Source organism: Falco peregrinus, chromosome 10 (assembly GCF_023634155.1).
Source record: "Falco peregrinus isolate bFalPer1 chromosome 10, bFalPer1.pri, whole genome shotgun sequence".
NCBI classification, from domain to species: domain Eukaryota; kingdom Metazoa; phylum Chordata; class Aves; order Falconiformes; family Falconidae; genus Falco; species Falco peregrinus.
The window spans coordinates 26,370,743-26,488,477 of record NC_073730.1 but is presented as its reverse complement, the minus strand read 5'-3'; the positions used below and the strand labels follow the sequence as shown (position 1 = coordinate 26,488,477).

Sequence of the window (117,735 nt, the reverse complement as noted above, 5' to 3'; positions counted from 1 at the left end):
TCTGAGGCCTGACTGTCATGAGCACTGCAACACTATGGTATAAATCTTGTGATAATTATCTTAAACTAGTGCAACCTCACTCTTTTATCATTTACCCTTGGCTGCAATGACAAAAATAAGAGCAGTATGGAATATTTTGACGACATCAGGGTTCTTCCATAGCAGGCATGTTGGAGGGCCTGGAGGACAGAAAAAAATGAAGCTCTTAAATGGAGGAGATTGCAAAAACCTCAGCATAATGCAAAGCTGTCATCCATGCTCTTTTATTACATGGAACTAAGTATAAGTAGCGTTACAAGAAGATTTACTTTTGTTAAAGCAAAGCAATTCATATGCTTTCACAGCAGGGAAACTTTATAGCAGTTAAAACCTCAGGTCTATTAAAGTACCATCCACTTTCTGTGGTTTTGCTTATCAGCTTTGCTTATTAGCAAACGGATTTGTGCTGCAAGTCAGGGTTTCCCGTTGTCTCCCAAATTCCTGCATCATTGCTCCCGCAGTGCAAATGTAAGAGTGCATCATGCATTTCATCGTAGTGAGAAGGTCCAGATGGATCTCACACTGGTGCAGAAAGGGCTGCAGAGGAAACATTGCAGCAGCAGCCTTTCTTTCCAAGGCCCAGCAGGGCAAAGTGGCAGAAACTGCGCAGACCAGAGGGATGGAGAAGCATTTCTGTGCAGAGTGCATATCCCTGCAGTCTACCCCAGATTTTCCTTGGTTTAACACAGAAAAGCATTGGAATTTATTGCTGCCTTATCACTTTGGAGAAGCTTTCTGTCCTGCCTTGCGCTTCTTTTGCAAGGGTTATAAAGTACTTCTGTTCCAGGGCACTGCACATGGATATTAAATTTTCATCACAAACATGATGCCATTTTTGATTTCGGCATTTATCTATCTTCTGTTCTTATATGGCCGCACTTACCATAATATCTCATACTTCACAATCTTTAACACATTATTTTTCCCTCCAAAAAGCATGTATATGAAAGGTACCCGAAAATAAGCAATAAACCATTTAAATACTGTTACCATCTGGGGCTATGGATTTTTGAGAATTTTCTTCTCATTAACCCTGGAACGCTATTCATAACCTTGAGACTGATAATGCAAAGGAAATTATTTTATCCAAGTGTCAACCCCTCCTTAATATATGTATTAGAGGTCTGTGATTCAAAAATGAGTCTTTTACAGGCCCCAAATACAGACTCCTGTCTTTTGCTCAGACAAAAAAAGTCACATTAATGAAAATAAGACCTGCATTTCCAGTCACTTTTTATTTCAAAAGATTGGAATCAAGTATTAGTAGTGGTATTTAATCCGTCTATAGATTTCACTATTGTCTGCACTGACATATTCTGTTCTCTGTATAGTTTCCTTTTTAAAAAAATATTTTAAATCAAAACATATTGAGAATGCCATTTCTTTCCAGATCACTTAGCACAATTCTTCTTTGCAAGTATAAAATTAAAACAAAGCAAGCCATGGGATGCATTTGAGCCGCTGCTCTCTTTCGGAAGCAATTGAAATTGTCCAGAGTTCCTCTCACCATCTACAGCTGTACTTGTGAATTTGGAAATAATATGTAAAAGTTTACAACCCCTCACAGTACGAGGCTGAAATTAATCGCAGTTGCCAAAACATAAAGTCAGATTATTTTGGTGTTATATGTGTTTGTAAATACTCTGAGAACTTAGCATCAAAGATATTGGCATCAAAATCAGTGGCACAAAATCTGGATTTGTCTAGTAATGTAAGCAGGAAAGTAGGCATGCAAAGGTAAGTTTCAGGTATGTGTGTAGAGACATGCCTCTATAGATGAGACTGGTCAGAATACACCACATCCACTCTGCATCTCACCCACAAGGGACACTAAAACAGGGTCCTCAAACAGTCAAAAGCACTCAAATGCCTAAACCAGGATGTAGGTGAAATCCAAGCACACTCAAAAGCAAAAACCAGGTCAAAAACAAGTATGACAGTCCAGTCGTTTTTAGCTGTTAAACCCTGTTGCTGTGTTAAACTTCGTGTCCCCCTCTTCGGAAAGCATGGCTCTCCTGGCACCTTACGCAGGAGGCCCGGGAGGCCAGAGGGTTACAGGCACATCCGACCCTTGTGCTCCTTTCAGATGCCCCACAGCAGCGCTCCCCGAGCGTGCGGCCTGCCCGGCTCCCAGCACTCCGCCGGCCGCTTTCGGGTTCGCACCAGCGGCCCAGCTCTGCGCACAGCACCCGCCAGGGTGACAGGCTGTCCTGCAGGGCGCGGAGGGACGGGAAACCGTTCCGCTTCTGGCAGGCCCCGGCAGCCGCCCGCCCGCCTGTGACACAGGCCGCCGAGCGGAGCAGCGGCCCGGCCCGGCGCGGGAGCGCTGATGGGCCGCGCGCGCTGGGACGGGACGGGGCACGCGGCGGAACAGGGCATTGTGGGAAGGGGCAGCTGGCGGTGGCGCAGGGCACTGTGGGAAGGGCAGGCGCGGCCGCGCAAAGCATTGTGGGAGTCGTGGGGGAGCGCGGGCCGTTGCGGGAGGTGGGGGCTGAGCCGGCGGGGCGGTGCGGAGCGGAGCGGGGCGGAACGGCAGCGCAGTGGGGCGGAGCGGGGCTGGGCGGCACCCGCGGGAGGCGAAGAGCCCGGCCCAGCCCCGCCGCGGCCCGCCCGCGGGGGATGGCGCGCAGGCGCAGTGCGCGCGGCCGGAAGGCCCCGGTTGCCGTGGCAACGGCGTCGGCCCCGCGGCGCGGCGGAGCCGGAGCGGGGCCGGGGATCCGGCGGGCCCCCGGCCCAGCCCGGCCGCCCATGCCGCGCACAGCGCTGCGCTGCGTCCTGCAGCTGGACGTCCGCTCGGTGAGTGCCCGGGCCGCGGGTCCCGCCGCCCTCGGCCGGGGCGCGGCGGGCCGGGCTGGAGGGGAAGCCGCGCTCTGCCGGGGAAGCCGCGCTCTGCCCTTCCGGCGCCGCTTCCCGCCTCGCCGCTCTGCCTCAGCCGCCGACACCTTCTCTCCCGGCCTGGGGTTTCCTCAGGGAGGCTGGTCTGGGCCCCGTTGCCGAGCGGGGGGCCGCCCTCCGCCAGAACTGCCGCTCAGGCTGGCTCCTGGGCAGCTTCTGCCCCTCTTGTGTGCGCATCCTCCGCCGGCCCGACGCTGTGCCCCTGCTGCTGCTGGCAGCAGCCATGCTCCTTCATAGTTCTCGCTTTCCTGTGGAAACGGTCTTTTTTAAGAGACACTGATTTTAGGGAAGCTGTACGGTGTAGGAAAAGCACTCTTGAAAAAAACAGAGCAAACCCTCCCCCCAGGAAACAGCAGCTTGCACGTGGCATATGCGCCCCTGTGAGCGATGAGGTGTCTGTGAGGGGCTGGATGTGGCACTGGGCAGCTCTGAAGCACCTGGTTGCTACATGGGTGTGTGCATGTGTGCGCATGTGTGTGGGGTCAATAGGTGTGAAAGTGGAAAGTTTTTACGTTAATCGTGTTCCTTGTGCACTTTGCAAAGTTTTCTACTTACATGCAGGCTGGGAGTAAATAAGAGTCTGTATCATGATAACTTTTAAGAAGTAGCTGCAGTAGACAGTGCTCTGTTACTCTGGTCGTTGTACACCCTGGTCGCTGTATTCCAGAGGTTAGACCTCCTTACGGGGCAAGTGCTGCCAGAATACTTGCTGCTGAAAGGAAAACCTGAGGTGCCATCCAAAAAATTCAAGTGAAGATCTTGAAAGTATGTATGGGGAAACAGACCTGTTATTCATGATTGCTCGGCCACAGTTGTTCCCAAAGTTGTGTGGCTGCTCTAAAATAGAGCTGTGAATTTCTACACATAGATGGTGAGGGTATCACCCTAATGGTGATGCTGTGCGGCCTCAACAGCTAGTGTTCGTCTTCATAATGCAAAAGCCTCCTTGTTCCTAGAAAGTAGATGTGCTTTCCTTTTCTACTCCTACTGCTGTGAGCTATTTGTGTGCCAGGAGAGCGTACAGGGAAGGTGTTCCCCCCAGGGTCAGGCTTCTTCAGTTGTTGGGTATTTGTTACTCACCCTGCTCTCAAGGCTACAAATAATAGTGGAAAAGGGCAGAACAGGAAATCGACAACACAGGTCTGGGTGGCCCTTCCAACACACGTGAGTCATTCAGTTATATCCATGCTATGCTATATAATTTCTCTCAGATAACCCTTTAACAAGTGTATTTAGTCTGGTTTTTGAACCACTTGTTTTTTCCTTTTTTTTCCCCACTGGAGCCTACTTCAGCATTTTACTCCTGTGATGGTTTGAAAACTTTCCAGCATGAATTTCCTTCTGGTTAGTTGATGCCCTACTCTTAGAGAAATATCAGCACTGGTCTTTCACTTAAATAATTTTTTTTCCTTCCTTGGTGTTTGCTCTCTGGATGTATTTTTTGGGCAATTGTTCCATCATTCTACAATTGATCTTTATCAGCTAAAGAGACCTGGTTCTTCTGGTAGTATTTTGTGTGATAGTCTCACCAGTCTTCTGATCATCTTAGAGATGGGTGCTACTCTTCTGATTTGAATGTGCATTGATCAGGATCAGTATCGAATTCCGCATTCCAGATGGGATCACCCTGTTGCCTTAGGTGACGTCAGGGGAAAAACATCCGATATTCATCCTATATGTCTTAATAGTAGTCTCTTCACAGCTGCACAGCAGTTATGCTGTCATTTATTTACACACTCGTCATCTTCCCCTCAGAACAACGCTGAAGGTTAACCCCCTCAGTGAAAGCAAAAGCTTGTTAATACGCAGTAGGTGCATCTCCTGTCCATTACTGTGATCCCACAAACAGGTTTTTCTGTATCTTTTTCTTGACCTCTGATGATTTCTGGTTTTTAATTGGAAACATTTTATGAACACGCTCTGACTTCCTGTGTCAAGGTCATTAAAAATATTAAAATGCTTGAATCCCAGGATATATAGAGTAACATTTTTAATAGTAACCCTCAGCTTGATACCTCCCAGTATTGCACATTATTGATGCTGTCCTTTGACCAGTTCTGTACCACTTTAGGACTTTCATACTAACTCCCATCTTCTGCATCATAAGTAATAATTTCTCATGTGACACCATATGATATCCTTTGTCCAGAAAACAGACTTTCAAGAAAAAGTCAAATTTTGCTTGATTGATCTATTTTTTATGGAACATGCGCTGCTGTGCTTTTTTCTAGTCATGTTTCCCTCCATATCTTTATTCTTTACTTTTGCATATTTAATCTGATTGATGGGGTTATAATTTTTCAGCTCTCTCTTTCTGCCTCACGTGGCCTTATGTTTGTTATTTTTCAGCAGATAGTACTATCCTTGTCTTCATAAGATAGGTTTTATTTATGTATAGATTCAGCAAAAAAATGACATTCTTTTAGAACCTAAGCTGACTATGATGGAGCCTTGCCTTGGCTCCTTGGTCCAGGCATGCATATTGGGTAACTTCTGTTTCCATCATTCATTCTTTTTTTTTTTTTTTGCTCCTGTATTAAGTATCATTAAAACCAAGGAAAAATATTCAGTTGTGTTTGGGACATAGATATGTTTTCACATCTTGGTTGATTTATCCTACAACCACTTGTTTTCTCCTACTTCACTTTATTTGTGACTGAAGTCTTGTCCAAATTTCTGATTCCTTTTCCTGTTCTTTTACAATGCTCTGCATATTTCTCAACCCTCTTTGCAACCTATCCACTTGTGTCAGAAGCTCTGTCCTCTTTGGTTTTCCCTTGCTTTAGGATACAGATGGGGTTTGTTCCTTTTGACTTAATGAAATTCCAAGATCTTTTCCGATCTGATTCCACCGGCTCTTTGGTTTATCTCACTGCTAGCTTTCTTCATTTCTGAAAGACTGCTCTTCTAAAATGGAAAACCTTAGTTAAAGACCTTATTTGGTTTATCCTGCCATTAATTGAAATTGAATAATTCATGATTGCTCAGGCTGAGATTTCATTGTTATTTGTTCTTTTGAGACTAATTTTGGTGCCTACCTCTGCTGCTGGCATTTAGATTGCTTATGTAGCAACAGAATGAAATTCACATTATTCTTCATGCCATTGCTACATGGAGAATTCACAAATGTGGCAGTGAAGGTAGGTAAAGCTTTAAGCACTAAGATGAATTAATAGCATTGTGGATTACTGCCGGGTAAGGAGACTAAAATGGCATCTCTTCACACTGAGAAGATTATTTTTGCAACTCTTAAGTCTAAAATGCTATTCTGTCTAGAAGCTTGCACTCAGCAGAAGTTAATACTGTCCATTGCCCTTCATAGGGAACTCTTCTTGTTTTGATGGTAAGGGCCAATTAAGGGGAATTTCCAAGGCCTGCCTTTTTCATTGGTTACATGTGCAGCTACAGTTTTAGGACTGTGTGTAACGAACAAATGCCATAGGGGGTTGTGTATCAGTAGAATTCTGTTCTTTTCCATGAAATGAATTCACTGATTTCTTAATTGCTATTTATGATGTCCCAGCAATACGGCTGGTACACATTCTCCATCCTCCTGGGAACTGCAGCAGAGAAGTCCAGGGGAACAGTGTCCTAGACATTGATCCTATGTATAATATATCAACATATGTCTTCCTGGTTAGTTGTAAGATCAGTTCTAACTGCAGCATTGATATCCCGCTTCCTTAGCTGATCCATAGATAATACTCCTACAGCTTTTAAAATGGTCCCTCATCCTGCCTGAACAGTTTTAAGTCAGATAAGAGCTTCAGTTTGTGTCTTAAGTGTTGTTCAGCTCCATGCATCACATACTACAAGATTTCGTGAACTGCAGTTATATACATGTCATTCATTTTTGGAGCTGGTTTAAAGTTACGTGAACAGGTAGACTTGGTGTTCCAGCCCAGGCAGTGAATTGTGCAGTTTGTCTCGATGATAGTAGAAGCACAAGTTCCCACATGTGCTGTCTTGCCACACATGTTGATTTGTAAGAGATAGCCAGAATAAATGGCACCTGTTGTTTGCAGTTTTGCCCTCTCTGATGTCTTTAAACCTCTCACTTTTCATCTCAATAAATAGGCAAATATTGGTTGCCTTCTCTAAGGTGAAAGGCAGGAAACCCCAGCTAAAAGGGATTGCAAATTCTACAAAAATGTCAAGAAAAAAAGTGAGAACTAAGCTAATATGGCTTGTAGGATGTAGTTTGGGGGATCTTGCTTTGTATGAATGAAATCTGTCTCTCACTCCTATTCACATTTGCAACTGCATGAGTGTCACACAAGCTGTTTAATGCTTGACAGTTTGTTTCAGTTGGGGTATATATTATACTAGCACTTTTCTTGCAGATTTGAAGTCCTCATTTACATGGAGAGGAAACCCTTTTTTTCCTCTCCTTGGATATTTAGGAGTAAAGCACTATTTTTTTAGCTTATACTGCATCTATAATAATCTATCACACATTGGTTTCTGTTATTTCTTTCACCAGAGGCTGTTTTCCTGCTGTTTATATAGGTGTTTTTTTTTAAATCCAGTTAGGATTTCTGAACTAAAATGTTCATTTGGGAGTTGGAGACTGTAACCAAAGCACTTATTTTAATTCCTGTCACTCTCCTCCTTTGTCTTTCTACCTGGCAATTGAAAGTCTGAACACTTTCTCTAGCAACCTTATGTTGGAAGAGACAACCTCATATTTATTATACGGTGATAAAAAGTGTGCAGTAGAACTGAAGTGAAAGGTGACAATTCTCTGGCTGAGTAATAGAATAAAACCACATGGCTTGGAGAAAATAGCAAATAGTTTTGCAATGAGTTATGTACATCCTTGCAGTGAAAACATGAGTAAGAACTTCTGATGTTCTTCAGAGCTTTAAAAACATGCCAACTTCTTACTTAAAGAACAAGAATTTTCCGGAGAAAGTTGAGAGATTAATGTCAGTATCTGGCAACCTAATGAGGAGCCTTCCCTGCCTTGAATACGGTCCAAGGTGGCCAAACATTTCAGACAAAACTTTTTGCCATGTGTCTGATAGGAACGGAACTACAGTTGCTTTTTCTCATGTATGTATTAGAAGGCAAAGGTAATACAGTATTTGCAAATAAACTTGCCCTTTTTGGTGGCTGGACAAAGTATGGATATCTAAGCATATACATTTACCAGCTTCATTCTCTCTGTAGTTAGGCTAAAATTTGCATGGGTTTTTGTGTCTTGACATCACATAGACTTCATTCTACATGACTGTTCATATAGAACCTGATGTAACAGTTTTTCCTGGTCAGTCTGTACAAACAGAATTGCTTTGGAAAATATTTTTTTTTCACTTTAGTCTGTTAACATCTGACTCTCCGAGGTCAACCATTTCAGCCTTGACTATTTCATTTTTATCTTGAAAACAGCCATTACTTCTATAACTAAAGTCCAGTTTGTTTAATGAATGTTACTCTTACAGATAACTTGTCCCGGAGTGCTGCTGAAAGACAAAGAGGAACTTTATCTCAGTGTCTCTGTATTTGGGCAGTACAAAAAAACTCAATGCGTCCCTGCAGTGTTTCCACTCCTCTTTCAAGAAAAACTAGTATTTGAAAAGGTAAGATAATGTCAAGAGCTAATACAAGCCAAATAAAACCCATCCCAAACTCCACAAAAACTCACTGCAAAATCCCTGAGCACAAGTAATCACACTGAGAATGGCGTAGTGTTGTAACTCCTGCTTCTCTTCAGCACAAAGGAGGTATGTGCCTGTATTATGCACACAGTGACTCAAGAATTATGCGTACTGAATATTATAATGTATGACGAGACTTTTTAGGTATTTGTTCATATTTTTGCGAACTGTCCTTTTTCAGTGTCTGTTTTCCTGGCGTGGAAGGAACTGAACATTGTTGTTCTAAAAATTATGGCAAGGTGAAGAACAAAGGCTATACGATATAGGAGAGTCAACTTAATTTAGTAGAAAGATAGAATAGCAGCTCAAGCCTTTTTGGTGACATCTTTCTCCCTTTGAGATACTTTTTTCATGGTTTGTCACCAGAATTCCCAGGTTGGTACTCTGGCCTTATAATTTATAGTTGTTTATCACATATTCTGAGTCCCTACTAGCTTCATTATTAGTTCCACAGGGATAATGAAACACAGTATCGTACAGATATGATCCGGCTTCTTGACTACCTATGAATAATAATACTTTGCCCTTTCTAGTTCTTTTCCGTTAAGCATCCCCTAGCACTTTGAAAACCAGGCTGAGTAAACATCAATGATGCTCTAGTGATGTGGGTGAGATGCAGTGATAATTTCAGCAGCTGCTGAAGAGTAAAAAAGACTATAGTTCTTTAAAGTTGAACGTACCACAAACTACTTGAGGGAAAGGTACTGAATAGTGTTTTCAGTGTAATTTAGGGGAACTCCAAGACACCAGGATCTGTTTACAGAAGAGGTGAACAAGAGAGCTGAGAATAGTATGTCATCTTCAAAATAGCTGTTAGTGGTCTAGATACTTGTGGAGCACCAGTACGTGATGTTTTTTAGTATTTGGTACCTTGAACCGCAAAGTGATCTACACCACTCTGCTGAGACTTTTGTACAGAATTAGGGGGAAGTCTATTACCTGCTGAATATCCAGTGCAACAAGCCCGCTATTCCTTGCTATCTATTCACATGGGATTCAGGTTATAAAAAACCCTGAACAGTACTATCTACATGGATAGTCACTTCCATGAAAATGAAGCTTAAAGCATTGCTTATATATTAAAGAACATATTCATCATCTATCAGAATTCTAGTGCATTCAGGAATTCACCTTTCTCTCTTGAAATTTTCTCAGACAATACTTATCTCTACATGTTCAACTCTTCACAATACCTCCTAATTTGAATATGGGGAGGTAACCCTGAATGGCTAGACAGCACGTGACAAGAACTGCTAGTTTTCAATGAATTTGATCATGTACCAAATTATAATTTCAGTTTCCTTTCCTTTTTCCAGTGGGATAGGACTCTTTGTAACCGTCTTGTCAAGAAATAATATTTTTTTTCCCTTCTCTTTCCCCAGAGGTCCATCTGATGACATTAACTGTGTCATTATTATTATTTATTTATTTATTTTCCAGGCATTTGCTGATATAGTTGATCCTGGAGACCTTGTGGAGTTACTGGAATGTAGGTTCTGTTTTTTATGTATACTGCATTGTATGCCTTAATGTCATGCATGTATGGGCTCGAAACATCCAAAATGTTTTTAAAGTATCTGATACTTTTTTCAATCAGGAGCCTGTTCTCTGAAAATCTAGTGGATAACCAATATAGTATATCATGTACTAAATCAGTAGGACCCTGGCACTAGTGGGTTTTCGGTATAGATTTGTTCTAAGTTCAGGCAGAGTTTTTTTACTATCTTTGGTGACTAGTAACTTAACCAAAATACTGTTATCTAACAAAATGCCTCTAGAAATGTATGCTACATGCTTTAGAACAGGAAAAGGGTAAAATGTCATAATTGATGAAAAAGCCAGCTAGTTTTCCACATAGGTAATGGATTCCTTTATCTGATCATTTATTTGATTAATTTTCAAATTATGTAAGCATAAATCTTTGCTTTTTTTTTTAATTATTCCTTTCTTTTTTTAAGAAAATTACTTATTTTGCAACATATGGAGCATAATGAATTATAGTGAGACAACAGTGACCCTGAACTCAAACTCCAGGAATATGTTTCCTCATACTGGGAGTTACCTGAAAAAGTGGCAAAACTTGCATCATCTTCTTTAAAAGAAGGACTCATTTGGCAGCGGATAGAACTTACCAAGTTCCAAGTCACATTTAGAGTTGTCATTTGTACACCGCTAATGCAATTGTATTCATCTGTGGTATTTATGCAAGCTGTTTTTAATTTTCACTTGGTGGTGGTTTAATGGAAATAGTGCAGCTAAGTACAGTGCTATGAAGCTTAAATCAGTGAGCTGTTTCTCTTGTTTTTTGACTCTGAGAATTACTTTCCATTTTAGGTTTTTTTAACTCACGGAAAAACTTTTTTACTTTGTAGATGACACAGCAGTACTTGAACTAATACAGCTTGTTCCTCCAGGTATTGTATGTCTCTTCATAAATTATGCAATGTAATAGGTGAATTTCCATGAGGACATTGCCCATTACAGCACAATCACTTTTTCCAACACACAAACAACATAGAAAGCTCTTCAGCAAATAGTCCTCTGAATATAAAATATTAATAGATCAAGAGGATCTCATTCTTGAAAGAGAATAATAACTGAATATTGAAATGTACCATACTCAGACTTAGAAAAGTGATAATATTTTTAAAATGGAAAATAAACTGGAATCATCCAGTGCACACTTATTAACTGCATCACAATTCACTTGCAAAGTGGCTGTCTGTGAAATTTCAGAGTGCATAATCTTGCTCTCAGAATGACACTTTTTTTCCCTTCCATTTTAATGGTGACCATTGGGAAAACTCTTATCCTCACTGTAAGTATTATGGGTCTCCTGGGATATGTGAAGATAATAAATAGCGATTTGTCATACTTCTGTTATTGGTTTGTGTGATTATAAAAATCTATTTTAATGAAATTCAAGTGTTCCCATGAATAATGTAAATCTGCGTTTTATTGGAAATAAAGTCAAGTTTTAAAGAGGACTCATTTGGAAACTGTGGTATTAAAAGCACTCTCACTTGTCCTTAGTACTTTCAAGGAAAAGATTGCACCTCTCAGGTGACTCGCCACACTGTTTACTTGAAGAAACGTACTGAATGTGGATTTTTGTCGTGGGAGGGTAAAAGGTCTTGCATAAGGAATTTAGTTTCAGGGGTCAAAGACAGGTGTGATACAGCCCAACATGAGCTGATGAGATGACTGTGCTAGCACAATATAAATTTGTTTATAATATATGTTCAAGGTTTTTAAAATATTTTTTTAAAGTAGCAAACCAGAATAATAGAAAATCTTGAGATAAAGATTTTGATGTTGCTTACATTTCTTTCTTACTACTCTGCCTACTATTAGCACTGCTGTTAGTATTCTGTAATATGGAATGATACAGCTTTCCATTAGGGATTGGCTGCCATTAAAAAAAATACTGATTTCTTCTGTGGCATGGAAGGGAAAGAAAGAGGAAAACTACTGAAGAATTGTCTAGAGAAAACTTCTCATATGTCTCTTACAGCACAGTTAACACAATCTTCTTTTATTTTTACACAGTAACAGTGAAACATACTTTCAGAGTAGATTCTGCACATTGCTGCTGCTGATTTAACTTGATGAGGTTATTTCCTAGGGTGATATGATTTTTAGAGCCATGCTGTTAATTTGTAAAGAACAAAATTTATCGTAAGTTTCAGTATGGTCTTGTGTGTGGCATCTGTACTACATGGCTTTGTCTATTTTCCAATTAAAGTATATATATTTTCTTTTTAGTAGGGAAAATTCTAGCTACGTATGAAGAAAATACAAGAGATTTCCTGTTCCCTGACCCTAAGCTTACCCATGGGCACCACGGTTTAGATCGTGAGATTTTAATGAAGAGGTCCTCTTCTTTTACAGTGAGTGAATATCTTTGGATTATATTTGCGATACAGTGTGTTTCACTGAAGAAACCCCTTGAACTACTTCAAAGGAAAAGCAATTACTTCTAACAGATTTTGCCATTTCAGGTGTTGAATGTACAAATCCACACAGCTGAACTTTGGTGAAGGTATAATCTTTTTGAAAATTCTTCAAGAAATTATTTAATGTGAAAAAGTTAGTTTCCACTTGGTTTGCAGTGTGGCACCATGACGGACGGGTCTTCCATTCAGTTTAATCTGTGGTGCAATTGGTAGTTGAAGGGATGCAAGAGAAGAGGAGATGTCGTATCACCACCACGGTTCTCAACAGATAAACCGTGTAACCCTCCTCTTCAGTCTCTCTTTGTAGCATTCTGTTTCAGACCATTTTTGGTGCTGTTTAGGACAGTGACAGTCAGTACAAATTTACAGTGCTATGCCATCTGACCTGTAGCGGGTAACTGAAATTTAGCTTAGTGCTGCATGATTGTTTTTCAGTTCCAAAGCCTGTTTCTTACGGTCTGTTCAGGACATTCACGCTTATTTAATAACTTGTCTTTTCTACAGTTTCAAAAAAGCTATGATAAACAGCAACTAATTGGCAGAATGAGTGCAATGAATTAATGCTAATTTTCTGGAGATAAGGGCTCAAGTACATAGTAAATGAAAATGAATTAATCTCGCACTGCCCTTTCATAGAGTTTGACTGTTGAATCTTAGGTGTCAGTGGAATAACTCAGAAAGGTACTTCAAAGATGATGGTGCTGATGTGGGAGATTTGTTTTGAGGTTTGTTTTGTTTGTCTTACTTTGGTTATGTTTTACTGGTGGGTTGGCAGGACATTTGGATTGGGAAGAGAGCGACTCGGTTGCCCTGTCTGTTGTGACTGGATTAAAAGCACATGGCAGGAGGGAGATGCTAACTTAGAAGTCATTGGTGTCTTTTAGCTGGTATAATCTTTCCCCTGCAAGGGCAACCTGGAAATTGCCCAGTCACTTGCAAGTAGAAGTGCTAATTTGATATGTAATGCTGTGTTACATTTGAATGAATTAAAGCTGTGATTTTGCCATAGCAAATATCTAGTTCTGCAGCAGCTTAAACTCTACCTGCAAAAATAAATGTTATTTTTGGCCATACCATCTCTTTCATATAGCTTATCCTATGCATGTTAGTGGTGGCTGGAGAGGGAGTGGGACTGTATTGCTTTCATATTACTTATAGAATAGGTGCTTTCCTTGTGCTGAGGAAGGATAGATAGGGAGGTAGTAATAAATGAGGTGGTATTGGCAAAATTATTTCAGATTTTTTGTAAATGCAGTATAATGAATCTTTGTAGAAGCAGAGCCACTAGAGAAGTTTGAGGGTTTTTTGTTGGACTGAGGCTTTCAATACAAAAATTAAGCGGTTTCTACTGAAGAGAAGGTGGCATAATTTGTGAGCTGTGAGAAGATGGGACCAGAGTCATTTGGATGTGTAACTGAATAATGACATTGTAGTACCTTTAAAAAGTTGACTGATGTAAGACGGAAATGTACTTCTGTGTCCTTGGGAGCAGTGTAAATGAAATTCATCTCTGCCCAGGAACAAGGACTGCAGAAGCATCTGTTGCTGTGTTCCATCTCCATCACAGAAGGAACAGTTTTAAGAAAGGATTTTGACATAGTGACCCCATTTTCAGGAATAATAAAGAAGCTGTGTTTGATGGAATTGGAGGGAGGATCCCAAAAAGTCTTGTGGTTCCTCTCCTCACTTGCCAAATGGGATAGCTGTGAGAGGATTTTTACCTCCAGTAGAAATATAATCTCAAATGCCTCCATCTTATAGTGTTTCCTAAGCTTTGCTGGCATGTATCTCCTGCTAACTCTGTCGGTACCGAGCGCTGAATATGAATGCTAAGCAAAAGGGAAAGTGTTAAACAAGGTCGTGAGAACCCTCACGTTATTCCTATACTAGTCAAGCCATGTTCTTCCCACATGAAAAATTGTTTATAGCTAGCTGAGATGTTGAGTATTTTTGACTGACAGCTGTGCTTCAGTGGCACTTTGATTCCCAATAAATTTTCCTTTTATTAAAAAATAAAGGTAGCAACAGCAAGTTTACGGTTGTGGAGTTCAGATAGGCAGTGACAAGCGGTGTCTGATTAACACTGCTAATCTGCCAGTTGGAAGGAATCCCAAGTTGAGAGGATCAGAACTCCTCCAGAAATCTGGCACTTGACTGATAATGTCTCTGGCTAAATGTCTTATGAGGCTTACAAACACAATACGCATACAAGATGTGCCTCAAGTTATCTCTCCTGGTCCAGTGTTGCCCAGCTGAGGCTTTTTGCTGGCTCTTCTGTATTTCTTTGCAACCCTTGCCTTTAAGAATATGTTTAAGCTTTGACTGGTGATGCTTCTTACAGACGTTCTTATCTCCGTTCCCCACCCTCATGCAGTATTTGCCATGTTACTTATAACAGTTTCTTTTTAGTCATGCTATCGTTGATTAGCATACCAATACAAGACCTTCTATTATATACATATATACTTTTTTAAGCTACAGGCTTGTACTCACACACACCAAAAGCACATAGTAGATTTGGTTTTGAGCTTGTGTTATAAATATTAACCACCTTTACAGTTTTCCTGTGATCAAATTAATATTATGTCCATATCACTTCTATGTAATGACTGGTAGAGAAGGACTGATAAGCCTTCTCAGGGCTGCAGGCACCGCTGAGCCAGAGACAGAAGAACAGATCCCAAAAACTTTCTGGCTGGGTTTTCATTCACAGATATGTTGGGGGCTATATGGCAGTGTTTATGTACTACCGTACTGAATATCCTTCAGCAACCCCTAATTTGGGAACTGCAGAAAACAGAACTCCTCGGATTCTGTTGGCCTCTAAGTTACCTGCCTATGTTTGCAAGTGCCATCTCGTATTCCCTCTCCACAAACTATTTCTCCCAAGAAACCATGGTTTTGTGTGATTTGTGCGATTATGGTTTGTTTTTTTTTAAGCTATGAACCTTTAACAATTCTGAAATTATTCCCAGTCTCTGTAAGAGCAGTAGGTGCTCTGTTGTTGCTTTTTATAGAAGACTTACTAATTTTGATGTGTCCTTTTAAAAATTGTTGATAGCACTTGACAATTCATTAGTAATAAAAATGAGCTGATTAAAGACAGTCAGCTTTAAAATCTTTTATATGCCATAACTTGACTTCATTGGATCCTGGACTATGTTAATTGCTATGATTGAGCTTTCTTGGCATTTTTGTCATTTCATTTCCATATTCTAATCTGGGGCCAGATCATATTCTCTTATGGAAAATCAGTGTTTAGGTAGGTGGTGGAGAATAGTTTGGCTCAGCAGTAGTCTTCACTCATGAAATTCCTGGTAATACTTAAGAATGTAGGGCAGAGCCACAGACAGACCAGCTCCTTTTCATTTCTCAGTGATTCTGTATGTTCATGTGCAAATGCCCATGCACACAGATGCCTCGGGGCAGCAAACTCTGTCCATGTGGAAAGAAGAGAAGGTAGAAAGTTCTAGGGACACTTGGTTCTGTCTTTGCTTCTGCAGAGCTGTATAAGATGCACATAGATGATTCACGCTTGTTTATAGCATATGTGGCCTTTAGTTCTTTTATGCCTTTTTTAATGTTGCTGTTTTGGGAAATACCACTTGTGTCTCGTAATCTCTGCCATTTACACCCAGTGATTTTTTTGTATGTTGGCCAATTCTAGCTAAATTTAACAGGAAATAGAGCTCTCAGAGGTATTACGTTTCTAGACATCGCTGCAGTAAAAGAAGATGAGTTGAACAGAAACTGTTAGCTACATAAAGATGAAGGGACTTGCTGGCCATTAGTATATGTGTGCTATTGACCAGGAGGCCCAGCTGGGACCCACTGATTCCAAACTGGTCAAACTAGGGCTGCCTCTTGGCAGCCACATGTGTAAGAGGAGACTGAGAGAAAGTTGTATGTGGTTATAGAACATGGGAGACAATCTACAGAAATCAGACTTTGCTCTAATGGCTACAGACTAAAGGGTATTCTTGATCATATTGTTAGAAATTTATTTTATTTGCAGTGTAATTTACTTATTTCAAAATGTTTTTACAAAAAAGGTTGCACAATTGAGACTACTTATAAATAAGTTCCCAAAGTTAGTGTTAGTGAAACTTCTAGAGCATGACTGGAATTTTTATTGATGCTATATAGTATGGCATGAAAAATCTTTAAAAGTGCTTTTGACAAAAAAATGTATTGAAATAAAAGTCAGACCTTAATTGTTGTACGAAAGCAATATAATCATGTGTAATTGAATTGTCAGAAATGCAAATGTTAGCATCTTGACATTTACCATTGCTGTTCTGTCTTTTCTAATTATCTTTATTAAAGGCTGAAATTAACAAAGGAAATGGCTGAAAATTAGGAATGGTTTGTTACATTAGGTGACATTTACTTCTTTGATACCCTTTATCTTGAGTTGGAGCTTGATGTTCAATTATTGTCTCTCTTCTAGGGAATTGCACCAAAATTGAGATTTTCTACAAGCTCCCTTATTACGCAAAGTCTGTTAAGCCCAGGAAGGAGTCACATACAGGTTAGCATAATTTAATTGTTTGCAATTTAATTTCTAGATTTAATATTGATAGCCTTGGTTCCAATTTTTGCATGTGCTGCTCACTTCAAACTTTTCTCATTCTTTTGTTGTGGTTAAAGCAGTTATCATGGGTGCTTGACAACTTGATTAAATTTTTAATCAAGTATGAGTAAAGAGTGGGTTTGGTGCATGACAGTAAACGCTGAGAGTTCCTTGAATCTGAAACAATTATCAGCTGCTATGTTCTATGATCAGCTGAAGTGTCAATCCCTGGTGTATTTGTAGGTGGGAAGATGCCTTTTCACCATTTCTCACTGACACTTAAAATTAAGGACAGTGAAAGCTAGGTGAAGTCAGAGAAGGTACATTATCAAAAACAAACCCATTAATTTAATTGTTTTCCATAACAGTATCAGTTACAGTAATGGAAATGAAGATTATGTTGAAAAGACTGTCACCAATATTAATCTGCAAATGCTGCTTCTGCAATGAGCAAAGTTAAAGGTGAAGTAGCTGAAGAGACCTGTGGGGGGAAAAACCCTCTGATGTGTTTGTTCATTTGGTAGTGCTCTTTGGTCTCATGGATTGGAATTTTGGTTGGGTTTGCTGTCACATAAAATTACTCTTTTACATCCTCCTTTTTCTACTATATTGAAAATGGTGCAGCATCATTAGAACGGAATGGTTGTTAGGAAGGCTTGTGTGCAAAGACAGTTAGGTAACTGACCAGTTTGTGGCATTGCTGATGATCTGAGAAGATTCTTTCAAATTTAGCAAACGAAAGGTATTGAGACGCTTGGATAAGGAATTTAAAAAAATCAGTGACAATTGTCACTGTCAGAAAACTAACTTCACTGAAGGTGACTTCAATAAGGGCAGTTTGATTTAAAATTTAAGATGTCCTTAAAAGTACTGAATATGTTATGAATGGCATATCAAATTTGCATGTGTTGCATTGAAGGTCTAGTTTCATGATTGGTGTAAGCCAGAAGAAGCACAGCCTACTCTGGTGAAATTGAAATTAATCTTAGAGAATTAGGTCTGGTTTTGTTTGGGCCAGTTCCATACTCTGGCTTGCTACCAGCTGCCTCAGTGCTAGTACAGGCGTGAGAAGGACGGTGCTTCTGAACAGTCTGTGTGATGCCAGGTTCAAACTATGTCGATGCGAAAACAAACACGCAAGCTCAGCCTGGTTCGTGGCTGGGTGTAAAGGAAAGGGCTTGAAGACAAGCTGGACGCTGTTTCTGGGGTCCTCAGAACTGAAGGAGTGCATGCAACATTCAGATTGAAGACTAACGTTAACTTTCTCAAGCTTGAAAAGATACTTCTAACAGGAAGGAAAGTCTTCCCATACCATTTTTATTATCTTTTTTTATAACCTGTGAATTTGGGCCAGATTTGACAAAAGAACCTAATTATCCATACTGCAGTATTCGAAGTTAAAACACGCTGCTGACTAAGTAGCCTGATAAGAGTTGTATAATCAGGAGTGTCTTGACCTATAAAGCTTGTAGAGTAATTGAATGCTCATTGAATGCCAGGAATTACAAAGGAATGATAATGTATTTCAAACAAAACTTCAGTGTTGGGAACAGTTTCCCTGAATTTGAAATTGGTCACCAAAAAAGTTATTTGGAGGGGGTATCATTCCTGATTGATATGTAGGCTTTGCTGGCGACAATAACAAAACCAACAGCACCAACACCATCCTGTCTGGTGGGAAGGGAGGTGGTGAGGTTGTTTCTTCACTTTCCCTGATTCTGCTATATGTAGGTATTTTGAAAGTAGTTATCGACTCAGACTTAAGACAATATTTTTTATAAGTTTTAGCTACAAAATCCATATTTTATATGTCAAGTGCCAGTTGTACAAATAAAAAGCTGCTTTACCTCTTCCTTTGCAAAAGTATTCACATGATTTGAGAGGATCTTTGGAAGATGGCCTTTGAAGTTGTTGTGGGGGGGGTTGTTTCTGGTTTTTTTTGGGGGGGGCAGCTTTTTTAACTAAACATAGCTTCTTGATCGTAACTCTTTAAAGAACTAGTAAATTCACTGTGATCCAAGAAAATGCAAATTTCAGAGAATGTAATTGCACTTGTTGTGAGGCTTTAGGCCACTCAACGCATATAATTTAAACTATTAAGCAGGCTTCTGTTTTAATTTATGTAATTTATTTTAAAGGGTAGGAATTCTAAAAGTTTAAGAAAAGTTTAAACAGATGAAAAAAATGTTTCAAATCTGTGTATGTCCAATCCAGGTAAAGCTTGTTTAAAATGAACTTGTGACAAAATTCAGTTTAATTTTTTACAGTCTCTGTACAGTAACTGTGTGAGAAAGCTAATTGGGTAAGTATCAGGCACTTAACCTTAACATCTAACGTGTAGTAATGTGTGTTTTAACCTCCTTCTGGTTTCAGAGAAAATGGTAAATACATTTGTTGGTTTTTAAATTGCTGTTTGATTATAGTTTTGTGAAGGGAACTTCAGCAGACATGGCATCTATTTCTGTTAAAAGTATTAGTCCCCTGTTTGCATTATTTTCAATGATCTTTGTTCTGCATGCTGTCAAACCAGATAATTTCTCTTTTTCACTTCAGGGTGATTTGAATTGGGTACATCGCTCAACCCCAAATGGAAAACTGCAAACAAAGTTACCAAAGAAAAACACTCTTTCACCTGAGAAAAGCAGGCACAGCTTAGCAACAAAGAACTACGAGCAGCCTACAATAGCTTCTAAATCACGTTCTCCATCTCCATACACAAAAAGACGAATGTGTGAGCTATCAGAAGAAGCCAGGCAACGACTGGCCCATTTAAACCTTGGTCCTTATGAATTCAGAAGAGAAACCGATAAACCTCCATTTGTAGTTAGACGGGTTTGTATTCTCTCCAAAGTGCTTCCAGCTTAAGCTCAGATCAAATATTGTTCTTTCACTAAATACTCCTCCAAAAATTCATTCAGCTCTTAGTTTAGATGAATAATTTTTCTCTTCTTAACAGTCTGTCACATAGTGATTTAAATGTAAAATTAACTAAAATAAAATTTCTTTTATCTGCATTAGTAACAGACAAAGATCAAATTCTTTCATGAATATCTTGGTTAAATTCTCTGAGGCCCCATTCCTTTTCTTCCAGCACACTAGACAGGATAATAGGTGTATAAATTCAGCTTGGAAGTAATTGATATTAGTATTAGAGATTCTTGAATAAGACTTTAAAGAAAGAGTGTCTAGTCACATTATGAACACTTACACTTCCTCTCTTTCAACTTTTTTTATGTTGGCATCCTGTGATCTTTGAAACACTTCCTTTGCTCGGAGCTACATCTCTAACACTTTGACTTAGAGTTCGTAACCAACGAGACTGTAGCATCCGCATAAGGACTTTTTGCTAACTATATATGAAAAATTGTTCTGAAATTAGGTACTTATTTAAAGAAACTGTGTTTAAGTGCTTTAATACAAAGGGGCCAGATTTCCCAGCCTTTTGGAGGATAATCTTGTATTATTTTTTTTTCCTTGTAATTTATCTAGTGATTGCAACAGTCCTTTATTTTTAGAAAACTACTTTGAATGTGTCGGGCAGAAATGGGATTGTTCTGATTCTGTGCTATGACATTATCATTTGTCTACAATTTTGGACATTTGTCACAGCCATTTGAGATAATTAGTGTTAATTAGTTTGCTTCTCACTTTATTTAATTTTTCCTAGTTTATGCACAAATGGATTAATAATATCTTGTCAAATTTTAGAATTACTTTCCAAGTTTTATTCTACATATCTTTTAGAAATTTAGAGTAGGTATTAATCATTCATCAACTCTCCCCCCCCCTCCCACACACACACTTTTAATCAATTCTTCTGGATTTTATCTATAGGTGAAGTTCACAGTTTAATTATAGCATCTTTAAACACTCTTTGTTGATTTTGATTGCACCATATCCTGACTGTTATGGCCTTTCTAGATTGAGAATGCTCCTTTTGGGGCATCTTTACTGCTGAGGACTCTTTTGGCCTGGAGATTTTGTGTTACATGAAGATTTAAATCAGATTGTGATAAATTTACCTTTTTTAATTAGGAAGAGATTCAGATCTTTCTTGGTGAGATCTGAACTGTTTGGAATAAATATGAGATACCAAGAATTGTTTAAAAAGACGGCAGACATTGTAGATGAAGGAGAAACTATCTGCATTTTTTTTTCTTTGAACAATATGATATTCAGAGTTTTCTAGATATTTCAAGCACTGTTTTAGTTTTATGCACAGTAATGCTAATAATACACATAATAGGAGCAAAGTGTTGTGAAAATAGTTTTAAGTAAGAACCAAATATTTCAGGAAGGACTAGATGTAATCTTATGAATGGAAACAGAAAAAAGTAGGAATTGATACATCTTATACTGAGCATTTTAACAGTATTTTTGCCTCAGGTTGAACAACCAAGTCCTGGTATTAAACTTCATACCTGGTGTCCCATGCAAGAAAGCGCAGCTGAACCCTGGACCAGGATAGACCATGGTCAGTATTTTCTCCTATATATCTTATTAATGGTTTGGGTTTTGGGTGTTTTTTTTTCTGCTGTAGTTTAGTGAGGTTAATTTGTTTGGGGTGGGTGGGTGGTGTTTTGATTTTTTAATTCATTACTAGAAAGGCTGTCTATTATGGAGAAAAAGCTGTTCTTTCTTCCTAGGAACAGGAGGAACAGTGAATAGGCTACTGCTGCAAAAGGTGGTTTTGATTAGTTCTTTACTTCATGAAACTTGGAACGTAGTTCTACATGATAGGAAAGTAGGAGTAGAAAATACCAAAGCCCAGGCAAGTGCTCTGTTTCACTCCACCTGTTTTGATGAGTTGGATAGTGGAGCAGATCTGCACCACAGTCTGTAGGTGCGTTGGTCAGGCGTATTGATCACTTTGAAGTTCAAGGGCTCTGTTGCTTCAAAAATTAATGTTTATTTCAGCAGTATTTGTGAGTAGTGGATCAGTGATTTACCATTATTAATGAGCATCCAGGATGTGCTCCAGTATCTTCTTTGACAGTAAGTGAGGGTTTAATAAAAGGTGCAGGACCAGAAATTTAACGAAATACCCTAAAACTTGGGTTTATTGTATGTGTCTGACCATATGAGGATTTTACTGAGTCTCATCAGTATTTGTTTGTTATGTGTGCTTTGCCTCATTTTTACCGCACCGTCTCACTAATTATAATTTTTATACAGCAAATCATTATGAACTTGTTATTTTGCATTTGTTCTTTGTAGTAGCACTGGCTTCAGGATTTTAAAAGTTTCACATTCCCTTTGGGGTCATACTTAGCATTAGCTGGATAATACAGCAGGCCTATTATCATCTGATACCATTGCATACTTACAAAATGACTTGGTGGTTTCTGGCCAGCGGCTAGGAGACTAAAATCTACCTCACTATTAATATCTAGAGGATTCACTGGTCACCTGCCTATGTCTTGAGGCTTAAATATAACTTTTGAAAAATCCGGAAAAATTAGATTCGAATCCTAATTAGGATTAAAAATCTTAATATTGGCAGTAGAGTTTATTCCTTTTTTGCTTGTATACAGGTAGCTAATAGAGGAGTGACTTTACATTGCTGTACAGCATCGAAGTCCCTCTTTGGGCTTGGGTCACGGTGTGAGGGTTGTTCAGTACAGACTGATACAACTGATCAAGAAGGCAGACAGAATTTAATGTCAGTCCCTCAGGGATCAGGTGCATATTCATATTGGTGAAATCCTAACGAGGTGTGGACCTAATAGTTTCTCCATGTATGTATCCATGGGCTTCATACTTGTGTTTGTGGAAGGAAGGAAGGTATGAAGAGGTGATAGGAGGAGGCAGAGGTGTGGTCATAGGGAAGCTTGTTCAGAGAAGATCATGAGGTAGTGTAATGTTCATGAGAATTTTGGGGAGTGGTAGAGCTTGATTTTTATATTGATTTGGGCAATTAATAGCTTAACGAAATGTGCCACTTCTGGCTATGCAAAAGGCGGTGTGTACACTGATTCATTATTATAAACATTGTATTCCATTAAATGTGGAGTCCTTGCTTACAGCTAAAGAAAGTGATTTCCTGGAATATTCTGAGGAGATTTAGGATTTCACAATGTATTGTAAAAATAATAATAATAATAATAATTTTAGTACTGTTTAGGAGGACAGGTAAGGTATTTTGTAGAAGATTTCATAAAATTTAGGACATTTGGATTTTCCTTTTAATTTCCTCTGAGATGCACCTTTTTTCTTTCCCCAGATCCTTCTCTTCTTGGCAGCTACAGACCCAAGAAAGCCAAAGTGAGTACTATGAAGTGTAATTGTTTACACATTGTTTCTTGGGAAGGTCTGAGTGAGAAGGATTGTCTTGCATAGGTATTTTTGAAACTTTATCTATAGTAGCATCAAAAGCAAGAATGTTTTAAATCTGACCTAACCCACTTTAGGCCCGCTGACAGATTATTTACAAATAGAAAAGTGAAACAATGCTTTATAAGATAGTCATGTCTGTAGGTACAGAACTTGCTTCTCCTCAGCTTTAAGGGTTGGGACAAAGCTGTAGAAGAGCCTTTAAAGGCAGTCTGCATTTGCCTTCCCAGTCATTCTGAGAGCACGTTTGATTCTGGAATTGTATGGAAAGGTAGCACTGGCAGAACTGACAAGCCACTGTTCTGTTACTTCACATCCCTCCTTTCCCAGATTTTAGCTGCTTTGTCTAGTAAATGAATTTGGAGATTAATGTGACACGGGTTCCTTTGTTTTGGGCTATGTTTTATTCTTTCCATCCTCATTTTGTTGTTTTTGCCTGTTTTCCTGAAGTAACGTAGAAATTGTGGGTTTAAGCATTTAATTATATGTGCCCTCTTAGATTTCCTAATGTCTGGGAAAACTAATGATAAGGCAGAGGAGGAAAAAAGAGGAATTATAAGGATAAACCTTGATATGTTAAGCACACTTCTGTCAGATTTTAAACTTTTATTACCAAGGATTGCAGTTTTGCATACCATGTGAGTCTAATATGTTGTGTCACTTCTGGATCATTCCATGGCTGTAAATGAGAAACTGTAAAGAAAATAGATAATTTATACTAAATATCTATCTGGGTTTGTTTTTTCTTTTGAAATGTTGGTTATTTTAAGGTCATGTCATCTTCGCCATCCCTCTGCCCTGCCCCCAACTTCCCAGTGGGAAAGTAGATTTTAGGAGCAGTAACTGGAGAATGCAGACAGCTGAGCTCAGGTTAATTCATCATGTTCTTGGTGCCACTAATCACTAGTGATTCTCACAGAATCAGGGCTGAAGAGAATTTATCTTTTGCCAGAAATATAGTATAGCTTTGTTTGAGCAAAGCTGATTCCCAAAGCTGAGGAGAAAAACCCTGCAATCTGGAAAGACCTAATGAATAACTTATTTTGTTGTGGGTTTGGTGGTTTTTTTTTTCCTCAGCTTTGGAAGCAGGTCCTGTAAAAGTCCTGATGCAAGGTAAAAGGGGATAACCCATGGAGACATTTTAGTGCTATGTTTCAGGTTAAGAGTAACTATGAAAGAAATAACTAGTATAGTGAAGAGTGAGTAGATGGGCCTGAGTTTTGCCTTCAGGAACATAAAATCATGAGATAAAACCGAAAGGCTAACAACAAGGAATCTAGACTGAGAAGTCTGAGGTTTGCGTTGTTTAGACTCTCAGACATCATTCTGAATCTGTGAGATTCCTGGGAAGGGTAAGCCTTTATGCAGTCAGAAAAGGTGATAAAAGGGCTGCTATAGTAGACTTTGCCGTAACATGGTATGTTAGATACCAAGAGTCCTTTGACACTTGTTGATTAAATTTGGACCAGGGCTCTTTCTATGAAATAAGGGTCCTTGTTCTTTCCCCAGCAGGTAGGTATTCCTGCATATACGTGCGACCCTTAACATTTTGGTTTGAAAAATAAAACCATGAAAACTGTACATCTTGATATTGGTAATAAATTTTAGCAAGACTTGGTGGTGTTTTTTTTACAGGCAAAATCTCCTCATGGAAAAGATTGTGGCAGTTCTGGTATTTGGAATGAGGCTGTGATCTCAGATCCACCCAACAGACAGTCCCATTCTGCATGTTCGTTAGAGCATTCAGCACCTCCAGCATTTCAGAAGCACTCTCCAAGTTCTGTGCTAAATCGATCTTCTCTAAGGGAAAGGTAATGACTTGGTTTCGTTTGTGAAATTCTGGAATTATTAACATGAGCAGATGATAACAGTACTTGCATGAATATAGTTTGCATGTTTGAAGCTGTGCAGGCTGAAGAGACTGAAAAATCTTTCCCCAGCAGCTATGTTGTCGTTTGACCTTTCCTTAGGTGCTGTGTTGGCCATCACCTCTCTGCTTAATGAATACAATCCTATTAATATGGCAATGAAAAGGATCTTTGACATATCTGTTTCTAACCTTCTCTGAAGCAATGAAGGTCCAGATTTCAGGTTGCCAATGTCCATCTGAAACAAAGAATACTTAAATAAATACTCACTGTTTCAGAGACAATTAGAATCTCAGGAAATACATGTCAAGTAGGCTTTATGGGAAGTACTTGGGAACTTTTTTTCCTTCTGACTTCTGACTGGTGCTTGTGAGCATATACTTGTGGCTGTGCTGTAGTGAGATGTGTGACTAGCCCAAGCATATTACACACACTAGCTTTAATCTAGTCAGTGTATTACTTTCCAATCTTTCTGCTTTATTCTAACATTTTGTTTTGTTTGAGTTGATGTATGGGCCTCTGCAGCAATTGTGTGTATATTAATTGCTATATTTAAAATAGTTTTCTTAGTAGTCTCTATTGGGGTTGGGGTGAAGACAGTTTCTAACATGCCTTAGTTCAGTGGATTTCAATCCCTGGGCTAATATTTTGGGCAAGCCTCACAGCTTCAGTGTCTCATTGGAATAAGATGGAAGACATATCAAAAAGCAACAGATTTTTTTCATGCTTAAATCCTCCAGTCCTTCAGAGAGAGTATTCCCTACCTGCTGCTGTGTAGAATATGTACTTGGTGTGCAATGCTCCTACTGTACATTCAGTTTAGTAAGTTACTAGATGGCTTTGTGGGAGCAGAAAAGCTATATACAAAGCTGGGCCTGGATAAGCAAATACATAAAATAATCGGGAGAAGCTGAGGATTGAACTGAGGTCCTGCCCTAAATGCCAAAGTGTTTACTGAGGCCCTACTTAGAGGTGTACTTTGGTGGCTAATTCACACTCCTTCCGGGCGGTTTCATCCTTGGTACCATTAGTACCTCAGTCAGTGCTCACAGGGTGCATTTCACAGCCTGCACACAGCCTAATGCTTTTTTTTTTTTTTTTTGCTTCCCCCCCCCCCCCCCCCCCCCCCCCCCCCCAACCAGAAAAATTGCCTCAGTTTTTTTCTTTGAAGAGAAAAATGACAGATGGCAGATGGGGACTGAATTTTTAATACTCATGAAGATCAAGTTGATGTTGTAGTATCTTCCTCTGCTTGAAAACTTGCTTGCTTGTTGTTCTGTGTAGTAGTATTTCTTGAAAACTGTTACAAAGAGATTAGGATGTATCTGGGGTTTGGTGGAGGTTTCTTTGTCATCTTGTCTACCTCCCCACTCTTCTGACAATGTTTGTGCCTTAGTTACCCAAGTCTGGGGAAGAGATATTGTAACAGTGAGGGTCTTTATCCTTTTTTTTCAGCTGGACTTGTTTTGGGGAGGGAGGGTGAATTTTAAAATGTGATATATTTAAAGCTGACAGGGTCTGTTATATTGATAGCAGGAAAGTCTTGTGTGCTGTGAGCTGCTGTTACATGCGTAGTCATTTAGTCATCTGACAGTTACTCTTCAACTTATCTGAACATTCTTGCATTTTCTCTTTATGAGTTCCTCTCCAGAAGAGATTTGTGGTCTTGTGAAATTACATTTTTTCTTCTTATTAGAAGAAATGTTCTCAGCTCTTTAGAGATGTAACATCTCTTTATGTTAAAGATGTAAGCATTTACTTTTGTCATCAGAAAAAATTCAAAATGAGAAGGTAAAGGGCATAGTCTAAAAAATTTGATCTCTATTTCATGCTGCTGAGATGATAATGGTTTTAGCTGACTGTATACTGCGAGATACTTGGAATGACAAACATGGATCAGAGGTCAATGTTTGGCAATGCATGCAAACACTGCTGTTCAGATCACAGCAATACAGAGAAAATCAGTACTACTGAAAGAATATCAGTGTTAGTGTATTTGCAAGAATATAGAGTCTTATTTCACAGTATTTGGTACTTATTTCCTCAATTTTATTTTGAATTACAAAGACAAAGAGCTTAGCATTTCCAGGCTTTTTTTTTTTTAATGCTAGTCAACCCACAGTCAGTATGAAACTTGACTCCCCACCTCGACCTTTAGTTCTCCTTTTTTTTCCTTTTTTTTAAAAAAAAAGAAAAGTGAATGTCTGCATTCTTGGGAGTACTTCTCAGAGCCTTGCTGAGTAGTTGTAAGCCACCATGATACTTTTCAGTGATACAGAAATTTGTGTCTTGTATAAGGTCCTCTGAGCAATTTTGTATCCCTTTGAGCAGTTTGCAGTCCCTTCCAGTGAGCCTGCTAGAGAGACCACGAATCAATCCTCTCCCCTTTCCCACTGGGTTTGAGCCAGAACCAGAACTGTGAATAGATTTACTGTTGAGCAAGGCAGCAAAGTTTTGAATATTTATTTTTCTACTGTATTTTTACATTTTCCATTATTTAGGTCACCTAAGGAAAGCATTTACTGGTGTTGCAGACTGACACTCAGCAGTGATGTGTGTGTACAGCTTCACTTACCATTTTGATTCTAGCTCTTGTGCAGACTAATGGTACATACACGCTCATTAGTTCCTGCCCATGATGTGTGGCCAGCAGCATGTCAATGCAGTTGATTTGTCCCCACAGTCTGTTTGCTTGTGTGTAGATAAATATTCTTTTGTGCATAAGTAAGTATCCTGTATTCTCTCAATGCTGCTGCAGGAAAGTAAAATTTAAGTCCAGCCCTTGCGTTCATGGTATGTGTGTGTCCTCATGGACTCCTAGAAGAAAGATGGTGCTTTTCTTGGGAATTTACAAGCTAAACCTTCCTTGCAGCACTGAAACCTGCAGCAAAGTACCTTTCATAAAGAAAAGGAGAAATAGTTAGATGGATTCTGTAAGGTAATGACAGAAGTCCTCTGAATGGAGCTATGTGCTGGCACAAAAGAAATTCTTTGCTCAAGAGACTACAGCAATCATAGAGGATTTGACCATTGCTGTTATGATGAGAGGCAAAGCTACTGCTCCTTTATTTGGGATGAAATGGTTCCTTTTCCTACTCTGGAATGGCAGGCTTTTGCTTTTGTTTCCAGAGTGAGGTGCAGCTCAATATCTTCTTTTATGTTCTTCTGGTTATATTGCTGATATGTGATCTTACCTACTACAAAATTTAACAAAAACCTAAGTTCTGCTTGAAGACAGAGGTTAACTGTCTGGATCAGATACCCTTCGTAATATTCCTCTGTTGTTTCACTGCCATCTTTTCATATTATCTTTTTCCAAGTACGAGGGAAATGGCAGCATGAAGTTAGATATTACTAATGATAGATCTAAAGAAATACTAGATCCTGCAGGAAGTCCTTGAAAATTCCAGTTATCAGAAGCTTTGGCTTCAGTGATCTTGAAATGTGTCACCCCAGGATCTTGAGTATTATTTTTGTTGCCTAGCAAAATCCAGACACAGGTAGTTCAGCTAATATTTTAGAGTGACATGCATCCTTAAGACAGGGTTTACTTCTGTGAGAGTGTATGTTTAAGTTCTGAGAACTTTCTACTACAGAGTAGAACACTAAAAAATTTAGCAGACTTTTTTTAAAAAAAGCTTGCTCTAGGGAGAGGCTGCAACTAGATTTCCTATCTTATTTCAAACCACATAAAAATAATTTCTCTATTTTGGGGGAATTTATTTGGTAGTCAGATTGTTCTTGAATCTTGTGGGTTTATGAGTCTCACCTCTTGGGGAAGTTTACATATTTTGCATTCTTTAAGTTAATTTCTGGAATCAGTGCTTGAAGGTCAGTTATTTCATACTATATTCTGCAAAACTGAGCAGTACCTAAGCCTTGTTTCAAATTTTTGACCAACATCTTTACGATTTGTCATCTTCATTGGTTTATTTTGCTGCAGTGGTAAGTAAATTTGAAAATGATTGCTGTTTAAGCTGGCTTAAGTGTATAAATTAATACATTCAGAAAAGATGGGAGCTAATGGAAAAGCTTCCAAAGAGAGTAAGGAGGTGCAGCCCATTTATGACATACTCATGATTTAGTACCAAAACAACTTTGACCTTTTTGGGGCAACTCTCCAGCTGGAGTATTGGCCTTCCTTGAAATCTCAGAAACAGTCTGCCACTTAGGTTTCACTTTTTACATGAAGATGATGTGTCTTTCCACAGTTTTAAGGGCTAGATATGAAATTTGGGAGGGAGAAGAAAGCATTTATTAATTTAAAAGCCCAGCACTGAATGTATCTCCAGTGCTTCAAAGCCTAACTGTAAACAGGGCTTTTGAAAGTAAGAGAAACTGTATAGAAAGGATGAGAAATTTCTACTTTTTTTTGACTTCTTCCTGAAAAGGGAGAGCAAATGGGTACAGAGCTAAGCTGTCAGCTTCTGCTTCCAAATATTTAGGCTTCTGTGCTTTGATTTAAGGCCTTGTCTGTGTGTAATTGTTTCTGCTTCATAGTAGTATCCTGGCATTGTGAAAGCAGCCTACTTCCTTTACCTTACATATTGTGAGAATGTAAAGATTTGTATGTTGGTATATTTTCACTAAAATTCTGGAACTGATCTGTACTAATAGAGTGTCTAAAACACCTTTGTGGGGCAACTACACTAAGGTTCATAGCTGTCAGTCATTTTAAGAAAAATCAAAACAAAATTGCATCCTTTACTAAGTAGACCAGTGAAACTCCTGAGCATAGCTCAGCCTTTCTGTTATGCCTCCATACAGATCAGCATACAATGAGAATCAAGTTCATCATACTGAATTACCACTTTGTGTCCTCTTAAATGAGAATAAAGCAACTTCTCCACTTACTGTGAACACTGTATAAATGCCTACTTGGATATAAAATGTGAGGATTTTTTTTCTATTTCAGAATTAAATATATTTGATTTTCTTGAGCATCTCTCTTGTTCCATATACAAGTTCTTGCAGTGTTTGGTTTTTTCAGATTATACTAAGCTTTAAGAGTTCTCTCTCCCTCTTCCCCCCAGTTACAGTAGTGTTCTCTCCAATTCTGAGTCTGGTACTACAGGACTTATTGGTTTCTGTCCTCTGATAGTTTGTCCTTGTACGTGGTTTTGCTCAGCATGAAGTCTGTGCCTTTGAAGCTGATGAATTCTTCATGGATGCCACATGCACAGAGCTGTTCACAAGGCTGGGAGGTGTGATGGTGGGGGAAGGGGTCACGATAGGCATTGCAAATATTCTGCAGTAGGCTTATGCATTAATTCTGCTGATATGAAATGTATTAGTATCTCCTGCTGAAATGTGATATTAACATTTTTGCTATGTGCAAGTGGATGATTGGATTGTATGACATTTGAAAATTCCTATTTATTACAGCTCTCAAGTTCGCAAGCTGCTGTTTGACTAGAGTACATGGGTGGATGTATCCTGTTTGTATTTCTAATGGAGTATTTCATCCTAATGGATAAAATTATACATGAAAATAACTTTAATCTTTAGCACAAAGACTGTCTGCTTGGCTGCATGTTTTGGTTGGGTGTTGTTGGGGTTTTTTTGTATCAAGGTAGATGTTGTCTGTCTGACCTTAAAAAAAAATCCTTATCTCATAAAAGAAAATAAATGCCTTTAGTCACATTACAAGGGAAAATGGTTCTGTTTCCTTGATCAGACTCGACACAACATCTTTGAAATTAATCTTGAGAAGTTCTCTGATTGATCTGGCTTTTTCTAGGTCACTGAGCTATATTTCCAAAGTGTTTATACAATCTATTGGAATCAATAAACAATTTAAACTGATGTAACTGCAGAATGTTTGCAAGTCCCAGGGAAAATTGAAAGTATGACAAAGAATACAGCTGTAGAAGTTTATTTCGTTTATCAGGACAAACAGTCATTGAAATGAAATTACTTTCCTTTCAACATTGCAATATGATAGTGACACCTTAATCACATAAATAAGTAGCTAGTCATTTTAGAAACTCGTTATTGGTGATTTTGGGCAAATAGCATCCCTTTATTTATACTCAAAGAAGCTGTGCTATAAGGCCTGTTTTATGAGATATTTCCAATAGAAGAGTTAGAATATCATAAAAAGGTTTCACTTCAGATTATGGTTGTTACATTTTGGGCATGATTTTATTTTAGTTTGAGTTGTGGTTGGTGTAAATATTAACATTGTGACTTTAAATGTGGGTTAGACTTATAGTTATTACTAAAATTAGACAGTAACAATAACAGAAAAGGAAATTAAGAAGAAGCTGATACTATTTTCAGTCATACATCAGGTTTTGATATTTTTTTTCTCCTCCCTTTTTTTTTTTTATTTTTGGGGGGGCGGTAAAGCAAGTTTGGGCTGTGTGAGTGGCTAACGTTTCTTATACCACAGCGCGCACTAGTGGATTGATCGGTAAAATCACCTGAAGAAAGAAATTTAATAGTTCTTGAATTAAGTACTTAAATCTTCTTCTTCTTGCAGACATAGCCATGTATTTTCTAAACGAATTCAATAACAAGCCGGGTTTTCTTTTTTCTGAAAGTAAATACATTTATCTCCAAGGATATTTGTAAATTTAAGATTAATAACAATGATCTGAAATCTTACATATGAATTTCATAAAATTTATTTCCCAAGGGCAATGTATTCCAGCTTCTCAGTGCCAGGAACCTGGATGTTGGAAGAACAGCAGATGCTGTATAAATAAGAGAAAATGCCATGACTTCATGTGTCTATCTTTTATTTGTCAAATGGGAAATGACTCACTCTTACTGCACCTAGGATGCAGATTTTTAAACAGGTATTTTGGGGGTTCTTCAATATTAGCAAATGTTTATAAATGCTAATTGGAAGCCATAAAGTAATAGTACCACTTTCCTTTACCTCTCTTCTTCAAAGGAAAAAAGAAAAAAATCATTGGTTGTTTGTTGTCATTATTGGTTTTGTGTTTTGAAAAAAACAACGAACAAAAAAACCCACTAGTGATGGAGCACATGCATTGTAACGCAGTAAATCAAACTGGTTTGACTCTGTTAGGGAAATGAATGTTCCTGCCTGCTTAAGAGACTTACTCCTGTTTCTTTTAAAGCAATGCTTTCCTCCCCTAACAAAATTCAGAAACCATTTTGCTTTCTTTTAGAAAAAGTTAGGTGAGATCTTTTAGTGCAATAGCTTGTTAGATTCTAGTATGCAAAAGAATTGAACAGTATGGTTGCCATACGTGCTGTGGGGTTTGAAATTAATTCTAAATGTTCGGGATGCTAATACAAATGTTACAGCCAGCTTTGTGAAAATTCTTGCCTGTAATGATTCAAACATGAACAATGTTAATTACATTAGAAATATGAACAATACATTGTCCTATAGAACATACAATTCATCCTTCCAATATTGTGTCATTTATTGGCACCCTCTCTTGCAGAAAAACAGAAGCATTCGGAGATAGACTGATTTAAGAAAACTCATAAATGGGCTGAAAATATTGGGTCTGTTTACAACAGAGAGATATATGTTGGAAAGATAAGCAATAATAAGTGAGTCCAAATAAGCTGGTCAGATACAAGAAAACAGAAGAAGGTTACTCAGAAGCAAGTAACTGGTCACTTCCTACTTACATTTCTGTCTCTCTCTGGTAGTAAAGGGAATGGTGCAAAAGACTGCAAAGAGCCCCCTGCCCTGCCTGTAACCTTCAAGGCACTTTCCATTTTCAGAATCCTGCTTCCATTAGTTTTAATGTTGCTAAGTTTCTTGTTTTGAACTGTAAGCTTTCATATGTACTTGGTTTGTCCCTTTTTGGAAGGAGCTGTATGGTTCTTTAGCTATATTGAAATTTCTGGAAGTTTGATGTAGGTAAACTAAGCCAGGCACAGTCAGATTGGGGATTTCAGACTGATAGACTGGATAACACAGGGAATGGGATAAATTGGAGAGAAGAGGGCAGAAGGGCTTGCAGTCGCAGTCACACAAACCCGTCCAGAGCCCACTGTAGAATCTCAGAGTCATGGTGTTTATATACTGCATCAAATTTGTGAAGCCAACTGTCAAAGCATGTTGCTGTTTCTTGTGTTCCTAATCTACCCAGAGTATGGCAGCCCAGTGCTGCTGCTGGCTGTAGTTCCGTCAGCTCAAACTGCAGCGGTGTGGCTTGCCAGCTCACAGCTTGCCTGGTGACCCGCGTTCATATTAGCATGATACCACGTCATGAGTTTTTATTTTCTTGGTGCAAAATCAGGTTCTCAGGGGTTAGGAAACATGGAAATGAAGATGCACAATCTTGATTTGGTGCCCTGTTTCTGTCCACTGTGATAAGATTGTGTAAGTAAACGTTTCATAACTTTACCACAGTAAATCTTTACTTATGTTGATCTCCTTTTTTTTTTTTTTTTTTTTTTTTAAACACATTTTTGAGTGTACTAACGTGGCTGGTTTGTAAATGATTAAGTGATCCTATTCCTAAAATCTTACTTGCCTCCCTTAACAGTCTGAGAATAACTATTCAGATGAAATTTCTGCTAGCTCCTGCCTTGCTGAGGATGATGGGTTTGGGGTTTTTTTCAGTAAAGTGGAAAAAAATGTGCTGCAAAACATAAAAGGGTAAAATCCAAAAGTAGCTGTTAGTTTTAAGTCACTAGCTACCTTGCTTTTAATGTTAAAAACCAACTCAAAATGCAGTTCCATCTTGTGAAATAAAGATTGGGAATTCGCAGTTTTTAATTCCATGGTCTTTTGAATTTGCATGCATTGGGGTTATCTGTTGATTTATTCCAGTGAAAAGAATTTCATGTGTGTAATACTTCCTTTAAAAAGAGGAAAACAAAACCTGATTACTGGGAATACAATAGCTGTATAGCTTTCCTATTTTGTAGGGACAGTACAAACATTATGGGAATATTACTCACATTACAAAATCATCAACAGTTTCTATGTTTTGCATCTTCTGTTGGTATTGTGGGTGCATACCATTTATACTGCTTGTAAATGTTTCTTTACTTGTACCCCAGAGGAGAAGAAGAATCAAATCTGAACATTGTTTATGTTCCAAATAGAGGGAAGTAACGTATGCTTCATAATTAAAAAAAAATAATCTGAGTCAAAAACATGTTTGAGCTTTTCAAAAAGAAAGTATTTCTTCTGTTTGTTTTTCCTCTTCCTCTTGCAGATTTAGCTCTGGTTGGCCTTCATCAGCAAATGGAGATGAGATCCATAAAAGAGTGAAAAATATTTTAAGGACGCACAGTGCTAGACAGCGCCTAATATTCGTAAGTTTGACTTCAGACTCAATCCTTTCTTTTCTCCAAGATGGCTGAGGAAGAGAACTGTGCCTAAAGTCTTGGATTTATTATAATGTCCTTTGAGGCAGCCTTGATTGTAGAAATGTGGATTCAGCGTGTAAGCTGAACTGTTTCACCCTGATTGCAGTAGGATCTTTATGTGTAGCCTTTACAGACAGCTGGTATAGGTAACCCTCTCGCAGGTTATTGAGGACAATTAAGTTTCTTTTTATATCTGGTTTTCCATTTCCAGTTTAAGCAAAAAATATGTTACAGATCTGTAGAACATCAGGGCTTAACATGTGCAGCTGCACATCAGCAGCTGCTTGTGTCCAGCTGTTGTTAGAGCTAATATTATTCTTCAGATGTGTGCTTTTTCCCCTTAGTTACCTGGCTTTCAATGAGCAGAGCTCTTTATCGAATGAGATTATGCCCAGGATCAGAGTATTTTGTCCTTGAGTCTGATGGAATTTTGAAGTGTGATTTTAGACAGATAAAAATTTTTGTTATTGTGATTTTGAGAAACCTGGTTGTGGCACAGGATCTCCCTGGCCAAAGCATTGTACCAGCTGAACAAGGTTGTTCATCTGCAAAGGACTTAGGGTCTTAACTGTGAGCTGAGGTAAAAGAAAGGTAAGATAAAAGGGTGTAAGAATGAGAGGCAAGATTAAGATTAGGAGCTTGGATGAAATTATTTTTGTCTGGCAATCTAACACAGATGTTACTGTTTAGTTAGAAGAGACACGAGTCTCTCAGAATGGAGGAGGACATCCTTTTTGCTTCAGTTTCCTCTCTTAGAAAAAGGAGTGTTGACAGAAGGCTGCTTTTTGAATGTCACTGCAATTTTAACTTAGAGCTGTCCACCTTTCCCCTCTGACGTGGTTTACTGTGTCAGTGGGAAGCGTGATAGAGAGTGAGAGCCCTAGCCTCCGCGCCTCGACTTCAGCACAGAAATGACAGGCGTAGCACTAGTATGCTGGCACGCGGGCCGTGCTGGCTGGGATGGGATGACTCCACTGACTACATAAAACCACTGCAGGGGGCTGGGGCAGAAGTGAAGGTTGTTCTCTCAGTCAGCTGCTGCAAGATGTACTGAAGAACATCTGCCTTAGCTCTGAAGTCTCTGGTTATTTACTTATTTTCCCACATTTAGCCATCTGGGCAGCTCCTTGCGTTGCCTGCATGCTCTCTTAATCTGATTATTTTTTCATTTGTGTTCAATCTTCATTTTTAGCTTAGTTGTGCTTTTTGTTTTAAACTCTGAAAAACCTTTTCTTGTGCATGCTAAGACTGTTTGATCTAGTTCATGCTGTACCTCCCTGAGTTTTTATATGAATGTTATGATCTTGTGAGCTGCTGCCTTTCAAATAGAAGATGCCCATCACATTTTTATGTGTTTCAGCCACCCCAAAATAGGTACAAATCATGTAAAATGCTTCTCTGTTGTTTCAGTGAACTTAACAAATGGGATTTCATGATGGTCCAGCACTTACACATAATGAAAGTTTGCGCAGCCTGAACTATCTCCAGTGGTCCTTGACTACTTTCCCTAAACAGTGGACCGTGATTTTATGATAAGACTTACTGGTTTGTTAGGAGAGCTGGATGGCTATTACACAGTCTCTCCATACAACCATAAAGACTATTAAATATCATAATGAGTAAAGGAGAATTTGATCATTTTCTTCCTGTTTACATATTTTACTTGTATAATATAAAACATTCTACTCTATAATGACTTACACATAAGCTGGTATTCCCTTCTTCCTGCAATATTGCACAAATTCACACAAAACTGCAAAGCATGGTGTTAGATTCTTGAAGCATGGTACTTTCTGTTGGCTTTCCGTTAGCACACCTTGTCACTTCCAGTATTGGACACTTGCTGAATACTCACATGCATTAATAATCAGAGGTGATGCCTTTCTGTTTCCTCTCCTGTTGGAAAGCCTCATGTTTCTGCCTTAAAAAATCCAGATATCAGGTATTAGGTAAGATGTTTGAGTATTTAATTACCTGCCTGGTCAGAACAATGCTGGAAAAGGACCATTTTTCTCACTCCATTTCCTTCCACTGAGCAAAAGGAGTGGGAGGATGTTACAGAGAAGTCTCACGGTGTTTGATAATTGCACACAGCTAACTTGTGAAAGCTGTGCTAACACCAGCTGACCTGCTTAAAAAAAAAAAATTGAGTCTGCTTGCAGTGAGTACTGTAAAATACACCAGGACTGGTTGTTCTTCCCGAAATGGCCCAAAATTTAGGCTGCGTTGCTACAGAGTGGATGGATGAGGTACATGGCTCATCTTGAAAGTGAGGCAATAGTAAGGCAAGTGCACTGGCAATGTGGTGAGTAGATTTTGGCTCTAGTCTGGATCCTCTTCCAAACTTCGAAAGGTTAAAAATTATCTCTTACTCTGTTTCATTCTGAAGAGCCTCATGCTCAATAATTATTCCCAGAAGCATCCAGCTGTGTTTTCCAAAATTCTCTTTCCATAGTGCTCTGTAAAAATGGTGTGACTGGAGCTCTGCTGCAGATTCCTTAGGGTGTCCACCGTAACTTTCTGCTGTGACATTCTGACAGTATTGTAATGTTTCCATCTTTTTTTTTTTTTTTGCTTTCCAGAACATAATTTGCCTCTAGCAAATGCTGCAGAGTTTTATTTACCACTGTACCCCATTTCCTCTTGAGTGCTTTGTAGTCTGTGACTGCTGAAGGAAGAGAGTTTTCCTGTTTACAAACACAGTTATTACCTTGTATTTCACCACAATAAATTGTGTTAGGTTTTTCCTCATCCATATGCCTGCCGTTCAGCTTGCTCTGCATCTTATTGCCATCTACCAGTATATTTATTGTCTTTCTCCCAGTTTTCTGTTACCAGCAAGTGTGATTATTTTTACTGCCGTCTTTTTTTCCAGTTGATTTTCCAGGTGATTTTGTTTACTAATCCTTACAGCAGTTGGCTTCTGCTGAAAGCATCACTTAGTGTCACCTCTTAAGTAGTGTCTTTGCTCTTCAGAGTAGAGTGAACGTGGTTGTGTGTAGTGGAATTTCTACTATTCTGTCTCAGGTGAGCAACTGGCTCCCTTCGGATGAGCTGTTTTCTGTCTTACTTACCTAAGAGGGCAAATATGGGTTAATTGATGCCTAGATAGCATTTGAAAGGTAAGACTGCTTTCTACAACTCCACTGAAGGGTCATAAATTGTATCGTAGGCATTTTTTAAAGTGGGGTAAGTATGTTCTCAGCCCTGTATATGGAATCGAAGTATTCAGATGTGTAGAATGCTTCTGCCTGGTGAAATACATTAAATAGATAATGGTAGCTCATTATAAAAGCTAATAAATAATAAGTTTTAGGTTCTCTTTCCCCTTTTCTACAAGAAACAGAAGTAAAGCAGTGAGCAGTAGGTTTCATAACATTTTGCCAATGTGTTTGTTGGGGATTATCGAAGCTTGTGCTGTCTGCATAGTTCTCTAGATCTACACTGTCTAGAAATTCTTTCCAGCTTATTACCTGAAAATTATTAGCTGAATTGTACTGAACTTAATTAAAATTCTTCATAAATGGCATTTGGCTCATTACACTTTGTCTGTTTTTCCCCCAAGAAATGTAAGTACTTTAATAGTCTTCTACTAAATGGAAAGAATGCATTTTTGAACTGAGATCATTGTAATCAGAAACCAAGGTAATGAGAATTTGATTTCTGGTTTGTTTTTTGGGTTTTTTTTTAGGATGAGAGTAACTCGTCAAAAGGAGACTTGACTAAGACAAGAGAATCTTCACATAAAGCACCCTTATCCATGAGGGAACTGCAGAGCAGGTATGGAGTTTTTGTCTGACCAAGACAGAACAGTCATACTCATAATATCGCCCTTTAAATTTAGCTAAAAAATTCTCTTCCTACTTTGATCTATGTAATATATTGCACGGGGGAAAGGCTTCTGTAGGAGTTCATCCTACCGAGCTTTTTCACCTGAAAGCAAAATACAGTTAACTATAATTACGCCTTTCATACTGTTCGGCACTGTGTCAATATAGTCTTCATAAAACACTGATTTTGGAACTAGACTTGGTCATCAATGTGATCCTTGGGCAGTAGGTTTGGGATTTTATCAAGCAGAGAGCAAATTCACTTTAAAAATAACCAAATGGTTATTCTTCCTTAAAACTATAGGAATGCAATAATACATCGAAGTTTTAGTAATATGGTTTGGGGCTGTTTTGTTGGTTTATTCTTTTTTTACAAAACCTATATTTGGAAGAGACAAGCATCTTCAAAAAAACCAGCAAATATATATAGTATTGTTTAGTAATTCAGCATGCCATATTTCAGAAGACATCTTGAAAACCTGGATTACGAAGGTTAATTATTCTGTGTACTCACATATATGACTAGGGCTTCATATTTTACTTTAGACACCAATTGAGTTGATTTTGACAACTTCTGTAATAGAAGTTAACAACATTGATGTTCTCTATGTATGCACACAGTATTTTGTACATTTGGGGCACTAGTTTGAGGGAAGATGCTAAGTAATGTAAAACATCTTTTGGGGTTGTGTGGCTTTTCTGTTCTTAATATAAAGAGAGAGGTTCTAGAACTGTATTGCTAAATTTGAAAAGTCTTAACATTAAGAAGAAGAGGTTTTATTTTGATAATTAAATGTGATGCGGTATTTTGTTACAAAGGCTTCCCAAACCAGCACTGCATACCACTGAAAGCAGGGTAATTCAATATGCATATCATAGTGAACTTCTACTTGCAATTAGTAAGCTCTAAAAAGTTCATTTATGACTTGTTGGCTTTTTTTTAAATTCCTGTAATTTGTTGCAAGGGATCTAGTAAGTCGGATTTGCACATGTATGTGAAGTTGCTGCTGCAGTTGTTAGTATTTCTATACCCATGCTCGCTCCTGCTTTCTGCGTGTAGCCTTTTTGGTCCTTTATCCTTTGTTCTGACAGCTGCTGCAATTAAATTGTGTAGGATGTGTTTGTGAGAGAGAAAGTGTAAGTTTTTGTTTTGAGGCAGCTTTGGGACTTTGAGATTGATGCTGAAACTGCAGACCATGAAAAAAGAAAAAACAAACCCTAATACTACAGAATCATGAAGCGATGGGATATGAAATGTGGCACTCAGGTTGGGGAAGGACTGCTCCTTGGGTTTAGAGGCCAGCAGCTGTAGGCCCATTCACGGAAGGGCAAGACATAAAAGGACTCAAGGACAGTCTGATTGCTGAGTGTTTGCCACAGTGCTCATAAACAGGACACAAGGACAGAGACAGAGTTCATCGAAGGACATGGTACTGTCGACCAAATGTTGGCAGTAAAGTACACAGATGATTGAAAACCACTGGGAGTAAGGAAAAGGGCCGTGTTTTGTGAAATATTTAGTATATGATTCACTCAGAAAAGAACTTCTGGGACTCTTAAAGGAGATGTATGAGGGAACAAAAGCATATGACAGGTATTTCAGAGCAGGGAGTTGCGTGCAGAAATCCTGCTGTTAATATGATTTGTGAGTGTAATTCCCAGATTGCTTAGCTCAGGTTGTCAGCTGGTTTCCAGTTGAGACATGAGAGGGACTGTTCGTTCCCTGGCTTGGCTGTATCTTTGTCCACACCAGTGCTAAGTATCTCATGTGCAAGGGCTGGCTAGTGGAAATACAGACACACACCCCTCCAAAAAGAGAAGGGAAAATAAAGCTTGTGTCTTTTATTTTAAGTCTTTGTCGGTACCAGAATAAGGAACTTGTAAAAGTTACTGCTGTTTTCTGAGTCTTTCCTTTACTGCAGTTAAAGTGGTTGGATTTTGAGTGTCTCTGTGTAGATTAAGCTTTTAGTAGAAGAAAAGGCAAGCACAGGGCTGACTGCAGGAAATGGATTCCAAGGAGAAGAGTGTCAGAGCTGTTTGTTCTATAGTTACAAGTGCCACTTCTAGTGCTGTGCCTCTTTGTTGGCCTGAGAATTCTCCATCAGAAATGAAGTAACACAAACTGCAGAAAAGAGGAGGTAAAACTTCAGCTGTTGATGGGTCGCCAGGGTATTGACTTGTCTACATTTAACACAGGCCTGTATAACTTTCCTATTGATTTTGCTGTTTGGTAGGTTGGTTTCTTTGTGTCCAGACTGTGAAGCACAGTTCACTCTCTCCAGGATGATAAACAGGTTTAAATTTGCTTCGTGCTGTTGGCTGACTTTGAATGTTGAAGCTCTTTTGAAAAAGTGTGAAAGTGGCCTTCCTCCCTTTTTGATACTGGAGCCACATAGAGATTTTGTTGTTGGTTTGTGCGGTAAAGGTTGGCATCACCTTAATGTTTGAATGTAAGAAGTCTAAAAGCAAAAACTATTCCTTCTTTTGTTTTCCATGGGACAGTGGAAGCTCAGAAATGTGAATTTAGAAAACTGATCATGCATGTTCCTCTTATTCCATCACCATTTTCCATTCTTAAAGTGAAAACCTTGTGTCTTGATGCAGCTAACACGTATATTTCTGATTCCTTTGACATAAGGTTTCTTTCATTTTGTTACAGGTGTTTACTGATATTGAGGACAAAGTTTTAAGTACTGTTTGATCATAGTAGATTAATAAATGATATATATATAAGAAAATATAAAGCTTCCCTGTGAAATGCAATCTGTTTCCGAAGTGGGGTTGGTCACTGTAAGCTTCGCATTTCCAGTTTGATTTCCCAGGCTGAGAATGCTCAAGAAAGGCTAAAGATAACTCAGTCCTAATTTTTAAGTGTCTGAAGTGCCTAAATCTCTGAGCAGATAGAGGTGAAAAATGTCACCTCAGCAGTCCATTTTTGCTTATGGTTTTTGAGCTACTAGTTTCATGCTTTAATAAATTAATATGGCTCATTTCATTATATGACACAAGCCTTTGTTTTGAAAGTTTCAAGAGAAGGCGAATAGTCATGAAGTTTAGAAATACATACTTCAGATTTGTCAGTGTTTTGTAGTGATTTTCAGAGAATAGATTTCACTTCATAGATCTAGGAATAATTTCTCAAACCAACTGAAATATGAGACTGTATTTGTGTTTAGTATTAAAACAGTGACACAGAAGATGGGGTGGGGAAGGAACACTCAATTGCCACTATATCATAATGTATTTGGTAGAATACTTAATCCAAGATGCTTCCGATAGAGCACTTTACAGCTGCAACCACAGTAATTTAATATACCTCTGATAGATTGCCTTCATATTGAAATAGCTGCTTGTGGTTACGTTTTAACCTTCAAAGGACACAAAAATCCTTTTTTTCCTTGTCCAAAGGACACAAAAATGTTGCTCTTGCATAGGCTTAGTGCCTAGTCACACTGCTTATCAAAATATAGCAAAATTACTGCATGCTCTTGGAAAATTAATTTTTTCTATTTGGGAGGTATTATCAAGTGCACTCAGGTTAAGTGGGGGAGAATTCGTGTGAACGAATGACGTGGGGCTCCCATTTCTTAGAAGTAGCTGCAGTGTAGTTTTTGTTTCAATTAGCGAAAGGTAATCTGTGTTTAGCAGCTCTACATTTGGATTTCTGCTGGTTTTGTGCTTCTGATTCCCCTTCCTTATCTTGATTTGATTGTTATTTCTTTTCTTTCTTTTGACAGTTTACCAGTGCAGCAGAACACTACTGGGCACTTGGATAATGGTGAATATTGGTCTAGTCGTGCAGCTGTATACAAAGGGAAGCCTCACAGAGTGATCTTTGAAGAAAGTCTTGAGAAAATCTACAGAAACATGTACCAAAAAGCTTCTGGCACTGTTTCAGGCCAAAACCCACACTCCTGATAGCAATTGACCTGGAAATGCACAGTACACAGTGTTCATATTTGTAATGAAAACTATTTTTATGTAACCAGTGTTTGTACTGTATTTTTAAGGTACAGTTATGGTTGGGCAGGGTTTTGGAGAAATGGGGGTTTGTCCTGGGTTGCCAAAAGGAAACTCTTAACATTCCCCCTTTTCCCCACCCCACAAAAAAACACCAAAACCAACCAAACAAAAAAACCCAACCAAACAAAAAAAACCACAAACAAAAACAAAACCAAAAAACCAACAGCAACTAACTCCTCTGGTTCAGCAAGAGGGTGTTGCTCCTTTGAGACTATGAAAATATAGTCTTTTGAAGACTAGTAGGTCTGCTGGACATTCCTGTCTGACGTTAGACTCAGGTTTCAGCTGCAGCCAATTCTTACTAAATAATTAAAGCTATTTAGTAACTTAGAATTGGTTGAAGAAGCAATATGTCCTAGTGTTCAGAGCGGGGGTGTAAAGAGGAAGGTGAATGTGAGTGTTGATTTAAAAGTGTCCCATCTGGGACAAAGGGAATTGTTTTCTAGAAAATTGCCTTTGGATTGTTTATTTTTGAGAAGGGCAGAAACTGATACTGACCTATAGATGTGCTTTCAAAGTAGTTTCAAGCACCTTTAGTCACAATTTTTCTAATACTGTCAAATTTTAAAAGAAACCCACCCAGCCCAGCAGCCTTTGTATCGGAAGAAAGGTTATCTTCACACACTGTGCATTTGAATGTTTCCAGGTTCTCTTGAATGCAGTCATGACATTTGCCAATACACTTGTAATTTTAAAAAATATGAATAAGAAAAGAGTGTGGAGGGGGAAAGACTGGAGCTAGTCAGCAAGCTCCTCATATACCCTGTACAGGCCTTCTGAAGTTCCTGCATCACAATCCCACCTAATTTGGAGCCTGTCCTTCCCAGTCTGCTGGGATCCTGTTGGCAGAAACCGCATCGCTTTTGCTAAAGGCCACCAAATGTTCATCAGCAGTTCGATGCTTTCCCTGGGGATGGAACCTTTTCAGCCTTGCATTGAGCAGATCCCACATTAGCAGACCAGGGCAAATTGCCCATCTATTGAAAAACGGAATGTTTTAAAAGGGCAAGAGTGTCCATCTCTTGCTTCCTTTCAGAATGGGGGGAAAAAGCAAATGCCTGTTCTGGCTCCTTCCCTGACTGAGCGAGCAGATTCAGTTACACCAGTGCCATTTTACCTGTTATGGTTGGATAAAGGATAAAGCCAGCAGTACAGATGGCAGAACATATGACTGTAACCTGCCAGCATGCCTAGATAAACAAAAAGTTGGTCTACTCTGCCTTCCATCCTTTAATGCTGAGACAACATAATTGATTTGAGAAAGCAGTTGGTGAGCAATTATGCTAGTGGGAAAGCACGTTGAAAGGCTGTGTGCTTCTGTTTCAGGAAAGGGGGCTCTCGGAGGAAGTGTCTTGCATATAGACATTTCTATTCCTTGTAACTGTGAAACCAGTTGAAGTGGATTAACACTGATAACTTCCTGTCCCTGATGCCACTTAGCACATTAGTGCTTTCAAAGGGCATTAGTTGCACAAGCCTTATGCTGTGGGTAAGTGTTGAGTCACTCTGTGAAGTAGTAGTACACTATTTTTGCAGAAGTGAAAAGTAAAATTTACCCAAGCTTTGCCGCTGAAGGGCCATGGAGTATTGTGCTACTAGGACCTGGTATTCATTCATTAGCCTGCGTCTGTGACCCCATATTGGTCCGTAAAGGAATCGTTTCCTTTTCCTTTCTGTTCGGGAAAGTGGATGTATTCAAATGGATCCTAAACAGGCAGGGCACGTTCTGAGACAGACTTTCCAAGCTTTTGGTTTAAAATGAATCTACTGCAATCTGAAGGTTGGTGCAGTTTCCTGTGTGTGTTTGAGCCATAAGATTTAGTGTTCTTCTTATGGTATCCCACAGCTTTCATTCAGTATTCTCTGTGTTTTCCCTCACCAGCGTCATAGCGTAGTAAAAGTTACGGTCTTCTGAAGGCTGGCTGCTCCCCTTTGGTCTAATCTGGTTCTGTGACATAGAGATACTGTTCAATTTTTCTCTCCCCAGCAATCCAGGAGATCTTAGTCCCTGTTTGTTCGATGCATAGGAAGGCTGAATGCTGAGGCTTTGGGGATTTTTGAATGGATGAGTAAGGACACAAGTTGCCATGACTTCCAGACGCAGAGGGGATGAGGAAGGTTGGAGGCCCCTGTGAAAAAGCAGGGTAATGTTTTCGGGTGGTCTAGAGGAGTGGCTGGGGTATAGCTGTTTAATTCCCCTAGCTAATGGTAGTATGGCAACCTTCAGGTTTTCATCAAAGATTAAAAATTTTTCATCAAAGGTGAAAACCGGACGGGAGGAAAAAAAAGTGTCATCTATTGAATTTTGACTGGTATGAATATTCTCAGTGTAGCTTTCGTATGCAGCCTAACAAGAAATGAAGCACAGTCTCTGTGTCTTTGGCCCTGCTCCAGCTGCAAGGGGAGACAGTGTGTATAATGTCTTCCTGAATCAGCTGCTGTAGGATATGTTTTTCTCTTGGGTCAGAGTCATTCCACAGCTTATATGCTGTGATAACAGGAAAGAGTGTTCTCATCCAAGCACTGTGCTAGAAATCTGGTTTGGTTAAGGGAAAACTTTTCTCTGAAATTGGAGTTAAGACCCAAATTGCTCTGATCTGTCCATAAAATCTGCAAGCCACTTTATTATTTTCCGGAGAATTTGGCCCCTTCCCTGTTTGCTCAGCTAGCCCTCTCTTAATATGCATGCAAGCTCAAGTGCACTGAGCGCTGCTGCTCCTTTGCTACTGCAGTATCTGATAAGTGTGGGTTCAGGCAGTGAACCAACATAGTAATAAACTGTAATTGTTTGGTGCACCTTGCCTTCTAATACAATTTAAATCCCTTCTATCAAATGCAAATTTCTAGGTTTCTGAGTGACGCTTTAAATAGCATTTTCTGTGCTCACTCCTTATCTTTTGCCATCCACAAAGTGGTCTGTTAGTGACAGTGGGATGGTATAATTCCACCCCCGTCATTTTACCTCCGAAAGGAAATCTGCCTACTCAAATCTAGAAATAATGGGCCAGATTGAGTGAATTAGTGTTTTTCTGTAGTCTGTCTCCTTGTCATGCCCTCCCCAAGTTGCTACAACCATGAGTATTCTCACCAAATCCTAGTCAGCATCCAGTGTTGCTTGTAGCGTGCAATCAGTGCAATATTTTAATCACTTTCATTTTAATAGGTCGGAATCTGCTTGCTATTTGCGCCCTTCTCACATTCCTACAAATAACTTGGTATAGTTTAGGATCTTGGGGTGGCTTTAGACAAGCTATCTGCCGGTGCTCAGTAGAAATGCACATCCTTTGTTGAGTAGTAGTGGCTTTGGAAATAGACCTGTTGTGGATTAAAGGCAAAAATGTCAAACTCTGTAATGATTTGCCTTATCTAAGACTTCAGCCAGAGGAAGGGAAGCTTAAATTGGTCCACTGGGGACAAGAGGCATAGGGATGGCTGGAGTGATGGGGTCAGGCAGGGGCAGCTTTGTAAGATGGATGGATGGCAGTGTTTATACTCCAAATCTGGGCAGCTTGGAAGACAATGAGGGTGTTCTTTAGATTGTGCATCACATGTTTGAATTTTACTGTTACTTTGGAGGCTACCAAAGTGGTGAAGGGAGAAAGAAATCTACCTGTAGGTGTTGGGAATCTATTTTTTGGGTAAAATAAGAGAACATTCAGCTCTCCTCAGTATTAAATAGTCTTTTCCAGACTCCCTCTCATTGTTAGCTCAGCTGTAAAATGGGGAGTTTGTGCTCTGTTGAAGCTTAATTAAATGACTGTGAAGTGCTTTGGGATCCTGAGGTGAACGTTACAGAAATTATTTTGTGGAAGCCTGGGTGAAAAGTCCCATCTCATCTCCAGGTTAGTAAAAGGCTTTATTTTAATTTTCCCAGGTTTATTATGTTTTAATCAGACAATTATTAAGCAAGTCTTAATCTTATCAAGATAGAAATCTATTAAATCTAAGAGATGGCTGAAAAAGATAATGAACTGCTTTACTACATGTGCTTTTAGAAGCTAATCTTTACAGTTGCTATCCTACTCTGCTTCTGTCTCCTGCATGATCCGGGTTCATCAGACTCATGCAGATTGCTCTCATAATTATTTTTTTTTAATACAGATATTTTTTTTGCCATCCTGATGTCTTAGTGCTGTCTGCTATATGCACTAATGAGCACCACTAACATCTATCGCATCACTTGTTCTTCTTTCCCAAGAGCGAGGGGTGCAATGGTGTGTGCAACTCAACAGTGGAAAAGTTTGTGTGGCGTGCCAAAGGTCTGTTTGAAAAAGTCAGTTGGAAGGAATCGCTGCTTGTTCAGTCCGTGTGCAAGGAATAGCTTATTATATAATTCTGCTTTTCCTGATTTTTAAGCTTGAAAGTGTTTTCTGAAACATTGAACTATGCAACAGAATTCTTACCCTTTTAGCAGCGGTCACTTAACTGCGTCAGTCTTGTAATGTGGAATTTCTGGGTCATAGGAAAGCCTACCGTGATGTTAGTTACTTCAGTGGTTATGGAGTGATCCATGTCAGAGTGCTGGGAGTATCTCCAGAGATTCGTGTAGTAGTCAAGGAATTTGGGGAAACTTTCAAATCAATGAAACTTAGCTTCTTGGTTCCAGTGAAAACGACTGAAGCTGAGAGGAGACAGCACTTCTGTGGGTGGTCCTCACGAGCTACCGCACTGACAGAAGCGGTGTCTGGTGTAGGTGGTGGTGTCTGGTAGCAGCAGATAACTGGTCTTTGCCTAATTCCTCTCAGTTTCAACAGATAAACCAGTGTTGTGAGAAGTGATCGGGAACCCCTGACAGTTTACTGTGTAACAGAAAGAGGAATATTAATCACAAGCCCCATTGGTTGCATTGAATTCCATGGAGAAAGCAGTAGAGACCAAGACATCATCAACCCAAGCCCTTAAAGGCTGAGGCTGTAGCTCCTTTTGTTACAGTGTTGGCTTGCCGAAGACGAGCAGTTTGTGCCCCGTTTGTCTTCAGTGAGAAATTCTCTGAAGTGCGGTGGCGATTTGGCTGGCTGGCAACAGAAAGGCCCTGTAATGGGTCTCTGCGGGATCTGTGTGGAGGTGGTGCTTCTCCTTGGTGCCTGGTGCCATTCAGTTCCCGGGGATTGCTTCTGACCTAGCTGAGAGCTCTCTGCAGCCTGAGAAGTGGTGACCTGAGCCTGCTTCTGGCCTCTTCAGGGAAAGGAGTTTGCTGTTGCGAAGCACCATCCCTCTTGGTTTGTAAGAATTTACTGATCCTGAGGAGGCAGCACAAAACTTCTGTTCTGTGGTCAGGCATTTGCATAACCCTGTGGGGCTGACGCCGCTGAAGGAACAGAGCTTTGCACCAGCTGGGAGGCTGGAGAGCAGCGGTGACTGTGAGCGGTTTGATGCGTGGCACGCCACGAATTATGCATTTCTATACCATTACTTATCAGTGTATAAAATAACCGGTGAAGCTTATAAGTAACAAAAGCACCATGTACGTCACTGAACGGTGGTGAATTCTAATGCTTCTATTTGCATTGTTACACTGACTTGAATTTTTGAATGTTTAGCGGATTGTGTTGTTACTAAAACTATAGTTGAACTATTTCATTCAGTACTCCAGTAGTAAACATTTGCTAAAAGGTTGCTTTGTCTGCCTCCTTGTTTTCACCACAGTCATCTAGTGTTTACGTACATTTTAGCCTCTGTGCCATTTTTGAAGGCTTTATTTGTCTCATTTACGGTTTTGGTTTGGATAATACTTAAATATGAAATCCATCTGGGAAACATATTGTATATTCACGTTGAGGGGTAAAACCAGTTTTTAATTAAAATTTTATACAGCACTTGTATTTCACTTTGTCCTGTTTTATTATGAAACACTTCAATCTTCTTCCTAAAACACATATGTCTTGTGCGTTTCAAGATGTTCCTTGTTGCTCATGCAGAACCAGTTTCTGAGCTCTGTCAGCAGAGCGCCATATGTTCTGGGGTTCATTTAGCTTCTCTGGCGTTTGTGTAGGCAGCATATTGGATGTAACGCAGCTAAGCTCTGCTCCATTCTTTTCTTTGTAAACTTGTCAAGAGATGAAAAAAGCAGGGAGAAGAAAACACTGAATAATACTTGAGTGATTTGAATTATCAATAGGTTCTGGTAACTTGGCCAATCAAAATTGAGGTTTCTCTTGTACTTGAGGATTTTCCTTAATTACGATTTATGCATAACCCATACAGTGATGCATCCCTTGGTGCTCCCCAGTTATTACACCCAAAACAAGTGCTGAAGATTGAGATATAACCCAAGCCATTTGGAAATGACAGGCATTAAATGCTCTTAATTTTGCGTTGATCTACTATTGCGTTTTTTGGTTTGGTTTTTTTGTTTGTTTGTTTGGGTTTTTTTAATAGGTGATGGGCATGTTAAGGGATTGTACTCCTCTTTGTTGTCTTCTGGCTTTGTAGAAAGTAACTCTCCATTGTTTGAAGCTGGTACTGAAAAGCAGCATCTCAAGACTGATGGTGCCCTCCTGTTTAAAAAAAAAAAAAAGTAATTTTCCGTTACAAATCCGCTCTGGTTTCCATTCCCTGCCCCCCATAATCTTGGCCATGAGCCAATAGGTACCATCAGCCTTTAGTGTACTCTCGGTATGTAGCAGCACAGCCCTGACTGTTTATTGATAGTAGCCGTATATTGTCAGGTACTGATCTGGTCTGACGAAAGCGTTTTAGATCCGTCTCAGTGACCGTGACAGAGGACCAAAGTATTGCTGGGATTCTGTAGCTAGAGCTCAGAAACAGAAGAAAAGGAAAAGAAGGAACCAGAAACTGGTTTAAAAGGAGTGCATATTGAACTGGTTTAAAAGGAGTGCATATTGAACTGGTTTAAAAGGAGTGCATATTGAACTGGTTTAAAAGGAGTGCATATTGAACTGGTTCCCCTTTGCTGAGGGATGAGGCCGGAGGGAGAGGGCTTGATACGAGTGTGGGGAGGAGCAGGGAGGGAAATGTCTGCGGTTCTGACCTCAGGTGGGTCAGAAATAACCAGCTGGAGTGACATGAGTGTAAACCTGGCTGAAGTGACAGGCAGCTCAGCTCCTGGGACTCTATTTACACATGTTTGAAACAAACAAAGAAAGATGTGTTTGTTCCCCAGGAAAATCTGTTTACTTGGCATTCAGCTCATGTAAAAGCTGGAACTTCTTTTCATGGAAGACATAGAAACAAAGCAACGGACATTTCTGCTTTGATGTGAGGCTGAAGCTGAGATTTGATTTTGAAATATGAAAGTAAACTGAAACTACCTCCAATTTAAAGGTGTGGGGGGTTTAATGACCTTAAAAGTTTTGAGAAGATTTTTTCCCCTCTCCTTAGGGACCAGAAGAAATTATAACAGTAATCTTACTTATAGCTGTAAGTCTATGGAGACAGTGGCTGCAGGTTAATGAAAAATTGACACTGCTACTTCCCTGTGCTTCCAGCAGAATTTTTTTTCTTCAAACTGATGAGAACTATTGCACTGCATGAGCTGGTTATGAGTCTCACATATTAAATTGAATGCTGCTTTTCTGGAAGCTACGGGAGCAAGTCACCAGCTGAACGTTTTGAACAACGTTCCTTTTTTGAACAAATCAGCAGAAATTACGGGTTTCTTAAAATGGCTACCCTGCTCCTTGTCCTCGTCCTCCCCCCCCCAGAAATAAAACTTGCTGTGTTAGACTAAACCAGCAAGTGGGCGGAGGAATTGTCCCCAGTGATCTCCATCCCAGCACCGAGGCTGGAGTGCAGTCAACCCAGCCAGTAGCCGTGTAGTAGGGAAACCACACCGCAGAGCAGTAACTGAGCGCTGCAAGTGCAGTTGCTGTTACGTTTTGCACACACGTGTGTACTGCTACACGCCGTTGTGCCCAGCCCTTGTGTGGCACTGGGACTCCTCAGGGAACACCCTGCGGCTCACAGGGCCGTGGGCAAATGTCCTCCCCAGGGGCGTTTCTGCAGCGGTGTTTGGGGACAGCTTGTTCCTCGTTCCTGGGAATCGTGCACTGAAATGGCACGAACTCAGCAGTGCCGGCTGACTTTGGTTTGTACTCTGACAACTTAATGTCTGTTGTCCTTGGCGGGGTGGTGCCGTCTGGTCTTGCTTGGACAGCTTATCTGTAATATCGCACTGCATGGTATTTCAGGTTTTGCTTATGAAATCTTGGGCTGTGCTCGAATGGCACAGTGACACCTTGATGCCAGCCTTGACCAGACGGCACATGCTTAGATAACACACGCACATGCCCCACCCCACCCCCCTCCATGTACCGTGATGGAGATGGGTACGCAGAGGTGCTGGAAGTCACGTTTGAGGTAAGTGGAGGGAAGGCGTGAAGGTGGCTTCTTGTACTATATGGGATCTCGGGTCAGGAGTTGGAGCCACTGGGTGTCCGCAGACTTCCCTGCTCCCTTTGAAGGACTAAAACCTCTTACAGACTCTGAAGAGTGCCCAGTCCCTCTGCACCTCGGGGCTGAGGGGCTGTTCTGGGACAGGAGCATTCTCCATCTCTCCCGTCAGAGTTTCAAGACTCGGGTCACAGAAAGGTGGAGAAAATGTGTGACTCCGAGGATCAGGGGCCACTTGGGAAAAGGCAGTGCTGTGTGCAGTGGAACTTGGGGCAATGGCGGGCAACACCAGCAAGGACTCCTCCTTAAGCACTTCTCCAACAAGGACATCTGTATTTTCGTGTTCCCAGCGGATTTGCCATCTCCGTGGGGGGCAAAGATACATTTAGGTGATGAGGGAGCTGTCATCTTTCACTTCTCTGACCGCGCAGTGACGTTTCCTTGCAATCTTTCGCAGCCTGAGAGGGGACCTTAACCTCCATTGCAGCAACACCCTGTTGGGACAGCAGCTCGACAACTGGCTGCTTCGCTCACGTTCACCTGCTTCAGAGGAGGTTGTACAAAAATCTCACATTATTGTGACACCAACGTTTCACCTATGCTAAAGAAGTCGCTTTTATCTGTTGCTCCTTGTGTTGCCTTCACAACATGCTGTATGTTGCTCTTGCTGCTCCAGGCAAACAAACAAAAAACTGTTCATACCGGGCTTTGGGGAATCACCGAGGTTGGCTGACACCTCCCACATTACACAGGCATTGGTCTGAAGTGGGGAAAATAATTTAAATCATTTGTACTAAATGTATACACGGGACTGTGAGGTGAGGCTCGAATTTGTTTTTTGCATCTGCTACATGTTGTCCCTTTCCACTTCCTTTTAGTTTTGTCCCCTTTTTTGCCTTTCCATGGTTATAAAGCCCTGTTTCTCTGCATGCACTGTCTGTGATGTTTGTTTATGTGGAGTAAGTTCATAGTAGGCAGCTGCTTAACGTAACAGAAGGGGCTTGATGAAACCCAGCCGCTGAAAGCTGGAGCGAGGTGCAGCCACACTAGAAATAAGGTGCAGATCTTTTTTATTTTTTTTTTTAATGTAATGGGTATTTAGCTTTTAGAGTAGTTTAGCCAGAGACTGTTTTCTTCTTAGCTTGCAGCCTTTATGCCAGGATTGACAATTATGCTAAAAGAAACATGGCTAAGCTGTCAGTTTGATCAAGAAATAGGCAGCGATGTGCTGCCATATGCATTGCAGTTGTTTCTCAGTCAAAGACCACAAATTCTGCCAGTAAATGTTAGGTCCAAGTAGAAGATCAGACCTTTTAGAAGCTCAGTCTGGTCCTGCTTCAGTATGTATGGCCTGGGCATGTGCAGCCTGAGCTGTCACCTCTCTGTGAACTACTGTGTCCCCAAAGTAAGTGGAGATACAGCTCCAGCTTAAACAGAGGGACAACTTGCTTCTCTTATTAACACATTACGTTTAATCTGCAGGCAAGCCAAACCCTGCATTGGGGGATATTCAGGTTTGTCTTATTTGTTGTAAGTTTTTCAAGACCTATGCTACATTGATGACTTTTGTTTTTAATTAAAACAAAAAAATCCAGACTTTGTTATACAGCAGTAAAATGTACAGTTAAATGCCAGCCAATTCAGTAAGTGCTTTTGCTGCTCTGCAGAGATACACAAATGCAAACTCGGAAATCCTCTTGCCAATATGTTAGCATTCTGAAACTGCTACAGCTTGAGGTTAGTGGGTTTATTTTCTTTTGTCTGGGGTTTAAAACATTGCTTCCAACCTGGTATCTGGGTAAGATCAGATGAATCCGCTCCACTGAAGGTAAGAAACTGACTTCATTATCTATAGGAGAAACACTTCTTGACCACGTAATTCAAAATTGTTTTAAGCAGCCTTCTCCTCTCCTGCTGGGCAAGGAAGAGGAGTAATTTGCTGGTGTTGGAAGCACGGGGCACTGAGAAACAGGCAAGTGAGCTGCAGTACCGGAGAGGGAGGGATACACCTTCCAAGACGAGGGTATGGAGGGGAGTGATGGGATTCCCATTGCTGGAGATGTCGCAGCCCAGAGCCAGGCACATGGGGGAAGTCCTGCAGAGACACAGCGGTGGGCACCTGCATGAAAATGGGGCTACAGTTGCAAGTTCGTGGGTATAAACAAAGCAATGCAGAAGCAAAGCTGATATTTTTTGCATTACTATTCGCAGTGAAAGTAGGAGGGGGGTCTGATATGTTCTTTAGTGTATTATTTGTTACCATTTTACTCAAAGGGAGGGGAAAGTAAGAAGAGAATGCAGAAGAAAGGAGACTAAACCATGTAAATTTACTGAGTTTGTTTAATTTCCTCCTAGGGACCAAAAGTGCAGAAGGGTGCTGTGCTGGGACTCTGCCAGTCCACACGTACCCTCCTCCCCCTCAGACCTCAGCGAGCTTTACCCTGCTGAAGTTTCCCTCTATAGGAACACAGGAGGACGGTGCTCCCTGCAGGGACGACAGCTTGTGATCCCAGGTAGGACCCACTTTAACCCAGAAATAGTGACTTCCAGCTGCAATTCACAGGGGCAGGTGCCCATCTGCACACACCAGGAAGGCTGTGAGCGCTGCTCCCTCCTTGTCCCAGAACACGAGCTCAGGGATCCAGAGAAAACATGGTGCCCTCTTTGCTAACTTACTCTCCACCCTGCTAAAATGCATGCTGTTTCATTTCTTTCCTTTGTAATAAACTGTGCCCACCATAGCGTATATTCTTTTAAATAACATTTTAAAATATTTTCCGATAAATTAAAGTGATGACATGTTTGTAGGGTTCATTGTTAATTTCATTTCCTTTGGCTCAGCCAGCCAGATAAAATGCAATGTTATTAATCTCTGTTTAAAAGAAGTTCCTTTGCTGAACAGTAATAAATGATCTTGATAGAATTGTCAGGAAAATGAATTATAATCATTTGCAGATAGACACAAGCCTAGTATGGCAGATTAATAAGAAAATATGTATTGACATCATTAATAACATCTGCTGCCAATGGACTTGTATATTGGTTACAGCTCTGGAAGTGATGTGTTCTTGTTAGGATATTGCAATTCATCACGTGCTGTGAGGAGCGAGGCTGTGCAGCGCTCCCGAGGCGATGACAAGCTGCTCCCCAGGAAAGGCTCGCGAGGAGCCCGGCACCGAGGCCACGCCGCAGCCCACCGCATCCGCCGTCAGATGAGCCTGTCATCACTGAAGTGCCAGTTCTGCTGGGCTCTGACGTGCCTTCCCCCATGTCACTGGTAAAAACTCCTCCAGACCACATGAATTTGCTCATTCCTGGTTTGGGGGCTGTTGCTGGCTGGATTCGCAGACCACCCTCGCTCCCTCGGGGGCTCTGCCCTTGCTGTGTGGGCTGAGCGGCGCTGGTGGAGAAGCTGCTCCTGGCACAGAGCGGGTCGGGCTGCAGCACCTGGTGTGTGGCACACGCTCCTGCTCAGACTGCGCTCGCCCCAGCCCATGTATCTCTGAAAAGGTTCCTCCAGAGCCTGCCACAGGCATTTAAGCACCTACATGTCTTCAGCTGACACAGCATCAGAAAGTACCTCCGCTTTGTTGGATGCGCAGCGCATTAAGAGGTAAAGCTCTTCACAGATGCCGCGTGGGACTGTCATGGGCCTTGGTTTTTCAGCCTTGATCATCCCTGTTAGGAAAAGGGTGTTTGATTTTGGGCTTGTAGTCACTCCACCTGCAGAACCTCTGTTGGGTTTTCCCTCTTAAAACCCCCAGAACATACCTGAGATGGTGCAAAGAGCCGCACACTCACAACAGTGGTCTCTGCCACAGCATCATCCTTGCAGCAGCAGTGAGCCGAGAATCATCCCATCCCACCCTGTCCCCATCCTTGTCCCTATCCCTGTCCCTGCAGCTCCTTGGCAGGTCGGGGTGAGGCTGATAGGGAGCTGCTGGGGCGAGCAGGGTCCTGCCAGTGGGAGCTGGGGCTGGAGGGACTTCGTGTGTTCAGGTGCAGCCCATGGGGAGATGGAGCATAAACCAGAAATTATTGAGGCTGGGAAGGAGGGGCTGGGAGATGCAGAGGGGAAGAGCTGCAGATGGATGTAGGCAGAGCTGTAGGAGACAAGAAGGACAGAGCAGAGGGACAGAAATGAGGAATAACATGAGAAGAAAAGTCTCCATCCCCAGTCTTCAACGAGGAGGAAAAATATAATCTCTTTTTGGTTTGGTTTTAATTTTTTTCAGCTAAATATGATTTTTTCCTTGAAAAATACAAGGAAAGAGCAAGACGTTTAGAGACAACTTTATTTCAATAAGAAATTTCAGACTCCCCCTCCCCAATCATTCTTTTTTCTTTTGTTTCGCTTTAGTTGTTCAAAGCAGAGTAGTAAGTCAAATAAGTTTACCAATGAACTGTGTTTCTCCTGTGGGATGCACAGCTGGCTGCATCTGGCAGCATGGATGCCTCCATTCCTTCTGTGGGCCAAGCTCAGAGAGGCAGTCACATCTCTCAAATCATAATTTTAAAAGAAACATCATCTTCCAGGGTCCATAGGGTGAGGTGGGGAGGGGAAGAGGTCAGCATCATATCTCTAAAGATCAAAACTATTTGTGTTGTTAAAAAAAGAAAAAAGAAAAAAAAAGTGTAATAAATTTCATTTCTATTCTCTGCTAAACTGGTATTTTTTTTCAGAGGAAAAGAATAATCTCAAACATTTAAAAAACTGCCCCAGTATTCCTCATCCTGTGTCGTGTTGCTTTCCCCACAGCTTTAGTGGATGTGTGGTCCAAAAAAGCCAATAAAGTCATCGAGCTAAGTGCTGCTGAGGGGCTCTGGGGCTCAGGAGCACTCAGCACCTCACTGCTCTAGGCGAGGAGGCGAGAGCCCTGGTATTTCTAAATGCATTAGAAATGCGTCTGTTATTATTAGACATTTACCAGCTATTAATCACAGCTGGTAACCTGATTTCCTGTAAATGTTTTGAGGCATCCTCTGATGTGGGCACCACCTGCTCGAAACAGAATAGTAGAAAGGCAAGGCAAGCTCTGCATCGTGTGCCTCTCCCCGTGGAGATGGGCGGGCGACTGGCGGGGCTGTGACCTCCCTTATTCAAAGGAAATCTACTTTTTCCTCTTAGAAAAAAACAAATCTTGTACTGACCTTCGCCAACACAGCACGGACCCCATCCTGCATGGCTGAATCAGTCTCCTCCAGCCAAACTGAGGATGAATTGGGAAACCATGACCTGGGCTCCATGTGCCAGGTGGGCACAGAGCCTTGTTTCTCTTCTGCTTGCTGCATCATGACTCATTTGCATCATCTTTATGGCACTGTGTTTCACCACATGCCATCACCTCCCCTCACAGCCCACCCCTGGTGGCTTGGCTGTACCCCTTGGATGCCGGAGTGGAGGATCTCATCCCCATGGGCATTTTTAGCCTTCTCCAGGTGAGCATCCTAACCACCAGACAAAGTTATTAACAGTGGGTACTGCCGTCTCTTCCTCTGGAGGTGGTTTAAGAGGTTATGGCCATGCCCCATCACATGATGGTACCAAGACGGGTCAGAGAAGCCTAAATTTGCTCAAAAAAGCAAGGTCTAGCCTTGCACCTTGCCCAAGGAGGGATATTTCTTTTACCTACCACAGTCAGGTCACCATGTTCCCAGGGAGACCTTTGTGCGTCAGTGCAGGATATATAACCACAATAACCCAGTCGGAATTGGCTTAGTTGCTAAGGCACATTTATTGCTGGTAATGCTGTTAAGGGCAGGACTGGCCCGATGGATAAACAGGCTCAGGCTGTTGTAAGAGCCACCATTACACGGCAGAGTGGGCAGGGTGGGGGAGCCCCTCCCCCACCGCCAATGCCAGCAGCAGGGGGGTGTTGGCAGGGGCTCTGTGTGCGTGTGTGTGTGTGTCCCCAGCACAGGGTCTGGGGTAGCTGTGGGAGCCAAGGCTGAGCTAATCCAGTGATCCCACACTAACCCCATCTGAATTTTGGCCATATAAAAACCAAACAAACTGCAGGTAACACGTAAATCTCCTTCCCTACACCAGCGTAAACCAGAAGTCTTTCCCTTAAAAGCGGAGGTGCAAAGTCAGCCCCGAGCTAGTGCATGAGGGGAGCGAGGACCCAGTCATGGCACAGCTGGGCTTTCTCCTTGCTGGGCTCAGCTCTGTACCTTAAAACTGACTCAAGGTCTCCTGACTTGACCCACATGCTGTCCCACATCCCCTGCACCCTGGATATGACCGGCGTTGAGTCTTGGTCACACCTCGTCTTAGGGAGAAACTGAGCCCAACAGTCATTTCCAGCAAGCAGTGCCTCCAGGGAAGGGCTTCACCAAGGTGTCCCGGCACCTCCAGGGACCATCATGAGGGTCTCTGTCACCTGACGCTTCTGGATTAGATATGAAGATGAGGACCCCTGAAAGAAACCAAAGCCACACGCTGCCTGACCCCACCTCAGCCAAAATATGCCCACAGAAAGACATTTACAGTCATGAGGAGAATAGCGTTCACATTGCAAACAGTTCTCCACAGGGGCTTCTCCTCAATGCTGGTGAGGCTTCGCTCCAGGGCAGCTCTCTCCTCCTGGGACAGGGTGGGCACGGGGCCAGTGGACAGACCACAGAACCACAAGTACAGCATTTTCCAGCAGGGAGGCTTGGCTGCTGCAAGAGACAGACCAAACAATGGGTGTCAACGTCTAGCTGGGACTCTTCCGTCCCTTCTTCCACTGGGTTTGGAAGTGCATTGACCAATCTGGAAGCTTGAGATGCACCTTGAATGGGAGATGCAAGACGATGATGGGAGATGGGAAGGGAAGAGAAGGGAAAGAGAAAGCTCTGCCTCGACCATCTACAGCACAGCCTGATTACAGTTGGTTGATTGCAACACCAATCGCTCATTAGTTAATTAACAGACCTCTTCCCCCTCCTCCCTGACCCAGCTTCCATCCACTTTCCTGACAGCATGATGGTCCATTTAGAGATATCCTGGCTTATTTATTACACGTGACATGCCAGGTGAAGTATGTGTTTTAATTGTCAGCCCTGTGCTGTGTGTATTTCACTGGCTGTTCTTTCCAAATATAACCTTTTTTTGAAATGCAGAATGTCATAAGGCCTTGAAAAAGGTGTTACCCGGAGAAAAAAAAACTCATTAAACTGTCAAGTGCTGCATTTCACATTTCCTTTCCCATCAGTACTAATTACCAAAATACCAAGACATTTGTTTATAAAAATCTGAGCTAGTTAAGTGAACTAGGAATTTATAAGAAATAATGCTGAATGGCTGCATTCAACTTAAACCCAGACTTACCCTATTGGGAAACAACTTAAAGAGTTTTCTTTAGATGTTCACATCTGTTTCGGTTGCCTGTAATCTGTACCGGCGTCCTTTGGACTGACCAGCAAAAGGAAGGAGTGAAAAAATCCTGTGTATGTGCCTTTCTTCTGAGATTTCTGCTCTGTAATCTTGGAAGGTTAAGCTCGAAACAAGAAAGCTGCACTTTTTTAATGGATTTACAGAATAAACCTCTGACGACTCTGAAAAGAACATTCATTTGACTCTTTGCCTTCCTTCTTATTAAATACCCTTGGTAGGACACACAGCTATCCAAGCAGTTTGGTTCTGAGTTTTAACCATAGCTTATCTCCTAAGGGCAGATGGAAGATACTATTGGTATAATGTAAATGAGAAAACTGAGGCTTGTATATTTGTCCTAGGACATCCACAAAGGGCACAGCTGCTCCCAGAGCCTCATGGTCCCTTCGGTCCATGATATTACAACATCTTATTGTATGGTCGATGCTACTTGATCTATGTGACATCTGTAACATACTTGAAACAGTGTGTTACAGCATCGCTGGGTGAGTTTGGCCAGCAGACCCCACACAGGGGTAAGGAGAAGGCATCTCAAACACATACACAAGGGGTTTATCTCCTAGCAGTGATGAAGACAGGAAGGGATGCCACTTTTACATGCTGAAAGCTGAAATTACAGAGCCTGCCATGACTTTCATAGTGCTAGCGTAGCTGCTGCTTTGTTTACGCCTGCAGCAGTGCTATGGAGCTCCTCAAAAGGATCTTGGTGAGACAGACAAACAGATGCAGTATCATGACACAAAGCCCCAGTGTCAACAGGGCGAGGAGCAGTGTCCCAGCACCACAGACCTCCACCTTCCCAAGGATGCTCATAAGTGGCCACTGACTCCCATCCAAGGAGTCTAGCGTGCCGTTAAGTGTTCAGGCCTGAAGTGCTAAAATAACACTGTGACTTGGGCAGAACAGGACTGGGGTAGTCTGCATGGGTAAATAACTTGTTCTAGAGAGGAAGAGGAAAAACATTTTACTGAATGGTGGGGGGTTTGGCTTTTTTTAGGAATGGCAGCTCTTCTGAACCATTCAGAGGATTACAACATGAAGGTAAATGCTAGAAGATATGTTGGAAGAACCAAGGACCACAACACTTTCATTTGCCACATCCTTATAACTGCTATACCCATAAATACAAGCCCCAGGTCCAGTAAATGCAACAGATAACCTCTCGTGAACTTTAGCAGGACTTGCATGAGATCTTGGCTGTCCACTCACATGCACACGAGTGTGCTTGTTCACAGAGAGCCACCCTACCTTCCTCCTCCTTATCGCCTGGATCTGCACTGTCGACCAGGTCACTCTCTCCGTTGGCTGGATTAATCTGTGCTGCTTCACTCTTGTAATTTTTCAGGTCAATGGCCGGTGCTTTTCTGTGTCTTGTCCACCATGTCAGGCGAGCGAGCTGCAAAGTGGGACAGAGGACAAACTGGTTATTGCCTGTCAGTCACAAACTGGCATGCCAGTCACCTCCCTCTTTGGGGGGCACGGATCCAAGATGGTGCTGAGACACCCATTCTGGGGTGACGGTTGTTCCCCCACCTTCTCTCACTTCCTTTCTGCACTGGTGCCCACATCCTGGAAAAGAAGGCTGGTACCATCCAGCTGGAGCTGAAAAGCTGGGAAAAAAAGCGTGCATTTATCTGGTATCTTTCCTTCTATTTTTTTAATTAACCTGTTCCATCCCTGTATCTACCAGGAGTAACCTTTTAGTAGACATCGAAGAAGCAGCTTTCTATTTGCTAGGCTCTCTTGATTGACATGAATTCATGATGATCTGCATCCAGGATGGCAACCCTCCAACAGAGAAGGCCAATAAAGTCGATGAAAGAAAAAAGAAAAAAAGCCAAGATAACCCTTTCTGGATACAGTCAATCAGACAGCAATCAATTGTACCGTCAGCAGAGAAAGACTGGCCGGGTGTTAGCATGCAGGTACGTGGCTGTAGGGGCAGGACACATTTATATGGCTATAAGGGCATTACACAGATATACGCCCATGGGAACACTGGTATTTGGACAGCTTCTTCTCTGGGACATGGGGAGGGACTGGAGGATCTTCTGTCTCATCTCAGTTGTTGTTTTCTAGGAAAAGAAAACCCCAAGTGAACATTAAACCCCACAGTTGGGACAAGCTCATATCAAAGCAGCAACCGGCACTTTGAGATGAGCTTATCTCAGTGCCCTGAGTGGGAAGAGTAGCAACCTTGTGTCTCTGCTCTGCAGCTGCAAGTATGCCTTCAGGAGGTGCAACTATGTGAGCAGACAGAGCCACAACAGTTAATATTAAGTCACAATTTGCAGGGAGGATTATACCATACATTAGACCAACAGGTGTAGTTAGAAGTAGAAAACCCAGAGCTCTGGGCACACACTGTAAGACTTGCACATCCAAACATCTTTTGCCTTCTTTCTTTGTTCGTTTGACTTTTTTTTTTTTTTTTTTCCCCCTCTTTTTAAATTCTAGGTTTCTCTGTTGGGCCGATACAAGACATTACCTCTCTCTGCAGTCTCTCAGTGAAAGAATCATTGCAAGCCATGAAAGCTGATCAGTCCTGGACAGGCTGCTGTGGCTGCAACCTGCTCTGCTTTGCAAAACCAGGAGGTCTGAAACTCTTACCCTAGGGCTAGCCTGGAAGCCTTCTCCTCCCTGAGACACAGGGACTGCACAGGAGCCATTATTCTTGCAAATCTGACAGTGGTCCTTTTGCTGCTGTGGGGTGGGGTGAACTGTCCCAGGGGCTCAGGTCTTTGGGTTTAAGCAGGTCTGCTACTTTGTGGCTGACCATGGGACACCAAGAAGCTTGGTGGCAATGACAATTCCTAACCCCTGCATGCTCTGGCCAAGCCAGGCAGCGAGGACCACGCTCACCAACCTCGCTCGAGCGCAGCTGCCCAGGTGCGTGGGCTGCCCTCCCACCCCAGCCCATCGGCTGCCCTGCAGAGGAGCTGCAGGATGGGACTGGGGCACCAAAGCTGCCGTGGTGACAGCAGGTCAGGCAGAACATCACATATGTGCCTGACAAGCAGCTGCCTCCCTGCTCTGCCCGTATGGAAATGAACATCTCAAATGGGTCACTTACAAAGTAACGTGAGTTTAATTTTTGAATTTTGCACACACAGATCTAGGCAGGAGTTTCCAGCTGACACAAAATGTTGCATAATTTCCAGAAGATTTATAGCTTTATTTAAATCATTTTCAACCAAGATGAGCATTGGGCAGGGCTAATCTTTCTTGTCATGATGTGCTAAATTGCTTTGATATGATGATCCTCATCTTTCTCAGGGATTCTATTATTATTTTTTTTTAATCATTTAGGAAATGTCACTGGAACATAGCAAAGTTTCAGGGTACTAAAGGATTTCCAAAACTTTTCTTTCCCCTTCTCTTCCCACATGTCACTGAATGACTGCCTCTTCACATTGCAGAAAAAATCTGCAAGGGCTGGAGCTTACTTAGGGCTCAGACTCTGCCAGGTGGGAGTGATTCCCAACTGAAAGCAGCACGGACACACAGGTAACCTCATCACATATCATCCCACTGACCCACCCAGGAGCAGCTGCTTTGACCATGGTGAAATAAAGCAAACCGCCACCCTAGAGGGCCCCTCGGTGAAGCATTACACCAATGCTCCAGCTTCTAGCTCCCCTGAGGATGTTTGGGATGGCTGAAGTCCTCGAGGCACCCCTTTCTCCTCTTTGCCATGGCCAGAAGGACACATGCCGGGGCAGACTGGCAGCACTGTGTGGCCATGGAGGCCACCACGGGGCTGGCTACGCTTCCCTGGCACAGACCCACCAAGTGATGGGGATGTGGAAGGCAGATGATGGCCCATGTTTTGCAAGCCCGGAGAGAGCAAGAAAATACATAAATAAGAACTGCTGACGGGGGAGCTGTGTTAGCATGATTGACTTGGACCTCGGAAATGCTGCCTCAGGCCACCATCCCCAAGGGCAGGGGAGCAGGGGGCAGCTGTGTGGCTGGTTCTGGGGAGCCCCGTGTCCCCTCTGAGTTTGCCCCTCTGTGAGTGCCAGTTCCCACCAGAGCTGAGCATGCTTTGCTCCCAGTGGCACTAAACGGTGCTGTGGGAGCTCCAGCTGCACAGCACCTTGGAGTGCACGGTGTGGGTTCAGGCCAGCCAAAGCAGGCTTGGTGCTTCTCCTGAGCTATGCACCTTAAGGAGCCACTGAAGCCAGACCTCAAGACACAGAGAAAACATCCCCGATCCCAGAGTATATCAGGTGGAATCACCAATCCATCACCTTGTCTGGGTGAGCCCTGACCCCTGGGGAGGTGACCTGCTCATGTAGCATTTGTGATCTGTGGGCTGTTTCTCTCCCTTTTCACCCTCACATCCTCCTTGGACAAGGGAGTTTGCAAGAAGTAAGCAAAGTTTTTCTTCTGTTGTTTGTAAACTAGAATAAATCCTTCTGTTCCAAAACGCCATCTGGCACCTGACAGTTGTGTTTCAGCTTCACAGTCTCAAATTTAATTGTAAGCTCTTTTGCAGTGTTTTCAAGGACAGCGTGACACAATATGGACTACCTACAATGAAGACATATGAACTCTGGAGCATACCAAACAAATTCCTTGCATACTTGTTTTCCAGCACAACATCAATCACCACAGGGATGGGAGAGTGTCCAAAACAGCAGGAGAAAATGCTACAGCTTGCAGTTCTTGGATTGTAATTCATTTAAAGCCAGGCACATTAGCTGCACCACTCTAACATAACATACAAATCTCTTTTCTTCTTTTGTCCATTTACTATCTCAAAAGCATTAAGATTCAATATTTAAAGTTGTCCGGGGTAGATCCTCAGCTGGTGTAAAGCTGCATACCTGTGCTCAACAGCTGTTCCTGGTCTTTGAAGGCAATAGAGCTATGCTGATTTACATCTGCTGAGGCATGATCTATCACTATATTTCCTTGGCTTTTCCTTCGGTGGCTTGTTTTTCTTTTCTTTTTGCCTGACAAAATAAATGGTGTAATTCCTAGCTCTTATACGGTGTCTTTCATCATTAGATCTGAAAGCGCTGCACAGATAAGGGCTAGCAGCATTAGCCCCATGAGATTTTTACGGGGAAAATATCTGAGGCTCATAAAGTGACTTGACCAACACATGGGACTGGGAAGCACCGGAGCTTCAGACACCCTCAGCCAGGACACCTGCCACAGCCTCCCCCCTCAGCCGCTATCGTGGGGACATACAGGCTCTGCACAAAAGGTTTGCCCACTTGCACGCCAAAACCCAGCAACCCAAGGTCGCCAATGGCCAAACACAAAGCTCAGGGGCTATTTTTGAGCCAGAGGGTTAAAGCCTGACACATCCATCCTGTGTGCTACCTCCTGCCCTTTCTCCCCCCAAACCCTTCTGTCCTTGAGCCACGTCAGCACAGCCACAGACTAACCTGAGATGAGAAGACAAGCCCTGCTTGCAGGACACCATGAGAAACCATGCCACCAGGAGCGGTGGTCTAATCCTACACGTGTGCTCACGGCTAGGGCAAAAGTTGGGGTAAGCCTGACCGAGGGAAAATGAAAAATGTTGGGTTTAAGGCTGCCCACTCAGATTCATGCCAGCCAGGCAGAACCCGACAATGTTGGCACCTACCTCAGCTTAAACCCCACACCTTCACTTTGGCTGTTCTCTGAGGAGCAAGGTCAGACCTTTCCTGTTGAAACTAGGGATAAATACTGAATGGAAATCAGACTAAAACCAAATGGGGGCAGACTCTCCCATTCCTACCAAGTTATGGGAAGAGGGAATTATCTACCACCTAGCAGCACAAATTGCCTGGCAGCTCATCTCATTTTCCTTGTGGTGGGAAGATACTGAGGGCAGGGGTGAGCCTATGGGACATGGATGGTCAGCACATCATTAGATGATTGATCTGGGTCTCTGTGTCCAGCTTCTCACTGCCACAGGCAATATCATTAATTCTTATTAATTTTCTTCAACACAATCTCTTATACAGAGGTCAAACACTGAGCTCAGCACTATGTGGGGTCCATAGCCTACCAAAAGGTTATCCTGAACATCTTGTTTCAGGAAAACTTCTCTCAAAAATCCCAGCCTATGTTTGTTCATGGCCAGTACTGCCATTTAGCAAGCTCTCCTCCCCCTTCCTGGCTCTCCAGATGTACCTGGGGGTTCAGCCACCCCACCTCGTCCTTTGCCTGTCTGGGAAAACTGCACACAGCCGTTTCAGACAAAATCCTGTCCTCCCTGACAAATCCATTGGCCTTCCTCCCTGGACTGTTTCCAGTCTGAATCCACCTTTCCATTGAAGAATATATCAAATAAGGTCCCTTTAAGTCCAGCACCTATAAACTCACCTATTTTTACTGCACATCTCCTCTAAAGAATCTCTTACAATCATAACCTCTCTTTCACTGATGCTATTACAGTAGGTCTTAATCCTGAACTCCCCCTCTTAAAATGTGCTTTAAATGTTTTAATACCTCCGAGGTCAAACTAAAAAGCCTGTAGGTGCTGCGGCCAGTTTCTTCATTTCCTGAACTGTTGGTATGATGTTCACTATTTGCCAGTGCTATGTTAATACATCTTATCTTGCTATTGCTGTGGGCAGGGAGCACTGCACATGTTTAGTTATCACAGGTCAGATGATGAGTGGGAACTCATTAAACCACAGTAATTAATTGCTGGCAACCATCTGGCCACCCCTGAGCAGTAGTGAACAACGTAAGCAGCAGAACTAATGGTGCCTCCTTGCCCGTATTTGTCTCTCCCATGTGGATCCTCTGATAGCTAATAAAAGCTGAGACTTTATCTCAAAGCAGACACAAAGACAGTCTCTCTCTCGCCTCCTCTCCTCTATCTGAGCACCTGCTTTCACGTAATCTTTAGGAGCTGGGTATCTTTGACACCACTAGCGTTCAATCAATCATTGATGGAACTGGTTAATGCTTTACAAGTTATGAGGAAGCAACAGATAGCAAATGCTGTGATGGCATCACCGTCATTTCCCCATGCAGTTAGACAGGGGGAAAAAAAATAGGGTTTTTAAATCTATCCATTAACCTTTGTTTGGGGGTAGATGGCAGTTTTGTTATATTGACAGCTGCTTTAAAACTTGGGACTGGCTTTAAGGTTTTATTATATAAAGCCTCCCAAGGCTGAACCACTTTAATGCATTAAGTAAAAGAAAGTTGTGTCTGACCCAAAGTTATTAAAAGTAATTGAGATCACATTGGGACAAAATGTTATTTTCCTAAATGCCTGTGTTGCAAAAGATATTAATCTTGTTTGCCTGCAAGATGGCTGGCTCTGCTGAAACAGGGTAGATGCTACAATTAGATAGATTTAATTCCTCCTCAGCAGTGCTCTGTAATATGATTTCATCCTCTTCCCCTTCTTCTTTTCTTTCTATCTCAGTTATGATGGACTGTCTGCCCAGCTCTAGGCACAGCATGGGAACTCACACTCAATTTGAAGCACTCAGTGCCTTGGGAAGCATTAACACTATGTGACCTGGGGAATAGAAAGCTGAGGAGCAAGGGCTTCTTTGCAGCATTTGCATTACACACTATTTCTTAACCATGGGAGGAACAGGAAAGGACAGATTTCAGAGATTTTTGGAAACCAAATGGGGGGTCTGAGAAAAGGGTGTCACTGCAAGTCACTTACCTTTTCTTCAGGGATTGGTGGGGTGCAGAAACTAATGAGGATGATGACAATCGCAGTGAGGACACAGAGGATGAGGGCAAAGTAGAGGTAGTGCAAGTCCTTTAGCACAGCTGGTCTTCTGTCATCCTCACCACAAGACGGTGTGCTATAAATAAACTCGATGATCATCCGAACAAGACCAACAGCTAGCCCAATCATGAGGCCCCAGAAAGCACCCTGAGAAAAGGCAAGCATAAAGAAAAGGTCACTGCATGCTACCTTTAGTTGAAGTTTCCCTTCCCTTCCTTTCCCTTCCCTTCTCCTCTTTCCCCCTTTCCCTTTCCTTCCTTTTTATTTTCATCTGTTTCTTAGACCAAGACTTTTCATGCCTGATGGAAACCCACACTGACATGCATCAAAAGAGGATGTCTTCAGTTAAAAATCTTCATTTTCTGTTTCTGCCCTTGAACATGGAACATATAGAGCACAGATAATGCGAGAGTCTCCTCCTAAAAACATGCCTCCAACTAGACTTTGATACTTTGCCCATAAAGTGTGGGACAACTTTGCCTTTCATGCTTTCAAATGAGACTGCCAAACAGTACCACTTGCAGTAGTTTCTTGGAAGCAAACACACATACACCAGAGACTGGGCTAAGATCCACTAATGTATGCCAGGAAAAGGCTGCCTCTTTGTAACACTTCAGCTGGACTGGCTTTGAGTTTAAAGAGTCTCAAAGGCTAGGTACTGAGGAGAGAGTTATTTATTTATTTATTTTATCAAATTAAATATGTATATCAATTGGTTGTTGACACTCTACTTACAGGCTCATTAATCCTCTTGCAGAAGATTGCCAAGATGAAGAGAGCTGTGATCGGTGGGGCAAGATAGCTGGTTATGGACTGTATGTAGTCAAAGAGCTTCCCACTGTTGGCTGATTGAATGATCGGGATCCAGAGAATACTGATGACTATGAGGATGAGGATAAAGACTCTGGAAGACAAGGATAAAATTGTATTAGCTCTGCAGGTAGTGGACTCCACCTGAAAATGAAATCTTGCAGCAAAACAGACTTCCAACTGCTCTCAGAGTTTCCTAAGAAAAAATCCACAATCACTCCCAAGAAGAACCTTTCCCTGTGTACACCAGAAAAGCGAAAATTGTTCTCTTCCAGAAAGTCAAGTCAACCACTTCCCAAAGCTAACTTCACAGATTTCAGAGCAAGTTGAGCCGGGACTTGCCAGTCAACATGCATAAGAGAGCCATAAGGGCATGGTGGCTCCCACCATGAGCTGGATCAGTGCAAGCCCTTCAACCTGATGTGTCCTAGAGAGTGACATGTTCTTCAAAGACTAGGTCTTGGATGTGGCAGAGAGACGGAGCTGAAAGCTTATGGAAGCAATCTTTCTGCCACCTTCCCAAGTAGGTAACATGCTCAATCTAGTGACTTTGCCAAATCCCAACTCATTTGCTGCTTATTAAAATTGCTTCTGGGGTCTCAGGTGCATACCATAGCCTTCCATCTTTGCGCTGTATGTTATAGAGGTGTCCCCATATTGCTGAACAAGCGGTACTTCCCCTCTCACTACTCTACAGTGGTGGACTATGAGATTACCTGCAGCCTTCAACCACCTGAAAGCAAACTTTAAAACTTAATGCTCATGACTGGAGAGAAAAGCACCACAAACGTGCAGAATGCAGCTTAAATTCGGCTGTCAGGAGGAGTACTTTATATGCCCCTGATATAATGCAGTACCAAAGCTTGCTCACAAAGGGCACTATAATTTATCACAGAGATAGAGAGCTGGGAGGCCCAACTCTCTGCACTTTTCCCAGGGAAAAAGAAGTAATTGTAGAGTATCACTCCTGTGTGATGCAAAAATAACATGTTCTTAGAGACCGCCGGAGACCAGTGACTCCAGAGCACCTTTGGCTTTTCTAAAAGTTGCATTTAAGGCAGTATTTTTGTTAAGTTAAAAGAAGGGAGAAGCAATGATCTACCTAGCTCAGTGGTACACTCAGTGTTTCCCTTTGACCAGCTCTATCTGAGGTGAAGCTGGAAAATTTAATGCTCTTTCCCAGGCTGTATTCCTGCTCTATATTTTAGGCACCAGTTTTTTTCTAGTGAGTCCAGACTGGGGAATGTAAATGTTGCACTCAAATCAGATGACGAGAGCAACAAGACATAAAGAAATGTATGGACCTGCCCACAATCATCAGCTCCTGCTCTGAAGCCTTTCGGCGGATCCGCTGCCAGATGTCTATAACGAAGAGAGTGCTGCTGCTGTTGAAAATGGAGGTGAGGGAACTCATCAAGGCTGCCATCATCACGGCAATCATCAAACCACGGAGCCCTAGGGAAGCAAAAAAGAGAAGGAAAATCAGGACTAGACCTTTGGCCTCTCAGCACTGTTTTTTCATCCTGATGTCTGGTAACTGTGGTAAGATTTCCTCATCCTTAGGATGGGTAAGGGCAGTCTGATCCCCTCACACAGAGCGTGGCTCAAGCCCACCTCCACAAGTATAAAGGTTTCTCACCATCGGGCATGAGTTCTATCACAAGTTTGGGGTAAGCAATGTTGGAACAACCCACTGCAGCTCCACAGACCCTTTTACAGATGTCCGGGTCCACACAGCCCACTTCATCTGTAGAAGACAGAAAAACAAGAAATCAGAATAAACCCCACTGAGCCATGGGTGGTTTAATTTGAGGGAACAAATCTTGAGGCCTTGTGAGGTTTCATATAAATTCAGAAGTGCAGCTGGAATACAGCTAGAATGAGTGGAGCTAAAGAACATTTTACATCGTAAAGTAAAGGTGAAACTTCAAGATGACATTTTGCAATTCTGTTCAGGGTGTAGATATAACTCTTCTGAATGTTGTGTAATTGTAATGCTTGGGTTTTTATTTGTGGGAAATGGACTGTTTCCATGAACCTGTCAGCTAGGTTACCAAGGATGCTGCAGGCTGACTTACTCCTATTTGAAGAAATCTAAGAGAGAGGGACTTTCCTCCAGGAATGCTCCTCCCAACCAGGGTATTCTTCCTGGGAAGTGGCAGGCTCCAGAGAAACCAGCAATGAGAGCCTCTTGGGAGACAACAGGAGGGGAATCCTTGGTCTTTCACAAAAGAGGGGTGTTTTGCATAATCCACCAGGAACTGCATGAATCTGTGTGGTAGATTGCTAAAACTCTCACCAACCACCTAATGAAAATAACCCATAGGGCCTGAGGGACAACCTCAGTGCTCTGTGTATTTCATCACACTGACTTCAGACAGACAGGTGGGTGCGTGCCACATCCACAGCACAGAGCTATATGACCCCAGTGGCAAAATTGGCCCCATATGGATCCTCCCAGTGAATTCTGCCACTGTGAGAGCACTGGAGTTAGAGGAAGGGCACGGGAACACCATTGTACAACAGGAATCTATATGGATATGGCTGGAAGTCAGCAGTTTCTGAGGTGTAAAAGTGCTGGCAGACCTGTGTGGGGTTAGGGTCACGGTAGGTATAAAGCTCTGCGGCAAGGAACATGGGAAGGCTTACCTGGGTAAAGAGCTCTGCTGATCATTCCTGGCAGGACAATGAAAAACATAGGGAAGATTTTCAGATACCCTCCCAGCACCGATCCACCTTTGGCATGGGAGAGGTTCTTGGCAGAGAGAGACCTCTGGACTATCACCTGCGATCAGTGCAGAAAGGGAGCAGAGGGTAAAACAGAAGCACTACAGAGAGAGCAGGATCCATCCTCTCTCTGACTCTCGTTCCCATGGATGACTTTCATCCAGCAGGATCCCAGGGTGTTTTGCATGCCAATGGCAACTTTCCCATCTCGGTTGACTGCAGCCTGCTGCCACTGCTCAGAGCTCAGTGCACAGGCTATACGGGAGGGCAGCATGGAAATTTCCTTTACAGGAATCATTTCGCCCTTGACTGAAATGAGGCCACCCTGACGACTGGAGACAGCAGCTGTACGGCAGCAAGAGACAAGGGATGAAGCAGACTGTGTGTGTTTTGGTAAAAGTTCAGTGGTGGGTTTTCATAATTATCCCATCTCAAAGCACAAAAGCACTGTGTCTTGAGAAACAAACACCGTTTTTTCTTGTTTGTAGCTTGGAAAGGAATAAGAAATGTGAGACCTTCAGGAATATGAATGGCTTGTCTGGAGGTCATACAAGGTCACTGCAGAGCCAGCTCCGCATCCACATTTTCATACCCTTGTCCCGCTAACTGCATGAAGATTCCCAGTACTCACCAGCCCACAGCGAGGTAAAGATGAAAGAATATAACCTGCTCTCTCTGCATCTAGAAGTGCACAAAGTTAGCAGCTTGCTGGGAAGGTGGAAGGAGTGAGCTATTCTGGTCTAGACTAGTAAAAAGGTAGTAACTCCAGCACAGTGAGACACGGTCGTGTTTCAGCTGACAGATCCACCAGCTGAGGAGTGGACTGTAAATAATAGTGTGGTGGTTTGCCTGCAGAGGGAAAGACTCTTTACCTGGTCAGTGCACCAGCACCAAAGAGCCAGCACAGAGAGACCAAATATAAGGCCAGGCCAGGGAATGTCTCCTGTGACTGGATCCCTGAACAAGTGAAAGGCATCTGCACGTGGGAGGTGACAGGTTGTGTTTGGGACTATGATCTTTGGTATTGCTGTGCTGTATTTCTCCTGAAGTCCTTCATACCAGCCAACTTTTTCAAATCCTGAGAAGAAAATGACAGCAATTTAAGGTCTGATGCATCCTACAAAGTTATTTCTTTATCTCGGTCTCATAATTACTCTTATCTTCCCCTCAGACCCTTTCTTTTCATTCCACCCTCACTCTGGCAGTCAAGGTTTCTACAGGAGTCAGTTGAATCTCACCCAGAGTCCTTGTGGTTTTAACAGTGCATCCTGGAAGAGGATCCATGCAGGAAAAACTCCATGATCCTAATCCCCACAATGTCCCCAGCATAATGGAAAATATTACTGCTTTCCATAATGTCTCACCTCTTACTGATGTTAGGATGAGGTACCTTTGAGCTAATGGATATTTGGCCAATGCCGTAAGGTAACATACATTTTTGTGACTTGAATGTCACATTTCTGGAATGCCAAGTCTTTGCTCATACACCCTCCGAGAGCTATAGCAGGAAGGTATGACATGAAATAATTTGTATTTCTGTTTGCTAAGAAGACTTAAAGCAAAGACTGATGGTGGTCAGTTCGTCGTTGCTTTTTTATTTTTTATAATGCTCAGTTACACCCAGGTGAATACACAGTAACTCCCAAAGTCAACAGGGACAGTCAGCATAATGGCTCTGAACTTACATAAGCACAGCGAGAGCTGAATTTGGCCCTGGGAATGCAGTGTTGTGAGCCCTTTGGCAACCCCAGGTAGATTCAAACCTTTGCTGTGAAGTTATGCAGAACCTCACCTCCATACAGTTAGTGCAAAGGAGGAAGCCTGTCTGACAACCTGGCAAATGTTAGTTGTGCTGGTACCACTTCTGTGAGTGGTTGAAACTCATTTGTGCATCATACGTGAAAGGGTGAGGTACCTGCTAAGGTCTAATGACCTTGGGACCATTGAACTAGCGCATGATGCGACCGCAGGTTCCCCTTACCTAAGAACATGAGGACCAAAGCTCCCAGCACCATGATCAGGGTTTGCAGCACGTCTGTGTAGATCACAGCCGTTAAGCCACCTGTCAGGAGAACCAGAGACAACAGGCGGAGTGCATCACCATGTACATGAAACACGTACCTCACCTGGAAAAGCGATTTCCTTGGCCCCAGCCCTGTGATTTCAGGACAGAGCCACTGGGAGAAGCTGGCACTGAGCTGGTCCCCAGGAGTCTATAACTGTCACAAGCCCTCCCGTGAGGCACAGCCCAAAGGGCTTTTCTACATTTATGAGAGGATTCGGAAGCAGTTCAGCATCTTAATATCTAAAGTTGTTAATGTTACAAAAAAGAGAAAAAAAGAGCAAATATGGGCAGTGGTGATTATCTGCACAGAGGGAGCAGGGAACCTTCTGCAGCGTTAAAAAATCCTCTAGAAAACAGTAATGTTCCTCCCATACCAGTTTCCCTTGCAGCAGGAGGGGAGAGGGGAATAGCCAGAGGTCCCCAGCAGCTGGGAGTGACAGGGCAGGTACTACCAGCAAGAGGGAGAATCTCTCCCTCAGACCTGGACCTGAATACTTACCCCTGTGTAGGAAAGGGGAAATATATCCTAGGCTCCAGTTTATAATGTTTTCTTTCAAAATTAGCTATTTACCAGCTATGGTGTAGACAGCAGTCACTGCTAGCAAGACCACAGTGGACAAGTAGAGGTTCCAGCCCAAAGAGATTTGGATGAACAATGCTCCAGAAAAAATGTCTGTCTGGAATAAAAAAAAAAAACAAAACAAAACAAAAAACACCACAAGGGCAGTCTGGCATTAGTAGCGCTCCGTGCAAGTGAAATCTAATAAAGCAGCCTGCAGCCCTCTGCGGCTGAAAACATCGATGGAGGAGGACACCAGGAAGGTGAAGTGAAAGAGGAGGAGAGAGCATGGGGCTGTTGGCTGTGAACCATCTTGTTCTCAGGGTAAGGAAAATCATTCCTCCAGGTCAGCGCTTTCAGAGGCTGGGGCAGCAGGAGGGTAAAGATCAAGGTCCTACGCCAAGGGTTAAAAAGTCATCAAAATAAAGACTATCTTACAGGCAGCCTTCATGGTAAGTAACCCTCACTGGCACAGAGAAGCATTGGTGGAAACTGTCACTGCTTTTGCTGACTGTGAAGACACTCATGGGGAGCAGGAGCCCGGGTATCCACAGGTACATGGGAGGGAAAGGAGGGCAAATAGCAGAGACCAGTTTCTTCCCAAGACTACATGTTGGTGGCCTAGTGGCCAGAGGACAATCCTGCTTGAGAAACCCCAGAAGAATCACTGATGCCTTGCACCGTGATTTATTTATCTGAAAAGGTCAACTGCTTGCTTTTCTATTCATGCAGTTCAACATACTAGAATGACTCCAGAAAAACTAGTTATACCTGCTGAGGACCTCAATAGACATACAGAAACCCCCATGGGCTTTGTTTTGCTTGGACCTGCTGGCAGAGAGAGTGAAACCAGAAACTGGGCAAAACCTGGAATTATACAGATAACATCGCTGAAATGCAGAAGGCGATATGGGAGATGTTTATGTTGGGAAATGAATTTGAAGGACACCTGCAAATCTGATATGGGGCGAGATGTAGGTGAAGACATTTGCCAAGGGAGACCGAAGGGATGGGGCAAGATTTCTATTTGCTGTGCCTGAAATAAGCACCTTAAAAACACACACCCAGTGCAACTCCTAGCCTCTGCAACCCTGAGACAGGACAAACACCGTCAGTACATCCACAGGAGTCACCGTGTCTTCCGGTTTTTTTGCTCTCCATACAAACACTCGGTAGCTATGCAGGATCAGTCCTTTGACAACACTGTTTATTGAGCTCTCTGTTTTTCTTTGCAAGCAGGGAAGACTCCGCAATGCCCTAGTTTGGGCAAAAAGCACAGGGAGAAAAATCCTTCTTGTAACCAACTGCCTGCTGTCCAGCCAGCCGCTAAATGAGCTCTCTACAAACAATAGCACTGCTTAATAGAAAGCACCTGTCATGTCCATAAAGTCCACCAGCCACATCCGTCAGCCACGCGTGAATTAGCTGCACAGAGGAGAAATCACTGAGATGAAACAGCAATGACTGAGGCCAGGGTCCTGCTCTAAAAGGCACTGGCAAATACTGCTCTGCTGAAGGTCATTTTGAAAGACTGGTCTGGTTCTGCCCATACATTGACTGTGCAGCGGTGACCAGTGTAGTGCTGTCGCAGGAGAGATCTTCGATTTACCCCTCATGGCTAAAGAGGCTTCAAATACCTCTTTGCAAGACCTCATCCTGGGCAATGTTTCAAGCCCAGAGAGCAACGCTCCCAGAGGCAGTTGTGGCAGCGATGGGTGACATGACCAAGAGCTGGCCATTAGAAGAGGAAATCTATCCCATAATCCCAGCCTGGAACTCCTCTGCATGCGCCTCCCAGGACCTGAGGCATAATAAGCCTGGGAGGAGGACCCTGAAGCCAGCTGCAAAAGGCACATGGGTGCCTCATCTCCAGTCAATGTCTTCCAAGGCAATTTGGCATCTAAACACTTCAGTAGGGTCTATGAAAACTGACTTGCACTGGCCGTGGGATGATCAGCTGGAGACAAAGGACTGACATTTTCAGACCCTGTAATGGACTCTGAAATACTGTCCTCTCTCTCCAAAGGCACAGGTAGCTCTTAGCAAATCTCTGAGCTTAAGTTCTGCCTTTTTATTAACAGCATTTAAATGAAGAGAAATATCCAGTAGCTTACATTGCTTTTTTTGGCTGCTAGCATGGTACAATGCTACAAGCAATCCAGGAAAGATGCCGAGTTTTGTCTTCAGCCAGAACCTACCTCCCTTTCACCATACCGTTTTTATACAACACAAGTCACAGGAAGAGAGAATAACCACAACACACCTAATGCTGAAAACTCAGCTATAAAACAACATCAGATTTATGATAATTTAAGAGAATTTCACACCTAAAAGACGCAGCATGCCAGATCCTCAGATGGGGTAATGCCGCAGTTCCCTTGTCTATACTGCCTAAGGTTTGATCTGATAGAAGAGGAAAAGCAGGCAGACAGCTATGGTACTTATACTGTTCAGTAATTAGCTGCCAAATCCCTGTAAAGTTCTCACTGTGCATTGCTGTTTAATGAGGGCTCTCTCTCTTAGGATAGGTCTCCCTGATCAATAGAGAGGCAGGTATTTACTGGAGCAAAGCAGCACACTAACACACTGCTACTGTTTCTGGTAGCTGAGCTGGTCCTTTCAAGGACATCGAGTTATTTCTGAGCAGCCCTGCATTGTGCCGAGATGACCTACCACTGCCCTAGACACAAGGGTCATGTTCAATTGGATACATACGGATATCTTGGTGAATATATAGAGAATGAGGGACAGTACAGACATGTAGATCTGTATCCTTTGCCCTCCAAATCTCTTCTGCAGGTACTCGGGCATTGTGACCACTCCTGCTGCGATGTAAACAGGGACAAAGATCCAGCCAAGAGCCAGAAGTGCCCAGGTAGCCTGTTAAGGAGACAGAGAAAATAAAGGTACGTGAGTCAACAGATGGGAACATCCTTCTCCTCTGTTCTTTCAGTGGACATACTAAGAAAGCAGAAAGGTATAGTGCCATGCAGTGTATTTGGGAGGCAGTCTGACTTTTTCTCCCTGCTCAGAAGATGACATGACAAATGGAGGAATTACTACAGTCTAGTTAGAAGCTTTTGAAATTATCCTACTAAGCCTTGTGTCTCTCTGTCATGGGTGGCACGTCCTGTTCCATCCTCCTTTGAGGCAAGATGGTGTATTCTGTTGCTCTGGATCTCTGACCGATAGTGCGGTATTTGGTGGCCTTTCAAACCACTGATGCTGTGGCAGTGAAGAGTTAAGTGATTCAGAGAAGGATGGGAGCATCTGTTTGTTGCTTGATTAGCAAGTGATGAGGCTGAGGCAGCAGACTGTCCCTGCGGAGCATAAAAATAAGCAACAGCAAGACTCTGCTGGGATGTTCTCCTTGCAGGCTGACGCAGATGTGCTTCTGTTGCTGGTAGATAAAGGGGCAGTTCAGTTGCTTTGCAACAGGTGAAAGGTCTTTTGGAAGGTGTAAAGGCATCTCCCATCACATATTTCTTCTCTGAAACACAGCAAAAGCCCAAACAGAAGATCCTGAACATAAATAAAAGCCATTGGATTATCAAACATCACCTGGCTGTCTCAGGCCATTACCTTTCATCCAAGTACCTTACATTAGTCCAAATTTTACTTTGATCAGCTATTTAAGTTACCAGAAATGAAACTAATGCCGGTGAGCAGAGGTTGTGAGTGATTGAGGAGAACAGCCATGACTCCTGCAGTGGCAGAGGCTGGCTTAGGTAAAAGATGCTTATATGATCCCTGCAGCTGAGTGATGTCCCATGGCAAAGGGAGAGAATAACAGCATTCTAAGGCCCATTTCCAATCTGAAAGAAATGAATCTAAACTCATGAAGTTAGATTTTCCCTGACATACAATCTTGTCTCCATGGGCTTCTAAAATGAACTAAATAGATGAACTTAAAGTGATATTGGTATGTCCTACATGCACCAGGCTGAACACAGGCGCCAGTTTCTTCACAGATTACTTCAAGGTGATCTTAATGGTTTAGAAAAAACAACAGTGCAGTGAATAGATATCCCAGGAAAGAGCTTTTGGTGGGCCCTGCCTGTGCTTGGCAAGTATCCGGCAGTATTAGCACTCTCTGCTGATACAGACAAGAGATTTAGAGTTAGGTGAGTGATGTTTATTGTGAGGCTGGCACTAATCTCACTCCTCATCACTGCAGCTGAGAAATTTCATTAGCATCACACACAAAGGGTCTGGTTTTCATGCTCTGTGTGGTGTCAGTGGCAATTTTCCAGGCCACTTCAATAAGGCAGAATGAGACCTGCCTTCACACCCAGATGTTCACCCAAGAGACGTCACATTTTGGCAGCTGACAGGTGAATACAGGGTTGCCGATTCTCATGGCTTTACACTGAATTTAGCACCACATGCTGCTTTTTTTGAAGCTCCCTGTACCCAGAATCCTGTGAGTATCCAAGTACCTATTCAACATTCATTATCTTTTAATTTTAATCTTCATGAGTGCAGACTAAAGCTTAAAAATATGGCCATGTGCTTCTGGGAAGGTCAAAGAGCTAATAATTTTAGTGGATTCCACTTAAACTAAAATAAAGATCTCATGTTTTTAAGGCTGTCTGAATGTCTGGAGGCTTCTCTCCTGAGGCTTGAGAACTTGTAGCTGCTGATACTGTTAAGCATCTGGTTTTGGAGACAAACCCTCATACCCTTTGTAAACAGTGACATCTTAGTTGACAACATAACTGACTTACGTTCCACTCAAAGCCCCCGACAGCAAGGCCCCCAGCTGCTCCAGTGCCCGCCAGGCCGATGAATAAGCCACTGCCCACATTGCTTGACATCAAGGATGCTCCAATCTGAAACACATGACACAGGCACAAAACCCAGAAAGTCACCCTGAGAAACTTCTGTATCAGCCCAAGCATTTCCCCTGGGTACTGTCTTTTCTCTCTGGCTTCTGGCAGGTCAGTAGCTGGGTGCTAATGGAGAGTTGAGTTTTCCTTCTCCTTTTAAAGCAGCTATGGTTTTATGTCTTAAAATGGGTGTGTCTGCTCCCTTCCACCACCCCCACTCCAATGCAAAGCTTCATCTCAGAATCGAGGTTCACTTTGTTAGTGGTTCCCCTGAGATACGTGCCTGTTATGGGGAGTACGGCGAGGTGAGGGAAGTCTGGTGGCAGCCACAGACACCTGAGTGTCCGTGAAACACGATGCATTTCCCATTCCCTTATTACTCAGCCAACAACACACCTTCTCCAGCCTCACTGCCCCTTGCTCTACCTCTCCATGTCTCGCTGACAGCCCAGCCTCTTTTAAGTCTTGCACTGCACATGCACGTGGTGCTTTACACAGCTATAGCGACCGCGGTGCTCTCCTGGAGCTCCTCCTAAGGGAGGCGATTCCTGAACCATAGCAGGGAAGACCTTAGGAACATGCAGGCCTTTTGTGTTTAATGTCTACACATAGGTTCAAAGATATTCGGCTCTTCAGTAGGCTGGAAAATGCTAATGCCTCAAGTAAACTTTGACTGCAAGCTGTGGGCATGGCAGGCTGTCCCCGCCATGGCTCATTGGCACTCTAATTGGAAGAATACAAGCTCCAAGGCGCTTTGAACAGGGCAAAGACAATCTGACTTAATTACTACTTTTATTTGGCATACCGCCTCAAGCTCCTTTCTGTACACCAACGACAAATCTCTCACAGGGTCAAATGAGAAGTTACCCGGAGGACAAGTCTAGCCCTTTTGTCTCTAGTGGAAGTTTGCTTTTAGACACACGGCCTACAAGGAGCTTTTCTCTGCTCAGTACTGCTACGTGTGAAACAAGGAATGATGGAATTTGATCTGCTTCTCACCTCTGAGCAAGGTAAAACATTAATACGGCATCAACAACCACACTGATTCCTGCCAACAGCTCTGCCTTCTTGTCTAAGAAAACTCTTGATTAGAGAGCTGGCTGCTGCAACATGAATTTGCAGCTGAGGCAGGGACTGATGCTCTCAAGAAATGTAAACAGTTTTCCTAATATCTATATCAGACACACAAATACGGAAGATAAATTGCACAGGAGCAGCAATGTAATATCAGGATTTAGTTGAGGCTGTCTAACACACAGCAGAAATCTGTCACCCCTGTAAAAAAAAATAAAATAAAATACATGTAAGCCAGTCATGTACTCAAGGTGAAAGTCACTTGGAGCTGCCTGCAGGAGTGCTGCAGAGGTTGAATCAGCTCTCTGACAAACAAAACTGAAAAGCAAACAGCGTTAGAGGTTGCTTTAAACCTAGAATGGTAAGTCAGGAGAACCCAGAGCCAACACAGTCTGTGGCCACCTGCGCTTGGTGCCAAAAGCAATGAGAATGTTTTTGGGTTGGTTTTTTTTAAAGAAAAAAAGAATGATGCTGGGGAAAAAATGTTTCATTTTGGTACCTTTAATTTTTTCCCCCTCCAAATTAGAGAAAACCTTTAAGCCAAGCTTTTCCATTAAATGTCACTTGGCCAAGACAGAAATATAAAGAACGTTTAAGAAATAACAGATTTTAGAGGGGAGGGTGTGTCACCGATGGAAGAGATTGAAAATCTAGCCTAGTGAATTTATGGGCAATGTACATCCAAAGGAAAGAAATAAAAAAAATGCAGTGTTTTGGTTGAGAAGTGCATTCTGTTACTCACTGGAGAGATATATGGTGCTAGAGTCTGGCACTGGCTGAGAAGGATCTTTATTCCTGTGGTGGTTTTATTCCTTTCAAACTTTGAATTATCTTTATATGTACCTTTCACTCCCAAGTAAAGGTGCCTTCAATAGATTTTTTTTTTTCTTCATAGTGAAAATTTATGCTTTGGTGGTTTGAAGTTTATATTCTTTACATCGTTAGTCAATAATCTCGGCTTTACTCTAAACAGCAAAGCCTCGGAAAGTCCTGGCCTTTGGGATTACTTTTTCTTCGGTTTCTAAATGCTTTTTTACTGGATAGCACATTCCTAGATTACCTAACGCTTTCCTGGCTTGGGGACAACAGTATCTTTGGTGAGTTGGGACCAAAGACTTTCAAACCCAGCTAGAAGCCAGCGCTCCCTCACTTCCATCAATGCCAACATTTTTATTGCTGACATTCGCAGAAAATTGAGAGCTGAAAAAAACTGAAGATGCTGAGCTATCCTTTTGACCCAGCAGCTCCAGGCTGTAGCCCATTAACAGAGCTGCATGGGACAATTCCGCGTGGATCCTTTTAATCTCAAGACTACAATCAAACACGCAGGGACTGGGTCCCCTCACTAGACCTGCCCTCCTTACATCCAGAATTGCTTTAGAACCATGAGGAAGAGAAGGATGCATTTCACTCACAGGCCACCAAGTCATGGATCGTCCAGCTAGGAAATAGCCTCCAATAGTCCCCCGGCTTGCTCGTATCGATGACTGGAAGCACAGGAAAAAGAAAAGTATTTTCCTCCATTCACCCACCCTCAAGTCAGACCCAGTACCCACCTTGAAACATCCCACCAGCACCCTTTTGCACCGCCCTCGCCCTACTCCTTGGGTGTTTCTGCAGGAGGCTGGCTCGCCTCGCTTAGAGCAGCACAGACAGCTCAGTGCATGGCTCTGACGCGGGATGAAGCAAGGGCCCCTGTGGAAGGCATCTAATGTTGAGAAATCCAGGGGTCTGTCTGCTCTCAGCCATGTGAAGATACACATTTGCAGCTCCAAGAAAGGCTGCCCACCTTCTGACAATGGTATGCGTTCAAAGGAAGCATTTCCCTCCTCACTGTCCAGCACCCCTAGCAAATGTCTTCAGAGCCAAATAGGGGAGAAAATGCCACAGGGGTAAGAATCAGAGGACAACCCTGCATCCCGTGGGATGCCAGCAAGGACTGCATTGGGGCACGGCATGCAGGTGCACTCCAGCATGACTAGCAATGCCCTGCTGCAGCTCCTGCTGCCCTTGCTTCTTCCCACTGCTGTGGATTCAGGGTTCCCAGCAGCCCCACACTTGCATGGCCACATCACACCGCCTGATCCAGGAACCGCATGAGAACTTCAGTGATTTCAAGAGCAATAGGATGTCCATAGGCCAGCAAGCCCCTCCGGTGTGAGTTAGGCTGAGTGTGCTTGCTGTTTGCAGCAACCACAAACTTGCCATCAGGCACCACAATAAAATGGTTTGCTGCGAAGCATGTATGCACATGGTGGCACCCAGACTGGTGAGCAGCACTGCCACCAAGCCAGGAGAAGCCTGAATGCCTGATCTCAGCGTTAGCTCCAAAACTGCTTTTGTGCATCTGTTAAGTATGCCAGGCTTCACCCATTGCTTCTGCCTGTCTGGGTGCAGGTTTTTGATAGTCCAGCTTTGGAAAGAAGCTGCTTGTACCTATTTAATGACTTCTGCTTGAATGTACCAATTAGGAAAGAACACTTCAGCCAACCAGAACATTATAGGTCTCTATGAAAGAGGCCTTTGCAAAGCTGCATGAACAAATTATTAACAACAATCTTTCCAAAGCTTTTTAAAGTCCCACTTCAGTTTCCTCCACCCTGACCCTGGATTTTCTTTTGTCCCCTGCCTGCTGGCACCTTGGTGTGAGACAACTTTGCAGCACAGGAGGTAGTCATCATCCCCAGAACAACGTCCAGGGAATGACCCCTTGTTTGTCCCTATGTGGGGGTGGTGGTGAGGGCTCGCAGGAAGGTCACTGCCACCCCCAAACCTGCTCAATAGTCCCTGGGGTAACAGTGTGCACAGAGGATGCCCTGTGCAGGCAGGAGGGGTCCAGGGAGGATCAAAGGCTCTCCACCTTAGGCAGACCTAAACCCAGTCACCTTGAGGACTCACCCATATCCCGACAGTGAGGACAAAGGCGAAGTATAAAACCACGACGATGATGTCTGCCACCCCAAAGGCCGCTGTTGTTTCCCCCAGCAGCGCGGGCAGCTCTGTGGTGGCTGGGGTCGGCTGGCTCATGGCTGCCGGCGAACTGCTCATTCTCTTTCTCACACTGGACTTTGGTGCAAGTTGGCCTTCATTGCTTCCCTTGTAATAATTAACAAGGTGGAGAAGGTGTGAGTGGGGGAGCCGGAGCCAGGCAGGACTGTGGCTAACATTTTCCCAGCAGGCCCCAGCAGGAGCTTTGGCTCCGTGGTTCATCAGTGCGGGCCTCCCCCACAGCTTTGCAGTGTGATCATCCCTCCCAGATGCTCCTGCATCCTTTTACCAGCAGTCCCCTCTCCTGCCCATTTACCCACTGGTGACAGCCTCTGGGACAGCAAACAGATAAGTGTCACATTGTCATGTCCCCCAGCTCTTTCACATCACTTTCCCCACAGCATCCTATAGGAGAAAGTTCCTCCTAAGAGGAGCTGCCCTAGAAGGGAGTTGGTCTTTCTTCCTGGTGCGGGTGGTAAGGATACTGATCTGTGCAGGATAGGTGCAGCACTGCGCCCACACCCAAGGAGCAGGACCAGCCACAGGACAGGGCACCAGTGCCCCTTTCCTCACTGGGTCCAGCCGTGTGCTCCCTCTTCCCGTGTCCTGTGCTGCAGCTCAGGCATTGTCCATGCTGCAGAGACCACAGCCCCAGCGGACGGTCAGCAGACAGGGAATGCATGTTACAGTGCACATACACATTGCAGACAGCAACAGGGGGAGCACGGGGAGGAGACAGCTGAGTTGTCTTGGCAGACTCTCCAGCGTGCACATGGCCAGCAGCGAAGGAGTTAAGCTGCTTGCGTGGCAAGCAGAGCCAATGCCAGGTCACCTACATGAGTCAGGAAAGCTGCAGTGGCAGCAGAGGCAGCAGCTGTCCTGGGGCATGGGCTGGTAGGAGGGGGCTGTCCCCTACCACAGCAGCAAAGTGCCAGCCACAGGTCCTCCTCCCCACCCTGCCAGCCAGCCGCCTGGGGTGGCAGGGTCGTTTCTCAGCTGCGTGGGGCGTCCAGCCCTTCTCTGCCGTTTAACGCTGGGGCCTGGCATGACCCATGCCTCCACCTCCCTCTGCACCAGGGCCCTGCTCAGGGGCACCAGGAGTCCACGACGGTCCCTGCAGCTGCTTCAGTTGATGGTCATAACCCAAGAGCCTGAGACAGACAGGGACAGACCTAGCTTCTCGGTGCGGTTCTTAATGATGCTAAAAGACAGTTGCCTCCCACAGATTTTGGCTCCTGACATCACCCTCAAAGCTAGGGGAGATTGTGGCATCCATTTCCTCCTTAGTTTATAAATACAAGTATCTCCAGACCATGCCTGGCCCAGGTCACCCTCTGGAGATATCTCTCCTCCCTCTCCACTGACTGAGGAAGAGCTACTTTTCTCCTTTCTGTTGAGTGCCCACAGTGCTGTGAAGACCCCTCCAAGACAGTGTCACTGTGCCCACCCACTGTAGCACCAGGGAAATCACAGGTATGCTGGAGAGGTTTCCTGAGTGCTTCTGTGGAGGGATGATGCTGTAGAAGACAAGGCAGTGGGTTGGGCTGCAGGCAAAGGCAAGGTCTATGACTGATGTTCTGGGAGAGGTTTGGTTTGGGGCTGCCAACCTGGCAGGCTCAGCAGGGCTTACCCTGGAGCACGTGAGTAAAGAAATCACAATGGGCTGTAGCTGGATGCTAAAAAAAAAAAACCAGGGGAACGCTTGGGGGACACATAAGGTGGTTCTGACTGTGACACCAGCCACCAAGACTCAAGCTCAAACACAGCTGCAAAGGTCCCTCCGCTACCTCTGTCAGCAGCTATCTCATACCTGCCGATGGGGGACCAGGGCACACAGCTGAGGACACCAGCCTGGTTTGGAAACAAGGTCTCCAAACACCAGCCCAGCCCTCTTGACACCACCAGCCCACTGAATGAGGGTGTGGGTCACGCCGCCCCTCTGCTCCTGTGTTAGCGCAGCTTTGGGAGATTGCTCAAGGCTCCTACCAGGGTTTGCAGAGCCATGACAGAGCTGGCTGTGTGGCACAAGCCTTCTCCAGGCAGTCCTCTGGCCCTCAAAGAAGAACCATCTCCTTCCTCTGCCATCCGTGGTCCCCATGACATACCAGATGGGACATTTTAAACTGAAGTGAGCTTTGCTTGTTCTTGGGTTCAACGGAGGCAACAAAATTTCTCTCTCAATTTGTTTTACCCCTCTGTCCCAGTGTTTTCTTGCCAATGCTGCCTACCTACGTGCTCATTAACTGCTCTGCTAAAGCAAGGTGCCCATCCACCCCTGCTTCTCAGTCCGAGACTCTCTGGAAGCGGTACCTCATTATCCACAAGATGCTTTTCAAGACTGAAATGTTTCAACAAGCTGAAGTACAGTTACCAGAAATTAAATATCTGGAAGCTTAAATCCCCAGGTGTAAGCAGGCAGCTCTCCCTGTGCAGAGCTGATTTACGCTCACCCACACACTTTTCCCTCTTAACACCACAGAACCCGAAAGCAAAAAGACAGACACCTGATCTTGAAACACATTAAATTCCTGCCCAATACGCCAACATAGCCAGTATCCCCAGTCTTCCCAAACTGGGAATCTTGACCCCCACAGGGAGCCCAACCCAAAGTACTTTCCCAACCCAGACCTTCACCCCACCTTCCCAAGGCCCTGCACCAGCAGCAATTAACACTTGCAGACACCTGAAAGCTTATACCCCTGAAAAGTAAACACATCTAATAAGCCGTTCCCAGCAGCTGCGAGCTATCACAGCTCCATCTGACCCACTAGGATATTAGCTTATGGTGGCAGGATGCTGTCAAGTGTTATTACACCAAGTGGATCATCCCAAGCCCTAGTGATCAACCCCGGTGCAATTGAGAAGGATTGCAGTGGCTGTACATCAAGCACGGATGATACCTCAAGTGTGTCTGTGGCAGTCCCCTTCTTCGCTGCTCAGTAGTCTCGTGGCCCTCTACCCTCGATCCCATTCAGGCAGGACTTGCTTCTTCCCACTCCTTGGGGCTGGCTGCAGAGGCGTGCTTCTCTCATGCTTTCCCCGGGCTGCGGCCGCCGTCCCTGCCCACAGCTGAGGGGGTGACGCATACCAGCATTGCGTGACACTCACCTTGGCTGCTGCCCAGGCGAGAAGCAGCATGGATCACGCTGTAAGGTGCACATCTCCACCAGGCCCCAGCAGCAGGACAGCGCTTATCTCCTGCTCCATGCACTAAGTCAACATTGGTGGCTATTCACCCCCAGGAGATGTGGCACTCCTTGCCCTGGGAACCAATTGGGGAATTCACATGCCCAGGAAACAATAAAAATTCAACACAGCTGACAAACAAACAAGCAGCCATCGGAGTGAAAGCTATTACAGCAGCATAAGCCCAGCAGGTGCAAGCAGGCACTATTGATTTTGGAGGAGGCACACTGCTTTGCTTCTGCTTATCTCCCGGGCACCTGGCAAGGTACCTCGAATACTCTGGTCAACCGTTAGGGCAAACCCATCTTTCCCCGCAGGCAGAGCACCTCAAAGCCTCCAAGCAATGTAGGTGAAGCTGAATTTTGCTTCCCCAAAGCTAAGGGACAGGCTGGCTTACATTGTCTGTGTTGGTGGGAGCGGTGGCAGAGGAAGCACTGGGCACGGCGGGGAGGGGTGAGCTGGTGAACACAGGGGATGAAGCTGGTGTGGGGTGCTACCCATGGCAGAAACAGGTGCTGATGGAGGCGCTGGCTGTACTTACGGGGGTAACAGACACCGAAGGCTGAGCTAAGTAAAACAGGTCTCCATCCTCTTCCCATTCCCCTCCTGAGACATTTCTCCTCTACCTTCCAAAACATTTTTCCTCCTCTCTCCAGGACTCACTCCCTAGCACATGCCTGGCTGCGTGCAGTCTTTCTTTTGTCTTCAGGAGGGCTGAGAGCAGCGCTAGCAAATGAGGGGCAGAAGCCACCCTCTGGAGCTCCGATGGCGGGGCTTGGGGCTGCTTCACTTGTCTCATCTCCTTGGTCAGAGATGGACCCATGGGCATTGAGCCCTGCAGCCACAGCCTCACCCAGCATGATCATGATGCCCCACGGAGGTGGAGGGCAGGCTGCAGAGGAGCAGCAGCCCCGTAAAACCTCGCAGTTTAAGCAGGACCTCCGAGCGGCAACCCAACTGCCAGAGGCCTCCTGCAGCACAGTTAATATGCTCTCCTCTCCTTGCAGCAAAAGTGACAGGACATTTAGTGTCCTCTTGTGGAGTGTGCGCCTCACTCATGTCACAGCAGCTGAGAATGAGCCCTTCAGAGAATGGAAATTATAAGTGGCTTTTCAAAGTGGGCAGCTAAAAAAAGAAAAACAACCCAAAACCAAAAAAACCCAGAAGTGTTGAAGAGCAAGTGTTTCTGGGGCAAAGGATGTTCAGTTAAGTGACAGGTAATTATTTTTGCAAATGTTAACGAATAAATGTACTTCCTCTTCATTACAAAGGTACTTCACAGTTGTCAGCAAATAGCTCCAATGACAATTAGTGAATTTCTAAATGGATTGAGAGTTTGGCTTCTATAGAGATAACAATGCAACGAGGCAAGACGTTAGCCAGCCCTCACGTCTCACCTCCCGGGGGGAATTTTTCTCCGTGCTGGGTGGGTGAGGCATTCAGCTAACCAATATTTCCCTCTCAGCCCTGTCTCGGGGGGAATGACTCTTGAATGAGATCCAGCAGTTTAATTTTGGTTTGGTATGAACGGGCGTTAGATGTCTGTAAGGTTTAAAGGCAAGCTGCTCGCTCAGGACCCGCTCCGGAGGGCCCCGGCCAGGCGCAGCCCCGGGCAGCCGCAGCAGCGCTACCACAGCTCTTTTCTTCCCTCTGCAGGCCACACTCCGCTTTTCACTCCTGGACCGGCCCATAAACCTGGAGCAAGTCCATCGCCGCAAGTCTCCTTGCGTTGTTTTTGTTTTCGTTTATCCAACCGCCGGGTGAGTCAGGAATACCCGTGCTGGAGGCAGTGGGACACGCACCACGCAGAAGAACCGGGGAAGGTGCTGGTTTCGGTGGGAATTTTGGTACTTTGGCAGGCTCCTTTGTGCACCCCTCGGACCAGGGGGAAAGCTCTCCCCGCGCTGGAGACTACCCTTGTCCGCTTCTGGGGCAGGGAAAAGCCCCACAGAGGATGCGCTTGCTTAGTTTCAGCCCCGTGCAATGCTGGTGCAGAGGCAGGCGGGCTCACGTGGGATGTACTTTTGTTGGGCTTTCCCCTTGGCAGGGAGCTGCGAGCATGTACCGATCCCAGCAAATAGCACTGACCATCACTTATCACCCCCTCACTCTGTCCCGAAGATTACCTGTAGCCCCTGCCTGAGCACTGTGGACCTGTGACACTGTCATTTCTGTGTAGATTAAGGATAGCCTTGACATACAGGGCAGTTTCAAGTTAGCATATAGTTTTTGCTACACTTAATTGGGACAGTTAAGTGAAAGCAGTTGCCTTGGGCTAAGCATGGCATTACTAACTGGTCAGTCTAGGCTGAAGCAGACATTACTGAGTCTCATCACATCCACCTTTAACCATACAATTCATCTGCCACCCCAAACAAGAGTTTACACCTCCCTGTTCAGCTGAGCTGCCACAGCTCCTCTAGTCACCCCTTCCATCCTCATGCATCCCCACCAGGAAACTTCTATGACTGCTGGGAAACTAAAGTGAGAAGCCACAGGAGGAACTTCAAGTCACACTTCCAGCTGTGGCTGCCTAGAAAAATCGTTCTAGGACCGAGCAGACTTAGACTGGATAAAATATGTCATACTTACTGAGTGACTTTTCTGACTAACAGCCAGACTTTGAAAGATATTAGCAAGGGTAAAACATTAAGTGACAGAACAAGGACACTTTAGATGAAGGATGTTGTTCTCCCTTTAATTTACTCCCCTGTACAGCCTTGCAAAGATCTCAGCAGAGTAGGTGTCCTTATTGATGGATATGCTATCCTTGTTAAGATGGGACAATACACTTATTTACAGCTTTCATCATTGCCATGAAGGCACAAAGCAAACAGATATAACTAATGAAGATTTAGCTATTACATAATGTCTTTGCCAGCTCCATGCAGAAGTCTGGGTAAAAGCCCTGGGAATAAATCTTCCTATAAGAGCATTTTTAATGAATGTAAGACATGAAGAGATCTGCTTGTAGTTGATATTAAGACACTTGGTGTTGTTTTTCTGGAAAGATGGCTCAGGTTTGGAGTAAAAATGAAATTATTCTCTGAGAAACACCAAGGAAGTGAAAGCCACATAAGCCCTATGATGTGAGCTGTGAATTAGTGTGTTCATGGTGACGGTCCACAATAAGGCTGTTGTGAGCTGTGACCATTAGCTAGCACCAGCAAGATGAAGATTCAGTAATAATGAATCAACAAGCAATAGCGATGGAGGAGTTGCAGTAAAAACAAGCCCACCTTGTTTTATCCTCTCCGGGTGCCTCTGATGACAGCCTGCCAAGGGGGAGGGCAGGAGCAGGCAAGTCATGCCGCCTGGAACAGCAATGCTCCACAGCAAAGCAGGTAAAATAATGCTTCACAGCCCCTGCAAGGGGCATGTTTGGTAGGTACCACAGGAACAACTGGTTTCCTTTGATGTTCTCCTGCAATCTACTGTCTGAGAATCACGAGGAACTTAAACCATGACTGGCAAAACCAGAGGCAGTGCACAATCACCTGGAAAGCTCCTGTGGGACATGGAATAGGATGCCTATTTGTTTCCTGGTATGACCTTGCACAATCCTTTTACAGATCACACAGTGGGGAAGCAAACAGTCTTTGCTGAATTATTCTGAAGTGTGCTCTGTAAAAAAAAAAAAAAAGCAGCACTCCTTACGTACAATTAAGAAATGATCCAATGTATTTAAATTTTCACTGTGTAGCCCATTTCAAGAGAAAATGCCCCAAAACAAAGCCACAGATGTCAACAGCCTGAGATTTCAGAACTGCAGATTCAGATACATATTGGCAGCTTGATCCATCTCTGCTTGGTGACTATTTAGAAAGATCCTTCTTCTTCATGTCAGGAAAAAAATGGCAAGGAAGAATTAGGTCCTTCATTTTAGAGTTAGGAGGCAGGATAAGGACATTCTCCCTTGTGACAGATTAGTCAGTGTCTCAGGGTTTGGGGGTTGTTCTCACCAGGAGCTACAGCCCAGTACAAACCTGCTTATTTAGAAATATTGAAGTCCAACAGAAGGAATCAGGGAAAGGTTTCTTCCCAGCTGGCACTTTTTAATAAAAGCCCTGTAGGGCTCTGGGAAAGTTACAAGGTCTTCCCCATGATCTTTTGTGTTCCCTCTTTCCCTCCCTCATATGCAGGTCCCTCACCCACTGTCTGTTCCCCATGTTTGCACCAAGGCCCCAGAGAAAACATCTCTGCCAGCCTGACTTGGCTGCTGACCCTCCCTTGAATGCAGTCTTGGGAGTCCGGAGCAGCAGCTCCTCTTGCTCCAGTGAGCGGTCTATGAACAAGTCTAATTTCTTTTCACATCCAGGCTCAGTGAAAGACAACTGTATTTCATTGTTGCTTCCCTGTAGTTACTGTGTTACAGACTCATGGAACTGGAAATGAAATCCATGTCTTTTGAACCAAACCCCATAGCTGCAATACCCGTTTTCGAGCTTCAGCAAGAGCTTTCTGCAAAGCCTGTTGATGCATTTCTAGTTGGAACACTTTTCAAAGCAAACCGGACAGATAATTTTTTTATAGAAAGGAGAATTTTTTAAGGATGCTGCATTTCCTTTGGCTAGTTGATAAAATAGATGTCGAAAAGCTCTAAGGATGAAGGATATATATGAAGTGAGTACAGTCTTCAGAGTTACTATCCCTAAGGAAAAGAACCAGAAAGGAAGGCTAAGCCAAAATAGTGGCTGAAAAAAATGAAAAAGGAAAAAAAAAAATCAAACTTGATGGTTTGTTACAGTTTGCGGGGACTGAGGAAACAAAGTCTGGAACTGAAGGAGTTGTCAGACAGTGAGATAGGGTTACACTTCCTCCACACGGAGCCTGCAGTGTTGGCTTGATTAGGCGAAAGAACTTGGGACCACTACAGAGAAAGCTGCCTTGCTCCCTGTCAACTTGCAAAAGCTAATCAGCATCCCAAAATGACAGCTCCCTCCAGGGCTGAGATTTCTTACAACAAAACTACAATAAAAATAAGAAGTCTTTCTGGTCCAGTTTCAAAACTAGCTGCACTAAAAAAAAAAAGTAGAATAAGATAGAAAGACTACGACATTCTCCTGCAACACCCCCAATGCTAATCTTCACTCTGATGATAATAATAACAATAAAACTTAGATGACTCCTATACCTTAGTTGAGCAGCTTGTATCCTGAAGAATACATCAAGCTTGATAAACTACTGCCATCAACTTTCACAGTGTGATGAGACTTAACGTGGGAGGATGCTGCTGTTCCGTGATGCCCTGGAAAAGCTGAGGACAAAATGTGATAAAAAGCCCCACGCAGAGCTGGATTTCCAGGGTAGAGTTTTGCGTACATGGAAAGGGAATCATCCAGTTTGGGACACTGGCCAGGACACAAGAAATAATGCCCTTATTCTTGGCCAAAGCATCAGTGGAGTTTAATTACTGCCAACTCCAAGCCTTAAAAATTCTTGAGCTGGGGGCCAGAGCTGAATGATATTGACTTAGATAGCGTTAGAAAAATTTTTTTCTATTTTAGCAGTAAGGTTTTTTGTTCCTTCTGGTTTCTGTTCCCAGAGGGTACATTTTTATACTTCCCACCACAAGGAGTTCTAGCAGCAAGTTGCACATTTGCACGAAATTTGGGATGCTTACTGCAGTCTGATGACTCCAGAAATTCAGACTTCAGGGAAAACAATAAACCTCACCAGTTCCACAGGAGCATTGCTGATACTGCTGCTCAGCTGAGGTCCCAGTCTTACATTCCCCACTCTTCTAGCAGCCTTTGCTTTTGAATGTGTAGCCTTCGAGCTGCAGCTCCATGAGGACCCCAAGAAACAAGCTTACCTGTGACCAATTAAACTGATGAAACCTGCTTTCCTTTGGATGTATATCCTAGGATAGGAGGTGTCAGAGGAAGACAGTAGGTCTCACACATCCATTCTGGTGGTCAGAGTACGGTGCTGCTGTGTCTCCTGGTTAATGAGGGTTAAAGTTACACTTTAATTTTTCCTTTGCTGGTGGGACTGATAGGGTCTTTCTCATCTGCTCCATTATTTGTTTTCATGAACCTTGTAAGGATTTCATATATTCCAAACTATTAGCTCCCTACGACGTTTAGTTGGTATTAACCAATGCATCCACTAGGATGTGATGCTGACAAGGACCAATGAACCCTTGCCACATCCTCCCTGTGATCACCCCAGGAAATCCCCCTTCCAAATCCAGGGAGATAAATTTTTCAGATCACTTCTGTGGCTTTTCACCTCCCACCTACACAAGTGCTGCAGGCAGAGAAGGCAGGAATGGTGTCACAGGGCCTGGCACTGTCTGGGACATTTACACACCTATTAGCTTTTTACTATAACCTGAAGCAGAAGGGGTGACGTGTTGGGTTGTATGCAGAGAGGACGGATGCCTGCGGGCAGGTCACACAACAGGCCATGTCTAGCCACTGTGTTATGTGACATACCTGACAAGGTCCGAGATAAGAGGGAAAGCAGCAGGGCAGGGCTGCAGGCAGGGGGAAGGGTCTTTCCAGCCCAGCCAGAGGTGCAAACAGCACCATGAACCTACTGATCACACTGTTAGGGACAGTAAAGCATTCATGTGCTAGACCTGGGGCCTGCCTGACTTGTATCTTCTCTGGCAAATATGCAGCAGAACAGCTTCAAAGTTGCACAATTCAATTAAAAACAAACAAGAAAAACCAACACCAAACCCCCACTCGTCAAAGAAAGACCCGAGCTCTCTGTAACCACTTCACTTTTTGCTAACTTGCTTTTCTGTGCCTAAGCAACCAGAAAGCAGCAGAAGCATATTTTAACAGATTGTTTCCCACCTCTTCCCAGCCTCCTCAAGGCAGGTTTAATCTCTCTCCAGAAGAATATTAGTCTGCAATAAATCATCAAGTTCACTGCAGCGCTTAAACCCTGCTTGTCCTTCAGTGCTTTGCTCTAATAGGATTGATTCACCCACCCACACCTCGAAACAAGGTCCCTTTAGCCGAGACGGGTCTTTGCCACCTCTGGCACCCCGCTGTGCCCGGAGGGGCTGGGAAGCCGGCAGCCCCTGCCCCAGGGATGCCCAGCCCTCGCGCTAGCCCGGGGACGGTGGCGCGGGGCCCGGTTACCAGCAGATGGCAGCTGGAGATCGCCGAGGTGCCGCTTCCCGGCGGCGGGGGAGGAAAGCTGGGATCGCTCCGCTCTTGCGAGCGCAGCCTGCAAGTACCGGGGGACCTTGGCACACGCATAGCCTCGCCACCGAGCAGGGATGTGACCTTCCTGCTTTTCAGCCCGAGTAGGGGGGAACGCGCTGGGAACCCCAGCAAGGACAGAGAGAGGCTAGGAAGGACACAGTGCCTGCACCTAGAAAAAAATAAAAGAAAAAACCCACAACCAAACCCAAGAAATCAACCAAGTCACAGGCCACATTGCTCCCCCCTCCATCCCAAGCTCAGCTGCTCCAGCACCACAGCCATTTAGAGCTCATTTTCTAACCTGATCCTACCCCAGACCTGCTTATGCAACTCCCAGTCTCCAAATGCATTTTGAGCAGAGCAAGTCAAAGTACAGGTGCATCCCCTGCTCCCCCCCCATACCAAAGTCTCACTCACATCACACTGCTGGGCTGCAGCAGTTCCCCACAGCCTCAGGCCCAGAAACAAGCATTAGCTTCTTGTTAGCACTTCTTCCTTTCATTTTCAGGCCCCACTGCTCAGAAACGTCCCTCCCAATGAGTCCTGCAGCAGTAGCATCTCACTGCACCATGCCACAACACCTGCTCCAGCCCCACACGCTGCTGCAAGGTGCTCACTCACTCACTCACTCACTCACTCACTCACTCACTCACTCACTCACTCACTCACTCACTCACTCACTCACTCACTCACTCACTCACTCACTCACTCACTCACTCACTCACTCACTCACTCACTCACTCACTCACTCACTCACTCACTCACTCACTCACTCACCCTCTTCTCCTTCCTCCTCCCCCCAGCTGATAGCCTAGGCAAGCTGTCTTATAGAAGGGAGAGATGCAAATCCCAGCTAACGCGGGGCAGCTGTGGGCAGTGATCAGCTCCACCTGCTCACCCAGCTGAGCCCTCTTTGAGGCGCTGCAGAAGGGAGAGCTCCACCCTGATGCATTGACTGAGTAATTGACGCCCTGTTAAGAGCCCCTGATGGCTCTGCTAATGCATTGGGTTACCATCTCAGGCCAGGCAGGAGGAACCCTTTACATTAAAATACATACAATTCCCAGAGATACCCCTTCAGTTTAAAAAAGTCCCCCGTTGCCCAAGGGCCAGATCCACACTAGATCCCAGGGTGTGAGGAAGCACTATGCATCAGCTGGGCCCCTGCACAAATGTGTAATGCAAAGAGTAGGTGGGCTGTCCCATCAGGGTGGCTTTTGGGGAGCTTGCAGCACAGCTCCATCTGGGGCCACCATCCCCCCGAGTGGTGCTTTACCACCAGAAGGATACTTTTTTCTCCTGGCTCCTTACAGCCCTCCACAGGCAGCACAGAGATGACTCACACGGAAGCTTTTCTTGGCAAGGACAAAAAATGGAAACAGCATTTTTCCTCCCACCTCTTCCCCCACCCACCCCTGATCTCCAAAGCATGCAGAGCTCTGCAGAAACCAACGGAGCCAGAAAAGGGACTAGACTACACATCAAGCACTACCAGTTTAATCCAACCCCAGTTCCTCATTTACCAACATCAGCCTCCTATCCAAGCTTTCTTTGGCTTTCATCTCTTCTTTTATCTGTGTGCTGGCTCTGGTTTGCCCCTTCTGCTTGCTACTGCTTTGATCTCTTGAACCTCTGTAATCCAGAGCTGAATCCGTGATAGCTTATGCTGAAGAGTTCATGCATTTTTCCTGTTTAAATTCTTTCTGTTTTTCTCCCCTGAAACTTCAGGCAGGTTCCTTCTGTGCCACAAATGGACATCTTAGATGTCCAGCCTAGGCAAGTGACCCTTTTACAGTTCCTCAGACCCTTGAACCTTTGCATCCCTGTTCTGCTGGTTTTTGGTTTCTTCCATTACAACAGAGTACCAGTTCCCACTGTGCTGGCTAAAGGCTGTACCTGGCTCATCAAGGTCGGCAAGAGCCCCAGGACTAATCATAGAGGTTTGCCCATGCCATGTTATCTGGTCCCTAAGTAGCACAGAGAGGGTCTATTGTTCCATGAATAGTTTCACCAGACAAGCAGGGGAGACGCAGCATGGGAACTCAAGTCTGTGAGCTCACTCATTTGATTTCAGCTATTTTCTTATCTAAAAGTGGATGGTGATTTTTTATTTCACCATGAGTACAGTGAGAAGAGGAAAACTATTCCCAGGTAGGGATGTAGCCATCAAGCAGTTACGGGAGCACCCATCTTTCCCATCCCGGAATGTGCAGGAGCATACAGCACAGCCAGAGCGCTGCAGTAACTGTGTGGATTCCATGTAAATGGCACCCTTAGCTTGCTTGCTCAAAATGCAGCCCCCCGTGTTGTTCACCAGTAGTTTTAGAATAGCTATGGTCCAAGAAAGTGCCCTCATTTTTAATTTAAAATGTGGGAAAGGGAAAACATGAAAAAACATGGCTGAGACTTGAACTTCCTAATCTTTCACTGGTAGCGACAGTGTCAGGGCAGACACTGTCCCCGCTCTCCCTTGTGGCCTCTGGCTGATAAGGACTCAGTCAAAAAGGAGCAGTGAGTCACTGCACTGAACTTTCTGCCCAGTTTTCAGTGGTACAGACCTATCCTGCCACCTCAGAGCTGCTGCAGGGTGGGGGCTCTTCTGCTCCAGCCCCCGCACCGCTGCAGGGGTGCAAACTGCTGCTCGACTTCCTCGCAGCATGAGGGGCAGCAGCCGATGCAGCAAGGTCTGCCTCTCCCTTACAACCGGCTGGCCAAGCTAAGGGCCCTGCTGCCTCTCCTCAGGCTGATTTCTTTTGAAAGCAAAGCACATAACATCAGGCCTGTGTTTATTTTCCCCTTAAATTAGGGTGGCTTGATTTTAATTGAGAGATCTGCCAGAAAAGGCATGTTTGTGCAGCTGTCATCAGAAATGCACACTTGCTTTTTTATTTTCTTTTTCCTTTTCCCTATTTTTTTCTTTTTCCTTTTCTTTCTTCTTCTTTCTTTCTCCTTTCTTCCTGCTTTCATTCCTTCCTTTCTTCTCTTCCTCCCTTCTTTCCCTCATATACGAACTTGCCTGATGCTACCCTGCCCAGGCTAAGCTTACAGACAAGAAACAGGACAGAAGGGGAGTAATTCCCAGGGGATCCCTGGCAGACCCAGCTGAAGTGGAGGTGTCACTTTCCTCTGAGGCCAGCCCTGTTGCCCATACCTGATGTGTGAAAAGGATGCTGTGCTTCACCTTCCCCTGGCCATGGTGATCCGGCATATTTGTGCTCATATACTGGGTTGCATGCTGGTGGGACTGGGCAACCTGTGCTTGGTACCCTCCAGAGAGAGAGCTGCAGGGGACAGTGTGACACAACCTGTGTCTCACGAGGTGTTTTCCACTGCTGTGGCCCAGCCTATCCTGGCAGTCTGGGAAGCCAGATGCTGAAGGAAAGCTCCACATCCATGTCATTCCCAGACCCAGAACTGAACAGCACAGCTGTGTTTCAGGGCTCTGATGGACAGTTATCCTAGATATATGACACTAGGAATGGCTCTGAAAAGAGCAGTTGCCCAACAGGGAGACAGGTCTTGCTGGTGTCTTGGATGGCATCGCCACCCTAGCATCCTCTAACCTCTCTAACCCCTTGCTTTATGTCAAAGAAGTCTACTTTATGTTGTGGAAAGCAACCAGGGAGATGCAGCCCCGCCTGATCATTTTTCTCATCTGGAACAGCTGGAAAAAGACAGTAGCCTGAGAAATTGGCTGACCTTCTTGATGCATTCAGCTGTCTAGCCTTAATATTCATCCTTTAAATAACTTGCCAAAAAACAAACAAACCCAAAACAACCAATCAGCAGGAAAAAAGAGCCCAAACAAAACAAGAGAGACTTCCTTTTCCAGCCTTGCCCTTCTACAGGGGCTGGTTTGAAGTAGTTTAATCTAAACCAGGTTTCAGCAATTGATGGAGAAAGCAATGTCCGTGGTGGGTATTTAGAGACTGGGGCTTGCCTGCCATACACTATCCAGGGGTTTATTACCTGCTGAAAAAGCTTAATGTGCTTCAGGTGCTACATGATGTCCAGATGTCGCGGCAGAAGCAGCTTGGAGAGTGCTGGTGATAGAAATGCTGCTGGGTGAATGCAGAGACATTAGTGCCGAGTGTGATTCGCAGTCCCAGCTCGTCCATTAATACAAAAACACAGGAATGGCCGAACTGGTTAGGACCAAAAGTCCATCCGGGCCACTACCCTGTCTATGGCAGCCAGCCGTGGTAGGTACTTCAGGAAGGATATCAGAACAGGGCATGCAGATCATGGCTCAGGGCCAGCGATTTGTGGTGCTGCGATTTCCGGAGCCAGACATAGTGTCTTTGTATTTAACAGCCCCTGGTGAATTTTGCTTCCAGGAATTTATCCAGCTAATTCTAAATCTCTTTGTATCCACAGTTTCCTGTGGCAAGCAGTTTCACAGCTTAACAACACGTATTGTTTAGTGTTGCCCATTTTTTCATACCCTGAAGCTGGGTGAGTTTTCTCTGTCAGATGCCACTCAAGATCAGCCCTGGATCTAGCTCACACATGAGAAATGGATGGATGGGTGGATGGAGTCTGAAATAACGTGGCTGTTGTGATCAGATCTGCAGTTACCAGTGGGTCACAAGCAGGGTGTGTTTTAGGAGCTAAGACACAGCTCATCACCTGCCTGTTTGTTAACAGGACACATGTTGCTCTCTGCATTATGCAAAAAGTGAGTTTTCAAGAGCGAACAGGAACAGGAAAAGAGGGGCACAATCTGGGTGGTGAATGAAAGACAGCATGGAACAAAATGTGTTTGTCAGGTGGGCAGAGAGCAGTGTGGCTGAAGCCAGCATCCCTTGTCAGGAAAGTGGAAATAGTGTTCAAACAGCTTTATGCCCAGTTCGGGTAAGTAAAAGAGAGTTGCAGACAGTAATGCAAAGACTTTGTATGCAAAGACTTGGAAAGTGGGAAATCCTATAGGGAGAAAGGATACAGCACCCACTGTCACAGCACATGAGAGGGCTGATTTCTCTGTGGAAGTCAGTGAGACCAACTGGCAGACATTGCTGTCCCTTTCATTTGAGAGCTAACAGCTTTCCAGCTAAAGCCCACAAAGTGTCTAGGCATTTGCAAGGTAGAATAGCTGTGTTTAAATTAGGTCACCCAAGAAGTTCATCTTATCAAAGTCACCTGCATCATTTCCACCATAATCAGGAACAGTAGTTGGTGGGAATTGTTCAGCAAGCTAAGACCTAGGCACAGGGGATTTTGAAATTATTCTGAAATCCACATATGGTAAAAGCGTCACAGTGCTTTATTTCCCCACCAACACGACTGGCAGAGCAGAAGTGGGAATGTTTTCTACTTAGAGTCCAATTTCCACAATCTCTCAGCTCCCATTTAGTCAACAAAGTCATTGGCCAGATGTGGGAAAGAGCCAGTCAAAGGTTTGGTGGTGAGCAATTGTATGTCACCCTTTCCTTGAATGAGAAATTCAAAGCCGCCTCAGCTGACTGGCAGCCTTGTCCGAGGGCTATTTATGGAACCAGAGCCAATTTAAAAGCTACATGGTTGACCTCAGGCACACGATAGATGGTCAGCACATTTTCTGGGGAAGTGGAGTGCCATTCAAGATTTCTTGTAACTTTTTTTGTTCACCTGACACACACGCTCCAAAGACAGTGAAAGATGAGAAAATAATATGGGCTTGATAAATGACCGAAAGAAAGTTTCCGATCTGTAGCGGTTCCCATTATTTTTCTTATTCTTGGCATCAGCAGAGTTATGGCAGTCTCCCCCTTGCTCCCCTCCCCAAGCTCTACTCCCCCTTAACATTTTTTTTTTTTTTCTTTCCTGTCAAATTCACAAGAGTGGCACCTGGGAGCATTTTGACCAAAGGGAAATTGACTGAGCAAAGTTGCCTCTTTTCAAATACATTTTCTTAAGAGACTGGAATGAATGAGAATCATAGTCATAACATGGCTAAACAGTCTTTGTTTAACTTAATGCAATATAATAACCTAAGTGTTGCAACACAGCTCCTTGCTGTGACATCCTTTTTCCATTTGCTTAATTTTCACCCCAAACACACGCTGTTAATAAGGTGCTGAGCAAATACAGCTCTTGTGACAAAATCCAGAAACTGAGACCCTGTATGGTGTGTTAGATACACAACTCTTATTTGGACTGGCAAGTGGCACTGAAATTGGTATTGCAAAATAGATCCATTTTTCTTGCTGCCAAATGTGATGGACAGATGAAAAGGGAGGGCTGGAGAAGTGGATGGCAATAAGCAGAGAACAAATAAAATCCCTGACAGAAAGTAACATGTGAGTTAGAATGGACATGTGATTGCTAGCAGGGAAATGCAGGATGCAGGGTGCTTTGTCAACAGCCAACCTTATAATAAATGTCACACTGGCACTAAAAAACTGCAAGATTAAACTCCTCCTCATGATTTATAATTTAAGAGAGAAAAAGGCAGACAGACACCCAGTGACTGGGCTCAAAAGAAAAACTCCTATTGACTTTAGTGGGTTTTGGAGCAGGTCCAGTGCAGTAAAGGTTCAAATCTGATCTCTGGAGTCAGAGAGTGTTTGGCCACTGATTTTAATCAGCAGAATCAGGCTCTTAATCAAAGTTTGGTTTACATTTCCTGCTTTTTTACTCACTTTGTAGCAAATCTGGAAGTCATACTTGTTTTTTGGGGGCTAAGTGAAAGTAAATAAAGACTGCCATAAAGTTCATGACATCTTTAAATTAAAACACAGTTTCATTAAGGAATATGACTAAATCTTTCCCTTTCATTTTCCCAAACCAGCCCAATCCTTTAGAAAAGTCTGAAATAAACCCTTGTTTCGTATAAACAACAATCTTTTGAAAGTTTCACGAATTGTCCTGAAGACTGTTGGGGAAGCAGGTTTTCCCTAAAAAAATAATGTGCAAAAGACTTACTAAATGAAAGCTGCAAAATGCTGTATTTTATGTAATTTATAGAAGAGGATTTACACAAAAATTTCACAAGACCATGTGTAAAATAGGAAATGAGATGCAAAGACATTGTTTGCCAGGACTTTATCCTTCCCACACCTACAGTATTCAGTGACTTTTTCACCAGGTATTTCCAAACAGCAGTTGAAGAGTCTGTTTGCTAGGCACTGAATACTGAGGTCAAACCTGCAAAAGCAAGGGCAGAATGAAAAACAAAAAGAAATTTCAACTTTGTCCACTCAAACCCTTTCTAAGAGTCTCAAGCATGTTTTAAACAACAAGGTCAGTGTTTGTGGAAGAAGTGTTCAGCACATTATTTCCTTTGTAGAAAAGGAAATGCCTTACACAGGTGTCTGTAAGAGCGGATGGTTCATAGGCATGTAGCAAAGAAAGCAGATAAATACTGTCAAGGTTTTCCACACTCTGGAAGTGACTATTCAAGGACTCTGATGCTCAAGCTGCTCTGTTAGCCCTGGACAATTTGACATTTGCACTCAAGCCAAAGCAAAGATTGTTTGGTCAACGCGCTTCCTTCAGGAATACTTGGCTAGTGAGAAAATGGGAGGGAGCCAAAGGTAGACTGCAGCCCTGCCCAAGTGACCTACCAGAGATGATGAACTCAAGCATATTTTATTTGGTGTTTGATGGCTTTACTCATTTATTTATTGGATTAATAAATTTTATTTTCTGTTAGATAATCTGAAAGCTGGAGCTTCAGCAGGTGACACCCAGGCTCTTTTTAAAAGCACACACTGTGGACTTTGGTCACCAAGTCGTGGCAATACCACACATAGGTGGGATCTTCCTTCCTCATCCCCACCTAGCCCACCCAACCATGAACAAGCAACAGTTTTGTAAAATCTGTGAAGGCTCTGGTACAAGCTTAGCAGAAGGGGAAGTAGCAATGTTTCCCTACTACAAATATATTTTAAGTCCAATGAACAAACTCACATTGCAGTGCTAAGGAGTCACTGCGGTCCACAGAGAGACATGGACTTTACTGGGCTTCTTTGAAAAGTCTTAAAAACAAGCAGACTTCAAATCTCAAAAGCCTACGACTTATCAAAAGAAGAAATACGAATTTTCATTTACTACGATAACTAACAAAATTACTTAGTTTGTGCTTATTTTTCTGCAGCCTGACTGTAGATTTCTGAGGAATCTCTTATTTCTATCTGCTAAAAGCAAATAAAATGGATGATTAAAAGTTTCCAGTGTTTCAGAAGCTATATCAGGCTTTGTCAAAGACCTCCTGGGCAGTTCAAAGGGCTGTCTGAAGGGATTACAGCTCTTTCTTGTTAGTGGGATCCCCTGCATAGAGACCTGGCTCAACAAAGCCATGGCTTTGTGTGCAGAGTCTTTTCTGAGAGTCAGGAGAAAATTCTGCTCTGTGCCATGCTCCTTCATGGTTCTGACTCTTGCATAGAACTATTGATGATTCTGGAGCAGAAATTTCTGGTGGACAAGAGCTGACATATGGCACAGGTATTGTTCTGGCCCAGAGACCATGGCTGTGATCATCCAGGAGAAGAATGACTAACACAGTGGGTCAGCTAGAAATCACATAGCCGAGATGGGAATGTCTTAATACCAACACTAGGAAAAGAAAGAAAAGCTAAAGACATAAAAGAATGTAAAAGGTTGGAAAAAAGTTTTTATAGCAGTTGCTTTAAAGCATAAACATTAGCAAAAACCTCTAGGAAAGATCTCTACTTTGAAGAAGGGAGACATCTTCATCATGAGATGGAGTTCCTTGCTGCTGGAGATGAGAGCTTAGCACAGCTGCAATGTCTTACAGGCCTTTTACTCAGGAGAGCATGGGCAACCTTGCCCACATAAGCTACAAGTGGAGACAAACAGGAATCACTCAGACAAATAAAAACTCCAAGAAGCAACACCCAGAAATCTAGCAATGTCTGTCTCTGGGAGACTGGGATTAGATCACACATTAATTGTGATTTTTGTTTGACGTTAAAAATAGCTTTGGAGCAAGCTTTGTGTAACAGCAGCATTGCTGGAAAGAGAAGGTCCTAAAAAATGTCTTCATACTTCTCTATATATGTGTATAAATATTAAACTGCCTTCCTTTCAGACACGCCACTGAACTCTGCGCTTGTTTGGATGTTGAACCTGGAAACTTCTCAAAAGTTTTGCGTATGGATAATTCATGAGTTAAAGCCCAAATTGAAATGCCATGTTACAACTTGTAGAAATGTTAGACAAATATAATGACCATATTTTCCAGTTACCTAATACCCACTCAAAATATAAAACCCAAAAGAACAGAATTGTTTTCATTGCTGTTAACCAGACAATATCACTCCGACTAAATATAGTATGTGATGAAACCAATTTAAATATTGTCCAAGTATTTAACACTGTAAATATTAGACTTAACACTCCATAAAAACAGGCTTTGATGATGCAGGCTGACAAAAGGAGACTAGTTAATTGCAGATTACATCATGGCTAGGACAGCATCACTGCTAGGACAGCCATGATAAATGTGAGGTGCAAAGTAAACCTAATAAAATAAAAATAGTCTCTGTTCAGTGTTCACCTTTATCAGTTTTGCTAACCTTTCTCAGAAAAGGGGTGTGGGGGGGAATGTAGTTTTAGGTAAAGGAGTATCTGGAGTTCAATGTATTCGTGAAGCATGTAGGGCCTGATTCAGTGAAACATCCAAACCTGTGTTCGACTTCTAGGATGTGTTTATGTCCCTTTCACCACAATGGGAATCATATGTACATCTGACATTTTCCTATGGTGGGAAGCTTTCCTGAGTCAGGGTCTGAAGTCTGTTAAACCTATATAAGGTTCACAAGGGATAACCACATGTTATTGTAAAGCATGGCACGGCTCCACCAGAGCTGAGGAAACAGAAGTTTAAAGCTTTTGGTTATTGATAACTTAAATGGATTTCTTAAACATCTGAGCTCAGATAACTCTGTTGAAAATGGGGACAACTTCCTGACATTACAGGCCTGGTTTTCTCTTCATAGCAACCCTGCATCCTCATGTGTCTATCAGCTTGAGTTAACGTTCATTGATATCTGCCCAGATATTAATGTCAAGATGGATTCTTCCCTGTGTTTTAGGAAGACAGGTTCTGAGGTACCGGGGTGCCCCCAAAGCCTGGAGGTGAGATGTTTCTATGTGGGGTTAGCTTCAGGCCCACACTGGTAGGAGGTACAGCTTCCAGATGAAGTCTGGCTCCTCACTTGCACTCCTGAATACATGGAGGCACCTGCTCGGTCACTCTCTCCCCTTCACTGAGGGCTCCTGACTGTGCCGTATGGAGGTCTGCATTCTCCCTTGCCCAAGATAACAGAAGTGCAGTTTAATGGACTACAAAAAATGTATTGATTTCCCTGAAAGGGTAGTGAATAACTCCTTGTAAGGTCACAGCTGCTGTGGTGGTGAGCTGACAAAGTATCTCAGGGGGCAGCCATTTACTGTGGAAATCACTGAAGGTGCTTCTGGTGGTTGATGCTAACAACAAGTGGTTTCCACCATATTTTAGACATAGAGCCCACGTACCTCCCAGAGTGAGGTTTCCCTCTCTTATTTCATGGATTGTTTTTTCTCACTTTTTATAAGCCGAGTTCCTGACCTTTCTACAACATCCTTCATTGCCTAGAAAAACAACTAGAAACACTGATGCTTGAAAGAGCCTCATGCTAACAAAAGGTCTGGTCCCAAAGTGTCTTGTGAGACCAGTTAACATGTCAGAGTCATATCAGAATAATGATATTATATAGACTAAGTGAGTCCAGCTGTTGATGTTGACACTCTCGAGCCGTGAAAGTAGAAAAATGATATAACTTTGTATAACTGTGGTTTGTGCGGGCCGTTTCATTGTCTGTCTTCATATTTGCATGTACATGGGGGTGGTTACCTGCAGATCTGCAGTGGTTTAGGTAAGTTCATGTTGAGCTGGTGGTCAGCATTACGTTGGCAGCAAAGCTAGTAACTGGCGCCTGCACCTGAGATGAAAGCTGTCTTCTGTGTGTGTGCGCATGCCTTTGCTTCTCCTCTGGGTGATAACCTTCCTCTGTCTTGAGGGACACAGGATCACCCACACCCATGGTCCACTTTGGGGTACGTAGCGCAGATTGCAGCAGCAGAGCATATCTTCCACTGGCCAAGAGCACGCTGGTCACAAGCGCAGGCAGGAATGGGATGCAGGCACTCCTCCAGTTTCCCTTGTTTCCACTGTATTTGTCTTTCTTAATTAACCCTGCACCATGTTACTGACCCAAAGACATGGCAACAGCACTGTTGAGAGCTGCAGGGATTAAGACATTTGTGTTATAATGCCTCAGCCATGAGATCATAAATGCCCTTATGCTCTATTTTGTTATGCTGGGTTGATAATGGAGGCTGATAAAACTCCCACTTTCTCTCTGCATTCAAGTGAGCTAATGTGTCTGGACTCGTGAGATCCTGGCAGGCGGAGAAAGCAACAGCACAAAGTCCCCAATCTCGGATGTAATCAAATAATGCGGCTGTTTGAGGACATTACTTGTTAACATATTAGCAGGTACCAGGGGTAAGTGAGTGTTTATTCAGTCCTGGTGTAAAAGCATGTCTAAAATGATTTATGCTGGGAGCTGTTTCACAGCAAACAGGCTGCTTTCATGAAAGCGGGTCAATCACCATCTCCCATCTGCCCTCATAAATCATATTCAGGTGCTAATGTAACCAAAAGGTTTATATAATCTGCACAATCAGTGTGGAGGTCTGGGTGGATACAGTAATAGCCTGCCTGCATAAGTGCCTTCTGCATCTGAAGGCTGATATTTGAGAGGAGTCAAATGATAGATTTAAAGGAAAAAGAAAAGAAATAAACTGCTATGACAGGTAACAAAGTGTACATACAGTTTTCCAGCCACATTTTACATACACAGGAGTAACTTGCCACTGTCCAGATCTGCTGCTGGGACTGTTTTTACATCAAGATAGCTTCCATACACATGCTCTAAGAGACAGTAGACAGTGATTTTAACGTAACAATGACAGATACCAGAAGCACAGCACCATAAACTGGGATTGGCTTTCTGTGTTCCCCCAACTTCTCTAGTTAAAACTGAGTGTCACATTATTGACCTCTTTTGCATGCTGGTGGAGTACTCCTTTGAGAGATGACATAGATCTGGAAGGACCTCCTGGATCTACAGCCAAAATACAACTTCATCAAGTTCCACCTTGAAACTGGCCACAGGACTTTTTTTCTTACATTTGCTTCTTTGTCTCCCCTCCTCTTGTTGTACAGTGTTACAAGACTGAATACCTCTTATTCCCAGGTTTCAGCCTGAACTTATTCATGGCCAGTTTATAATGACAGCCAGTATTTATCATATTCTTCAAGTCCTCTTTCCTATGCCAACACTGTCCATTGGTTTAAACAGCTTTTCTCTCCCGCATGCATTTACCACTGGATATGTTTCTAGCTTGCATCTTCATAAGGTCTTAGACCACAGAGCACATAACCTCATAATATGGCATGATGCAGAACTTGCATGGTTTGCGTTCCAGTTCTTTCAGACAAAAAATTTGTCGTTTTGGATCACATCAGTCAGTAATGTTGAAAAAAAGGTTCCAAAATATTGTACCATAATATTTTGATTTGGGGACAGTATTTTGTGAATACAAGTGGCAAAAGTATTTTGTTCCAAGGAGTGGCATCATATTACTTGTTTGCTGAAAGTGTCTGGACACTTCTTGATGGACCACGAAGCCCAGACTGTAGGTAACAACTGTTGCTAGGACTTCAATAGTTAATTGCTCCTATTTGCTTCTTATGAGTCATATTCTGCCATTATTAAGTCAGAAAGCATTAGGAATTTAATAAGAAAACAGAAATGGATACTGTGCAAAATAAACAAACAGTCATGTGCAAATACCACTGAACAGTTGGTATAAGCAGACTGAAGGTAACAAATTTTGTTAAAAATGTCTTTCTTGTGACTAGATGTGAGTAAGAAATTACTTAGCAAGAGTATTCAATAAGAAATAAATATTTCCGTGAGTTGGCAAAACTAATGAAGATGTACACGATGGATTTGTGTCTTTTTTTAATTCTCTCCCCATCGCTATAACCCACTTTTTGTTCTTGGTAATAACCTGCTACTAGGCTGCTACCACTGCTACTAACCTGCTACTACTATGGATAATTGAGCTTTTTGTATATGTTGAACTTCTTACAAAATCAAACCAAAAAGGATTAAGTAAATCCAGACTGTAAACCAGCTCACTGGGACTCAATAAAGTTGAGTTTGTTTGATGGGCATCACAGATAAGCAAAGGTGCTTCTGGAAGGCATGCGGAGGTTTGAGTTACAAACACTGTGTGTTTGCTACAATGCCTGTATTGTGTCCTCTTGGGTTAATTTGTGGTAGACCAAGAGTATCCTTTACAGCAAGCAGAGGTGTTGGTCAATTGTTAAGAAAGCTGATGTGTGAAGAGCAGAGCAACAGTGAGTCTAGGAAAACCCAGGTCAGTGGGTTAGGGGAATAAATGAGATGTCCTTTCTTTATCAGGAAAACTGATTTCAGAATGTTCCTAGGAAAAAGAGGCTTTCAAATGTTCCAACCTTTGACTAAAAGATCTTTACACAGTGACTTCTTTCTTCTACAAGAAAGTAGTGACATCAGTCCTTCTTGGTTTTTTCGGGGTTTTTTTTTTTTTTTGGCACTCTAGAGAAGATGATGGGAATTGTGGTCAGAACTTGTATCACCTTGTATTTTTCACAGGGTTTTTTCTTCCTGTTAATGTGTTGAATTATTTGAGCTAATGTAACAAGGCACATTGACAAATAGCGTCTCTTAAATATTGTTTTCAGGTCTCTTTGAGTTGCATGTTAATTAGGGTGTGAACTTGGTTGGGTGTTGGTTTGATTAGCTGGCCATCATCAGATGGGTCCCCACTGTCAACTACTCTATTCCCTACTCCTCCAGAGACTTGCTGTGTGACACTGGGCAAGTCTTCTTGCCCTTCCAGCTTGCTGTGTTTAGCTTGAAGTTCTTTGGCACTGAGGTTTGTGTTTGGCTGTAGACATGGCTAGCATTCAGCATGCGGATTGGGGGGCTCAAACTACACAGTTCTAGTACAAAAAACAAATTTACAATAAGACTGTTTATTGCACATAATGGACAAGCTTAACTGTGTCAGTCTAATTCTGAGAATCTCATTTAGGCATCAAAGCCATCACCACAGGATGTAAATAGTCTTTCAAAAATTAAGTAAAGATGATTCACAAGCTGATTTTTAATTATTTTAACCCAAGTAATGCGCATATTGAGGCATTTCTCTGTGTCAATTTATTTCAATTTTCTTCCTTTCTCCAAGAATCTTTTATTGACTTAAGACATCTGTCATTTATACAATCAATGTGATCTTGAATTCTGACTTAGAAATCAATGTAGTAGGAGACGTAATTAATATACCTATTGCCAATTATTAGACAGATCAAACCTGATGAGTCAGCAAGCAACACACATGCAAAGACGAATACTAAAAAGTGCCTTCTGGTATTGCCATTAAAATGTACAATTAATCATCAGCCCAACAGGAATCGCTTGTTATTTATCAGTCCTAGAAAGGGAGATACATATTACAGAACAGCACAGAAGATCTAACTCCTTTAGAAGTCTTTTAAATGCTGTTTTGCCTAAACAAAACAAAAATGTATATACTTGCCATGTTGTTCTCAAGACACTGTTGTGAGTTATAATACTGGTTTACCTCTACAAAAAGAGAAGTGAGTAAAAGTAAGTATTAGCTTCTCAAGACTCCTTTAGGTCAATCAATAGTCAAACTGACTTGATGATACATTATGTACCTCTTGATGCATAATCAGACTAGAAATCAAGCTGTTCTCCCTCCTATGCCACACTTGCCTGCTTGTGTTTATATGAATGTAGACTAATATTCCAGGAGAAACCACCCTTATTAAAGTTCAAGTGGCTCTGTGGTCCAAGTAACCATATAAACCCTGAACAGGAGGATCCTGCTGCCATGGAGAACTTCCAAACTGAATACATGAAAGAAGACAAATACAAGGAATTTTCAAACGAAAGTGGAGAAAGACCTAGAGTCATGTGCTGACCCTGCACTGTGGGTTGTTACCTTTAGAACCATGGCTGCTGCCCACCGTTTCCTTCCCAAGGACCCTGGTTCGGGCTGTCCCCACCTCAGTCAGCCTGGATTGCCTGTCGTTGAGCTGAGTTTCACAGTTATGCTAGCCATGATGCCTAAGATGAGTCTCTCATTATGGGACAATTCATGGCAGGATTCCTCTAACCTAATTGTAGTAATTAGGTTGGTAGTTTGGTTTCTGGACTTTTCCATTTATGGACAATCTCACTGAGCTGTGATTCACCCCAGTATGTCCAGGAGAGCTGACATGAACAGAAGAGAGATTGTGCAATGACCTTAAATGAGATACCTGTTTTTTAAAACACTGAAGTTACAGGAAACAAATCTCACTCTTCTACTGCAGAATTGAAAGTCAAATTCCCTGACTCCTAGAACGGACCCACTCAATAACCTTACTGCCTAAACCCCTGTGACAGCCTTTCCTCAAGGTCGTAAGATGAATGTAGGGTAATGTTTAACATAGATGGGAAGAGAAAACAGAAGGAAGCAGGATGTGGTGCTGGGAAAGGCAGAAACAGTATCTCTCTAGTACCCCTAAACAGGATCGCAAGGACCATGGAGACACATCCTCCATGCCTTGGGAGAAGTCCCAGGTAAAGGTCACGAACAATAGAAGCAAATGCTCATTCATTTCCTTACTCCAGTTTTGTTACTGCCCATGTGTGAAAAAAACAGTTGAGTGGCTAGCCAGGCAGCAGTCAGAAGTTTTTTCAATCTACAATAGCACTCATCCATTAACCATAAATAATCTACATTTATTTGAGGGGTCCCTAACAAAGCCGTGTGTACATTGCACAGAGCATTAGACTATCAAGGTATAAACTATTTAAAGCAGACAGTGTTTGAATTGTCATTTTTTAAGTTTAACATTATGTTGTTTCAATATCTAAAACCTCCTTCCCAATGCAGCAAAAATGCAAAACACATTGAGAGAAAATGTAAAACATACTAACTTGATTATTATGAGTGCTCTGGATTGTGTCACAATTCACTATTAATTTAGACCACATTCCAGTGGCTTCTCCCTTCCCTCTGCATTCTGGGCCAATCTGTCAGAGAAATACAACACCGATTAAATAAAAAGTATATATGTGCATATATATTTTAAAGTCTGCTGCTTGGAGGAAATGTTTTAGATACGCAGTTTAGGGAGAGTTGTTTTCCATTAGCAACTTGAGATGATGGCCTGATTTTGAGGTTCATTTGCATAATGAATTTCTTCTGGGCATCAGGGACATACACATGGTCAATTCCACGAACACCATCATGGGCTTAATGGTGAGGTTTGTCTCAGCTCCGCCCACCCATGATGGAGACCCAAACGATGGTTAAATCCCCTCATTGAGAAATTGTTGCAGCCAGAACCAATTTCAGCTTTGGAAGAGGAAGAATGGCTTTGTGGCAACAGCTCCAGAATACAGCTCAGCAAAACCGGGTCACGTTTCTGCCTCTTTCATAGACTTCCTGCGTGACCTTGTGCCAATCACTTACTCTTTTCCACCTGCAAAGTGACGAAAATAAATTTTCCTATTTTGTCAGCTTAAGAACATAAATTCTTTGGGGTAAGGGTAATCTTAGCTCGTGTTGTGTTGTGACAGTACTGGGCACAATGGGATCCTTGTCTTAATAGAAATATTGTGAGCATAATGCTTATTTAGGGCATTTTAACATAATTTTGTCCAAAGCAGCTTTTGGAAGGCATTTCCACCCCCACCCCCCCCATGCATATAATCAGACTTCGCAGAGATTCTAGGGGTGTTTTGCCAGTTTTCAAGCCACATAACACGCTATGAGTATGGCAGGCATGTTTTCAAGAGTCAACAACTGTTCCTAGTCATCTCTCTTGCTCTTTCGCAAAGCCAAAACCCCAAGATTCAGAGCATCTTTTAGAAACCCCACAGAAAGATTTTATCTCCCAGTAGAAAATCACTCCGAATTCACCCTACATGACAACAAAAGGACCATGTCATGGTTTAGCTCCACCAGAACAGTGGACAGATCATTTTCGATCTGTGAGGTTTTGATGTACTTGCTTTTTGTGCTCGGTGGTGGTAATAAATTTTGGGCGAGCAATTTGGGATCCAGACTTTTTATAGTTGGACAGCACAGCTGCAATATCTCTATCCAGTTTGTACCCAGAGGGAACCATAAATGCCCAGCTGAGCACTCCCACTTCTAGTTTCTTGCTTATGGGAGAAGAGCACGTCTCTCAGGGAGCACACCAGCCCTCCAAGTCACTGTCAGTGTGCAGGGGACAAAAGTTTGAGAGATTAAGTAAGACAGAAAAAGAAAAACTTTGTGATCTGTGCTAGGCAAATCCCATAGGTACATCTCTTGAATAGCAGAAGCTTTCAAAGGCTGCCTGGGGTGATCTAACTGCTGAGTCTTGACCCCAGTGGGAGCAAAGTTTCGCAAATATGGGGCAGGGTTTGGGGAAAACTCTTCCCTTGCTGAGTGGTTCTGCTTTAAAAATGACCTCTTCTTTCTCCAGAGACACAGGCCTTTCATGTGCTGATGCTCAGCTGCTCCTTTGAGGGGTAAAACCAGACTACATGGGGTTTGCTCCGGAAATACTGGAGCTGCGTTCCAGCCTGATAGCTCGAACCAAGTTATAAGCTATGGCTCCAGTGTATCCTTGTCATTTTCTGCCCTTTGTTGTGGTGCCCAAGCCCAGAGACTCATCACCCTATGCTCCTGCCATAGCCTCTGGCAGAGCAGACTACCTCCAGGAGGACTCCGCAACCTCGTTGATCTTTCCGCTGACTGGTGAGGGAGCCTAATGCAGGTGTTTCAGTGAAACTTATACAATCCAGATGTAAATCCAGTGGCAAGTCCCTCAGGATTAGACATGTCTGGAAATGAACGTTATTGGGCTGATAAGATTTCTGAGGATTTTTTCCACAGGAAACCCACTGATTTTCATCTCTGGGTTTGACCTGCAAGCTCCCTAAGGCTCCTGGAGAGGCATACCTTGGATTGGCTGTGACAAGATATGAACAGGAGAGCTCAAGCTGACGTGAAGAGCCAGGCTGGGATGGCAGCTACGAACTTTAGGCCATTCTTTACTGTCAACTTTGAAAATGTGTTCAGGAAAGAATTACAATGTCAAGACTAATACTGGTTGTGTAAGAATGGCTGTTTGGAGGCAATCATTTGGAGAAAAAGCCAAGAGAAGAGGCCATTCACTTCATTCCTGCCGATACGCCAAATGAAAAGGGATCAGCTAAACCACAGACAAGCCCCTTTTTGCTTTTGTAGCTGTTCATTTTTTCCATCAGAGCTCAGAGCACAAAGCTAAAATTCAGCAATGAAAACCTTCCTCGCAGCCCATGGTTTGCAGTGCCCTAGACCAGAATGAGATTGAGGCGAAATGGAGTTGATCCCCAATTCTCTGAACCGCAGTGGGCTGAGCTTTAATCTTCACACAGACGAAACTGCTGCAGTGGGACTGGTTTCCAGGCTGATGTTTCTCATTGCTCAGTGACTGAGAGCCTGACAGGCAGCAGAGAAATGTTATCAATTCCCACTGCTCTGCACCATCAGTCTTGCTCTGCTGGCATACCTGACAGCTCGAAAATGATCAGGTAGCAGCTGCTTTTTGATTTCTTCTATTATCTCTAATCCACTGTCTCATGAAATGGTTTGTTAATGCTTTAAGGACATCCTAGTGAGGGGAGTGTGGTTTCCCCTCTAGCCAGCAGGTAGAGCCAGCAAGCCTTGCATCGTGTCACAGGTTTATAGCAATTTCGCAGAAACCTGGGTAAACAGATAGCTTCCTCTCTCGCTTCCTCCCCCAGAGAAAGCACCGAGTCTAACAGTAATCCTAAAAGCCTGTGTAGGGAATGAAGCATTTCACGGCGGGAAAATGCTTGCACAGGTGACCTTCTGTAATGAAGATTTCAGCTCAAGTGAATACACAAGTAAGACCAGGGGATGAGAATCTCATTGGATGTAAACTAGCATCCAAACTATGCTAACTCTGTAATTGTTTTTTTTTTGTTGGAAAGCAGAAAAGAAAATAAACAACACCTTGCTGCTTTCTACAGGCAGGTTCTTTACACTGCAAAGGGTGATGGCCCCAGGCAAGGCTGCTCTGGCCATGTTTGAAGCCACAATGCACTTCTTTCTTCTCCACTGCAATCATGACTTCAAGTTATCATCTCCTTTCTTTAGCATTTAAAGGTGAAAACAAGGTAGTGTGTCCTAGAAGCTCTGCTGATCTACGCCCTCCACACCACAGGCAGCAAAGCTTCATGCTGGCCACCACCTGTGTGCTTCAGTCCCTGTCAGAACTCATCTCTCTGTCTCACGGTCAGGGACATGGCCTTAAACAATGTGTTTTACAAGAGAGTACGCTTCATCTTAGATTACACATTGTGTTCTATCTAAGACAAAGCCTAAACCATTCTACAGACAATAGTTACATATAAATAATACATAGTTTCTGATGATAGCTCATGTACACAAACATCTTTGCTTATTTTTGTGAATCCTTAGATTGCTCCATTTCAGCCTGTGATCACTTTGTATAATTTCATTTTAGTATCATTAATGACCACAGGTCTAATTTATTGTTTCAAAAATACAACTGACGTTACAATCTACCTACACTTTTTACATGTAATGACTCTTTTCCCCCCAGTGCTTTTAAAACACCTTTTGAATTGCTCTCCAATCCAATTTCTAGGCTTTCGAACACAATTATTTACCTCTGATAGGCACAGGTTTTCAGAAAGAGGTCAAGGATGCTGAAAGTTGCTATCACATCACAAGAGCTGATAGTGCTACTTTCCCCTCAGTGCTTTCTTTTGCTTGCCTTGCCAAGGCCTCTTTCAGTTCCCTTGACCCCGCTGCCCTAGTCCTTTCTAACTGATACAAGAGAATTAATAATAGAGCTCCGGTTTTCACTGGAGCTCCACAACTGCTGGGATATGGCAGTAAAACACACAAGCATATGCTCACAACAGTAACCCCTACACCTCCTAAAATCCATTTTCCTTGAAGCCTTTGATCTGGGACAGGTGGGAAAGAAAGCAAAAAGCCTCTGGGAGAATTACAACCACAGTGCCTTCCTAGGTGGCATCACCGCTTCCTTGAGACTCCCCATGCCATTAATGGCTCCTTTGTGCCAGTGTGTATCAGACCACCAAGGCATTTACCCAAAGGGTAAATGTGTGTAGAATAAAAAGCAACATTTTGCTTCTTCTTTCTGAAGGTCAGATTCATTTCAGTCACACAGCAGTTTGTGCACAGACAGACGGGTAATGGGACAGTAGCTTGGGGGAAGAAGTGGTTTTCTCATCTCTTTCTCTGTTCTGTGGGAACAGCCACAGCTCCTCTCATAAGCATGTGTTCCCTCCCCTGATGTCTCCTTAAACTACTTGACAAATACCCTTTTTATTCATCTTCCAAAATTCACTACCAATGAGGAATAGCTTATCCCTTTGCAAGTGTCATTGTGGCCTCAAAGGCCACCATTGAATAAAACCCACTGTTTTCTGCTATTGCAGTCGTGTCTTTCCAGGGCTGCAAAAGTGCTGGTAAATCTCATAATTTGCAGAGATTACATGCTGGACAGGTGATACGGTTGGTTAATCAGCTAACTGGGACACCTAAAGGAGATCTCTACTGAACTTCTGCGCCTATGTTTCAAAGACTTGTGAACAACTCATACCTAGCCCTGTGTCGGTTGTGTGCAGGAGAGTACAAAGAACCGTGAAGTTCCTCCCCGGTCTTGTGAAGAACCTTAAAAAAAAGCAGAAGTCTCCAAAACTGGTGGTTTGCATCTAATGGACAGAAGAGAGAAATAAGTAGGTCGTATAAACGCCTTGTGCGTGCTCTGCCCCATTGGTGGCGTTGTATGAGGAAACTAATTGCAGCTGAGCAGGGGATAACCAGATGTTATGTTACAGAAATGGCCTGCTGCCCTGGAGTGGAGGTTCATGGAGAAGACAAGCACCTTGCTCATCCTTGTTTCCTCTTTCCATCCTGTCAGTCCCCTTTGGGCAGCAGAAACAGCAACCTGCAGCCCCAGGGAACTCCTTCTGCCTCTGTCCTGCTTACCCTCTTCTCCTGCTCCTGCCACCTCCTCTCCTCCCCTTGGGCCTGATACTCATCCACAGACCACTGCAATCCAGCTGTGCCTGTTTCCTGGAAGAGCCTGGAGCCAGTTGTGCAAGACACATTCGAGCTAAGGAAACTGCTTTTCTCCACCAGTGAATGCTTTCAAACTACATGGTGTGTGTCCCAGGCAGAAAGTCTACTGGGGGAGCCTCGATCAGCACAAGAATTGTTTTAAACCAAAGGCAGAAATGCGACTACCAGGTTAATCTGACCCCTATTCAGCTGCCTTGCTTTGAAAAGAAACACAGGTACATTATTTCACCATTTTTCCTGTGTCTCCCAGAAACCCTTTACACAGAAGGCTGCAGACTCAACACTGAAGGGCTGGGTGTCCAAGGCAGTGTCCAGCTGGAATTTCGATTTACAGCCACAGTGGCTTTGGAAAAGTCATCGTATTTTTGAAACAGAAGAAGGAAATGTAAAAGAAAAATAACCAGGGCTGATGATGTATCTCCATATGATCTCTTGTGATAAATTCTCAGTAAGGTCAGAGAAGCCCACTCAGACTGAACAGAAAAAAATGTGCTTGAACCCACCATCGTTAGAGGAAACACTCACTGACTTCTCAAATCTCATGCATCTGTGAGTGAAGTATTGAAATTGGAAATTGAGAGTGATTCCTTTCCCCAGCTACCATTCTTAGACAACACTGCTCGGTTGTGTAACCCCCTGAAGACATTAAAATGTCTTTCCCTTCCTGTAAGAAAAGATTTTCTTTTCCTTCTCTTAAGACATTAATTACAGGGTCACTGACTTTGGCAGATTACTTGCTAAATTGAGTTGCATCCTGATATCCTATATTTTATTGTGACGACCACCCATCTTGACAGCCACTTGGGCTTGACCTGAGATTATCCAACACTGAAATCATGACTCTTTAAAGGGAGAGGATTAATGGCTGCTTTAAAGTGATCTAAGATCATCGAAGAAAGCCACAAGCACTCACCTTTCTCCAGCTCCTGGCCACACAGGCCTGCTCCCCCTTTTGTCTCAACACCAGCAACCATAGCTGTGTGGGGAGTTGAATCTGTTTGGTGATCTAGCTAAAAAAATAATAATAATAATTGCAAGTGTCTTCTTGTTAGGGTGGTTGTAAGCTGGATCAGTCTGAGTTCCACAGCCATGGATGTCTCCAGAAGGACACAGGAGTAAATGTCTGCTCTGGCATTCGCAAGGTCCTCGTGGACAGAGGGAGAATGAGTGTCTCCTCATGGGCCCTAGGGATGGACCACGGGAAAGCACTAAAGAGCTGTGAGCCTCAAATCATGTCAGTATCTACACTGTACAGAAACTACCAAACCAAGAAATGCACTGACCCCACCTATCTGACCCAGGCAGGAGCTCAGAAGGATCAGCAGAAGGAGCTCAGGTTTGTCATCTCAGAACAACAGTTGGTTCATGTGAAAGAAGGCACAGAAATTGGCCCCAGGTTCTTAAGTGTCTTTCTCATCTTGGTCTCTGGTTGCATGTAACACGGATGCAGTGCTGTTCACTGGATTTCCATAAACCCTCATTCTTCCACTGAGTCTTTGAAGTACAGCCCAGTATCAAACTGAAACAAGCTCTCTGACATTTGAAGATTGAGAGATTTTTGTAAAAATTTGTTCAGCTTGTGTTTTGAAGTTGATAATAGACACTATTATAAATAGTGTCTATAAATAATACACATAATTTAGTAGCTATCACAACAACGTGAGTTAATACAGAAATTCAGCCTTCGTGATGCCTGGTGGAAAAAGAAGTGGCAGACGGTTTTTTATTGTCCCACCTGCAGGGAGGAGCTGAAACCCCTGTTGCACCCCAGGGCTGGTGGAGACAACCCCTAGCTGCAGTTTCAGATCGGCACAGTGTCCTTGCAGAGTCGTGGGTCTGGCTGAAGCATTCCTTTATCAATAGGCACCATTTATCACCGAGATGCGGCTGGGTTCCAACAGCGACAGAAGGAAAACACTGGCAATGTTTTCATTAAAAGGTACAAAAGATTTGCAGTGTAGCTGACAGAGGCCATATGTGACCTGCTTAGTGTTCAGCAGGGCTGATAAAGAGCAAAAGGAGTGTCCTGTGAAGGTAAAGTTATACCTCACCTTAATGAAGAGCAAGTCAGGGTAAGAGGTGGGAGAGGATGATCAGATTTCCTCTGACCTGGAGTTCAACTTCTTTGGATGCAACCAAAAGAGGCTGAGATAGCAAGGTAGCTCAGCATAAAGGGGGTGAGAATGGAGGGGGGCCCTTTTTTCTTCCTTAATGGAAAACCTTGGCCTGGGGCTGTTCACAAGCTGCAGCAATGATCTGCATGCAAAACACTGTTTTGCATGTCCCAGCAAAATCCTACCAGAAGAAGCACTGGGATCAGTGCAAAAACATCCCCTGCTTTCACACTTGTGGACACATGGAAAGAGAGAGATGAGTGCACAGAGTCCCATGTGCTAGGGCCAATAAGACAAACTCTGGGACCTCACAGGTGAAAACAAGGGCTGAAACGTCTCACTTTCATGGAAACAGTGGGTAACACAGTGCTTTGCTCAGCAGACTTAATTTCTTTTGAAATCAGCCCGCCTGGATGAGCTCTTTCTGCCCTTTGGTAAATCCTAGCTAGTGAAAGAAGCCAGTATGAGTCAATCTGTGTAAGACCATTTTGGAGGTGTGGAGGAGCAAGACCTACCTGCTCCTGCCAGGCAGCCTCACACATCCATTTTACATGCACATAATCAGCCACAGGAATGGCCATGAGCAGGATTACCAGGGTCTTGGCAGACAAAGCAAGTCCCCTGTCACTCTGGGCTCTGTCAAGAGTCTGGAGAGCTGCATCCCACCTTCTATTTTTATATCCAGGACACACAGAAGTGCTAAGGGACTGTGGGCAGAAATTGAGACTATTACAGTAAGGAGTCTGGTCTTCTCTAACCTGAGTTAAGACAAGATGCCCATCAGTTCTGTTCATCGTATAGCTAATCTTCGCATCTGCCTGCTGCATGCACCTGCTGCATTTTGCCTGACTTTTCTTCATTGCTTGTTTACAGTGTTTCATGTTTGTCACCTTTTATTTCATTCTAGTGTTTTCAGCTGCTACTGTGAAATCAATAAAAAATCTTACTGAAGCAGCATAGGAAAGATGGTCTGTACAATCATACCAGGTGTAAGAGAAGAAGGAAACAGACCTTGATCTTGTTTCATGCTGTTGAAAAACACTTGAATAAATCCAAACATTTCCTCAAAGTTAAACTGGAGGTCAGGGATAGAGGAAGAGACTTGAAGTTGCTTCATTCACTGTCAACCTGAGATCAGAGTAAACCACAGCTAGGTTGTAACACCAGGCACTGACACACAGCCAGCTCTGGGGTGGCACTTGGCAATGTTCAATACAGCCAGCCCAGAGGCTGCAAATTCCTCTGGCTTAAAGCATTTGAGCGCTAGTTCACCTGCCAGCTACTGGGGCCCTGGTTACAGCAGTGCATGGAAAACACAGCAATTCCTTTATCAATTAGGGAAATGAACCACAGTGAAGAGCTGAATGTCCCCACAGCTAAAAGGTTAATACAAATAATTATATTCAAAAACGTTATTTATTGTGTCTTCAAGTAGCAGCCTTTCACAGCACCATGGCTCTGTGGCTGGAATATGGTTTTTCCACTTGGGCACTTGTTTAGGTGTGTGGGGGGAAGATGTATGTTACAGCATCCTGACACACTCTCATTGTATATCACATGTTACTCGCCTTGCTCCTGCCCTCTGCTCACCTCCTTCACTGCCCCATCTGTGCAAAGGAGGCTTTGTAGAGCTGGCAGGGTCAGTGATTAATTACACAAAGATAAACAGAGTTAATATTCTTCCTGGATAGAACTAATTACTCAAGTGTTTGCTTTTATAAACCTCAGATTGATTGTCTCAGGGACAAATCAGCCTAATTGAAAAGACCCTTTGTTTTCAAAAAGGGAAAAATAACACGTTTGTGCCTCATGGGTTTTGGGGAGCTTTTTTTCCCTCTCCTTTTCAAGGAAATGGAGGCAGTGAAAGACTCGGTGCATATTGTTGCATGCCTCACTGGACAGCACAGCTATCCCTGCGGCTGTGCCCCAGCCATTCCCCAGACCATTTTCCCTTTAACACAAGCTGTTATTTCTCTCACCAGCACTCTGTGGAGGATCCCAGTGTGTGAGGTGGAGGGTATGCACATACCGAAAAGCAGTCCCAGCCCAACAAGCTCAGGATTTAACCAAACAAAGGCATGAAGAGAGGAAGGGGCATGACCTGGTCAAGAGCACAAGAGTACACTCACATCTTTTGCTTGTATATTCTCTGAATTAATTCATGATGCCTCTCACATCTGGAAAACTGAAAACAACTGGCACATCATTTCTGCTTCAATACACTCAAACACTTTAGAGCCTTTCTGTTGCCTGAGTCTGGTGTGTCACCTCCTACTCTCTCCTCTCCATGGCACCTCAGCGTCTCAGAGCACTTTGAACTACTTTGTCTTTCCTTGCAGCACACCCTCTCTGATGTCTTCTGTCACTGATGTATCCTCTGCCCTTTCTCATTTGTCTTTGCCCCCCTCCAGTAGACTTAAGCACACAGGACTGGACTCACAGAGCAGCTACAGGACAAGAAAGCTGCCTCGGTTTCATAATAGAAAATGCTGACACGAAAGACAAGGTAAAATAGAGAATTGGCACGAAATATATGACTGGACCCTTCATCCCTGAGAAAGCTGCTCCGATGGACTGAAGCAAGGAACTGGAAAAGGGGTCACACCTTAGGAGAGACCTTGATTATTGCTATACCAAGATGTCCAGGAGCGTAGACCGAGGCTGGGCAGCTGATCTTCAGCTCCTGATCCCTGCTTACAGCACCAGCCTGCTCAGCTTATGTCTGCATCACTGTCCACATGGCTTCCTGTGATTGGAAGGGAAGAAGCTCTTGCTGTGGAGTTGAGGTTATGAGAGAGCAGGACACTCACACATCATTCGGTTTAGCTTAGTATTAGCCAGGGAACCACACTGACCATGATAATGCAGGAGGCAGGTGAAATTCTGTGTGCTTTGCCACATGGAGCAACAGACCACTTCCCACTTTTGGCTCCAAAAATCTCTCAACAGCGATGAACTCCACCTATCGCCTGAGTGAGGCTGTGGTACATGAAAGCCACCTTCCAGCATGGCTAAAAGCAATCAGT

General features: G+C 43.2%; 2 protein-coding genes across 4 annotated transcripts; one reads left to right on the top strand and one right to left on the bottom strand.

The window, feature by feature from the left end:
• The first annotated feature begins 2,658 nt into the window (after window positions 1-2,658).
• On the top strand, window positions 2,659-48,314 carry SPATA6 (spermatogenesis associated 6). Of its 3 annotated transcripts, none has more exons than XM_055815250.1 (13): window positions 2,659-2,835; window positions 8,379-8,516; window positions 10,035-10,083; window positions 10,967-11,008; window positions 12,363-12,484; window positions 17,001-17,081; window positions 19,677-19,955; window positions 21,510-21,597; window positions 23,347-23,387; window positions 25,092-25,267; window positions 34,486-34,585; window positions 38,331-38,419; window positions 42,207-48,314. In XM_055815250.1, exons 1-13 carry the CDS (start codon window positions 2,659-2,661, stop codon window positions 42,385-42,387), a joined length of 1,563 nt encoding a protein of 520 aa, XP_055671225.1. In that variant the 3' UTR covers window positions 42,388-48,314. The 3 variants fall into 3 exon arrangements, with proteins under 3 accessions (XP_055671225.1, XP_055671224.1, XP_055671226.1); XM_055815249.1 differs by having other exon boundaries at window positions 12,360-12,484; XM_055815251.1 differs by lacking the exon at window positions 10,967-11,008 and having other exon boundaries at window positions 12,360-12,484.
• A 3,594-nt stretch (window positions 48,315-51,908) lies between these two features.
• Window positions 51,909-84,246, bottom strand: SLC5A9 (solute carrier family 5 member 9). Its single transcript, XM_055815248.1, has 15 exons — window positions 83,889-84,246; window positions 80,899-81,096; window positions 79,416-79,487; window positions 76,825-76,929; window positions 74,813-74,977; window positions 72,110-72,215; window positions 71,455-71,535; window positions 70,346-70,551; window positions 69,396-69,531; window positions 68,386-68,493; window positions 68,051-68,201; window positions 66,672-66,840; window positions 65,868-66,083; window positions 59,474-59,621; window positions 51,909-57,510 (listed from the first exon to the last, which is right to left on the bottom strand). The coding sequence occupies exons 2-15, from the start codon at window positions 81,046-81,048 to the stop codon at window positions 57,302-57,304; spliced, it is 2,022 nt and encodes a 673-aa protein (XP_055671223.1). The 5' UTR covers window positions 81,049-81,096; window positions 83,889-84,246; the 3' UTR covers window positions 51,909-57,301.
• Between the last annotated feature and the right edge of the window lie 33,489 nt (window positions 84,247-117,735).

Bases quoted from the DNA above. Each gene is read 5' to 3' on its own strand.
- SPATA6 (XM_055815249.1), top strand. From the start codon at position 2,659: ATGGCGCGCAGGCGCAGTGCGCGCGGCCGGAAGGCCCCGGTTGCCGTG. The intron at 17,082-19,676 runs GTTAGCATAATT...TTTTCACTTCAG, and splicing joins CAGGAAGGAGTCACATACAG to GGTGATTTGAATTGGGTACA. The intron at 34,586-38,330 runs GTAAGTTTGACT...GTTTTTTTTTAG, and splicing joins CTAGACAGCGCCTAATATTC to GATGAGAGTAACTCGTCAAA.
- SLC5A9 (XM_055815248.1), bottom strand. From the start codon at position 81,048: ATGAGCAGTTCGCCGGCAGCCATGAGCCAGCCGACCCCAGCCACCACA. The intron at 68,494-69,395 runs GTAAGCCTTCCC...TGTCTTCTACAG, and splicing joins CAGCAGAGCTCTTTACCCAG to ATGAAGTGGGCTGTGTGGAC. The intron at 68,202-68,385 runs GTGAGAAACCTT...TTGCTTCCCTAG, and splicing joins GATAGAACTCATGCCCGATG to GGCTCCGTGGTTTGATGATT.